The 144,179-nt window shown below is 43.0% G+C and overlaps 4 protein-coding genes across 4 annotated transcripts; 3 read left to right on the top strand and 1 right to left on the bottom strand.

Annotated features, from left to right (window-relative positions):
* Positions 1–11,966: 11,966 nt before the first annotated feature.
* cebpa (CCAAT enhancer binding protein alpha) lies at positions 11,967–14,612 on the bottom strand. Its single transcript, XM_051379685.1, has one exon. It carries the CDS (start codon positions 14,412–14,414, stop codon positions 13,494–13,496), a length of 921 nt encoding a protein of 306 aa, XP_051235645.1. The 5' UTR covers positions 14,415–14,612; the 3' UTR covers positions 11,967–13,493.
* An 8,899-nt stretch (positions 14,613–23,511) lies between these two features.
* On the top strand, positions 23,512–28,932 carry cebpg (CCAAT enhancer binding protein gamma). Its single transcript, XM_051379686.1, is given in 3 exon segments — positions 23,512–23,688; positions 25,890–26,063; positions 26,066–28,932. Coding segments are annotated over 2 exon segments (495 nt in total). The 5' UTR covers positions 23,512–23,688; positions 25,890–25,985; the 3' UTR covers positions 26,483–28,932.
* Positions 28,933–67,182: 38,250 nt separating this feature from the next.
* Positions 67,183–113,681, top strand: fhod1 (formin homology 2 domain containing 1). The gene is given in 30 exon segments (XM_051379672.1): positions 67,183–67,473; positions 72,017–72,123; positions 73,677–73,741; positions 85,886–85,953; positions 86,092–86,197; positions 87,024–87,118; positions 87,500–87,611; positions 90,541–90,635; positions 90,857–91,000; positions 93,075–93,096; positions 93,226–93,490; positions 94,799–94,906; positions 95,905–95,997; positions 97,062–97,088; positions 98,509–98,559; positions 100,116–100,273; positions 101,273–101,323; positions 101,690–101,839; positions 102,256–102,425; positions 102,828–103,134; positions 103,137–103,414; positions 104,895–105,050; positions 105,137–105,319; positions 105,611–105,730; positions 106,251–106,412; positions 107,106–107,296; positions 107,405–107,597; positions 107,819–107,996; positions 110,764–110,940; positions 112,454–113,681. Coding segments are annotated over 30 exon segments (4,080 nt in total). The 5' UTR covers positions 67,183–67,308; the 3' UTR covers positions 112,537–113,681.
* Positions 113,682–114,311: 630 nt separating this feature from the next.
* Positions 114,312–137,117, top strand: slc9a5 (solute carrier family 9 member A5). Its single transcript, XM_051379676.1, has 16 exons — positions 114,312–114,816; positions 119,140–119,442; positions 120,107–120,270; positions 122,282–122,360; positions 122,451–122,628; positions 123,980–124,200; positions 124,517–124,719; positions 125,247–125,336; positions 126,983–127,053; positions 127,613–127,739; positions 129,725–129,816; positions 129,902–130,028; positions 130,312–130,461; positions 130,889–130,958; positions 131,180–131,308; positions 133,574–137,117. Exons 1-16 carry the CDS (start codon positions 114,465–114,467, stop codon positions 134,158–134,160), a joined length of 2,943 nt encoding a protein of 980 aa, XP_051235636.1. The 5' UTR covers positions 114,312–114,464; the 3' UTR covers positions 134,161–137,117.
* The last annotated feature ends 7,062 nt before the right edge of the window (positions 137,118–144,179 follow it).

Here is a 144,179-nt window from a genome sequence, read left to right as displayed (position 1 = left end):
GAGCGCTCGGAGAGGATGGATGTGAGAATGACATCAGATCTGGGAACCTGCGTTAGCCTCGGGCTGCAAAACATTAAGACAGATTCACCAGCAGCGTCCTCTGAACATACAATATCTGATATCAGTTACTCAGTGGTCTTACTGGGGGACCGGTTCCCAGACGGGTCCCTTTAAACCAGAATCACACCTGCTGCTGCACGCGTTCATTTCTGAGGACAACGCTCCAATCGGAGGCGCGAGGCAGCCGTCATACGTACGAACGTTTAAAGTGAAACTCCAACTTCAGCCCTGCAAACACAGAGAGTCACTAGAAGCACATTCAGGCGGTTTCTGTGTGCTACCTGTTTGTAGCTAAGCTAACAGCTGTGTTGTAGCTAAGCTTGGTAATGTGGTAATAATGTGAATATGGACAGCAGCAGTGATGTGTTTAATTACAGTACACTCACATAATTCACTTTACAGCTGAAACAACCCATTTTATGGCTGAAGACCTCTTTATAAGTTGGTTTAACTCTGCAGTCACGTGCTTTGTGAAAGTGTAAATGTAGAGCGGGTAATTAGCTACCAGTAAATAAAAAAAATAGCAATTTATTAAAGAAATAAATGCGTTCAGGCACGTTCGGTGTTCATTGGACAGGTTTCAGAAGCATCTTTTCTTCAGCAGCTAACAGATGCTAACAGATGCTAACCATAGACTGTGAATAAAACATGGACGTAGTCTCCATGACAGCACCCACATGTCACTCAAAGTGGCCACGCCCTTAATTATTCATAACTTTAATCCTTAATAAAATGTAAAGGTTTGAGTTGTACAGTCATCATAAACAGAGCAACAGGATGTAAACATGTTTAATATGGAGCCTGACTCACTGCTGGAGCCTCTGGTGGCCGTTAGAGGAACTGCAGAGTTTAGCACTTCACTGAATATGAAGTTTCTCTGCAACAGTAAGATTTAAGGACAGTGTTTATTAATGTTCAGTGTTTATTAGAATTTGTCCTGTATTACATAGTTGCACTGTTATAGTGAAGTACTTCCACTACTGGCTGTAGTAGTCGCAGTAGCGGCTAACAGCTAACAGCTAACAGCTAACAGATACTGTGGTTATTTCTGTGTGCTTTTACTGTCAGAGGAAAACAGAAGCTCCACAATAAAATAAAAATACAGCAGCGAGTCAGTGAGGCTGCCAGCTAAAACCTCACATCCACATCGTCTGACTGTCCAGGCTTGTTTTCTGGTTAACCACCGCTCACTGTTTCACAAACCGTCCCCCAGAGGAGTCCGTCCTCCTGCCGCTCACACCGACGTTCCAACAGCAGCTTTTAAATGTCAGGTTCAAACCTGGAGTCGAACCGAAGACCACAGACTCATATTCCATCCTGTAATAGTGTTTATCTGAGACCTCGTTAGGACGAACACTGAACCCTCCTCCAGACCCGGTACCAGAGGGGACCTCCTCCTCCTCCTCCTCCTCTGCAGCCTCCCACTGCTCCTTATCAGGAGCCAAACCCAGACGACTCCTCCTCCCGTCGACCAGAAGAACCAGCTCAGTGTCAACCAATGAGATGCTGCCAAACATTTTTATTTAGTTTATTAAGTTGCCTGTATTTTATGGAAGCTCATTTCCACAAGTTCAATAATAAGTTTTTATCTCACAATGTTTTTAAAACCTTTTCTCTTAATTTTAACTTCACATCACCGTTTTTAAGTTTTCATGTTTCAGTCAGAAATGTTCTCATCCTGTCCTCAGTGTTTGAACAGCTGTGACGTTGAGATCAGACGTCTGACGGCGGCGGGATTATTTCTGACCCGTGTGTTTTTCTCGTTGACGCCAAGAAAGGTTTGAAAATGTTTCATCACGTTTAAACACTCACTCAACACGTCGAACAACAGGAGGAGAAGAAAAACAGAGTACGGTTACGTGGTTTCCCTTCGCACAGCGTCAGCAGCTCGCTCTCGTTATGTGTCATTATGTGTGAAGGCTGTCTGACACGGCCGCCGCCAGCGGCGGCTCTGAACGAGGAGACAAGTTCATGTTCTGAACAGCAGCTTCAATTATTGACTGTTTCTGGAGGTTTTGTCAGTTTGATGGACAGCTCTGAAAACTGCAATACCCACAATCCTCAGCTGCGGTTGCTACGGTGAAGAAGCCAGCCAATCACAGCGGTGGGGAATTTAAAACCCTTAAACCTGACAGTGAACCGAAGGATTTATCAGCTTTAATCTTCAGCAGCAACAGAAAGTGAAGCTCTCGGATTGGATGTTGGTGAAATGCATCCTGGGAGTCGTAGTTGAGTTCAGTTTCGAGGCCTCTTGCAGCTTTAATCAGATATTTTTTAACACAGTTGAGTTTCCTGAACAGGTCGGTCTGATCTGGATCCACAGCTGGTCCGATCCAGATGCCTCCAGGATCCGCAGCAGGAAGCCGGGTCCAGCTGCCAGACCTCCGATCAGACCGTAGACCTGAACCAGCAGAAACCTGAATCCTCGACTGCAGCCACGTGTCATTATAGCACCTCCCGGTATCCTGAGAGACGCACACGTCAACAAATCAAACGCACCTCTGGAAATAACAGCACTCAGGAGGAGGGGAGGAGGACGAGGAGGAAGAAGAGAAGGAGGAAGAGGAGGAGCAAGAGGAGCAAGAGGAGGAAGAAGAGGAGGAAGAGGAGGAAGAGGACTTTTTCAAAAAATATTCCAGCTGTTCTCGTACTTCCTGTTTGTGCAGGAACTCCAAATATAGACAGAAGTTTAATTTGTGGTGTCATTGTTTCCTGTTGCCGTGAGGAAGAGCTCGCTCATCGTACAGTGACTGTGTGAGCGTCAGACTCTTCTCTTCTTCCTCCGTGTCTTCGTGGGAACTCGCTGTTTGGTTTTACAGAAGAACTGCTTACTCATGACTGATCTACCGCAGTGACCTGTCAGCCCCGCTGCATGCTGGGATGCCTTTAAGACGATAAAGCCAGCTTCCTCATTTGTGTGGAGAAATGTTGCCTCGTCACGACACTTCCTGTAGGGCAGCAGACGGTACCTGATCGCGGTTCAATCAATCAATCAGCAGATAAAAACGTTCTTTTGTTTCAATCACTCTCAGGATGATCAATACTCGTTCTGATAATCAATAGCTGCTGTTTGCTGTTCACGTTCACCTGATGCGTCTCTGTTTCCTCCGACCTCGGCGTCTCAGAGTCAACGAGAACTGCAGATTATTCCTGTTATCAGGCGATCAGGAACCGTCGCAGTGGAGCAGAAATAAACTCTTTATATGAGGGAGAACGAGAGAGAGCCAGTGAACGGGAGTGGAAACCTGGCAGCTCGATCCTGAACACATCGCGAGGCGTTCAGAGTCACACAGAGATGGTATCGGCCTCCTCGGAGCAACAGCAAACACAGCAGAGTCCCTGGTGGATGGCGGGCTCCAGCTGCTCTTCCCACACTTTCTCCTTCTCTCTCTTTCTTCCTGCACCGGAGCCGGAGGACTCTGGATGTTTTCCCTCTCCGGCCGGCTGCCAGAGGCCTCGCAGGAGCAGAAATGAGCCGTGCAGCGAGCAGAAACGAGAGCCAGGCGCTGGTCATAATGCTGTGAATTATTAACGCTGAATATCAGTCTGCAGAGACTCGCAGCAGTTATCAGATTCAGCTCTGAGCTCAAATACTCCACATTTATTCAGCCGCTCAGCTCCCCGTTTGTTCTGGAAAAACACCAGAACACGTCCTGAACGCAGCGCCTGCAGCTCGCTTCCTCTGCCCCGAAATACCTTCAACAACAGCAGTGAAAGAAACAACCTCCTCCATTATCACCAAATCTGTGCTGGAGCTTTCGATCACAGCCCATGGTCTTCCTCTGCAGTTGATATACAACTGTTTAAAGGGACAGTAAGGGCTGTACTTACTGCAGTTAGCTGTAGCTAGGTGTTTCCCAGCAGGCTCTCGTGGGAAGGCTTGGGTATATTAATATTAATTAGGTATTAATCAGACTTTCTTTAATGGCAATGTACGTTGCACTGAAGTAGCTGTGATTTCTTTGTGGATAACTCATCACTGTTGGAGGGTCAATGTGAGACGTTTGTGTCTTCATCACAAACAGAAACAAGGAAGTGGTTTGGTGACGCCATGTGTGTTCAAACGGAGCAGACTACAGGTGGAGCAGCTCAGGTGCAGGAAGCAGGTGAGCTTTGTAGCCCCGGTGGCGGCGGCGGCGACGGTGGTGTTGAAGATGGACTCCTGGACGGGCCTCCTCCGTACTGTCATAAATGTGGAATGTGCTGCTTTACTTGGGGAAGCTGCAGATGTTGAGCTGTTTACACTCAGACGCTTTCATATCAATAACCCGTCTGAGTACAGCAGCAGTAAACAGGAAGACGCTCGAGTGCCTCCGTTCATGCTCTATAGTGATCATTTTATTGTGTGAGGAAACACGGAGCGCTCTGCACATCCTGATCATTTATCTTCTGAAAGTACTAAACTAACACTGTAAAGACCGTCACCTCCTGTTTACACAGTGATTGCAGCCAGAATGAAGTTGAGACGTTGATTTTTTATCACATTGTTAAATAAAGTTTTAATATGACTCTAAAGAGGCTTTTTCAACCTGATTTAGTGAATAATCGCTCTGAAACTCTCAACTGAGAACTTGGTGAAGGATTTATGAAGAGCTGCAGTCCTGAACTGAGCCTCGTTCGTTACCATCTTTAATTGTTCAAAGTGCTCTCCCACAATGCTTTGCTTGTTCTGGACTCTGAGGAGCACAGAGAGGTTTGTATTAATTATCTGACTGTCAGAGCTTCAACTATCTAACAGAGAAATCAAAGCCGGCTGTAATTACGCTCCATAAATCAGCAGAGAGAGACAGAGAAGAAAATACTGGTCTTCAGATGGGAGCTGTCAGGCTCAGAGAGCGAGTAACGATCAAAGCCGCGATGAGACGCAACACGAGCAGAAATCTGCTGAGTCTCCAAACGAGGCAGCAACATGTCGAGGCGGCCGCGGAGCGACAACAGCCAATCTCTGGCATCAAAATAAAATAAAGTGACGGCACTTCTTCTATCAATCTCATCCCGACTGGCTCATAAAACAGTCGCTGTGCCTCCAGAAGACACCAAAACAAATATTTCCCCTCCGAGCTTCACTAATGTTCCTCATAGCTTCACACAGAGCCAATAAATGCCAGCCGGCTCAGAGGCTCAGGCTGTATAAACAGGGAGATATATTTCCCCTCGCCACTCCTCTCTTTGTTCCTCTCTGCAGCGAGGCCTCACAGCATAAATTGCAAATAATTGTGGTATCAGAGAGGATTAAGTTCTGCTCGCTTACACAGGGAAAAAAACTGGCTCATATCTGAGATTGTGTGATTTGTTTTCTCTTGTTTTAACCTCTGTTTTCACTTTTCTCCTCTTCTGTCCGCAAAACCTGTTGGTTAAAGGAAGCGTTCTGTATGAGAGCAGACAATCAGCCTCACTGTTTTAAACACAATGAGGCTCAATGTGCAAAAATAATAAACTGTCACAGTTTCATCAGGTAATAAATGTGAACTGGATTAAACATGGCGTTCCATTCGTGTCTATTAAAGCTCCATTTAAAGATGCTGAAAAAGCCTCCGCAGGCTTCCATGTCCTTTTGGCCCATTGAGCATGCTCAGTAGAGACTTTCTGTTTCATCAGGAGTCATTAACAACATCATGTGTGATTAGGAAAGTAGCTTAAAAACAGACACACAAAGGACAACCATTTACTGAGTATGATCATCTGACAATGACCCTGATCAGCCTGATCAGTAATCAATACTCCCATTATTAAAGCATCAATCAACCTGATCAGCCTTCAGCAGTTAGCTAGTGTTTCTGTAGTGGAGACTAAACGTTAACAATGATCCATATCAGCAGTTTGAATCCAACTAAAAGCTCCCTGCACCAAACTCCCTTTAAGAAATATCCCATTTTAACAATTGCTAACGTGTTCGTAACAACACGTAACTCTAGAAACACGAGCTAAAGGCCGTCATATGTCCACAGTCTGACTGTCAATACAGCATCATCAATCCACACATAGCCATCGTCTTCATGTGAGCGAGTCCCTCTGATCCGGTGACATTTGTTGGCACAACCTGGGTGTTATACGGCAGGGGGACTACAGTTTCTTTTGAGCTCTTTCTGGAGTCCATGTGAGCTGAAGCAGCTGAGTCTTTCCTCCTGGAGAACAAACAATAACCTGCCCTTTCAGAGTAAAGTGCTGCTCAGTCAACTCTGTCCACCGCAAGTCGATGAAAAGAGCCGGTTAATCTTTAAACTCAGGCCAAACAGAAAAAGTGGATAGCCAAATAGAGCAGATAGACAGATAGGGCCGCTGACACACTCTCCACACAGCGTCAACCCAGCGAGCACTTTGAGACGGCAAACACACTGAATCTGAAAATAACCACGTTCTCAGCAGCCTTGGCTTAAAACTCACCTTTACCTCAAGTTATTGACTTTTATTCACTGTTTTCACCGTAGAGCAGAAATAAAGTTATTATTGTAAACATTAACCGTAGCAAAGTAGAAACTACGGTGGCCAAAATGTTAAAGGTCATATTTACAGCCAGTTTGTTCAGCTTTAGATTAATTCTGGTTTTTACCCAAAAACTTTTATATCTTCAAAATATGATAATCAAACGTCATTAAAATAAAGGTTTTAAATCTGGATATGAATCTATAACATTTGACTTTTAGAAATCTTTATTAAATCCTTGTTTACATTCTGAGCAGCGTCCCAACAAAGGGCCAATCAGGGCCGACCAGGGGCCAATCAGGGGCCAACAAAGGGCTGACCAGAGGCCAATCAGGGGCCAATCAGGGGCCAGCTGGTTTCTGACGGGATAAAAGAAAAGCATTAATTACTTTCTGTAGATTAAAAATTACTTTTTGTTTTGTGACTGTCCAAGCAGTGTTTATGTGACTGGGATCATCTTAAAGGTAGATACGACTGTGTGTCGTCAGTGTAGCTATAAAAGAAACAGGAAGGGGCCACGAACTGAGCCCTGTGGAACGCCACAGGTTATATCTGTATGTAAGTGAATTTATCCCGTATAGCATCAGTAACGTCTTTACTAATCTTATCTCTGCTGCAGACGACGATGACTTGTGAAAGATTAGGGCGGCTGTGGCTCAGAGTGGGTCGTTCCTTAATTGGAAGGTTGTGGGTTCGATCCCCGGCTCCTGGTGCCACATGTCGAAGTATCCTTGAGCAAGATACTGAACCCTAAATTGCTCCCGATGCCGTGCATCGGTGTGAATGTGTATGAATGTTAGTTTCTGTTCGATGGACAGATGCCATCACTGAGTGAATGTGTGTGAAAGGGTGAATGTGGTACCTAGTGTAAAAGCGCTTTGAGTGGTCGGAAGACTAGAAAGGCACTATACAAGTACAGGTCCATTTACCATGTTTCTGCTTTCACACCCACTCAGACTCATATAGAGAGTCTCTGGGACAGTGACAGTATCATGGACTGCACACATTTAGTCTTGAAGGATATGATGGTTCTTCCAAAGCTCAGCGTAACGTTAAAGCAACCTCAACATGACAGCCATTTGTCATCTTTAGATCTGAACTCAGTGGACCGCGTGAGAGGATTATTAACACTGAAGTCCGTCCAAACTCTTCTGGACCCGGAGAGGAGAAAGAGAAAGGGGGACGGAGGAGGCAGCCAGCGGAGGATCTCTGGATGTAAAATGGAAATAAAACAGAAAGAGGAGAAGTTCCAGCCGCTAACAGGCTAATGTCTTCCATCCGCAGGAAGAGTCTCCGGCCAACATCAGACCCAGATCCAAAAAACAAAAGTCCTGTGTGTCTTTACACGCTGAGAGACAGCGAGAGCCAAAACCACAGCGGGCTGATGTGGTGTCAGAGGATTATCAGCTCTGCTACCAACACGACAGTTTACTCACCGTCAGAACACAGTTCCACTAACAACAGCAAGAACACGTTCTGTCGTCGGCTGCAAGGGAAGACAGAAAAAGAGACGGGACAGAAACAAACGTAGATAACAGAAGACTTTAAATAATAAACCCTGTACGATACCTCCGTTCTATAAAACTGAGCTTCTCAAACTGATCTCAGACCAGCTGTTGTTGATTATGAGATTATTCCAGTTGGAGAAACTCACACAACTGGATCCAAACCTGGTTCCTGTCAGGTATCAACTGCTGGACCGTTGTGTTCGAGGCTGTTTGAGAAGAGATGGTATGACAACACATAAAGCCTCCAAGCAGCGAGATGAGCAACAAGCTCCAACAGCTTTCATACAGAAAATAAACTCACCTGCTTTAAATAAATACAACCGTTCTGTCATTTAAACAGCGACAGTCTGTGAACCACCTCGTTACTGGATCCACCGGTGAGACTGAAGTCGACTGTTTGGAGGCTCAGCGAATTGGAACTGCTGCAGCTTTAATCAACATATCACACACGTCTTAATGTGAAAATATTCCTTTCAGAATAAAACTGTTTATATGAGATTATCAAATCAGGGTTCCCGCTCTCTAACCAATCATTTTCCAGGAGGACAGCCCTGCTCACAAACCATATATAATGAGCAGTAGGTCAAGTACTGACACATTCAACTCTTTATTAATGAATGAGGTCAGAGGTCATCTCTGTTTATTCAAATTGTACTCAATTTATTCTATTTCACAGAAAATGTATCTGCTCAGCTCTCAGTCTGTTAGAAGAAGCTTAACTGTGAGTGTATTTATCAACCACAACACATTTCCACCGAGCTTTAATGAGAATTATGATCGCTGTAAGTTCTCCAACAGTCGAGTTTCAGAATGTTTGCAGTCAGTGTGAACGCAGCCGCTCTGCAGGTCCACCAGCAGCAGCCTGCAGCGAGCAGCTCTGTCTGACTCTGCTAGAACGCTCACATTACTCACAGCACAAGATCCAATCTTTTCCACAGTTACCTGCTGTGTTTGTCAGCCTCTCTGCCATCAGAGCTCAATATTATTATTGATTTCACTCAAACCTGTATTTGATGGATAATCATCAGCAGTGTTTGCTGTGTGAATATGGACTGAAATGATACTTGCTGTTTATTCATTCATGTGTTTCCTACAAACTCCCTCCAGTAAATCATTAATTAACCCAGTAAGATCCTCTCTTGCCCCGCCCACAACCTCACAGCTAACCAGCCAGCAGTGAAACCAGCACTGAGCGTGTGCAGAGCCTCCGTCTGTGCAGTCCAGAGTTCAGTCAGTGTTTCAGTCTCTGTGGCAGAAGGTGTCTAAAAGGTGTTTATGACCTCTTAATCTGTCCATTATCTGCAGGCTGCTGTCAGCGTCTGATTGGTTGGTCAAACAGCAGCGGGCAGTTTGTCGGGATCAAACCAGCAGAGAGAAGATTGTTCATCATCCACCTTCTTCTAATAAAGACACAGCTGATGTTTATCTGAGGACTGTAGACTGCAGGACTCTGTGTAAAGGTTCTAGTTCCTTCAGGTTACAAACAGATACATAAAGAACCAGTGTCCATACAGTTTGACTGCGTTTGAGCACCAAGAATAACCAAAAACTGGACGTTAGCCAGGAGCCGCCGTCAGTCCCAGCTGGGCAGCTCCTGTGGGATCTCTTCCTCTCCTCTTGGGGCGAGGGTGTTCCCGTCATTCGATCTGCCTGCTTGCTGCTCTCAAGGTTGGATAAGTTAGCGTCTACGTCCCGTTAGCTTACAGTTAGCTTCTAGGTGCTGGCTCCAGTAAACTAGGATGGATCTGTGATTAGCTTGTTAGCTAACACGAGCATACCAACATGTAAATGAGACAGACTTGGATTTTGGTTCCTGAGTGAAGCCATGATAAGGAAACATCCTTCACTGCTTCCTTTCTTATCTCTTTTAGCAGAGGACACACTGGAGCATCCTTTACTGAAGGAAAGGAGATAATTCTGTCCCACAATTCCTTTTTCCTTTTTTTCTCTCATTTGATGGAGCTAGACTAACAGTTTTCCCCTGCTCCCAGTCTTTGTGCTAAGCTAGGCTAAACACTTCCTTCCTGGCCCGACATTAGAGCTGGATGCAGAGAAATGAAACTGAAGACGGACTTTTACAGAATATTTGAGCATCGGAGCTTGGTTCCCCTGCACCCTCCACATTCCTGCAGCTTCTATTATCCTGTTATGATGATGATGCATTCACATCTTGAATGTTTACAGGCGCATATTTCATGTTGAATCAGTCATATTTCAGTCAGTCAGTGACAGCGTCAGAAGCATCTGGAAGTCATCAGCAGCTGTTTGCAGCTCACATTATCATTCTGATTCTCTTTCAGCTCATTTTTACAATTGTTCTCCACATTCCTGAATAAAAACACTGTAATCATCTCCATTTCACCTGTTTCTAATACAGCCAGTGTTTGTGGTTTCTTGGTGCTGATTCTTCTGTTTGGTTCAAGATGTTGGCGGCAGCTGAATGCATGAATACATTTCAATAGTTTAGGTTTGCGGTCCAGCTGCTGTTAAAGCCTCAGGATGCTTCAGCAGCTCCTGCAGGATCATAAAGGCTCGTTAGAGCAGAGAACTTCATCATTCAGGTCAGAGATGTCCGAGGGCTGACTGTGGAACCTTGTTCCACCAGTGTGATCCTGTAAGTGTTAATAATGAGAAACTTTATCATTATTTTGAGATATTAAGTTGTTATTTTGATAAAGTTTCTCATTATAACGACTAACAGGATCCTTTTCTTCATCACACTGGTGGAAAGAGGTTCCATAGAAGATGTTAATATATCAGTGTTGTATGTATAAAATAAGGAGATCTCGAGCTCAGCGAGCTCCAGCCGGGATTCTAACGTCTTTTCAACCAGATAAACATTTTATTTGATTAAACATTTTTAGGGTTGCCAGGAGCTCTCGCTCACTAACAGCCAGTGTCATATTAACCCTTTAACTACAGATTACAGGTAGGAGATCTGTGGTGTGATTGGCTGTTCTCACTACTGCAGCTGCCCAGCAACACCAGGCTAACGTCAGCTAGCTCCATCCAGACTCTGAGGCTCTACAGTTACATAATGAAGAAATAAACTCTGTTCTGTCTTTTTGAAGAGTTTTAAATGTTGCTGTCATTAATGTAACGGAGGTCTAACCTTCCTCCCTGAGGGGGCCGGTGGAGCGGCGTCCCCCATCAGCAGGTAGCTCCTCCTGTCCTCCTGTATGAGGCCTTCAGGGACACCTTGCAGACTGACGGTACTGAGGACAGAAGTGTCCACAGTGAGTCTGTTAAAGCCGCAGACGTGAACTATAATATCAGTATATTTTATTCTCACAATGACCCTCCACTAATATGATCTTATGATAATATAATAATATGATCTTATGATAATATAATAAATTGATCTTATGATAATATAATTATATGGACACACAATCCCTGTACAATAACCCTCTGACAGCCACTGCACCTGTAAACTGTTTACTGTTTATTTCTTCATTGTTCAAATTCAGTTTTTAAAAAGATAAATACAATCACTCAAACACTTCTACCCATGCTGTGCGTACTGTTTATACAGTATATAGTGTATATACACTATATACTGTATACAGTATATGCTGTCCTCCCTCATGTACATAAAGAAACCTGCACGTGAAGAATTATTCCAGCATCTACTGTCCATAGCACTTTATAGAAGTGTATAGTAGTGTACAGTAGTGTGTGTTAGTGTGTGTTTGTGTTGTTGATACTGTTGTCCTGTTTATTTGTTCTGTGTATGTGAGCTCAGACCTGATCCAAACACTGATTCTGTGGGAGGAACATAAGACCACAGTCCGTCACAGAGGACCGTCTCTGTAAAGCAGAGAAAGTCTTTTTCAAGGTTTTTAAGCAATTTTGGGCAGATTTTTTCTTTGAATGTGAGAATGAAGCTGCAGCCGACCTGTGAGCGCCCCCTACTGTCTGTGCAACACATTAATGGACAACATCTTCAAAGAAAAACACGAGAACTGAACAGAGTCTGATAAAACAAGCTCTTTTATTATAATAATTCAGGTTTTTTTGGTAGTTCATATATATATTTATATATATATTTATATATAGGCTTATTTTACAATTGAGACAAACGTTGGTTTAACATCAGTTTGTAAAAAAAAAACAAAAAAATAACATGAAAAGTGCTTCCTTTTTCCTCGCCGGCAGAATCTTTACACACAGCCCGGCTGGAGGTCAAAGGTCATCTGGAAGGATCAGAAGGCACCGTGTGTGTGAGTGTGTGATGGACAGTGGAAAAGAGGAAGAGACATGTTGCATAGAAACCCTTTTCACATTTTGTTTTTCTTTGTTTTCTCTCATAAATACGAAGAGCGAGGCGTGTTTCTTTCTGTCAGATCAGAACCCAGACGCTTCATTTTCACGACTAATAGTGCACACAGGAGAGAGAGCTGCTCGCCACCGCTGCCGCGTCCTCTGACACAACCTCCTAAACCTCCACAATCTGCAGTTTGTCTTTATTGTCGGACATTTAGCCAGCAGAGAAACTTTGCTGCAGGTTTGGAGGCTGTGAGCTCAGAGGACGCTCAGAGGACGCTCAGAGGACGCTGGCGGGACGGAGCAGGGACCACAGTTTCTATTCCAGTCTGATTTTCTTTGTGTTTTTCACTTTGGCATCTTAACCAGCACAGATTATTGTCATCACTCATACATACAAATAAAAGTAGCTCCAGTCTAAACGTGGAGGAGAGAAAAGCCTCGAAGTGAGCGGGAACATGAGTCAGAGCTGCAGAAACAAAGTGGAGACGCTCCTGAAAGTCACATTTCACCAAAATCTGCAAAACAATGGGATCTGTTAGAGGATTGTCCCAGAATGCACGGCGGTGGCCAAAGCACAGACTACATGAAACAACTTATTGATTCCTAGTGACACTTTAGGTTCTTAATGCTGGTGGCAGATATCGATGAATGTGACATTAAATCAGAACATTCTGCCCTGTACCATGGAACTGATCTGGAACCTGTGAGCCGACCCGGAGCGAGACACAAGAACCAGAATTATTATTATTATTATTATTATTATTATTATAAATGTCTCTGCAGGTGGAAATACACATAAACAGCAAGCAGTGTGCACTTTGCATTTCATAGCTGTAGAATGAGTCCATGAGGAGGAGATATGGAGAGAAACCAGCACCAGAGGCTGACCTGGACCCCCAGCATGCCCTACCGTAGCTGCACTGATATGTGAGGAGAGTGTGACAGGCACACAGTCTGTTCGGGGGGGGTAAGGCACAAAAACCAGCAGTCCTCTGTTGTGTCTGCAGCCAACCAGCTTATTTCTGCACAGAAGTCTCAAAGGCACATGAGCACTGCAAAAAGAGTCTGGACCAGGTCCCAGAGCGGAAACCTCCACAAACCCTCCGGTTCCTGCACTTTAATGTTTGGGATCTTTTTGCAGTGCACACCTCAGCTGCCTCAGTCCGTCCTCAGAGGACCGTCCGGGTGTATAAATCCAGCAGTGTAGCAGTCTGACCCGGGTCCAGCAGGATCTCAGCTGCCCATGGGTTTGAAGGATCCGTCCGGCAGCTGTCTGAAGATGCCCCTTAACGTGTCCAGCTCCCGGGTCAGGTGCTCCACCCTCCGCCTCAGTCTGTCGTTGTCGGTGGTCAGCTCCACCACCTTCTGCTGCGTCTCCATGTTGCGCATCTTGGCCTTGTCCCGGCTCTTGCGCACGGCCACGTTGTTGCGCTCGCGCCGCAGCCGGTACTCCGGGCTGCTCTTGTCGACGTGCTTCTTGTGTTTCCCGCCTCCCCGCCCCTCCAGCAGCTTCAGGCCGCCCTGCTGCGGGTGCTGGTGCGGATGCTGGTGGTGGTGGTGGTGCTGGTGCGGGCTGGGCACCGGGGTCGGCGGAGGGGTCGGGTGTCCCGGCTGGAGGTGCATGGTGGTCTGCGCGCAGTGCGCAATCTGGTACTGGAGGTGCGGCTGCTGCTGCTGCTGCTGCTGCTGCTGGGAATGCTGGGAATGCTGGGAGTATTGCTGGGAATGCGGGTGCGGGTGGTGGTAGGTGGGAGGCATGCCCGGGTTCAGGTCCTCGTCGTCCCGGGGCTCCTGTTTGATGGCCACCGGCCGGATGCGCGGCGGGTTGTGCTCGTAGAGCGGGTCCAGCTTGGACTCCATGTAGTTGGACATGTAGAGCTGCTGGGGCCCCGGGCCGCACGGGACCGGGTCGTACTCCCCGTTCATGATCTTGAGCTTGTCCTGGCGGGAGCTGTGGTGGAACAGGTCGGCCAGAAAGTCGTCGTTGAACGCGGACGGGTCGATGTAGGCGCTCAGGTCGATGGAGGTCTCGTTGTCTCCGATCTCACCGCCGAGGTCTGCGGGGTCTCTGTAGCCGGAGGGGGGCTGCTGGCCGTGGCTTATGGTGCTCATCAGGGGCCGGGGAGCGACCTCGTACAGGTTAGAGAGCTCCATGGAGAATCTAAACCCGGGCAGGCATGGCGAGGAGCTCCGGGAATCCAGTTTGGAGAAAGTGGGAAGTGTGAGAGGTCCTCGGGTGGGAGGGGGGCTACAGACCGGCACACATGCGCCGGAGTCCGGGAGACTGTGACAGGGTTCTGATCCGGAGCGCAGAGAGCGGATTAAAGCTGCAGGTCGGTCTGATTCCTCCTGCTCACTAAAGTCTGAGCTGTCACACTGCGGTTATATAGCAGGAGGGAGTGGGCGGGAACACACACACACACACACACACACACACACACACACACACACACACACACACACACACACACACACACACACACACACACACACACACACACACACACACACACACAGTAACACACACACAGTACACACACACACACACACACACACAGTAACACACACACTATTAAATGTTAATTACTGCGAACTCCGTTTAGAAATCATTCACACTTAATTAATTCCAATTTTTATCTTATGTAATTTTATTATATTGATCAAAATACACAAATAAGACAGAGGGACAATCAATAATCAATTTCACAGAAGATCCAGTTTCACTTAGTAAAACAGCAGAACTGAAGTTGGTCCAATGAACGAGCTGCAGACACACACACACACACACACACACACACACACACACACACACAGTAACACACACACACACACACACACACACACACACACACACACACACACACACACACACACACACACACACACACACACACACACAGTAACACAGACACAGTAACACACACACACACACACACACACACACACAGTAACACACACACAGTAACACACACACACACACACACACACACACACACACACACACACACACACACACACACAGTAACACAACACAGTAACACACACACACACACACACACACACACACACACACACACACACATTATTGGTACCTTTTTTTGTGTTTTGTGCTAAATAAAGTTTATTTTCTGATTGTAATAATTTATATTAGGTGTGTGTGTTACTGTGAGTGTGTGTGTGTGTGTGTGTGTGTGTGTGTGTGTGTGTGTGTGTGTGTGTGTTACTGTGTCTGTGTTACTGTGTGTGTGTGTGTGTGTGTGTGTGTGTGTGTGTCTGAGGGGGGGGGGGGCAGATAAGGAGTGGGGGCTCCCTGCAGGGTAACAGGGGTAAGAAGGTTCACATCAGGGCTGCAGTGAGTGGAGAGTCGGACTGTAGCGCCCTCTGTCGGCTGGAAACATTATTTATTTATTTTATGCTCCATTTAAAGTCACTTTTTATTCTACTTTCTCTGCTGCAGGTCTGATATTATCTGTTATTATCTGATATTATATTATCTGATATTATCTGATATTATCTGATATTATATTATCTGATATTATCTCTTATTATCTCTTATTATCTGATATTATATTATCTGATATTATCTGCTATTGATATTATCTGTTTTTATCTGATATTATCTGTTATTATCTGATATTATATTATCTGTTATTATCTGATATTATATTATCTGTTATTATCTGATATTATATTATCTGTTATTATCTGATATTATATTATCTGTTATTATATTGTCTGATATTATATTATCTGATATTATCTGCTATTATATTATCTGTTATTATCTGATATTATCTGTTATTATCTGATATTATCTGATATTATCTGATATTATCTCTTATTATCTCTTATTATCTGATATTATATTATCTGATATTATCTGCTATTATATTATCTGTTATTATCTGATATTATCTGTTATTATCTGATATTATATTATCTGTTATTATCTGATATTATATTATCTGTTATTATATTGTCTGATATTATCTGATATTATCTCTTATTATCTCTTATTATCTGATATTATCTGATATTTATGTCTTTTATGTTTTTACTCTCCTGAGTGTTTATTAACAGATATAATCAGTGCAATATTGAATGAAGGGGTCCTTGAAGAGGTTCCAGGGGTCTAGATTTAAAAATGTTTAGGAGATCATTGATGAAGTTTTAATGGTCCTGGAGAAGGTTCCAGGCGTCATTGAGTAGTGAAAACAACTTCCTGATCTGAAGTCTGTCACTTCCTGTACAAAATAAAAGAAGAGTGGCGAACATGTGTCTGTCAGTACATACTGTACTCGTGTCAAGGTGACTCAGACAGGACGTGTTGACCTTTGACCTCTCACTGATACAGTCAGTATCAGACTGACCACACAGCAGCGTAGTAACACTGCATCCAGCCTCCATTAATATTATTAATTTATTCTCTATTTAAACAGAGGACATAAACAATCCTCTCGGAATTATTCACAACTTTTATCCTTAATGTGATTTAAAGAGTGAAACTATCTCTGCTCTTTAATATGGAGCCTTATGGAGACTGTAACACAGTGAGACGACACGCAGAACATAAAGTGCTAAAAAACTAATGTTAGCGTGGTAGCTCAGCTAGCGGCTGCGTGGTAGCTAAGGTAAGTATATAAATATATTAGCAGCAGCATTGATGTGTTCACTGTCTGTATGATTAAAAGGTGGACGACGTCTCTAAAGGAATTTAAAGACATTTTTACTGACATGTTTTTGTGTTTCTGTTCACATAATAACAACATTTACATTAACATTAAACTTTTAAAGTATATTATAAAATGTTCATCTCATTATCCTTTATTAACATTACAATTATAATGTATTATTGATAACAGTACAATTATAATGTATTATTGATAACAGTACAGTAATAATGTATTATTGATAACAGTACAGTTATAATGTATTATTGATAACAGTACACAGTTATAATGTATTATTGATAACAGTACACAGTAATAATGTATTATTGACAACAGTACACAGTTATAATGTATTATTGATAACAGTACAGTTATAATGTATTATTGATAACAGTACAGTTATAATGTATTATTGATAACAGTACACAGTTATAATGTATTATTGATAACAGTACAGAGTTATAATGTATTATTGATAACAGTACAGTTATAATGTATTATTGATAACAGTACAGAGTTATAATGTATTATTGATAACAGTGCAGTTATAATGTATTATTGATAACAGTACACAGTAATAATGTATTATTGATAACAGTACACAGTTATAATGTATTATTCACAACAGTACACAGTTATAATGTATTATTGATAACAGTACAGTTATAATGTATTATTGATAACAGTACAGTTATAGTGTATTATTGATAACAGTACAGTTATAATGTATTATTGATAACAGTACAGTTATAATGTATTATTGATAACAGTACAGTTATAATGTATTATTGATAACAGTACAGAGTTATAATGTATTATTGATAACAGTACAGTTATAATGTATTATTGATAACAGTACACAGTTATAATGTATTATTGATAACAGTACAGTTATAATGTATTATTGATAACAGTACAGTTATAATGTATTATTGACAACAGTACAGTTATAATGTATTATTGATAACAGTGCAGTTATAATGTATTATTGATAACAGTACACAGTTATAATGTATTATTGATAACAGTACAGTAATAATGTATTATTGATAACAGTACACAGTAATAATGTATTATTGATAACAGTACACAGTTATAATGTATTATTCACAACAGTACACAGTTATAATGTATTATTGATAACAGTACAGTTATAATGTATTATTGATAACAGTACACAGTAATAATGTATTATTGATAACAGTACAGTTATAATGTATTATTGATAACAGTACACAGTAATAATGTATTATTGATAACAGTACACAGTTATAATGTATTATTGATAACAGTACAGTAATAATGTATTATTGATAACAGTACACAGTTATAATATATTATTGACAACAGTACACAGTTATAATGTATTATTGATAACAGTACAGTTATAATGTATTATTGATAACAGTACAGTTATAATGTATTATTGATAACAGTACAGTTATAATGTATTATTGACAACAGTACACAGTTATAATGTATTATTGACAACAGTACACAGTTATAATGTATTATTGATAACAGTATACAGTTATAATGTATTATTGACAACAGTACAGTTATAATGTATTATTGATAACAGTACAGTTATAATGTATTATTGACAACAGTACAGTTATAATGTATTATTGATAACAGTACACAGTAATAATGTATTATTGATAACAGTACAGTTATAATGTATTATTGATAACAGTACAGTTACAATGTATTATTGATAACAGTACACAGTTATAATGTATTATTGATAACAGTACACAGTTATAATGTATTATTGACAACAGTACACAGTTATAATGTATTATTGATAAAAGTACATTTATAATGTATTATTGATAACAGTACAGTAATAATATATATAAAAATGAATCACCAACTGCCATCAACAGTTATCAGTGGCTCTCCAAGTTCAGGGACTTCTGTCAATGTAAACTCAGATATATATTTAGACTGTTTTTCTGCTATCGATCTTCATCAGTTAACTTCAATCATTTCTTCATCGAAGCCATCAACCTGTCTATTAGACCCGATCCCAACTAGGCTGCTTAAAGAAGTTGTTCCCTTAATTGGCACTTCTTTACTGGATATGATTAATCTTTCTTTATTATCAGGATATGTACCACAGTCCTTTAAAGTAGCTGTAATTAAACCCCTTCTTAAAAAGCCCACTCTTGACCCAGGGGTTTTAGTCAACTATAGACCGATTTCTAACCTCCCCTTCCTCTCTAAGATTCATCGAGAAAGTAGTCGCCAAAGAGTTGTGTGACTTTCTACATAACAATAGTTTATTTGAGGATTTTCAGTCAGGATTTAGAGTTCATCATAGCACAGAGACAGCTCTGGTTAAAGTTAATAATGACCTTCTGACTGCTTCTGACAATGGACTTGTCTCTGTACTTGTATTATTAGATCTTAGTGCTGCATTTGACACCATTGACCATAATATTCTTTTACAGAGACTTGAGCATCAAATTGGCATTAAAGGAACCGCACTAAGCTGGTTTAAGTCATATTTATCAGATTGCTCGCAGTTTGTACATGTAAACGATGAATCTTCAATAAATACTACAGTTAGTCATGGAGTTCCACAAGGTTCTGTACTTGGACCAATACTATTTACTTTATATATGCTCCCTTTAGGAAACATTATTAGGAATCACTCCATTAACTTTCACTGTTATGCAGATGATACGCAGTTATATCTATCAATCAAGCCCAATGAAATTAATCAATTATCTAAATTACAAACATGTCTTAAGGACATAAAATCCTGGATGACCTGCAATTTTCTGATGTTAAACTCAGAAAAAAAACGAAATTCTTGTTCTTGGCCCCAAAAACCTTAGAGACTCACTGTCTAAAGATATAGTTACTCTAGATGGCATTAACTTGGCCTCTAGCACCACTGTCAGGAATCTTGGAGTTATCTTTGATCAGGATTTGTCATTTAACTCCCACATAAAGCAGACCTCTAGGACTGCCTTCTTTCATTTACGTAATATTAGAAAAATTAGACACATACTATCACAGACAGATGCAGAAAAACTAATCCATGCATTTGTTACTTCAAGGCTGGATTACTGCAACTCTTTATTGTCAGGTTGCCCCAATAAGTCCATTAAAACGCTCCAATTAATTCAGAACGCTGCAGCACGAGTACTGACAGGAACTAGAAAAAGAGATCACATCTCTCCTGTACTAGCTTCTCTGCATTGGCTCCCTGTAAAATGTAGAATAGAATTTAAAATCCTCCTCCTCACCTATAAAGCTCTTCATGGTCAGGCCCCTTCATATCTTAAAGAGCTCATAGTACCCTATTACCCCTCTAGAACACTACGTTCTCTGAATGCTGGGCTACTTGTGGTTCCTATAGTCTCTAAAAGTAGAACAGGAGCCAGAGCCTTCAGTTACCAAGCTCCTCTCCTGTGGAACCAGCTTCCAGTTGTGGTTCTGGAGGCAGACACCCTCACCACATTCAAGAGTAGGCTTAAGACATTCCTCTTTGATAAAGCTTATAGTTAGGGCTGGATCAGGTGAGTCCTGAACCATCCCTTAGTTATGCTGCTATAGGCCTAGACTATCGGGGGATTTCCCATGGTGCACTGAGCTCCTCCCTTCCTCTCTCTTTCTGCACTCATTCATGTTTCATTAATGCATGTTACTAACTTCACTTCTTCCCCGGAGTTCTTGTGCTTTCTCATCTCGCAGGCTCTTATCGATCCTGGTGGAGCCTCCTGCCATGGTCCTGCTAGATTGCCATTGCCAATACTGTTGTTGCTGTGCACCTGTCTGTCCGTCTGTCTGTCTCTCTCTGTCTCTCTCTCTCTCTCTCTCTCTCTCTCTCTCACCCCAACTGGTCGAGACAGACGACCACCCACCTAGAGCCGGAGGATCTGTCCTAGGTTTCTGCCTTTTAACAGGCAGTTTTTCCTTGCCCTTGTCTCCAAGGTCTTGCTCATGGTGGTACTGTTGGGTCTCTGTAATTAATGTTAAAGAGTTCGGTCTAGACCTGCTCTATTTGAAAAGTGTCCTGAGATAACTTCTGTTATGAATTGGCACTATACAAATAAAATTGAATTGAATTGAATTGAATTAATGTATTATTGATAACAGTACACAGTTATAATGTATTATTGACAACAGTACACAGTTATAATGTATTATTGACAACAGTACAGTAATAATGTATTATTGATAACAGTACACAGTTATAATGTATTATTGATAACAGTACAGTTATAATGTATTATTGACAACAGTACACAGTTATAATGTATTATTGATAACAGTACAGTAATAATGTATTATTGACAACAGTACAGTAATAATGTATTATTGATAACAGTACACAGTTATAATGTATTATTGATAACAGTACAGTAATAATGTATTATTGACAACAGTACACAGTTATAATGTATTATTGTAACAGTACAGTTATAATTAGTACAGTTATAATGTATTATTGACAACAGTACACTAGTTATAATGTATTATTGATAACAGTACAGTAATAATGTATTATTGATAACAGTACAGTAATAATGTATTATTGACAACAGTACAGTAATAATGTATTATTGACATAATAAACAGATACACAGTTATAATGTATTATTGATAACAGTACAGTTATAATGTATTATTGATAACAGTACAGTTATAATGTATTATTGATAACAGTACACAGTTATAATGTATTATTGATAACAGTACAGTAATAATGTATTATTGACAACAGTACAGTAATAATGTATTATTGACAACAGTACACAGTTATAATGTATTATTGATAACAGTACAGTTATAATGTATTATTGACAACAGTACACAGTTATAATGTATTATTGACAACAGTACAGTTATAATGTATTATTGATAACAGTACAGTTATAATGTATTATTGACAACAGTACACAGTTATAATGTATTATTGACAACAGTACGTTATTTTTACAGTTTATAATGTATTATTGACAACAGTACACAGTTATAATGTATTATTGATAACAGTACAGTTATAATGTATTATTGACAACAGTACACAGTTATAATGTATTATTGACAACAGTACACAGTTATAATGTATTATTGACAACAGTACACAGTTATAATGTATTATTGATAACAGTACAGTTATAATGTATTATTGACAACAGTACAGTTATAATGTATTATTGACAACAGTACACAGTTATAATGTATTATTGATAACAGTACACAGTTATAATGTATTATTGATAACAGTACAGTTATAATGTATTATTGACAACAGTACAGTTATAATGTATTATTGACAACAGTACACAGTTATAATGTATTATTGACAACAGTACACAGTTATAATGTATTATTGACAACAGTACACAGTTATAATGTATTATTGATAACAGTACAGTTATAATGTATTATTGATAACAGTACAGTTATATTATTTGTTATTTTATTGATAACAGTACAGTTATAATGTATTATTGATAACAGTACAGTTATAATGTATTATTGACAACAGTACAGTTATAATGTATTATTGACAACAGTACAGTAATAATGTATTATTGACAACAGTACAGTTATAATGTATTATTGACAACAGTACAGTTATAATGTATTATTGACAACAGTACACAGTTATAATGTATTATTGACAACAGTACAGTAATAGTGTATTATTGATAACAGTACAGTTATAATGTATTATTGACAACAGTACAGTTATAATGTATTATTGACAATAGTTACAGTTATAATGTATTATTGAACACAGTTATAATTTAGTAATGTATTATTGACACATATTTTTAACAGTACAGTTATAATGTATTATTGACAACAGTACAGTTATAATGTATTATTGACAACAGTACAGTAATAATGTATTATTGACAACAGTACACAGTTATAATGTATTATTGATAACAGTACAGTAATAATGTATTATTGATAACAGTACAGTAATAATGTATTATTGATAACAGTACAGTTATAATGTATTATTGATAACAGTACAGTTATAATGTATTATTGATAACAGTACAGTAATAATGTATTATTGACAACAGTACATTATAATGTATTATTTACACAGTACAGTTATAATGTATTATTGAAATGTATTATTGATAACAGTACACAGTTATAATGTATTATTGATAACAGTACAGTTATAATGTATTATTGACAACAGTACAGTTATAATGTATTATTGATAACAGTACAGTTATAATGTATTATTGATAACAGTACAGTTATAATGTATTATTGACAACAGTACACAGTTATAATGTATTATTGATAACAGTACAGTAATAATGTATTATTGACAACAGTACACAGTTATAATGTATTATTGATAACAGTACACATATAATCGGTATAATTAGCAGTTTCAGTGGATTCACAGATGAAGTCATGCGTGTATGAACTCATTTGACCAACCTCATATTACATAAACAAAACCAACAGAGCTCCGCCCTCTCTTATTGGTCGACCGACGTGTCAATCACAGAGTGCATTGCATCACTCTGCCGCGCTCTCGCTTGTGATTGGCAAACCGCTCGCTTCGCTGCCTCCTCCTCGCCTCTGATTGGCTGACGCTCGACATTGCCGTACATGGTAAAAGAGATTTCGCAATCCTTCTCCTCTCCATGTTCTAAACAAAAACACTCCGAGCGCACACAGACGGGATTTAACGCAAACTTTCTGCCTCAACGTTACCCCATTTGACGGATGGTTGAGCCCCCCGCCGCCCCGTGAAGGTAAACCATGTCTTAAACTCTTCGCGGGTTCGAACAAGAGCGTTACCAGAGCGCTTGTAGCCTGTTAGCATCAGGAGCTAACTAGCTAGCTGGCTAGCTGCCCGGCTCGGCTGGTGAGAATAAAGTGAGAATAAAGTGAGAATGTAGTGACAGTAGTTTGAGTTTGGAGCTGAATGAGACTCTAAAGAGAGTTCGTACTGAAGGAGGTTGAAGCTGATGATGAGTCAGCAGGTGGGGAATCTTCACTTTGTTGCTTGCAGTGAACTAAAGTTGTTAAAAGTGCTCAGAACCGTAAAATCCGCTTTATGTGCTCTTTTTAATCGAGTCAAACATTAATTATTATTTAATAAAGTCCCATTAAAACTGACATCTGTGCCTTTGAGCCCCGCATGACTCCGGAGTTCCCCTGTGCGGGCACAAAGACAGCCGATGATGATGCAACAGCAGGCAACAGCCGGTTTCCACCCGGAGCGCTTTCCCCTGCGCACCGCGCAGCCGCTGCCTGGCAACGCGCCGACCAATCAGAGCCCAGCTGCTAATTGTCCGCACAGAATAATGATCCGACCAATTATCGTGTTCATAGATAGCAGGAGGAGGAGGAGGAGGAGGAGGAGGAGGAGTGACTGATGGATTGAGGTCAGCTGAGAATCTGCAGCCTGACTGCAACCGGTAGAAATCACATTCAGAACTGATCGATTAGTTCATTGATTGATGACTGTTGATTGATTGTTAATGCACAAACACTGTGAGTATTACAGAGATGATTGATGAAGATGAAGATGGTCCGTGGGAGAATTTATGCATCGTACATTTCATTAATTTATTGATATTAGATCAATATCTAATAATAAATAGCATTTAGAAATATTGATAATTCAATAATATATAATTTAATAAACTGCAGTTTTCTACAATATCACAGCGGTTCATTATTAATCAATGAATCTATAATCTGCACATTAATCAATAATGATTGAGTTAGCCCTCACAGAGTCTAACGAGGCGTTCAGGGACATTTCTTTGCACTTTACTGCAAGATTGCATAATCAATAGATCTGATATACTGATATATAATCAATAGATCTGATATACTGATATATAATCAATAGATCTGATATACTGATATATAATCAATAGATCTGATATACTGATATATAATCAATAGATCTGATATACTGATATATAATCAATAGATCTGATATACTGATATATAATCAATAGATCTGATATACTGATATATAATCAATAGATCTGATATACTGATATATAATCAATAGATCTGATATACTGATATATAATCAATAGATCTGATATACTGATATATAATCAATAGATCTGATATATAATCAATAGATCTGATATCCTGATATATAATCAATAAGTTGAAAGCTACAAAAACATTTCTGCTTCTAATGTTTTATTTTTAGGAAATTAGGCGTTGATTGATCAGTGAGGCGTTCACTGACCTGTTTATCTTTATCCTTCACTGATATTCTCTGTTCATGTCTTTGTTTACTGGCACAAATAACAAAACAACAAACTGTCATTATTAATTAATGCAATTGTTATAATAATAATTATTATAATATTCATTATTAATTCATATAATTGTTATTATAATAATAATTATTATAATATTATTGATTATTAATTAATGCAATTGTTATAATAATAATAATTATATTATTCATTATTAATTCATACATTGTTATAATAATAATAATTATATTATTCATTATTAATTAATACAATTGTTATAATAATAATTATTATAATAATATTCATTATTAATTCATATAATTGTTATTCATTAGTAGTTAATAGTATAATAATAATTATTATAATATTATTGATTATTAATTAATGTAATTGTTATTCATTAGTAGTTAATAGTATAATAATAATTATTATAATATTATTGATTATTAATTAATGTAATTGTTATTCATTAGTAGTTAATAGTATAATAATAATTATTATAATATTGTTATTAATTAATGTAATTGTTATTCATTAGTAGTTAATAGTATAATAATGATAATGGATAATAAAGATCCTGTCAGTGCTGATCAGAGTTAAAGCACAATGTCTTTATGTATCTTTATGTGTTGTTGTTTACAGTGGGTCAGTTACTGTAAACAGACCAACAATCAATCAGATTGATCAGAAACAGCTGATTAGGAACTGATTGTGTGTTTCAGGCTCCGTGGAAAAGAACTGAACGACTTCCTGCCGCCACTGTTTCACTGCACACCTGAGGAGACTCGGACATCAGCACCTGAAGGCAACTCCTCCCAATGAGCCGGCCTCAGCCGAAGATAACCACAGCTGACCACAACGCCGTGAGCGTCATCCAGAGCCAGGCCCCGCCGACGCCGCCGCCACTTCCTCCTCGTCTCTGCCGGTATCCGGACTGCAGCAGGTCCCGCGGCTCGTCCCCCCGAACCTCTCAGCCGGAGGAGGCGAGGCCCCCCCGCCCAGCAAGATGAAGAAACCGCACGCCGACAAGGACAGCGAGGAGTACCGCCAGCGCCGCGAGCGCAACAACCTGGCGGTGAAGAAGAGCCGAATGCGCAGCAAGCAGAAGGCGATGGACACGCAGCAGCGCGTCAACGAGCTGAAGGAGGAGAACGAGCGGCTGGAGGCCAAAATCAAACTGCTGAGTAAGGAACTGAGCGTGCTCAAAGACCTCTTCCTGGAGCACGCGCACAACCTGGCCGACAACGTGCAGCCGCCCGCCGGTGCAGGGGGCTCCAGCCCCGCCCCCAACAATGGCTCGGCCAATGGGCAGTGAGAGGGGCGGAGCAACAAGAAGGGGCGTTCGCTCGCTGCAGCTTTTCTGGGAACTTTGGAAACGCGGCCTCACTTCTTCGTCTTTACGGCTTTACTTTTTGTTTTTATTCACATATTTAACCCCGTAATGCCCCGCCCACTTCACAACTTAACTCTGGTTCCTAATAATTGATCATATTAATTGAAATAAAAGCAGGAGCTGAAGTTTTTGGAAGAAATGATATTGATTGATTGATTAATCAATATTGTTTAATCACCAATGATTCATTTTAAAATGTATTTATTGAATTCAGTAACAAAAGTCTTTTAAAACTTATATTTTTATGGATTAAAGTTCGGCCTCCTTCACTTTCTGGAATGTTTGTGGACTTTTTGGACGCTGATCTGACGCTGTCATCATGTGAGAAGCCAAAATCGATCAATTGATCGATGGATTGATTGATTGGAGGAGACAACGTGAGCTCCTACAAACTGAGACGTCGTCCAATCAGGATTCACTCTGAGTGAACCACAGAAACTGGAGTTTTCCTCTTCCTGGATGTGGAACTGACTCGCCGCCGCCGCAGGATGACGGTGTAAATTCCCTTTTTCTAGGATGTGTATTTTCTTCTGTTCTAAAGAGTTTTTGAGAAAGTTTTTAAGGTTCAGTCACTACGTGTCGAAGCTCAGAGGACTGGTTTTACAACCCGGGTCCTCCCTGAGTTTAATCACATGACTGTCTGTCTGATATCGGGAGGAACCGGGAGGAACCGGGAGGAACCCTGTCTGTCCTCTGAGTGGACCACTGCCTGGGTCTGAGCCATATCTGTGTCTGTTCATTATCGTACGGTAAAGCACGCCGCCATCACTCTCACTGCTGTGAAGCCTGCTGGGAGTTCAGGGTGAGTGAGGATGGATCCAGGATAGTTTTATAAAATCTATTTATGAACGTTTGTGTCACTGATCAGTAATATCTGATCAGTGATATCTGATCAATAATATCTGAAGAACAGGCCACAGATATGACAATAAAACCCAGGTTGTGTTAAAATGTTGATCTGTCAGCTGGTGACTCCGCCCACTCTCACCTCCACACGTGTGTGTGTGTATGACTGTGTGTGTGTGTGTGTGTGTATGACTGTGTGTGCGTGTGCGTGTGTATGACTGTGTGTGTGTGTGTGTGTGTGTATATGACTGTGTGTGTGTATATGACTGTGTGTGTGTGTGTGTGTGTGTGTGTGTGTGTGTGTGTGTGTGTGTGTGTGTATGACTCTGTGTGTGTGTGTGTGTGTGTGTGTGTGTATGACTGTGTGTGTATGACTGTGTGTGTGTGTATGACTGTGTGTGTGTGTGTGTGTGTGTGTGTGTGTTTATGACTGTGTGTGTGTGTGTGTGTGTTACTGTGTGTGTGTGTGTGTGTGTGTTACTGTGTGTGTATGACTGTGTGTGTGTGTGTGTGTGTGTGTGTATGACTGTGTGACTGTGTGACTGTGTGTGTGTGTGTGTGTGTGTGTGTGTGTGTGTGTGTGTGGTGGATCCAGACTCTCTGCAGTTGAATTAAATCCAGTTGTAATCAGTAACCAGTCGGGACCGGTCCGACTCCGCGGCCTCGCAGTGGAGGAGGAGTGTCGGGGTCCGCCACTGTCACAGACTTTATAATTATGATATTTGTGCGAGCGGGGAGTGTCTGTCTGTCTGTCTGTCTGTCTGTCTGTCTGTCTGTCTGTCTGAGTCCTGCTGCTCCGCTCAGCGTTCCCACAGCGTTCCCACAGCGTTCCCACAGCGTTCCCACAGCGTTCCCACAGCGTTCTTGGTGCTATGTTTGGAACCAGCCTGTTTTTTAAGACCTGATGTTTTTATCAGAAAGTTAAAAATGTTTTTGTAGAATTAATTTAAAATCGAAGGCTGAAGGAAATCTTTTGAAATCATGAATTTTAGGCCACAATAACCCAGGAAATCCTGCAGCCCTAAATACTACAATACCCATGATGCTCTGCTGCTGTTGCTGTGGAAGGCAGACACCGCTGTAGTTACCGTATTGATCCAGAATCTGACCGTGGACTGAAGTCAACTACTGACAGAATGTGGAGCTCTGTGAATGGCTGACTGTCAGTGAAATGCATCATGGGAGTCGTAGTTCAGTGTCTCTCAAAGAAGCAGATGTTTGTGGGAACGTTGTGGGAATGTTCCCCGCTCTCTGCCTTCATCTTTTTCACTTTTGTATCGTTTGTTTTTCTACACTTTAATTCCTAAAAGCAGCATGTTTGTAGAGTCTTTGCATGGGGGGTTGTTCATGTGAAATAAACAGATGATGTTTGTTTGTTTGTTTGTTTGGTTGTTGGGATGTTTGTCATGTTTTGCTTCGGTCTGAATGTTGCTGGGCAGCATTTTCCTGTCGTCACTCAGCTTTTTTATATCAGAGTAATCTGGGCTAACGTGCATTGTAAATTAAAATTGAGTACAAAAGTTCAAGCGTGTGTTTTTCTGTTGATTCAACTCTGAATGTGTTTATTATTATTAATTATTATTACTATTTAATTAGTTATTTTGAACAGAAATGATGCAGCAGATATGTCCTCTATATCTATATCTATATATATTATATATAAAAATATTATCCAGCCACAGTTCCAGCCAGAGAGGGACAATAAAGCTACAGGAGAGGACGGTGTTAAAGTGATCAGAATCAGAAATAATTTAATAATCCCAGGGGGAAATTATTTTCGTTACAACACTCCAGATATACAAACAACATATAATACAAACAACATATATATATATACAACATTCAGCACAATATATATATATATATATAACTATATATATATACAAGATCAAATGTACAGTATTAATGTGCAAAAGAATAATTGTCTACGTTTTGAGTCAGAATTACAGAGGGGGGGTGTCTGACTCTCTGAGGGAGGCGTTGTAGAGATTGATGACCACAGGCAGGAATGATTTCCTGTGGCGCTCTGTGGTGCATCTGGGTGAGAGGAGTCTTCTGCTGAAGGTGCTCCTCTGCTGGGCCAGTGTGTCCTAGAGAGGGTGAGAGACATTGTCCAAGATGGACTGAAGCCTGGACAGCATCCTCCTCTCTGCCACGGTCGTCAGGGTGTCCAGCTCCTCCCCTACGACATCACCGGCCCTCCTGGTCAGTTTGTTTAGTCTGTTGTTGTCAGCGACCCTCAGCCCACTGCCCCAGCATGGGACAGTGAAGAAGATCGTACTGACCACAACAGACTCATAGAACATCCTCAGCATCCTCCGGCAGATGTTAAAGGACCAAACTTCCAGTCCAGCTTATTATTAAAGTACACCCCCAGGTACTTATACTCCTCCACAGTGTCCACAGGGACCCCCTGGATGGAAACAGGGGTCACTGGTGTTTTTGCCCTCCTCAGATCCACTATGAGCTCCTTAGTCTTTGTCACATTGAGCTGCAGATGATTCAGCTCAGTCCAAGTGACAAAGTTGCCCACCACAGTCCTATATTCACTGTCATCACCCTGATCTATGCAGCCAACTATTGCTGAGTCATCAGAAAACTTCTGAAGGTGGCAGGACTCGGTGCAGTAGTTGAAGTCTGAGGTGAAGAGGGTGAAGAGGAAGGGAGAGAGGACAGTCCCCTGTGGGGCCCCAGATTATAAACTCATATTTGGATGAATATCTCAAACAGCCGTAAAATGACATCAGTAGGTTATTATGGGATTTTAACCCTCATATAGCTCCTCCCACTTCTCATCCACATGAATGACATGTTTCATGAGCGTGCTCAGTGTGTCTGCAGTGATTGACGGGCAGACTAATGTTCCACCATTATTCCTCATTTAATAATCTCAGAAACATTCAGTGTTGTACAGTACGAGTCCAGATGTCGATCAGCTCCAACCTGACGTCACATCGATCAGCTCCAACCTGACGTCACATCGATCAGCTCCAACCTGACGTCACATCGATCAGCTCCAACCTGACGTCACATCGATCAGCTCCAACCTGACGTCACATCGATCAGCTCCAACCTTATTGATTTTCAGGCTTTGAGAACGTTGGAACCGGGTCCTTATAGAACCGGGTCTCCCTGGTCCTGAGTCATCAGGAGGTCCTGCGGTGGGAAGCTGTGTGTCCTCTGCCGTAGACATTGATGTCTCCCTCCTGGGGATGTTTCCGGGTGGCAGCAGGTTAAAGTTTAAAAAGGAGGAGGTCCGAAACTGGAACCCTGAGGAACACCATGATTAATTTACAGCTTTCATCAATCATCAACGCTTCCAATAAACGGAACCTAAGGGTCGGGACCCCCACTAGGGGTCTCCAACGCTTCACGGGGGGGGTAGCGAGGCCCTGGGGCAACAGAGCGTTCTCTGTAGCTGCCCCCTCCCTCTGGAACTCTCTCCCCAAACACATTCGTGACTGTACCGACCTTCCAACGTTCAAATCACTGACAAAAACACACCTTTTTAAAATTGCTTTTAATGTTTAGCTTAGTCTGATGTGTTTTTAATGTTTTACTATTTGATGTTGTTTTGCTACTTTTATGTTTTTATGTAAAGTGTCTTTGAGTATTTAGAAAAGCGCTTATAAATAAAATGTATTATTATTATTATTATTCTTGATTTTAAAGTGTATGTCGTATATGTCATCATCCTGGCAGCTCTAACACAGTGACAGAAAGCTCTGATCAATATTCACAGGAAGTAACGTCCTGCTGGGGCTGCGTTCAGTTCTGTTATTGTTGTTTTTATTGTTAGTTTTGTTGTTGTTGTTAGTGTTGTTGTTAGTGTTAGTATTGTTAGTATTGTTATTGTTAGTGTTGTTATTGTTATTATAAGTGTTAGTATTGTTATTAGTGTTATTGTTATTAGTGTTATTGTTGTTATTATTGTTAGTGGTGTTGTTGTTGTTACTATTGTTAGTGTTGTTATTATTGTTAGTGGTGTTATTGTTGTTGTTGTTGTTATTATTGTTAGTGTTATTATTGTTATTGTTGACGACCACCGCCTCCAGCGTCGATCAACAGAGTTCAGCTGAACCGACCAAGAACTACAATACCCACAAATAATGTTAAGATAACGCTGCCTAATATTAACTTAAATACTGAAACACTAATATCAGAAAGCATAACTGAACACACTGCCTACACCTACTGCAAAAAGGGGCAGGGCTTAGGAAGGGTCAGTTACCACCGGGTGAGAGCACGTCGCTCTAACAAACTCTGATTGGATTTGTTCTGCACATGCTCAGTGTAACAATATCTTTATTTACCATGATATAATGACACAGGGACAGAAAGCGGTTCAAAGAGTTAAAAAAGTTTATTTCGGTGGTGGTTGTGATTTTACTGGAAGAATCAAATTTATGATCTAATCCTGATTTCTGTTGGTAGAAGAGCTGTGACCTCTGAGAGAACCACACCGGAGGTCAGAGGTCACAGACAGATTTCACGTGTGTGTCAGAGCTTTTGATTACTTTTGATTGATAAGGTTATCAAACAGCAGCTCCAGCGGCCTTGAAAACCAAACAGGGACAGACGGACGTGATGATGGTGAATGATTGACGCGATGACATCATCATCGCCTGAGCTCAATAAACACGTTTTTTTTATTTTAAGGTCAGAAGACGCAGCATGTCAGCTTGCAGCGTTCAAAGTCTACTGTCTCCGCCTGACACAGAGCGCTCGCTGCCCACGCAACCCGTCCTCCCACATCCTCCTCCCATTGTTCCCATAATTACCAGCACCGTCAGCGCCTAAAAATAACCCGGCTGTGTGTGTGTGTGTGTGTGTGTGTGTGTGTCAGCTGGAAACTGGAACATCAGCTTTCATCGACTGCAGCTCGGAGGTTAAATGAGATCAGACGTAATCTGAAAAGGAAGACGAGAGCTGAAACATGTTTTCTGTCTGGAGACGTTTTAAATAAAGTTTACACTGAAACTGGCTGCGTCATCACATCGGAAATATTCTGTCTGCTGATTCATTTTTAACTCAGTCCCCCAAAATACCCAAAAATCTAAAAAAGTCTGAAAAACTTTATTGCAAGTAAAAGTCCTGAATTCAATGAAAGCTTCTGAAACCTCCATTAAACTGCAGCTAACAGCGCAACCAGTGGTCGTTCAGTGAACTGCAGTTAGCGTCCAGTTGCTAACGGAGACTCTGTGGACTCTGTGTTGGACTCTGTGTTGTGGACTCTGTGTTGGACTCTGTGTTGTGGACTCTGTGTTGTTGGACTCTGTGTTGTGGACTCTGTGTTGGACTCTGTGTTGTGGACTCTGTGTTGGACTCTGTGTTGTGGACTCTGTGTTGGACTCTGTGTTGGACTCTGTGTTGTGGACTCTGTGTTGGACTCTGTGTTGTGGACTCTGTGTTGGACTCTGTGTTGGACTCTGTGTTGTGGACTTTGTGTTGGACTCTGTGTTGGACTCTGTGTTGGACTCTGTGTTGTGGACTCTGTGTTGTGGACTCTGTGTTGGACTCTGTGTTGGACTCTGTGTTGTGGACTCTGTGTTGGACTCTGTGTTGGACTCTGTGTTGTGGACTGTGTTGGACTCTGTGTTGGACTCTGTGTTGTGGACTCTGTGTTGGACTCTGTGTTGTGGACTCTGTGTTGTTGGACTCTGTGTTGGACTCTGTGTTGTGGACTCTGTGTTGGACTCTGTGTTGTGGACTCTGTGTTGGACTCTGTGTTGTGGACTCTGTGTTGGACTCTGTGTTGGACTCTGTGTTGTGGACTCTGTGTTGGACTCTGTGTTGGACTCTGTGTTGGACTCTGTGTTGTGGACTCTGTGTTGGACTCTGTGTTGTGGACTCTGTGTTGGACTCTGTGTTGTGGACTCTGTGTTGGACTCTGTGTTGTGGACTGTGTTGGACTCTGTGTTGGACTCTGTGTTGTGGACTCTGTTTGTGACTCTGTGTTGTGGACTCTGTGTTGTTGGACTCTGTGTTGGACTCTGTGTTGTGGACTCTGTGTTGGACTCTGTGTTGTGGACTCTGTGTTGGACTCTGTGTTGTGGACTCTGTGTTGGACTCTGTGTTGGACTCTGTGTTGTGGACTCTGTGTTGGACTCTGTGTTGTGGACTCTGTGTTGGACTCTGTGTTGGACTCTGTGTTGTGGACTTTGTGTTGGACTCTGTGTTGGACTCTGTGTTGTGGACTCTGTGTTGTGGACTCTGTGTTGGACTCTGTGTTGGACTCTGTGTTGTGGACTCTGTGTTGGACTCTGTGTTGGACTCTGTGTTGTGGACTGTGTTGGACTCTGTGTTGGACTCTGTGTTGTGGACTCTGTGTTGGACTCTGTGTTGTGGACTCTGTGTTGTTGGACTCTGTGTTGGACTCTGTGTTGTGGACTCTGTGTTGGACTCTGTGTTGTGGACTCTGTGTTGGACTCTGTGTTGTGGACTCTGTGTTGGACTCTGTGTTGGACTCTGTGTTGGACTCTGTGTTGTGGACTCTGTGTTGGACTCTGTGTTGGACTCCTGTGTTGGACTCTGTGTTGTGGACTCTGTGTTGGACTCTGTGTTGTGGACTCTGTGTTGGACTCTGTGTTGTGGACTCTGTGTTGGACTCTGTGTTGTGGACTGTGTTGGACTCTGTGTTGGACTCTGTGTTGTGGACTCTGTGTTGGACTCTGTGTTGTGGACTCTGTGTTGTTGGACTCTGTGTTGGACTCTGTGTTGTGGACTCTGTGTTGGACTCTGTGTTGTGGACTCTGTGTTGGACTCTGTGTTGTGGACTCTGTGTTGGACTCTGTGTTGGACTCTGTGTTGTGGTCTCTGTGTTGGACTCTGTGTTGTGGACTCTGTGTTGGACTCTGTGTTGGACTCTGTGTTGTGGACTTTGTGTTGGACTCTGTGTTGGACTCTGTGTTGTGGACTCTGTGTTGGACTCTGTGTTGTGGACTCTGTGTTGGACTCTGTGTTGTGGACTCTGTGTTGGACTCTGTGTTGTGGACTCTGTGTTGTTGGACTCTGTGTTGTGGACTCTGTGTTGGACTCTGTGTTGTGGACTCTGTGTTGTTGGACTCTGTGTTGTGGACTCTGTGTTGGACTCTGTGTTGTGGACTCTGTGTTGTGGACTCTGTGTTGGACTCTGTGTTGTGGACTCTGTGTTGTTGGACTCTGTGTTGTGGACTCTGTGTTGGACTCTGTGTTTGGACTCTGTGTTGTGGACTCTGTGTTGTGGACTCTGTGTTGTGGACTCTGTGTTGGACTCTGTGTTGTGGACTCTGTGTTGGACTCTGTGTTGTGGACTTTTAATGCTCTTATCAACATGGTAAAGTGGATCGGCTTGCTTTGTGCAAATGTTGTTTTTATTGAAAAATCATCCATTGTCGCCTGGCTTTGACGAGGGGGGCGGAGAATTCGTATCAGCTGTGTGTTTGGCCATCAAGTGGTATTTCAGACTGGACGAGCTGCGATGATAGCTCAGTTCACAACCACAGAACACACAGAGCACTTTGGTCTTGTCAATGGAACCATTTGACAACTTTTTAAAAGTAAACTTTCCATTCAGAATATTATTGGCCTCCATTTCGGCGTCTGGCGCTCGCCATCCACTTTAAACGTAACGTCTACTACTCTTAAACAAGTGTGTGCGGCGTGCCTGTTGTTCTGTTTCCGGTCTAGCTAGATCCTGTTTGGTGTTGTAGTTTTTCTAACGTTACTAGTTGTTGCAACAGCATGTGAAAAAAACTACAAAGTGTGTTAGGCGTTAATCTCGCGATAAAAAAATTGACGCCGTTAAAATGGGTTTGCGTTAACGCAATAGTTAATAACGCGTTAAACTGACAGCACTAGTTAATATGTAAAATCCAGTCAAACTAAACTAAATGTGTTAGCTAACAGATGCTAATAATCTCCACAGAGCTGCAGTGGTCTGTAGTTATTTGATTCATTATAAACCAGTTTTAATAACTCCAACCACCACTGATCGTTCTCTGATTGGTTCCTGACAGAGGTTTTTGGAGGCCGTTCTCCCTCCCTCCCTCTCTCCCTCCCTCCCTGTGGTACCTGGGGGAGAGGAGGTCAAGCTGAGGGCGTGCGAGCTTTTTCTGGCCAGGAGAGCGAGTGGCGAGTGTTGGACTGAATGTAAACTGATATTAATGTTCATGCAGGAGTTATCAGGAACATTACTCAGTGTGTGTCTGTGCTTTCATTCTCAACAACAACGTACAGGACCAGAGAGGATGAACGTGAGCTACAGCAGATATACGCAGTGCCGGGCTCGTGTTGTGTGATGTATAGACCTAGTCAGCCGTTCGGGACCACTCTACGTCAGACATTTCTATAAAAACAGTTAACTTCCTCTAATCAGAGGACAGCGGCCCACCTCCCCTAACCTCCCCTAACCTCCCCCGGCCTCCCCCGGCCTCCGCTCTGAAACCGCTGCCCTCATTTTCAAATGTATCCTGATGGAGATGCATTATTCACAGGAGGTTGTGCTCGCTGTTGCTAACCCTGTACTCAGTGTGTTTATATTGTGGTGCAGTGGTTCCGACTTTAGACGCTGTCAGACAGTTAGCCTCTCTGAGCTGCTAGCTAAGCTACAAAGCAGTCGGCAGGAACATCCAGTCTGACCAGAATCCAGTAATAAAGTTGTGTTTCTGTATAATAATGAGTGAGACGCGGCGCTGATAAACAGTAAACAGTTCAGAGCTCTGTCGGCTGTAGTGGAAGCTAACGGGCTGAAGCTGCAGTCTCCTGTGTGCTGATAGGCCTGTGCTGTGTGTGTGTGTGTGTGTGTGTGGACACTAATTCAGAGCGGCAGTCGCAGCGATGCAGTGAACTCTCTCTTCCCACGATGCTTTGCTCTCTCTTCCTCTCCAGATGGGGAGAAAACGTTTGAAACTTCAAACATAAAAATGAGCGATGGCCTTGTCCTCCATCGCCAAGATACGTTTGTTTAAAATCCACCTCCTCCGAGAATCTGGCAGCACGTTCACACACAAACATCTGGAAAACATGTTCTCCGTTCGGTTCCTTTTTTCTTCTGCATCTTAAAGAGCAAAGCCACCGGACAACCTTCAGCTTAAAACACGAGAGAAACCTCCAGGCCTCCAAACACACATCAGAGAATGAGAACGTGCAGATAGACCGTGTTTGGATGCAACCATCAGTAACTCAATAGAGAACAATTTGTGTCTGATTATATATACTATATATCTGCCTCTATGCAGTGTTGGAACAGTGAAACATGGTTATAATGAGTTTTATTCTGTTTCTGTTCACTTTAATGAAGTTAGGATGATCTGAAGGTAAAATGAGTGTTTGTGTCTCTGGAGTCTGGTGGAGAGTGATATTCTGGCTGCTTGTGGTTAAACTAAAGGTCTATCTCTGTAGGGATCCTTTCTATAATGCTGTCAGACACTGACAATAACAACCTGAGTCTGTCAGTGGCAGAAACTACTACTGTTAGTGGAACAAACAACAACTACTGTTAGTGGAACAAACAACTACTGTTAGTGGAACAAACAACAACTACTGTTAGTGGAACAAACAACAACAACCGTTAGCGGAACAAACAACTACTACTTTTAGTGGAATAAACAACAACTACTGTTAGTGGAATAAACAACAACTACTGTTAGTGGAACAAACAACAACTACTGTTAGTGGAATAAACAACAACTACTGTAAGTGGAACAAACAACAACTACTGTTAGTGGAACAAACAACAACAACCGTTAGCGGAACAAACAACTACTACTTTTAGTGGAATAAACAACTACTACTTTTAGTGGAATAAACAACAACTACTGTTAGTGGAACAAACAACTACTGTTAGTGGAACAAAAAACTACTGTTAGTGGAACAAACAATAACTACTGTTAGTGGAACAAACAATAACTACTGTTAGTGGAACAAACAACAATTACTGTTAGTGGAATAAACAACAACTACTGTTAGTGGAACAAACAATAACTACTGTTAGTGGAACAAACAACAACTACTGTTAGTGGAACAAACAACAACAACAACAACTGTTAGTGGAATAAACAACAAGTACTGTTAGTGGAACAAACAACAACAACTGTTAGTGGAACAAACAACTACTGTTAGTGGAACAAATAACAACAACTGTTAGTGGAACAAACAACTACTGTTAGTGGAACAAACAACAACAACTGTTAGTGGAACAAACAACTACTGTTAGTGGAACAAACAACAACAACTGTTAGTGGAACAAACAACAACTACTGTTAGTGGAACAAACAACTACTGTTAGTGGAACAAACAACAACAACTGTTAGTGGAACAAACAACAACTACTGTTAGTGGAACAAAAAACTACCGTTAGTGGAACAAACAACAACTACCGTTAGTGGAACAAACAATAACTACTGTTAGTGGAACAAACAACAACTACCGTTAGTGGAACAAACAATAACTACTGTTAGTGGAACAAACAATAACTACTGTTAGTGGAACAAACAACAATTACTGTTAGTGGAACAAACAACAACAACTGTTAGTGGAACAAACAACTACTGTTAGTGGAACAAACAATAACTACTGTTAGTGGAACAAAAAACTACTGTTAGTGGAACAAACAATAACAACTGTTAGTGGAACAAACAATAACTACTGTTAGTGGAACAAACAACAATTACTGTTAGTGGAATAAACAACAACTACTGTTAGTGGAACAAACAACAACTACTGTTAGTGGAACAAACAATAACTACTGTTAGTGGAACAAAAAACAACTACTGTTAGTGGAACAAACAACAACTACCGTTAGTGGAACAAACAATAACTACTGTTAGTGGAACAAACAACAACTACCGTTAGTGGAACAAACAATAACTACTGTTAGTGGAACAAACAATAACTACTGTTAGTGGAACAAACAACAATTACTGTTAGTGGAACAAACAACAACAACTGTTAGTGGAACAAACAACTACTGTTAGTGGAACAAACAATAACTACTGTTAGTGGAACAAAAAACTACTGTTAGTGGAACAAACAATAACAACTGTTAGTGGAACAAACAATAACTACTGTTAGTGGAACAAACAACAATTACTGTTAGTGGAATAAACAACAACTACTGTTAGTGGAACAAACAACAACTACTGTTAGTGGAACAAACAATAACTACTGTTAGTGGAACAAAAAACAACTACTGTTAGTGGAACAAACAACAACAACAACAACTGTTAGTGGAATAAACAACAAGTACTGTTAGTGGAACAAACAACAACAACTGTTAGTGGAACAAACAACTACTGTTAGTGGAACAAACAATAACTACTGTTAGTGGAACAAATAACAACAACTGTTAGTGGAACAAACAACAACAACTGTTAGTGGAACAAACAACTACTGTTAGTGGAACAAACAACAACAACTGTTAGTGGAACAAACAACTACTGTTAGTGGAACAAACAACAACAACTGTTAGTGGAACAAACAACAACTACTGTTAGTGGAACAAACAACTACTGTTAGTGGAACAAACAACAACAACTGTTAGTGGAACAAACAACAACTACTGTTAGTGGAACAAAAAACTACCGTTAGTGGAACAAACAACAACTACCGTTAGTGGAACAAACAATAACTACTGTTAGTGGAACAAACAATAACTACTGTTAGTGGAACAAACAACAATTACTGTTAGTGGAATAAACAACAACTACTGTTAGTGGAACAAACAACAACTACTGTTAGTGGAACAAACAATAACTACTGTTAGTGGAACAAACAACAACTACTGTTAGTGGAACAAACAACAACAACAACAACTGTTAGTGGAATAAACAACAAGTACTATTAGTGGAACAAACAACAACAACTGTTAGTGGAACAAACAACTACTGTTAGTGGAACAAACAATAACTACTGTTAGTGGAACAAATAACAACAACTGTTAGTGGAACAAACAACTACTGTTAGTGGAACAAACAACAACAACTGTTAGTGGAACAAACAACTACTGTTAGTGGAACAAACAACAACAACTGTTAGTGGAACAAACAACAACTACTGTTAGTGGAACAAACAACAACAACTGTTAGTGGAACAAACAACAACTGCTGTTAGTGGAACAAAAAACTACCGTTAGTGGAACAAACAACAACTACCGTTAGTGGAACAAACAACAACTACTGTTAGTGTTGTCAGATCCTGATCAGGATCTGACCTTCTGGGAGACGAGAGAAACATCAACTGCACTTTCCTTCTTCTTCTCCTCCTCTTTGTGCTCTGTGTTCAGAGGCGGCGTTGAACCAGCAACCACCTGCAGATGGGGGGGGTTTCTTTGCATGGTGATGATGTCAGCAGTGATGTAGGCAGTACGGCGATGGTAATCACTGCTAACACTTGGCCCGGCTGCCGGCTCCAGGGATGGTGACCTTTGACCCCCTGAAGTGTGCTCTCTCTGTCTTGGCTGCACTTTTCTTGCTTCCTCCCGCCTGGCCTCCTGTCGCCACAGTAACCTCTGTGTGTGGCCAATCAACATCCAGCTTTCAGGAGTGCAGGATGCTCTGGGGACAGTACCGCCTCCCTCAGTGTGTGTGTGTGTGTTGTTACGGTAAGATTACAAACTGAAGCTGTGATCTCTCTGCAGCTCCAACAGAACGCAGTGCAGCGATCAATCACTGTGATCGGTTTTTATTTATTGTAAAGATAAATAGCAGCTGATAAATAACTGTGATTGACGACCCAGAGTTCAGTCTGGTCATCTGGTTATAATAAGCAAGCCATAACGCAGGCTAGCTTAGCTTAGGCTACAGTTAGCTAGCGGGCTGACTGAATGAATTAGCTGACGTTAACCACTCGTGTTGCGGGGCGGCCGGCGCTGGCTGGGTTCCAGCGGGCTGATGAAAGGAACAAATTTGCTACATTAGCTAGCTAGCAATGTGTCTTTGTTAGCAAGCAAGCTAACATTAGCCAACAAAACTCAGTTGATATGTTAGTTGGCTAACATTAGCTTCCCCAGCTAACTTGTGTATAATGATAAACGTGTTGATTTTAGCCAACAATAAATGAAGTAACGGCACAAAGCTAACGTGTAGTTAATGATGAAGTTACCAAGCTGGCTGACATTAGCCAACAATATGTTCCACAGGCGGTAATGTTAGCTTTGAGTTTGGACTGTTGTGGTGGTCGTTTGTAAATGTTAGCATGCTATTTTTTCCGGATGCTATAACTGCAGTGACACCACGTTCCTAAACAATAAAAACATCAAAAATTCTCATTCTTACTTACTGATTCTCTAAAACATTCCCAGAGACGGTGAGGAGATTTTATTTAGGCCACAAATCGATGTGCAGAATTTCTTCCTCTCGATAAATATATCCATTCTGTCTCAAGTATGTAGAATGTGTATGTGTGTAATGTATGTTCATTATAAAGAAATTAAGCTGATTTATCAGACGTATGTCTCTTTACCTGTAAAAGGAAATATGATGTGATACAGAAACCGCAGTAAAAAGGCTCAGGAACATTTGTTTATGCACAACTTTCTTTTCAGTGGCCATGCCATAAGTTCAGGCAGCATTACATCAGAGCGGGTCTGTGTGTGGGAACCAGTGTTTAGCCATCACACCTTCCCACCAGCACACAAACACTGGAACAGTCAGTTTAACATCTTTACTTACATTTCATCTGTAATGATTCAACCTGAATTAGTGTCTCTGCCCAGAAGGAGACGGTTTTCCTGTTGTTCAATGACTGCAAGCTCAATATTAATACACTGCGACATATTAAGCACATGTTGGTTGCCAGCGAAGGCCCAGCTAACATTATACATCTGTGTAAGTCATCTGTGACAACATAAGACAAACCGTTCTCCAAACTTGAGCGACTTCTCTGCGGTCCTGAAACATGAACAAATGAGCCGACTCGAACACAGAGGTTGTTTCATAAGGTAAAGCTCTTCATCAGACCTGGTGTATTTAGTAGTTTATGTAACTGCCGATCATCACTTTATAGTAAGCAGATCATTAATATCTGTTAAAACATGAAGTGGATCCCCAGAAAAACACAAACTGTCTGTACGTGTCCTCCAATGGACTGATTACTGCTCCACTTTATCCTCAGTAGTTGTGGTTGGATGATCTTTGATGTGCTGTGAGTAAATATGTTGGTAATATAATAATAGTTATACTGATAACAGATTTCAGGTGTGGGACGGTGTTAGACAAGCACACATACACACATTACGTCAGATTCCTGAGGGTTTACATGTGTTTGATGGATGGACAGCTCCAGCCAGTCTCTCTGTTGGTCGAACACACAGAAACCTCCTGAGGGTCAGAAGACGTGTTTACTGAGGAGGAGGAGGAGGCCGAAGGTGAAGCTGTTTATGATCGATGAAGAAGCCACAGTTTGGAGAGAGCTGTCAGACCTCCAGATGTCTGTAAGCAATCAGGGACAACGTGATTGACAAGTTCGGGCTTCGCTTGTCAGGAAGAATTAGACGAGCAGAGCGGAGCAGGAATAACGCCTTCTGTGTTCCTGATTCATTGCGGAGGTTGATAACGTCACTGGGAGCTTGGCAGCGCCGCTCTCCACGCCGCTGATTTATTCCAGGTTTCACAACTCATAAACAAGATAAACGCTCGGTGCGGGGCCGATCTGAATGTCAATGAGCTAAAATGATGGGAATGTTCTCTCGTGCCGAGCGAGATACTGGAGACATGTGCAGTTCATATCCTCTCACCTCCCTGACCTGAGCCTGGTCCGAGGCTCCTGCTGGAAGGTGTCGGTCAGCTGGCTGTTCACCAAAACCTCTGTGTGAGACAGTGTCCACCAAAACCTCTGTGTGAGACCATGTTCACCAAAACCTAGTTGTTTTGTGTCTCTTCGTAGTTTTACGTCTCTTTGTAGTTGTTTTGTGTCTCTTTGTAGTTTCTTTGCAGTTGATTGACTTTATAATAAACAATAGGATGGTGTGTTTGATGCCTGCATCCTCAGTGTGTGCTGCCTTCACTGTCCATCAGGTGTTTTATCTCGGAGGTTCTGAGGCCTGTTTGCAGTCTCACAACAGAAGAAGCTTTGAGGAACTGTGCTGGAGCTGGAGAGGATTGCGTGTTTGATCAAACTGCAGCATCAGCGTTAATGTTTGCAGTGTGTGATCACTTTCTCTCTGTGTGTTTGCTGTTAGTCTGTGTTTCCTGCAGCAACATGGAGCCGAACCAGAGGCCTCTGCTGTTTCTCATCGCTCCTCCACACAGGAGGAAACATGAACTGGAAACTCTCCCTGAGAGCTGGACAACAACGGAGACCATAAATCCCTCAGCATCCTCAGTGTGTGTGTGTGTGTGTGTGTGTGTGTGTGTGTGTGTGTGTGTGTGTGTGTGTGCTGAAATGAGACATCAGATTTTAACCCCATGGGTCCAATATTCAATTGTGCACTTTTTCTTTTCCAATTTAATATTTTCTAAAGTCGACCTCATCGTTCCAAATCAAATCAACGCATGTTTTCTTTGAAAGGACGCGTTAATATTTTCCTTCAGTGGGATTTCCTCTGCTCTACCCAATCTTACTGTAAATCTAATTTATTACATTCATAAGGTGAGACAATCTGAACCCAGCTACGCTGCCTTCCTCCTCGGCCCTCTGGGAGCTGGATTAGCTAATCGTAGTTAAATTGGCCAATAAGTGGCCAGAGTTTCACTTCAGTCTCTAATTGTGGAGTGAAAACGAGAGTCGCCCTGCAAATGATTTTATCTGCAGAGCCACGTGTCCCAGCCGACTGTGGGGATTCAACCTGAGACTCTCTGGCTGCGGTCCAATAGTGTGTTCTGCTCAGGAACGTTCCTGACTAAAGTAGTTCAGTGGCAGCCATGATAAGGAAAGGTGCTTCAGTGCTTCCTTTCTTATCTCCTTTAGGATACACAGGAGCATCCTTCACCAAAGGAAATAATTACACAAAACAACGACAAAGAAATGAATTCCCTCCAGCAGCAACATTTAAAGCTGCTGTAGTTTCACTCTGTAAATGTAGAAATAACACCTGTTTTATGTTTGTGACAACATCCACAACTTATGGAAATCCATAAATACAGATTTCTACTCTTTAAAATCCAGTGAGTCAACTTGAAGAACAAGCATATTGAATTTCTAGTTAATATCATCCTCATAACAAAATACTATTTACATAAATGTTGTTTCACTAAATCCCCTCATGTAATGCACTAAAACATTTATTTTCTGTACTCACAAATGTATAAAAAGATCAAAGGGTCCATTCCAGGAAACTTTATAAGCTTATATCTGATTATAATTGACTCTGGCCCTTTGCTCAACTATTGATTCATTATTCTAATGGCCCAACTTTTAGTATTTTTTTCAATACTTTTTTGTTACTTCCTGTCAGTAACTGATGAATGTACATTATGTATGGCTGAAAACATCCTTTGTCAGGAGGCGTGATTCTGTGCAGCATTGAGCTTGTCACTGTCCTCATCTTCCATGTGTTATAAATAAAGTTTTAAAAAAGCTGCAGTCGGCTGTCTTCCTTACGAATTCTCCTTCACATGAACTTGACCTCATGATGTTTTCCACAGAGGTAAAAGAAAAGTCTTATCCATTCTCATCTCCCGCCTTGAGTCCTCTCTCAGCATCACTGGCACTGCACTCTCCTGGCTCAAATCTTACCTCACAGACCGACAACAATTCATCCATATCAACAACTGCACCTCCTCCACTGCTCCCCTGTCCCAAGACGTCCCCCAGGGTTTGGTGCTTGGTCCTCTCCTCTTCATACTTTACCTGCTCCCCATTGGCAACATCATTCACCACCATGGTCTCCACTTCCACTGTTATGCCGATGACGTCCAGCTTTATATCTCTACCAAATCCATCACCCCGGCCACTCACTCCACTCTCTCCAACTGCCTCACCGACATCAAATCCTGGATGCATTCCAACTTCCTAAAACTCAACTGTGACAAATCAGACCTTATCATTATCGGCCCCAAATCCCTCACCAAAACCACAGTTTCCACCTCACCATTGACAGCTCCACCCTGTCTCCATCCCCCCACAGTCGCAACCTCGGAGTCATCTTTGACAATAACCTCTCCATAAACCAAATCACCAGAACTGCCCTCTTTCATCTCAAGAACATTGCCCGTCTTCGCCCATCACTCTCCTTTTCTGCTGCTGAAACCCTCATCCACGCCTTCATCACCTCCAGAATCGACTACGGCAACAGCATCCTCTATGGCACACCATCCAAAACTCTAAATAAGCTACAGTACATCCAAAACTCCGATGCACGTATGCTCACCCACACCCACACCCGTGATCACATCACTCCCGTCCTCCAGAACCTCCACTGGCTCCCAGTTCCACAGCGCATTCAGTTCAAAATCCTCCTCCTTACACACAAAGCCCTCCATAACCAGGCTCCTTCCTACCTCACTGACCTGCTCCATCGCCACAATCCATCCCGCAGCCTCCGCTCATCAGAAGCAAACCTTCTGACTCCTCCACCCCGAACCAAGCACCGAACCTGGGCCGACAGAGCGTTCTCTGTAGCTGCCCCCTCCCTCTGGAACTCTCTCCCCAAACACATCCGTGACTGTACCGACCCTCCAACATTCAAATCACTGACAAAAACACACCTTTTTAAAATTGCTTTTAATGTTTAGCTTAGTCTGATGTGTTTTTAATGTTTTACTATTTGATGTTGTTTTGCTGCTTTTATGTTTTTATGTAAAGTGTCTTTGAGTATTTAGAAAAGCGCTTATAAATAAAATGTATTATTATTATTATTATTACTGTGTTCTTGAAAACAGTTTATACTGATATTTGTACCTCACATTACTGTAGCACAGCTGTAAAGTAACACTACAGTAGTGACTGTATGTGTGCTGGAGAATTACTCTGTACAGTATCACAGGAGCCAAAAGGCTGTTTCAATAAGAATATACAACAACATATAAAATTAAGGAAGACTGCTTTATGTGTTCGTCCATCTGAGACCTCAGCAGTCCACGTCGTATGTTAAAGAATTGGTTTGACATATTGGTACATTTATGTCTTTTTGTGGTAATTTTTGTCTCTTTGTAGTTCAGAGAGACATAGTTCTCAGAGAGAAAGCAATTAAATATTTTTCCAAAATTCCCCAACTTTTGCTTTAAGAGGTATTTTCCGTCTTCCATCTCATCAGAAAGATAATATGTTGTCCCTGCAACATCTGAACGACTGGTGATCAACTTGGTGACAAAAAGATAAATTTGGGTGTCATCTGCATAATGAATTTTACTATTATTGTATAATGTGGCCTAATGGAAGCAGGCAAATGTGAAATAGAAGAGAACCCTGTATTGAGCATTGAGGAACTCCACATAGAGTCGCTATGAGACTCCATGTCCACCACAACTTGTTCTGATCTTTTTGTTTCTTTCTCTGGTCATTTTGCATCTCTATGGTCATTAAGTGTCTTTGCAGTTGTTTTTTGTCTCTTTGTAGTTCAGAGAGACGAGTGGTGATCAGCATGGTGACAGAGAAAGGTGTCATCTGCATAATGATTGAATGAAATATTATTGTATAATGTGGCCTAATGGAATTGTGGATGGATTGAGCCATGAGGGACTCCACATATCATTACGACAAAATAGCTCTTGTCCTGAAGATCTTAGACCCCAACCCAGTTTCCCAGTCTGTCCACTATGGTCACCTGTGTCAGCACTAGACCTGAAATGTCCTCCCTCTCTTGCTGTGTGCAGTATGTGAGGCAGCAGGCGTGTGCGTGAGCCTCCTTCACAGAGTAAATAATCAGAGTAAACACAGGCTGAGGTGGCTGCTCTGCAGGTCCTGGTCTATTCAGAGCTGTTCTGGTCTCTGCAGTCTAAATATTAATCCCACAGATAGCAGCGCAGTGACCTGGATACACACACAAAGGCAGTCAGGTGGACAATAAGGCCGGGCTGCTCCTTTGTGTTTCCTGTGTGCTGTATCGCAGTAATTTCCAGCACTGATAAGACAGACTGTCTTTACACAGAGATAAAGAGACACTGGCCTACTTCTCTCTCTCTCTCTCACCTGACTGCAGACACACTCAGGTCACCAGATCAATGTGGCCAATCAGCTTCGGGATCAATCTGATCTGTGACATCACCTGCTGCTTTTATTACAGTAACTATCTGAATCAATGAACTGACTCATTCTGCCGTAAATGGAACTTTATTCAAAGCAGAGATACAACAAATGATTCATAATTGATGTATCTGCAGATTATCTTATCAGTTAGAAAGTCACATGTCAGTAAGTAGTGAAAACTGTCCATCACAGATTCTCACAGTCTGAGGTCACGTCTTCAGAAGTCTTGTCTTTGTCCGACTAAAAATTCCAGATCACAGAGGTTCAGTTCAGCAGGAGATTTTTGGTGGTGACCAATCAGAAATCAGCTCCTGAAGCTCCTGTGTGAAAAGTTTAAATAAAAAGAAGCAGCAGTATTTTAGTATTTACTCTTCAGTAAAATATGTGTTTCACAGTTTGAGCATGATGTTTTTCAGGTTGGGACGTATCCATGAAGAGCCTCTTGCTGTTCCCTGCTGAAGGTGACAATAGATACAGGAAGATGCAATATTATCTTTTACATAATGTCTGCATATCTCCATATATTTATAGTAAGTTCACAGGGTCTCCAACTTCGTGCTGGAACCAGCTCACTTTGTCTTTGAGAGGCAAAGATAATCAAATATCCTTTAAGTCAGTATGTAAAGAAACAACTGCTCTGCAGCCACTTTTATTCACTCTGAGATAGACCAGATAAACAGTCCTCTTAATGCTGGCCATAGGTTGTAATGACTCTCTGATATCTGATATTATCTGAAGTTGGTGGATAACTCATCTTTGTGTAACACTGAATCCTGTAGCAATGAAGTGCAGTTATAGAGGTGTCTGTGGACCAATAATGCTAACACTCTGGATGCTACTGAGCTGCTGTTGTTTTAATAAAAAAATCCTCATCAATAAAATGTTCATTAAAGCTTATTTAAGAGAGAAAGACAGACATCGTATTGATATCAGCAGATACTCAAGGTTCAACACATCGGTATCAGACAGTAAACCTTAATACAGCACACATCCTGCTGTTTATACTCTACTGACTGCACGTTGCATCCGTATCTTTAAATCAATCAAGTAAATAAATAATGATAGCATAACAAACACATATATTGTATTATACATACATACATACATATTATTATTGACAATATTTTTATTTGACTTATTTTTCCACAATAATAACACAAACATGAGCAACAAGTAAGCCAAATAAAGCTCAGTTAATAAAATAAAATAAACATATAGGAGGTTACAGGTGAATCAGATTACAAGAGTTCAGGTTCAGTAGAGTCCTTGTAAAATAATGGAGGAGAAATGAGGTCATAATAATAATATATTTATTCTAGCAGCAGACTGAGAGATATTGTTTAACCTTTATGACCTTTTGTAAGGGACAGTAGTTTTATCTCTACCTGAGGCCCAAAATCCTTTATGAATGTTAAGTTGTATTTGCAGCTTTATTGTTCTATTAAAGCATCTTTTATTAGAATATTAAATACAAACAATATTATTTATATGCCCTAAACATATTAGTGGCCGTCCTGTGGACTGTCTGCTGCCTGCACTCACTGACCTGCTGAACTGGGCTGAAGGTGAAACTCTTCCTCAGACTGATCTGTCTGACCTCACAGTCACATTTCACACAGAGCAGAGCTGCTGACCTTTGACCTGCAGGGCTGTAACAGGGAGAGAGGGTTCAGTTAATGAACAATCACTGAGGGACATTAGAGTCATTTAGAGGACATTGTTAGGGGTTAATCTGTCTGCTGCCCTGGTTTATTGTTAGGACCTAATAAAACTTAAACACAAATACAGACAACACAATACAAAACTTTTACTGCAACAATCAACAAAAATCCTTAAACAGGTTAAAGCTTCTCTATGTAACATTAAACTGTAGCTAACAGCGCCACCAGTGGCCGTTCAGTGAACTGCAGTCTTGACTTTGGACTCTGTGTTGTGGACTCTGTGTTGGACTCTGTTGGACTCTGTGTTGGACTCTGTGTTGGACTCTGTGTTGGACTCTGTGTTGTGGACTCTGTGTTGTGGACTCTGTGTTGGACTCTGTGTTGTGGACTCTGTGTTGGACTCTGTGTTGGACTCTGTGTTGTGGACTCTGTTGTGGACTCTGTGTTGGACTCTGTGTTGTGGACTCTGTGTTGTGGACTCTGTGTTGTGGACTCTGTGTTGGACTCTGTGTTGGACTCTGTGTTGTGGACTCTGTGTTGGACTCTGTGTTGTGGACTCAGTGTTGGACTCTGTGTTGTGGACTCTGTGTTGTTGGACTCTGTGTTGGACTCTGTGTTGTGGACTCTGTGTTGGACTCTGTGTTGTGGACTCTGTGTTGGACTCTGTGTTGTGGACTCTGTGTTGGACTCTGTGTTGTGGACTCTGTGTTGGACTCTGTGTTGTGGACTCTGTGTTGTTGGACTCTGTGTTGGACTCTGTGTTGTGGACTCTGTGTTGTGGACTCTGTGTTGGACTCTGTGTTGGACTCTGTGTTGGACTCTGTGTTGTTGGACTCTGTGTTGGACTCTGTGTTGTGGACTCTGTGTTGGACTCTGTGTTGTGGACTCTGTGTTGGACTCTGTGTTGTGGACTCTGTGTTGGACTCTGTGTTGTGGACTCTGTGTTGGACTCTGTGTTGGACTCTGTGTTGGACTCTGTGTTGTGGACTCTGTGTTGGACTCTGTGTTGTGGACTCTGTGTTGGACTCTGTGTTGGACTCTGTGTTGGACTCTGTGTTGTGGACTCTGTGTTGTGGACTCTGTGTTGGACTCTGTGTTGTGGACTCTGTGTTGTGGACTCTGTGTTGGACTCTGTGTTGGACTCTGTGTTGGACTCTGTGTTGTGGACTCTGTGTTGGACTCTGTGTTGGACTCTGTGTTGGACTCTGTGTTGTGGACTCTGTGTTGGACTCTGTGTTGTGGACTCTGTGTTGTTGGACTCTGTGTTGGACTCTGTGTTGTGGACTCTGTGTTGTGGACTCTGTGTTGGACTCTGTGTTGGACTCTGTGTTGGACTCTGTGTTGTTGGACTCTGTGTTGGACTCTGTGTTGTGGACTCTGTGTTGGACTCTGTGTTGTGGACTCTGTGTTGGACTCTGTGTTGTTGGACTCTGTGTTGGACTCTGTGTTGTGGACTCTGTGTTGTGGACTCTGTGTTGGACTCTGTGTTGGACTCTGTGTTGTGGACTCTGTGTTGGACTCTGTGTTGTGGACTCTGTGTTGGACTCTGTGTTGTGGACTCTGTGTTGGACTCTGTGTTGTGGACTCTGTGTTGTTGGACTCTGTGTTGGACTCTGTGTTGTTGGACTCTGTGTTGTGGACTCTGTGTTGTGGACTCTGTGTTGGACTCTGTGTTGGACTCTGTGTTGTGGACTCTGTGTTGGACTCTGTGTTGTTGGACTCTGTGTTGGACTCTGTGTTGTGGACTCTGTGTTGTGGACTCTGTGTTGTGGACTCTGTGTTGGACTCTGTGTTGGACTCTGTGTTGGACTCTGTGTTGGACTCTGTGTTGCCCACTGTTGGCACTCGGGAGCATAAAGGTCACAACCTTTGACCCTCATCCTACATAGAGACACATAGAGATCAGTCCACAGACAGCAGAGGGACAAAGCTCCACTACAACCTGTTCACTCTCTGCTCACACACACTACCTACTTTTACCTACTCTTACCAACATCAGGTGCCCAGGACCATGAATACAGTAAATCTGATCTGGTTTCAGACTGAGAGTCTCTGACAGTGTGTATTTGTGTGTGCAGTGTGTGTCAGTGTTTGTGGGTAAAGTTTGAACAGTTTGAGAGATCTGCTGCTGCACAGATGAATTATGGGATTGGAGCTAATTGCTTCATCTTGCTGAGGGTCTCTGCTGCTGTCTCAGATTAAAATGAACCATAACTCAGCGGCTGCGGCCTGGCAGGAGGGAGGTTAGCTCTGCGGCTAACGTTAGCAGCAGGTAAAAGTCTCACTCGGTGCTGATGAAGTCACATGATTGACTGCTGGAGATGAGGCTGAACTCAAACTGTCAGTTTCAGTTTTATTGCACTCATAAATCTCTAGAGTCAGTTCGCATTCATTACAGACGTTTGGGAGGTTTTGGTTATTTTGATGGTGCTGCAAGGCATTGTGGGTTAGCCTCAGTCTGTTAGCATGATATTATAAACTGGGACCTGTTAGCTTTAGCCTCAGTCTGTTAATATGATATTATAACCTGGGACCTGTTAGCTTTAGCCTCAGTCTGTTAACATGATATTATAACCTGGGACCTGTTAGCTTTAGCCTCAGTCTGTTAATATGATATTATAACCTGGGACCTGTTAGCTTTAGCCTCAGTCTGTTAATATGATATTATAACCTGGGACCTGTTAGCTTTAGCCTCAGTCTGTTAATATGATATTATAACCTGGGACCTGTTAGCTTTAGCCTCAGTCTGTTAACATGATATTATAACCTGGGACCTGTTAGCTTTAGCCTCAGTCTGTTAACATGATATTATAACCTGGGACCTGTTAGCTTTAGCCTCAGTCTGTTAATATGATATTATAACCTGGGACAGCCCTTGCTCACAAACGGTCCTATAATTTACAGATAGGCCTCAAAATTGATCTACTAGAAAGTGAAAGTGTTCGTTGTATGTACAATCACTGTGCTCCAGAAAATTTGTATTCTTGACACTGAAAATATTTCCATTTCATTTTATTCCATTTCCAGGTGTTTCCATGACTGGAAAACTAATCTCTGGATTTCCAGGTTTTCCAGATTTTTCAAGGAACGATGATTAGCATTATGTCCTCCTGGACACCTGAGGTCGGTTGCACCAGCTGGACTTAATTTAAGTCGGCCGTAACCATTTTAAGTCCGCCCTAATAGTTAAACCGGTTGTGTCCTAAAGTTGTTTATAAGTCACTGTGCATAAACGTTTCAAGTGGCGGACCCCGCCACTTTGATGGGTTATTCTCAAACAAATGTCTTTGCATTGCTCTGAAGGATTTTTTCTGTACATTCTTTTCAGAACAATCATTTATGGCCTCGTAGTTCATTAAAATTATTACAGTAGATTACAGATAAAGTCAATGCAACAGGTAGGTGAACGGTGATATTCACCTCATTTGCATATTCATGCAAATTTGTGTTTTTTACTGATTCCAGCTGTCAGTTTTACTTTAGCATAGCCCTGATCAACCAAACTCCATTCACAAAACAAGCATTTAAGAAGTTGTTTGTTCATCGTCAGACAGACCGACAGAGTCTAAATTCACTTTTTACACATCGTCATTGTGTTGTCGTTATTCCAGCTTCATATTGATCCGTTTATTGACATTAAATCAGCTTGTTTTAGGCTCATTCCTTAGTTAACTAGTTAAGTCGTAGTTCAGTAAAATTATACAGTATTTTAGTTAACCAGTTACGTTAACGAAGTTAGATGTGTGGAACCCTGTAACATCTCCGCTGCAGAGGAACCATTAAAGAGAAACAGATTAAACATTTTATAAAATCTATAATGACACACACATCAGGAACCAGATGGCTGTGTGCTGCAGCTGTGTAACCTCTGTACAGCAGAGATCAGTGGGCCTGCTGGTCCTCTGTCTGTGGGGGAGGACGGGGGAGGAGGTAAATGACTGCCCGGGGACCTTTGAGCAACACTGGAAGCGTGCTGTTCACGTGTCCTCCTCACTCCCTGTCTGTCTGTCTGTCTGTCTGTCTGTCCTGCTGTAGTCCAGTAAATGGAGGGTAAATGTTACAGAGGGTGGGGGGGGGTTCTGGCAGACTAAAAGAGGGACTGGAGTCCAAGTAGAGTCCTCTTAGAGACACATGGAGGGTCAGACTGGGTGAAGCTTCTGCACTCTGATTGGTTCCTTTCTGTCCATTTATATTCCTGTATCATTATATTATTTTATTTATTACATTACAACACTGAACCTAAAGGATGAAACTACCTCAGGTTCATGTTGCTGGGACCCACAGAAACATCCGGCACATGTTGTTTTACGGTTTACTGTATATTATACCATATTATATTATATTGTATCGTATCGTACCGTATTGTGCTGTATTATGTTATATTATATTATATTAAAGGAACAGGAATCTGGTCTGTGTTTGTCTGTATTTTGTATTCTTTTTGATGCCGACTGCAGGTACAGTTTCTGTGATAATAAAATAATAAAGTGACTGAACTGACTACATTTCAGACCACACAGAACCTGATGTTTGAATAACACAGTGGAGTGAGGATGAGGAGCATGTGTGAAGGCCTCCAGGCTGCAGCTCTGTGTGAATGAAGCTGTGGACGCTCAGAGATCAGCTGAGCTCAGGTTTGGTTATGAAACATTTTTTGGCAGCCAGGTTTGGCAGCGGTTTGAAAGCCAGGGCAGCGTTGCTCAACCGGCCCTGCCTTTCATCACCACAGCTCACAAATTAAATACGAGCTGATGGTCCGGAGATAAAACTAATCTCTGCCGATCTGCAGAACCTCAACACTCCGTCTTATCTGCAGACTTGGCGCAGGAGAGCAGCGATACAAGCGCGGCACACTGTCATCATACCAACCGTCTGACCTTTGTCACCATTAAACTGCAGTCTGTCACTTTTATAGACGGCTGGGACACATTCCATTTATCAGGAGGAACATTTAGAGACTAACCCTTTGGAAAGGGACCAATAGGAACAGCCCAGAGTGTTCGGTTGGAGTCAAAGTGTAACTTCCACAACTTGTCAGTGTGTGTGTATGAGTGAGTGTGTATCAGTGTGTGTGTGTGTGTGTGTGTGTGTGTGTGCATCAGTGTGTGTGTGTGTGTGTGTGTGTGTGTGTGTGTGTGTATATGTGTGTGTATCAGTGGTGTGTGTGTGTGTGTGTGTATCAGTGTGTGTGTGTGTGTGTGTGTGTGTGTGTGTATCAGTGTGTGTATCAGTGTGTGTGTGTGTGTGTGTGTGTGTGTGTGTGTATCAGTGTGTGTATCAGTGTGTGTGTATGTGTGTGTGTGTGTGTGTGTGTGTGTGTGTGTGTGTGTGTGTGTGTGTGTGTATCAGTGTGTGTAGTGTAGCGATTTCCTCCAATGTATCAATCATATCAATAACTTCAGAATGAATCCCAATCAGCTGCTGGGAGCTGAAATATTTCCACTTCCTGTTTAAACATTTTGTATTTAAAATGTCAGAAATGGATTCAGAGTCCTCAATAAACCCAAAACCTCCTTTATTGTCCCAATCAGCCAATCAGCTGCTGAGATATCGTCCATACAGCTGATTATTGATGCTAACTGTCCAACATATGCAGGTTAGCATCAGTCAGTGTAACAGCTGGAGACCCAGACTGAACAGTTCTAATGTTAAACTCTGGTACTGAACAGTTCTAATGTTAAACTCTGGTACCGAACAGTTCTAATGTTAAACTCTGGTACCGAACAGTTCTAACATTAAACTCTGGTACCGAACAGTTCTAATGTTAAACTCTGGTTCCACAGTTCTAACGTTAAACTCTGGTACCGAACAGTTCTAATGTTAAACTCTGGTTCTGAACAGTTCTAATGTTAAACTCTGCTACTGAACAGTTCTAACGTTAAACTCTTCTACTGAACAGTTCTAACGTCAAACTCTTCTACTGAACAGTTCTAACGTTAAACTCTGGTTCCGAACAGTTCTAACGTTAAACTCTGGTACCGAACAGTTCTAACGTTAAACTCTGCTAGTGAGACTCTTATCAGCTGCAGACAGATAACAGCCAGCGCTCTGTGCCATCATATATTTATATATAACTTATCACCTTCCTGAAAAGAGAGAACAAAGCTTTCATCAGAATAAGTTCCTCATTCAGCCGACACATTATTGTGATCCGCACTGATTACCTGTGTCAGTGCCACATACCTGCACATACAGTCGCAGCAGCAGCTCATTTATTCTGCTGGATTAGATGCAAACAAATTAAACATGAATTATTACATACAAGTGAATTAAATTAATTATGGGAAGACGGTAAATTCAAACTGTCTGAAAGAGCAGAGCGACACACTGAATTAAATTACAGACACGTGGGGACTCATTTGCTCCCATTAATCATCAACATGAGGGAACAAACAGACCGAGTGATGCAGCTCGTTAAGGAATGCTAACGAGTTTATAGAATATAACTGCATGAATTTGTAGCTAATCGCGCTGTGTCTGTGGAACTCCCAGTGAACAGCAGGTCCAGACCGGGACTGAATGCAGCTTCTGATGCTGACGGAGGACAGTTGGACTGCAGGGAATAAAGGACTGAGGAGGGTTATTGCAGGTTTGGACTCCAGTATGCTAATGTTAGCGGCACAAGCTAACAGCATCGAACATTACTGTTAGCGACAGTTATGGTGCGTTCCTTTTGTCTTGTAATCAGTCTTGTTTGAAAACGAGTAACCGCGGGTTTTTGCGTTCTGTTTGGCACACAACACGACGAGTTTGGTTCAATAGGCAGTTTGGAGGTTCCGTAACGTTTATAGTGATTATCTGGTTTACAGTTCACCCACCGCGGATTTCACACGTTCATTACATATTACACAATCATATCTCACAGTTTGATATCTGAATACTCCGTTCTGATTAACAATAACGTTACCGTTACCGTGGCTACTGCTCTGCTTTCTGCTCAAGACTCGGCACTGTTGTCATAACAACATGGAGCGTCTTGAGCCAATTTCAGCTGCACAAGCTACAAAGTAACTAATGAGGCGTATTTAACACATAATGAGACTGTAGCGACATGCCTATAGGTAACTTAACGACTTAACGAGTCGTTTATACGTCCTCGGGAGCGTTCTATTTGCAACTTCCGGTTCGTAACTCAGGAAACCGACTCGCAGAATGAGTTCGGTGGACAAAACAAACGCACCATTAGCTTCTTTTAGCAACAAGTCCCTTTGGAAACTCCATAAATCTGGGCGCCTGGTTAGCTCAGTCGGTAGAGCTGGCGACCCATGTACGGAGTTGTTGCAGCGGCCCAGGTTGGAGTCCGACCTGCGGCCCTTTGCTGCGTGTCATCCCCTCTCTCTCTCTGCCCCCCTTTCCTGTCATTCTTCAGCTGTCTCTATCAAATAAAGGCAATAAAAGGCCAAAAAAATACTTAAAAAACAAAACAAAAGGAAACTCCATAAATCACCTCGGTGCCGCTGCACGCTAATGGCTGCTAACAGCAGCTACATTAGCAGTTAGCAGAGTTGAGTGAACACTTGTACAAAAACATAACTGTTAACTGCTCCGCTGAAGCAGAACTGCTCCCCCCCCCCACCGCACGCACACACACGTACCAACACAATGACCTTGTGGGGACCGATGTTTTGGCCATGCATACCTGACCCACTCTCAGTCAGTGGCTCTTCATTAATCACTGTATCTCTGTGTGTCCGTTAGTACTGACGAGCTGCAGTAACCAGTTGCATCAGCAGGTTTTGAAACTCCTCCTCCAGGGAGCATGGAGGCGGCGAGCGCATGGAGCGGCGCCATCAGCACACATACATCAGGCGGCTGTGTAGCGAGCGGCTCTGAGGAGGCGGCCGGAGGAAGAAGCCTGGCCCAGCAGCCGGGTTGAGCAACAGCAGCGAGCCGAGCACCACCCTTCACCCAGTTGGTCCGCTCTCTGATTGGCTGAGGGTGAGGAGGGGGGAGGGGGGAGGAGTGAGCGACCCCCTCTGAGTGGTGACCCACGGAGACTCACATTAACACGTGCTGCCAGGGTCGAGGGTTCAAATCCCTGCTGCGTTGTTCAGTACGTGGAGCAAAGCGCCAACAAACCAACAGCCCGTCCACCAACAGCACGACTGTGATACTTTAATAATACTCTAATACTCTAATAATACTCTAATACTCTAATAATACTCTTAATACTTTAATAATACTCTAATACACTAACACTTTAATAATACTCTAATACTCTAATAATACTCTAACACTTTAATAATACTCTAATACTCTAATAATACTCTAACACTTTAATAATACTCTAATACTCTAATAATACTCTTAATACTTTAATAATACTCTAATACTCTAATAATACTCTTAATACTTTAATAATACTCTAATACTCTAACACTTTAATAATACTCTAATACTGTAATAATACTCTTAATACTTTAATAATACTCTAATACTCTAACACTTTAATAATACTCTAATACTCTAATAATACTATAATAAGTCCATCAAACAGAAACTAACATTCATACACACTCACACACCGATGCACAGCATCGGGAGCAATTTGGGGTTCAGTATCTTGCTCAAGGATACTTCGACATGTGGCATTGGGGGTCGAACCCACAACCTTCCGATTAAGGAACGACCTGCTCTGCCTCTGAGCCATAGCCGCCCCCAATATCCCTTAATAATACTCTAATACTCTAATACTCTAATAAGACTTTAATACTGTAATAATACTCTAATACTGCAGTATTTTATTTATACTCTTTTGGGGAAACTGTCTTTCTGGGGACCAACAGTGACAACAGACAGCTGATTCTGAGGTTCATGTAAACAATGTAAACAATGTAAACAATATAAACTGACTGACTACCATCAGTCTGCTTTGTAGGACCTGAAGGCTGATTCATTCACAGACCTCGATCCTGATCCAAGAAACCTGGATCCACATCAGTCCTGATCTGAGGAGCAGGTTTACTGGTACCGGTCCGGATCCAGGTTTTACTGCTTTCTGGATCTGGACCCTCAATCTGGAAGCCTTCATTGTCCTCTGCTGCAGACAGGTTCAAACAAACACAGCCAGCCCTGCCAGCAGTTATCACTCGGGGGTGAAGGGGGAGGAGGGGGTGATGAGAGGAGGGCGCTGGGGGGGGGGTTGTTCATGCTTGAGATGTGAAAAAGTAAAAATAGAAGAAGATCATAGCGCAGCCAGAGGCAATTGCTGCTTGTAACCTGCAGTTCTCATGATGTAACAGAGATCTAATGAACGTCTCCCTAACACATCACTCCTCACCCCTCCCTATCCTCAGGTTAACTGGCGGCAAACAAGAATCGTTTTCAGGCGGTGTCCAGCTCTGACCTCACAGTGTGAGAACGGCCTGTTGACCATCAACACCTCTGATCAGCACGGCGTTCCAGCCGGTCAGAGTGGGCCTCACTCTGGTTTAATCTGCTCTTCATACTCTGCTCTGATTGGCTGTCATTCAGTTCAGCAGGTAGCTGACGGGTGAAACTAACCATGAAGGTAAACTACAAACATACCTGGAAGAGGATTTGAGCTGAATCCTGACAGGAGCTAACATCTGCTGGATAACCACAGCTAACGATTTAGCTTCCATGCTAAACCTGCAGTTCCTCTAATGTCCACGAGAGCCTCCGGCAGTGAGTCAGTTTCCATAAGGCGAGGTAACTGATGGTCCCATTGAGAGTAAAATTGACCATAAAGCAGGGTATGCTTTAGGGCGGGGCTACCTTGTGATTGACAGCTCATTCTCAGTGAGTCCGTCCAGCTCAAACAAACTCAGATCAAACTGTCAAACAGTGCTGATCAGATATGGATCCAGATTCTGTTGTTGACTATTTCTCTCCTCAGATCTGTTCACAAACACATTTTACTGTTTATCTGGAATACCAGATCCTGTGTGAGCAGGAGAGCCGCCATTGTTTCCAAACCAAGAGCAGCTCAACTCGCTGTACGTGACCTCTGCTGGCTGCTAAACACCAACATGGAGACGACCATAAAGCCCAACTGGAGGCTTCGATAGAGGATGTACTGAGAGGGTCACACCTGGTAAACTACCCTGTAACAACTTGGCTCTCTGAGGAGGAAGCACTGGCTCATCGGGGACACTTCCCCTACCTGGGGCTGTTTGTAGTAATTATAGAATGTCTCTAAATTAATGTGCTAATGATTTATTACTGTTACATGTTTATCATCAGGCCTTTAAAACAACACAGTGCACCTGCAGGGTGACGCAGACTCACCTGTGTGAGACTTTTCCAGCCTGTACTGGTTTGTGTTTTATCAATAATGGTTCCATTGATGGAGAGATTTACAGCCAGCAAAGAGCCATGAAATCAACCCTGCTTTCTGTCACTGGCTGTTGTTTTAATCCTGCAGCCAGAGCATACCTGGCCTCAGACCAGCTGCAGGTTCACACTCATCGTGACTGAGAGTGTTTCTACCTGCTGGTTGTTTTTTGTTTTTGGCTCAGGATGGACTGGATCTGATTACAGGCACAGAGGTGTGAACGCTCCACAACGTCAGAGTGGAAAACTCTTTACAGTTCAACAGCAGCACAGACGCCTCCTTCAAAAGGACCTGTCAATCACAGAGACGCTGGAAATTCCAACACACACACTCACATTCATTTCCTGGAGACTATCCCTCACCTTAACCTTTGACCCAAAAATAAACTTTTTCCTTATTGCTTTAGTCCCCAGTTGGACAAGCTGTCCCCGATTAACCGGTCTCAAATCTGTCCCCAAATATAGTCAGATAGTATTGAGTCTTATGGAGAAGTTGATTTATGAGCTTAGTAAACAGTTTAAAGCAGGGTATGCTGGGGGGCAGGGCTACCTTGTGATTGACAGGTCATTCTCTCTGAGTCCGTCCAGCTCAACGCACCAAAAACACACAAAAGAACACAAAAACCACATGTTCCTTAGTTCCAGGTGACAGGAACGACCAGATGTTACACACTGGAGCTAAAAGTGAACGATCTACGTTATGGGGAAGAGGAAGGCGAATCCTCACAATGTGACTGCGTAAACAGAGTTATGTCCCCACAACACGAGTAATACACAACTACATGCACACACACGACTCAGGACTCTGATGTGATAAATAAACAACAAACACACGGATGCATTTTCTGATCTGATGTCTCCATCAGCAGGACGACTCACCTGTCATTGTCTCATGAAGTGACAGCTCTGTGGTTAGGGTTAGGGGACTTTCCTATTGGCTGTTACAACCGACTCCTTCTGCTGCCGTTAAAACTTATGGGTTTGGAGGGATTGAGCGGAGTGACGGCTGCGTCCTGATACGAGGCAGCAGAGCGAGAGGTGGAAGGTTTAGATGCTTTAACTGTGAATGAATTTGCCGTGTACATGATGCAGCGATGGTGACTGAGCTGCTGTAATGTCCATACGGTCCCCCCTCAGTACTCAGGGCCTCTGTGGGTGGAGGGAGGCTGAGGAGGTGATGGTCGTGGGTTTGCAGGCTGTCCATCACTGGTCTTGTCCTCCCCTCTCAAATCAGCAGAGCTTGCATAACGCTCTCTCTCCCCCCTCCAGCCTGAGGACGCTGGGCTCGCTTCAGTTTATCTGATCGCTGTGTGTATTTTTGTCTCCAGAAACCAATACAGCGGGTTGTGAAACGTCTGGCGAGTTGATGTGTCATGTTCTGCTCGAGGGGTGATTTGGCTGAAACTGCTGGCTCAGCACGATGGAAGCTGGAGGTTAATGAGTTGTAAGTGGGTTCTCTGCTCAGTGACTGTGAGCCAGCTCGTCCTCAATCTGTTGACCATCGTCATCCTGGTTCTTCTTGTCTCAGTGCTGTGACCTCTGACCCCTGCACTCGCAAAGTGTGTTTTGATGGCGTTGTTCCACCACAAGCCTCTTGTAGAGGAACTCTCCTAAAAGATCTTTCCTCATTGAGTGTTCGACCACTGAAAGGACAACTATAATCTCCCCAAGGGCCACTGGAACCACCTAGAACTTCCTTAATGACCAAAGAAGATCATAAAGGACCTAACCTTTTTAATCTTCATTAGAACCTCCAAACAGACCTCCAAAACAACCTCAATAACGACCATATCCTCTGAAAGGGACCTCTAGAAATTCCACCCTTTAATCAGAATCAGAATCAGAAATACTTTAATAATCCCCGTGGGGAAATTACTTGTGTGGGGGGGGGGGGGACAAGAGGAGAGGGAAGGAGAAAAAAAAGCAGCTCCCAGACTCTGCTCCTGTAGGGGAGTACAGTGTGGGACTGGGAAAAAAAACCTCAGCAACATAAGCACATATGAGCACACTTTACAACATAAAAACTCAAAACAACTTGCAACGGGGGAGGTGGGAAAGGGGGGTGGAGGCATACCAGCGCATACAGGCAGCCATCCAAAGGAACACTAGAGGATCACCAGAAAAACACCAAAATTCCAAAAGAACCACCTAAAAACCTCTCTAACCTTATCAGTGGACCATGTTAATCTCAAAGAAGACCTCCAGAACCTCCCCAGTGATCACTAGAACCTTGTAACACTTATGTTGATTCCTTAATGGCTTCTAAAGCCTCCTAAAGAAACACAATAATGGAGTCTAATGGACCTCTTGACCCTCTTAAATGACCCAGAATTTCCTAATGGAACACGTTCAGACCCACAGAACCTTCTCTGAGACTGCTAGAATGTCCCTAGAACCATCTCAATGACCCGTAGAGCCTCCAAAGGAACACTAGAACCACCTAACTGACCGCTGATACCACTGGCACATCTGAAGGCATGATCAGAACCACGTAGTGAACCCTTAGAACCCTGTTAAAGTGAGTTTATATGTGGGGTGAATAATGGCTGAAATGTAAAATAAAGTGTCTAGTTAAGGAAAGGGAGACGCTGTTCACTCGTCATTAGTTCCCAAAATCTAACAACAAAACAAACAAACCAGGAAAATTAAAGACAGAAAGTAATCTTTAGGATTGGACTGATTATTGATCAGCTGACTGTACCTGCAGTCAGATCACTGTCAGTGGATGGATGTCGCCCCCTGCAGGTCACTGAGAGGAACTCTTCCTGTCAGACTGTCTTCATATTTTATCTTTTTTATTTTTATCATGTATGTTCTCAGTATCCTTTACAAACTAAGGTTACCATGGTGATGAGGACTACAACATCTAGATGTAAACAAACAGAGCTTGAGACCTACTGTTCATCTGCTTTTACACATCAAATCAGGAATATTAAACGCATCCAATCAATAAGAAATGGGAGTTGTTGTCTTCACCTCCATTACCGTCATTGCAGTCAGCTTCTCCCGGTTAGGATTCCTTCAGTGTTCATGGTTCAGGAGGTTTCTACCGGGAGCCCAATGATCCACAGAGGTCTCCTCCTCTCCAACACAAACAGACCCGCTGATTAAAACCACTAAACACACTGAATAAAGCAGTTCCACCTTAAACACACTGAATAAAGCAGTTCCACCTTAACAATCACTGCTTCTCCCACGCTGTTGGACAGACAAAGGACGTCCCGGAGGGGCTGCGAGCCGAGCTGCTGCTAACGTTAGCTCAGCTTGTTTCTCTGATAACTTAAGATCCAGACGTCTGATGACTAAAATCCTTCATCTGGTTCAAATCTAGAGTTAAAAAGCACCAAGATCTAAACAGTGGATGGTAAACAGTCAGTGTATGACAGCTTCTGATTATTGATTATTGATTGAATCAGCTGCTATCAGGAGCCATTTTAAAACCTCCCTGCGTGGGGCATTTAAGGACACTCTGGTCCGCTACCAGAAACAACAGTGATGATGTCAGACGGTGAACAGGTGAGCGGAACACGCTCTGCTGACACACCTGGACGGCGGCCCAGAGATCAGACAGTGGTTCAGGGTGATAAGACGAGGGCCACGAAAGCGTTCAATGTGGAGCGAAGGTCACATTGACGACTGCAGAGGGACCAGGAAACAGGAAGTGATGTCAGCTAAGCACAGAGAGGAAATACAGGTATGAATATCCACCGGTTTGACCTTTGACCTCTGTCACACCACATAGAGGCATGATGGGATACCAAGAGTCACTGCAGCGGAGTCCGCTGTGAAGCAGAAAATAAAAGCTAAATACTTCCTACTCCTACCTTCCTTACCTCCTTTATAACCTCCACCCTTCCTTTGTTATCTCCTTCTGTCCTTTCCTACCTTCTTTAACCCTCCTTCCTCAATTCCTCTTTTTCTTTTCTTTTCTTTCTTCCCTTTCCTTCGTCCTTCTTTCCTTCCTTACCCCAGTCGTTTCCCTCCTTGCCTTTTCACTTCCTCCCCTACCTCCTTCTGTCCTTCCCTCACACCCTCTTTCCTTCTTTACCTCCTTATTTCCTAACATTACCATCTTTATCCTTACCTCCCCATTTCCTTTGTTATGTCCTTCCTTCCTTCCTGACAGGAGACAGGTGGATGCAGTGATGTACGAGGTCTTCTCTGTCCCCTCTGGGACCCCATCCTCCCCAGTACAGAATGCTGTGGTTGAACTGGCTGCGTGTGACGGTCCAGTAGCTCAAACGTACACTCTGGAGTCAGACGCAGTAACCATAGCAACCGTGGCTCACAGCATCATCACAAATCCTAGGTAGGTAAAATTTAAAAAAAAATTTAAATCAACACAATGTTGCTTTCAATAATAATTATTATCCTGTAATAGATAGATAGATAGATAGATAGATAGATAGATAGATAGATAGATAGATAGATAGATAGATAGATAGATAGATAGATAGATAGATACTTTATTCATCCCCAAGGGGAAATTCACAGTTTCCAGCAGTATCCACAAACTGATAATAATAATAATAATAATAATAATAATAACAACAACAAGAGGAGGTCAATTTAGAAGAACTAATAGAATAAAGTAGAATAAATAGCTAAATAACGAGCATGGGGCTAGTGTCCTAAGGTGCATGGTCAAATCCAGTGCTTGAAAGGCCTAAGTGTACCTAAGTAGTGTCAGTCAGTCAGTGGTCACATAATGCGTTCAATAAAAAGTCAGTGCTTTATTTTCAGTGCAGCTGTTACTTAAAAGCTCAGAATAACCAACCACTGGAACACAAACTATCAAAGAGTCAGTTTATTGATGAATTTATTGATGAATTTATTGGTGGTTTTGAACATTTGTAATTTTCACTGATGGCTGTTTATAGTGTTTGTGCTGCTATCGATCCATCAGAGGGGAGGAAGACATTATAAATAATCTATAATTAATAATTCACTGAAACAGCAGCCGGTTGGATTATTCTCCTTTTACCACAAACACTGAGAGTTCACCTGCACTCCCTTTACTCACACACACACACACACACATACACACAAACGAGTGTGTGTGTGTGTGTGTGTGTGTGTGTGTGTGTGTGTGTGTGTGTGTGTGTGTGTGTGTGTGTGTTTCAGCTTGTTTCATCACTTTCTTACGCAATCACAGTGTAAACTGTCAGACTCCGAATGTAGAGAAACAGCTCTACCTGCTGGACGATGGCTGAACTGCACCGATACAAAGAGCCTGTGCAGTGAGAATTAATATAAATAAATAAATGAGAGTAAATGAAGCACATAATTAATATTGATGAGGACAAACATATTCTGAGTGCAGATATCTGCATGCTGTATCAATATTAAATATAAATGGTGAGTGTACTGCTGGTATCTCATAGTCATCATCATTATCTATTAGTAAAGTTTGTGTATCAATAATGTGACTTGATCCACATATAGATAATAATAATAAAGAGCTGATGGGATCCTGAACCTTCTTATTACTTAACTTCTTTATGAAGAAATAAAATGATCCAAAACTCTTTCTGTCCTTAGGTTGGAGCCACTGATCCAGATTCTGATGTACAATGTCTGTAACACATCACCGACCTCCATCACCGACCTTCATCACATCATGGAAGAGGACCGGATATGGAAGAGGACCACGTATGAAAGAGGACCAGATCAGACGTGAAAAGGTTCTATGCGATTTGTGCCATTCACACTGACATGAAAACAAAATATCACACACATATGAGCAGAAACAGCTGACTAATGTAAATGGAGACAAAGACAATTGTCTCGTAATCCGTCCACAAGGGTCTGTTTCATTCAGGACCTCATGAGACCGAACAAAATAGAGAAGAAAAAAGCTTGTGGGGACATCGTGGCAATTCCTAACAGAAGTTATCTCAGGAAATTTTCAAATAGAGCAGGTCTAGACCGAACTCTTTATAACATTATTTACAGAGACCCAACAGTACCACCATGAGCAAGACCTTGGAGACAACGGCAAGGAAAAACTACCTTTTAAGAGGAAGAAACCTAGGACAGACCCCGACTCTAGGTGGGTGGGAGAGAGAGGGAGACAGAGACAGGCAGATGGACGGACGGACAGACAGACAGACAGACAGACAGACAGACAGACAGACAGAGGTGCACAGCAACAACTACACTAATAGTAGTGACATTAGGGCAACAGTAGAGGACATTATGGGACAGTAGAGGACATTAAGGGGACAGTAGAGGACATTAGGGGGACAGTAGAGGACATTAGGGGACCTTAGGGGACAGTAGAGGACATTAGAGGACATTAGGGAAACAGTAGAGGACAGCAGAGGACATTAGGGGACAGTAGAGGACAGTAGAGGACATTAAGGGCACAGTAGAGGACATTAGGGGACCTTAGGGGACAGTAGAGGACATTAGGGGACAGAAGAGGACATTAGGGGACCTTAGGGGACAGTAGAGGACATTAGATGACATTAGGGGAACAGTAGAGGACAGTAGAGGGCATTAGGGGACAGAAGGGGAACAGTAGAGGACATTAAGGGCCCAGTAGAGGACATTAGGGGACCTTAGGGGACAAAAGAGGACCTTAGGGGACATTAGGGGAACAGTAGAGGACATTAGGCAACATTAGGGGAACAGTAGAGGACAGCAGAGGACATTAGGGGACGGTAGAGGACATTAGAGGACATTAAGGGGACAGTAGAGGACATTAGGGGGACAGTAGAGGACATTAGGCAACATTAGGGGACATTAGGGGAACAGTGGAGGACAGCAGAGGACATTAGGGGATGGTAGAGGACATTAGAGGACATTAGGGGAACAGTAGAGGACATTAGGGGACATTAAGGGCCCAGTAGAGGACATTAGGGGGACAGTAGAGGACATTAGGGGACCTTAGGGGACAGTAGAGGACATTAGAGGACATTAGGGAAACAGTAGAGGACAGCAGAGGACATTAGGGGACAGTAGAGGGCAGTAGAGGACATTAAGGGCACAGTAGAGGACATTAGGGGACAGTAGAGGACATTAGGGGACAGAAGAGGACATTAGGGGACCTTAGGGGACAGTAGAGGACATTAGATGACATTAGGGGAACAGTAGAGGACAGTAGAGGGCATTAGGGGACAGAAGGGGAACAGTAGAGGACATTAAGGGCCCAGTAGAGGACATTAGGGGACCTTAGGGGACAGTAGAGGACATTAGAGGACATTAGGGGAACAGTAGAGGACATTAGGCAACATTAGGGGAACAGTAGAGGACAGCAGAGGACATTAGGGGACGGTAGAGGACATTAGAGGACATTAAGGGGACAGTAGAGGACATTAGGGGGACAGTAGAGGACATTAGGGGAACAGTAGAGGACATTAGGGGGGACAGTAGAGGACATTAGAGGACATTAGGGGACAGTAGAGGACATTAGGGGAACAGTAGAGGACAGCAGAGGACATTAGGGGATGGTAGAGGACATTAGAGGACATTAGGGGAACAGTAGAGGACATTAGGGGGACATTAGAGGACATTAGGGGACATTAGGGGGACATTAGAGGACATTAGAGGACATTAGGGGACATTAGGGGGACAGTAGAGGACATTAGGGGACAGAAGAGGACATTAGGGGACCTTAGGGGACATTAGGGGACATTAGGGGAACAGTAGAGGACATTAGGGGGACAGTAGAGGACATTAGAGGACATTAGGGGGACAGTAGAGGTCCTACTGTAGTGCAGTCTCTGAGCCACCAGAGGACGCTGTCCTACAACAAGCAGTCTCACTCTGTTTCCATACAGCTGTTCATTACGTCATACTGCTGCTCAATGTATTTCCATGCTCTACTGCCATGACGACACTAGTAGGCCGTCCGCCATCAAGTCCTCTTTCACCAACCGGACGTTAGGTCATACTTCCTTCAAAATGAAAGCACACCATTTAATCCTCTGTGCCCAGCAGATGGTTGCTGCTCCAGGTCCTCAGTGTGAAAGAGAACCAGGTCTCAGCTGAACTGGTTCAGTAAAGGTGAGATTTAAAGAGACTCTGTGATCAGCTGTTCACTGTGGATAATGAGTGTGAGCTTGTGTATATATATATATTGTGTGTATATAAAATGTATATTTTCTGTTTAATAAAGTCACTGTGCTGTCGGGGTGATGGGAGGACGGATGTTATATATATGTCTCTATATATTTTTATTTTTATGTATATGTATATATGTCATATCACTACTGAATCTGTAACTGTAACATAATCTAATCTCATTAAAGATCCAACACTCAGTTCTCCTTCAGGCTCACAGTGAGGAACACAAGCAGACAAACATCAGAACCAGAATTCATACATAGAAAAATATCAATAAAGATAAAACAGAGACGACCTAGACGAATATAAAAGACCATAATTTAAAATGAGTGGAGAGCTGGACAGGAAGTGTTAATGATATTTACAATCCAAAGGATGAGCATTAATGTAAATTCAGGCTGGCAGATTATTACATTATTATTATTAATACACAATCTGATCAGATTCTACAAAACTAACAATCAAACAAACATAAATATATGATGAAGTTTCTCATTATATTGATTTACAGAATCCTTTTATTGGCACAAATGAGCTTCCATACAACTGACTGAGTCTTTATTAGAAGAGTATTTTGTCACAAATTCATTGCATTTATTTTGAAAGGTGCCACCGGATGTAGCTGTGTGTCTCTGCGGGAGCTTCACCTGTCCGGTGGCAGCGCAGCGAGGACCGGGTTTTCTTCATTTAAACGGCTCCTGCAGTGCCGGACCCATCTGTACCGAGTCCCTCACGCTCCTCTAGCCGCAGTCGGGTCTCGGTCTCTCGGCCATGGCCTCTATCGTGTGCCGGGTCCAGTACCTGGAGGACTCGGATCCGTTTATCTGCACTAACTTTCCCGAACCTCGGAGACCTCCGACGGTGAGTGTGGAGGACAACCTGCCGCTCAGCGAGCAGATCGCCGGGATACACAAGCTGCTGGAGGCGCCTCTGAAGGTGGGTCGGCTGCCAATCACACAATCGATAATCAATCAGTAATGTGATTGATTGCTGGTGCTGCTGATGGATGTTTGACACCTGTGGAGAAATAAGCAGTACAGTTATTAAAGCCACAGGTGTGAGACATCCCTGAAGTTTATGCTCACACACCAAACTCCCTTTAAAAATCATGTGAATTAATGTTTCTGTGGCAGTTTGTCCATTTAAATAAAGATTTAAAGGCTCAACCTCAATGTGGGAGAGCTGTAACCCATCAGCAGTTATTTCTGTCAGAGGTAATCAAAGTTCATGTGAGCAGTTATTGCCCCCCTGGGGTGATGCTTGTTGCTGAATTGACCAGAAGGCTTAAATTGATGGATCAGTCACGTGCTTAATAGTGAATTGTTCCACATTAACAATGGCTCATTTTTAAAGGGAGTCTGGTATGAAGTTTTCTCAAGCGTCTGATCTATAATCTGATCTATAATCTGATCTATAATCTATACCGGGCCCAGTTCTGTGATGACCAAGGGTTGTTGACTTGTTTATGTGCTGAGGCACGCCCCCTCTGAAGCTCATTGGCCGATATCTTAAAAACATAATAAGTTATCAATATGTTTTATGCAACTATTGATCAGCTTCGTCCGATGATCCACAGACGATCTGGTAGCAGTTGGACCGACGATTCAGGACGAGACAGCAGAAATGTGGGAAATCCAGTTAGCGGACTTTAGTGGTCCGAGAGCGTTGTTACAGCACCACCATCTGGCCGATTGGGCTCATGTTCACGCATCATTTCCTGTTATTGGACCCAGTTTCATGGTTGTAGATCAGCTGCGAGCCATAAATAATAATACATCCTCATAAAGATGGACGACAGGAATGCAGACCCTCTCTATCGCCCCCTGGTGGCTGACTGACCCCGATCACTACGGCGCGGACTCTGGCTCCGAAAGGAGGGAGATGGCAGCGATATATATTGTTAAAATGATAAAAATCCAGATAGAGAATTGTATAAAATATTAATATTAAACTCATCTCTGATCAATAATCACTGAGTTCACAGTTAAAGATCCATAAGCTCTGTCTCTGCTGGTCTCTGAAGGAACCACGGCTGTCTGGTTCCAGCTCTCTGAGTAACGCCGCTGCTTCCTGCACATCAACGGGATTCGTCCTACTTTTGTCCTGTTTTCCAAAGAGGAAGTGAACGCAGCTTTAGTGCTCTCAGGTTCTCTCAGCGTGAAGTCATTTCAGAGTTCATTCCTCAGTTATCTGTCAGAGGCTGAAGTTCACACTGAGATAAAGTCCGAAACATTACTCAGCAGTCTGATGTTTCCTCTTATGAAACGTTCTCATTATAATAATAATAATAATAATAATTATAACACTGGAACACTTTTATTATTCACTTTATTCTTTACGAACTCCGTGTGTAAGGAATGCAGTCCACGCTGCTGCGAGACGTTCGGACCCCGCTGGAATCTCCAGGATCAGATAAAGACCGGAGAGCGGCGCTAGATTACATTCCTCCACCAACCCATTAATTGTTCCCATCATGCCGCAGGGCTCGACCTGCAGGCCGAGATCCACCAAGGTGATACAGAGACTCTCCAACGTGAGCATTATTTGGATCCTCTGGGTTTCTGAGCTGGTTTTCTCCCTCCTCCCTGGTTGTGGAGGGACAGGGTGGACCCTGTAAACAGGAGATAAGCTGGACGGATGGATGGACGGATGTAATACTAACAGCACAGCCTTGATAAGAACTGAACAGGCTTTTCCTTCCGCACATAAAGGCAGCGGCTGCAGAAAAACTGCCTGCCGATGACTTTCTGTTTCTTCCACTCATTGTCTCTGGTCCAATACACACATATGGTTAGCCTAGCTTAGCACAAACACTAGAAGTAGGGGGGGACTGCTAACATAACTCCATCAAAAGAAATGCAGTGTAATCATCCTCTGTGCTCTACTGCCACAGTCTGAACCTTGAATACAGCTGATTGGGCCGATATTGATTACCAATTGCCAATATAGTGAATTTATGAGCTGGAATGAAAATAGACGTTTTCTATGTGGTCTGCTTTCTTAAACAACTTGAACAACAACATGTTGATAACAATATTCCAGTTAATTATTCTTTAACATGTTCAATAATTTAACAGAAACATTATTATCCAGTTCCAGTGGATGCTGCTGAGAGATTAAGATTAATAAACCACTTTACACCAATGTCACACATCACAAGGTTGTATAAAAGTTCCTTCATGCTACACACACACAACCAGAATCAAATTCATACAGTAACATGAAAATAAAACGAATGATTTATGTACATACACACCCAGGACATAATGCTGCAGTGTGATATGTTACCACAGAGTATTCACTGTAAACATAAATCATGTGACAGATGAATCGTGGTATCAAGGCTCAAAGACTTAAAGATTTTATAATTTGATAAATAAAATATAAGAGAAAATATATTTAGTCGATTTTTGTGTAACAAGGGATCTTTTTCAGTCATAATGTGTCTTTAATCTCATGTGCTTAAATAACTGGTGAGTGAATCCGATGGCGACCCCAGTATCGACCTGTGAGTGTGTTTCACAATGTATGTTTCAGTATTTTCTTACAGCTCTTACACAGCAAATATCAGATAATGTAACATCATCAGAACATATAACGTCAGTGCCATATATCTGTGTCACAGTCACGAATGCTAATGCTAAACATTATACCTGTGAAACATCAGCGTGTGAGCGTGTTAGCATGCTAATGTTATGTGTGGTATGTGTTGGAGGTGGATGAGGATTTGCAGTCTGTGTTGCTGTTGTTGTAGAAGAATGTGGTTCTGCTGGTTCAGAGACTCTGGAGCGTGTTCAGCATCAGACCTGATTGTTTTCTGCCCTCGACTCCAGCTTCATACCTGACCGTGACTCATGGACGCTCAGCCTGCCAGGCTATAAATAGTCAGGAAGCATTCTGATCTCAGCACGCGCAGCAAAACAGCAAAAAATGTATCTCACAAACTGCCGTCACATCTGCTGCATGACATGTTCCAGAGGTCAAATAACGAGAGAACCAGTGTCTCAGAGCGAGAACGAGAGCTGCAGTCCACTTTAACCTCAGTTCTTCACCATTCATCCAGAAAATTAGCATCAGATTAATCGATAATGAACAATCTCCTCATGCATTGCTCAAGCTCTGTGAGGCTGAGCTAAATGCTAACATCAGCAGGCTAACACGTTCGCACACATTGCTAACATGCTGATTTTTAGAAGGTATAGTGGTCATCATGCTAACATTAGCTAATTAACAGTAAACGCAAAGTCCAGCTGAGGCTGATGCTAATGTCATTAGCGCTGCAGGTCAAAGACCAAAGTATTGGAACATTAAAGGGCCAGTTCACCCCAAATTTAGAACTCCATATTGTTCCTGCTACCTGTAGTTCTGTAGATAGTTTTGGTTGTGAGTTTTCAAGACATCAGCTGTAGAGATTTCTGCCTTCTCTCCAATATCATTTCTAGATTTAATCATTATTTCTGTAAATCCTCATTTTCTATGCTCAGTAACTTGTGGAGTCCCTCAGGGAATCATCCTGGGTCCTCTGAATTCCTGATCTTCATAAATATTAGAAACAGTTTAACATGTTGTTTCCAGCTGAGACTCCTCTCATGAATCTCCTGATTGGATTATCAGAACAATCAGATGGCGCTCGGCCTTAATGTTTACATCCTGCACCGTCACCAGTCCTCCTGCGCGGTGATACGTAGAAAGAAAATAGATCCTATGTGAAACTGCTCACAACAAAGTCTGTGGATTATTTAGTAACCGGGTCATTTATGAAGATCTGAAGAATTCACAGGAATTTCAGAGGACCCAGGACGCTTCCCTGAGGGACTCTACCAGTTACTGAGGGCAGAAAATGAGGATTTACACAAATGTTTTTAATGGAACATTTTTACTGTTTTATGTCCTGTTGTAACAATGAAATGATCCTGGAGAGAAGGCAGACATCTCCAAAACCTCCCAACAGTCCAGATCCATAAAGAGGTCTGCAGCTGGGAGGAGATCTCACAGGATCCTGAGACCTGTATCAGTGACTAACTGCAGTCTCACCTGTATGAATGCAGCCACACCTGTTGGCCACACAAACACTGTGGGTCACTGTGGGTGTGTTTGATTGCTTCTGCTCCACTTCATTGATCCACAGTTCCTGTTACTGATATTGATCAATATGAAATATCCAGAGAGTCTGATGATGATGATGATTGTTATGTGTCAGCAGAGATGAAGATGTGTTCCTGGCTCTGTGTTTCTGTATAAATATCATCAATAAATCATCAGTCAAACAGGTTCTGTAGCTTTTAATATCATTACAGTCGCTGCTCCAGGACCGGTCTGACCCTCCGACAACAGCTGATCTCACTGTCTCACTTCTACTGTCTCACTCTCACTGTCTCACTCTCTGTGTCTTTCTGCTACACATAAATTCATGTAAGAACGTACATGTTAACTTGTCTGTCCGTGTCTGTCTGTATCTGTGTCTGTATCTGTCTGTCAGTTGGAGGAGTGCACCCTTCAGTTGTCCCCCAGTGGAAACTATCTGGACCTGGACTCGTCCCTGGCGGAGCAGAGAGACGAACTGGAGAGTTTCTATGAAGACGTGACGTAAGCAGACTTTATTGATTACATTGATATTGATCCTCTGTGTACGTGGTGGACTTCAACCAGAGCGTCCTCAGCTCCAATAATCAATATGATTCTGATTGACTGCATTAATGACATTTAAGGTATATCTTATCTTAACGGATTGAAGTTGTTTACCCTCCAGTCCGATCCCAGTCAGAGGAAGCCTCTCTTTTACAGGATCACATTGATCCAGTCTGATCTGGAGCGGTTGGGCCTAAAGGCTTTGCTCAAGGGCACGTCAGTGGTTGTAAGGGTCACTCTCCCCACCCAGATTTATCCTGCTGGTTCCGGGCATCGAACCGACGACCTGCTGGACACCTTTAGGCCACTTTACTGCCACTCTCACTCTCTCTGTCTCTCTCTCACTCTCTCTCTCTCTCTCTGTCTCAGTCTGTCTGTCTCTCTCTCTCACTCTCTCTATGTCTCAGTCTGTCTGTCTGTCTCTCTCTCACTCTCTCTATGTCTCAGTCTGTCTGTCTGTCTCTCTCTCTCTCTGTCTCAGTCTGTCTGTCTGTCTCTCTCTCTCTCTCTCTGTCTCAGTCTGTCTGTCTCTCTCTCTCACTCTCTCTCTGTCTCAGTCTGTCTGTCTGTCTCTCTCTCTCTCTCTCTCTCTCTCTCTCTCTCTCTCTCTCTCTCTCTCTCTCTCTCTCTCTGTCTGTCTGTCTGTCTGTCTGTCTGTCTGTCTGTCTCTCTCTCTCTCTCTCTCTCTCTGTCTCTGTCTCAGTCTGTCTGTCTGTCTCTCTCTCTCTCTCCCTCTCTCTTAGTCTCTCTCTCAGTCTGTCTCTCTCTCATTCTTTCCATACCTCCATGCTGTCGTTCTTTCCATACTCTGGTCCCAGCAGGCCACAGGCTGCCTGTGTATGTTAATATGGAAAACTGTTCTTGGATCAGTGAGCAGCAGATAACATGTAGACGTTGAGTCTAGAGATCAGATGTGAGGAACACTGAAGGCCTCTGAAGGCTGCAGTTAAACCGTCCCCAGTCAGACTGAAACATTCCTGTTTCTAATAATGAAATGGAAATATTATCCACATTAATAATAACATTATAAAGTTCATTTTAGCACATTATTACGATTCTTGCCTCCAGATATTATATTTCAGACTGTATTTAGATTTTAAAACATATGCATAAATATCCTTTTCATAAACAGTTTGGAGATCAGTTTCCATCGTTCAGGAGCTGTTTGAACTTTAAGGATGTCAGCAGGTCGAACACACAGAGAGAGAAACAAAGAGTCTCACTCTTTCATCGGTTCTCTCTCTACTGCACAAACTGAAGCTGGAGATTGGAACCACAGTAATAATCAGACCAACACATGGATTTGTAATCTATAATAATACACATATAATGATATTATACTGATACTGATACATTACATATTGTATGTTTGAGCTGCAGATAAACGCAGTAAAAGCTGTAGTGGAGCATTAAACAGAAATACTATAATAAGTATCTGATATGTGCCACTGGTTCCCAGTGTGTGTGCTGGTTGTTTCTCTGTGGAGGAATAAATGTTTCTGTTTCCACAGAAAAGGGAAGAAGCCCATCCTGATCCTGAGGACTCAGCTCTCTGTCCGGGTCCACTCCATCCTCGGTAATTATCCTCCTCCTGCAGCTCTGATGAGTCAGGGGAAACTCTCAGTCAGGAGACGCTTTCTCTGACCACAGTGACGTGTTCGTCAGCTGGGAGGATTTCCTCTCTCTGACTCACTCACTAACACGTCTGTAGATGAGCTGGAGCTCCATTTCTGCATCAGCTGTTGGTTTTTTGTATTAGTCAACACGTTCAGGATGTTTCCTTCTCACATTGTTTCATCTGAAGGATCTTTTGTGGTGGTTTCAGGCTAACGGCGCCACCAATGGCTGCTCAGACTGACTCTGTGTTGGACTCTGTGTTGGACTCTGTGTTGTGGACTCTGTGTTGGACTCTGTGTTGTTGACTCTGTGTTGTTGACTCTGTGTTGTGGACTCTGTGTTGTGGACTCTGTGTTGTGGACTCTGTGTTGGACTCTCTGTGTTGGACTCTGTGTTGTGGACTCTGTGTTGGACTCTGTGTTGCCCACTGTTGGCACTCGGGAGCATAAAGGTCACAACCTTTGACCCTCATCCTACATAGAGACACATAGAGATCAGTCCACAGACAGCAGAGGGACAAAGCTCCACTACAACCTGTTCACTCTCTGCTCACACACACTGATACACACACACTGATTCACACAAACACACACACACACACACACACACACACACACACTGATTATTATAGAAACAGAACATCATTCACAGTCTGACATATGGAAGTTTTAAGTATCTGTGATTTTAGGTGCAGCAGGAACTTTTTATTCCTGTGTTTTGGCCAATGTGGGCTTCCATAGAACAGATCCAACAGCTCATGAGGAGCCGATGGTTGCTGCTGTTGTCTGTGTGTGTGGACCTGCAGCAGTCTGATTATGACTGAACCTCTGAGGAGGAAGATGATGAAGAGTGATATCAGGAATTGATTAGGAAATGTATTTCCTGTTGTTTGTATTTGTCGTATCTATAATTTCATCATCCTGATTGTTCATACTGTGATTTTCCTTCCGTCAGTCCCTCCTCTGTTGCTCCTGTCTTTTCTTGTTAAAAGAGTCGCCTGTGCACACTGTGAACTCATTTCTGATCAGTGATCTGTATAAATAAAACCTCCACAGTGGTGTAATTATGGCTGGCACACAGACCCGACACCAGCCTCTTGAAATCTGAAACGTCTGCTGCTTCTGGTTTGTGATTGGCTCGAGACCAGCAGGTGTATTCAGTCCAAGTGTTGTTGTGTTGTCCAGACTTATCTGAGATCTGCCTGCTGCCCGAGGCCTGTTTCTGTTTGGATCCTAACAGACCAAACCTCCAGTGTGGTTACAGGGTTTTTATTTTCAGCCTCAGTCTTTTTTTAAACCTTATCTCAACCTCTTGTGTTCCTGTTGTGTTCCTGTTCACACACCAACACCAGAAAGCTCCAGAAAGCTCCACAGTGTTAAAGTTTTATTTTCTGTAGCAATGTTCAAACAATGGCAGAAAAATTGTTGGCAGGGTGAGAAGTGGCGAGTGTTATAGACACATTAGCAGCACCACAAAGAGACAAAAAACTACTGCAAAGATCTCCTGAAATCCTTAAAGTTAAAGGAACTCATTTATTAAACTGGTTGATTTGTATTGATCTATTTATCTGTGCAAATGTTAAATCTGTTTAAGGAAGTGAAAAATGTAATCGTGTCATTTACATTCTCCCTTTAATCCGTCTCACTGCAGCAGTATGAGCCTAAAATAAACAGATTTTACTGATTTTAATGTCAATAAACAGATCAATATGAAGCTGGAATAACGACATCACGATGACGATGTGTAAAAAAATAGGGATGGCCCGATATTATCGGACATCCCTATTTTTTACACATCGTCATTTGTTCTGGAGGCTTCAGCATTTCCGAGCCTGCATGAACGCAGCATGGGACGTTTACCGGCGCGCGCTAGACGACGTATAACAACAACAACTACACGCTAGACTGGTTGGTTGCTAACCGTGGCTAACAAGCAAACAATTTAAAGCTGAATGATTTTAATATTAACACAAAATAAGTGCAATGCACCTTTAATATTTTACCCTACTATGAGCTGTTCCTTAACCAAACTAACAACTGGCTTAGAATTTACATTAGCACTCCTTCAGGTGAATAATACAATTAAACACATTAACCAAAGGTAGCGCTTAGCTAGCGCTTAGCGCTCTTTTCAGTATTAATACAATGAAAGTTGAAGTCGTTCTCTTATTTTGCACAGACAGTGTTTACATTTAGAAAGCCATGTTGCATTTATGTATGCATCCAGTGGGGCATCACCATAAAATTAGGCATAAAGGTTAATTCCACAATAGGAGATATGTTATGTTGTTACCTAACAGGTTTGGTGTAAAAAGCCTGCAGATATTGGTATCGGGTGATATCGGTATCGGAAATTGAGAGTTGGACAATATTGGAATATCAGCAGAAAAGCCGATATTGAGCATCCCTAACACTAGCGGTGCCAGGATTTTGATTGTGGGGCCGCCAGAAAACTGGATGGGCCAGTTAAAATATAGCCCTATTCATATGGGACTAGTAGCCTATTACCTGGGGACTTCATGTTATTTAGTAATAATTACCCCACCACGTCTGTGTTTCGTGTGGCCCATTCGCACGGGATAAGTGAAGCCTGTGTTTTAATTCGAATTTACTGACATTATCCCCCGGATATGATGTCAAGGCTAACAATAAAAAACCTAATAACTGGTGAGCCTGTTGAAAGATAGACAAATGTTCCTTACCGCATGCTGCCATGCATGTAATCAATCTAATTATCTTTCGAGATTTCACTCTTCTGATGGATTTGAGCTTGCTCTTTCTGCAAATGGGTCTCCATGCTTTGTACCTAGATGAGCCTCCTGAATTTGCACCCAAAATGCTGTCAAAACTTTCATTCATAATTGCCAACGCAGCATCCATAGGAGTAAGGCTTAAGCCAAAAATCATCTCTGTTTCAGCGCTCTTCTGCGGCACTGAGGACAGCGACTCAGTAGCCTACCTGTGTGGCTCTTGTGTCGCTGTCCTCAGCTCAGTGCTGAAGTGGACAGACATACATAAAACGCTATCATAAGTTACCTCTGCCTACTGCCAATATTATTTTTCCCTCCAGAAAATATGCATACAGACAGCCAGACACTAACGTTAACGTTAGCCTAACTGTTACTTGCCTACGGGAGGACTTGATGGGGAGAGGGCGGCCGAGCTGGATCATAACTCGTCACTCGTAACATTACTTAAAATGGCAGGAGTTTCCTCCTCCTGCTCCTTGGAGTGTTTCTTGGTGAATTTAAACGAAAACAAGCTGCAACACTGACTGCAGCACTGACTGCAACACTGACTGCAACATTGACTGCAACACTGACTGCAACATTGACTGCAACACTGACTGCAACATTGACTGCAACACTGACTGCAACATTGACTGCAACATGACTGAAACTGACTGCAACATTGACTGCAACACTGACTGCAACATTGACTGCAACATTGACTGCAACACTGACTGCAACACTGACTGCAACACTGACTGCAACATTGACTGCAACACTGACTGCAACATTGACTGCAACATTGACTGCAACATTGACTGCAACACTGACTGCAACACTGACTGCAGCACTGACTGCAGCACTGACTGCAACACTGACTGCAACACTGACTGCAACACTGACTGCAACACTGACTGCAACATTGACTGCAGCACTGACTGCAACACTGACTGCAGCACTGACTGCAACACTGACTGCAACATTGACTGCAACACTGACTGCAACATTGACTGCAGCACTGACTGCAACACTGACTGTAACTCTGACTGTAACTCTGACTGTAACTCTGACTCTGGGACCAGTTCCCACAGAACTGATAGAAACAGATCAGACAGGAGCTTAATACAGAACAGGCTCAGACCTGCACAGACACACAGTGAACAGAAAGAAAACTGTTGGATTGGTTTATCTGGTCTTAGAATCTGAACTAGAGTCCTGAAGTCATGAAGGACCCCCTGTAGGACCCCCTACAGGGGCGCTACAGGAGACATGATTAAACTATGGAGGGTTCGTCCTCTGAGTAGCTGGAAGGAGATCACAGAGTTTGATGTAAATCTGTCATTGTTGAGTTAAACCTCTCCTGGGAATCACTCAACTTTCCCAGAGTTCCCTCCCTCCCTCCCTCTCTGCCTCCCTCCCTCCTCTGCCTCCCTCCCTCCCCCCTGCGCTGCCTGGCATGACCCCACCCTTCCTGCTCGTAGGGGATTTCCCAGCATGCTTCCTCCTTCAAGCCCTGGCTCTGCTTTGAATAGCCTCTCCTGCTGTGTCATCCCTTCGTTTCTGCTTCTTTTCTGTGGAAGCGTTGCTTTGACGGATGTTGCAACAACTTGAACAGAACGAACCCAGAACATAAATGCTGGCTCTTTATTGGCTCAGTGTGAGACGCAGGAGGAGGCCAGTTTCATGTTGATGAATCATGTTTGTCCTCGACTCAACTCTGTTATGCTGTCAGCTCCTTTAAAGCTGCAGCATCCGCCACCATCTGCTGGTCAGATTGTAGATTGCATCCAAACGTAAAGGAGAAACTACGGAAGCTGCAAAACCCGCCAAAAATCCAGTGTTTGGTTTGTCTGTTCTGGGCTACTGTATAAACATGGCGGTTCAACATGGTGGACTCCGCCAGAGGAGGACCCGCTGCCTCTGTAGATAAAAACATCTCATTGTAACGATTCTTACAGTCAGCTGATTAAACACCAATGAAAACATCCCTATGGTCTCATATTTCACTCTGGACCTTTAACCGGGTTAAAGACTAGAACCTGGAGGACTCTGCAGATGACGACTGTGGAACAATAAAGTTGATTGTATTCTGTGTCTTTAAGAGCAGCCAGCTGGAAGCAGGGCAATAACAAAGTGGCTGTGTGGGCAGTTAATTTTAGAAGGGGCATTACAGGCACATAGCGGGGCATCCACAACCCTGGCTGTGGTATTATTCTCCCAACAGCTGCCAGTAGTCCTTGAGCAAAGCAGCAGAGTCTCACTGCTCAATAAAAGTCCCTGTAATAGCCGGGTAGTGATCATGTGATCAGTGTTCAGCTGTTAGCTTATATCTCTGTTACTGCTGCTGTTTCCAAAGTCTGACTCCACTGAAGTCTTTGTTATTGATTATAGATTATCACCACAGAATAATGGAACCAGTTGTCTGTCCAGACTCCACCGGCTCCCGGCTAATACAATGGTCAAAGAGGCGGAGCTAAATTAAGGTTACTGAAACCACTGACTGTCACTCACAGTGGCCACGCCCTGAATTATGCTGACTGGATATAATTTAAAGTGAGAGTTGTATAAAGGTACAGTGTGTATCTCCAGAGGACAACTGGCTGTAAACGTCTTTATTCTGCAGGTAATGTGGAGAGTGTTGGAGCCTCTGGTGGCCGCTAGAGGAACTGCAGGGTTTGTTCTAGACAACAAACACAACATGATGACTTGCTAACGGCGATGCTAATGATGCGTTCACTGGCCAGAGTCCAGATACTTTAAAAGCTGCAGTGCACTCTGGGTAATGGAGGGAGAGACAGATGGTCAGTGTTACACTGTGAAAGGTTCTCCAGTGGTTCTCTAGTGGTTCTCCTGTCGTTCTTCAGTGCTTCTCCTGTGGTTCTCCAGTGGTTCTCCTGTCATTCTTCAGTGCTTCTCCTGTGGTTCTCTAGTGGTTCTCCTGTCGTTCTCCAGTGGTTCTTCAGTGCTTCTCCTGTGGTTCTCTAGTGTTTCTCCTGTCGTTCTCCTGTCATTCTCCAGTGGTTCTCCTGTTGTTCTTCAGTTGTTCTTCAGTGGTTTTCTAGTTGTTTCTCCTCCAGAGTGAAACTCAATCAACAACACTGGCACAAACAGGAAATACCACACTAAGATTATCTGGGTCACTTCCTGTCTCTGGAGGATAAACACATGATCCCTCTGTCTGTCTGTCTGTCTGTCTGTCTGTCTGTCTGTCCCTATAGCATAAAGATTAGTCTTAATTATTGAACTGAACTAACATAAAGAAAATGAAACAATGCTGAAGTTAACAGTCTGTGAACCTGAATGCATCACAAGGCCTTCAGTGCCTGCAGTTTATGTGTGGGAGTTTGGTCAGGAGAGAGGAATGTCACAGCTCTGTCCCCTGACCTATCAGCTGCTGCAGTGAAACTGCGGCTGGCCGGCGGCCATCTTGGGTCAGGGAGAGAGGCTCTGATGAAACACATAGTCCAGGTGCATTATGGGATCACTCAGTCTTTATATGTTTATAACTAACTGAGCAACAGTCTGAGGGAAATATTATTTATAGTTTCTGTCCTGGAGGTAGCTCCACCTCCAGGACAGACCATGATCCTGATTCACAGAGCAGTGTCAGTGCTCACAAACTGATCGATCACTGATTGATCACTGATTGATTAGTGAAAGAGTCCAGATGGAGCAGAGAGAGACCGACCGGTTCACTAATTGATCAACAAACATACACCGGGTTCAAATCAAAGTTATTGTAATTACCACTTAATTAATAATTGATAACATAAACATTAAAACTCTTCCTCACGTTCAGAATCATCTTCCTCAGCTGTGGATGATCAGACGTGATGTGTGGAGTTTCTGTCCCTTGCAGGCGACTTACAGCCTTTGTGAGAGAGCCTGCTGATGTCTATCTCTGTAAATGGTGCATATTAGTTAAGTGAACTGGCTCCAGTTGGCTGCCAGCCTCAGGCCCAGTCAGCCTGTGAGCTGTGTGTGAGCTGCAGAGGTGAGGGGGGTGGGGGGCAAGGTTGTTTCTGTTGACTTCCTCTCTGGTGGAGGAAAGAGACCCTGAGCTGAACTCCAGTTAGCGTCCCAGAGAGACTGCACATAAAGAAATATACTCATCCTCATCAGTTCTCCGGTCTTAAGGTCCCAAAGTCAAAGAACTAATGAACGGAGTCTTAATCAGTCCTGTGTTTACTGTTTGAAATCAAAATTGCTGCTGTAGAAAAGGATGTGTTGACTGCAGTTGTCCTCTGACTGGGACATCCATCTGACCACAGCACTGATCAAACAGCCACAGTTCTGCAGGACAGCAGAGATTATCTGTGAGCTAACTGTGCCCATAAACAGTGACCACCATGGATGGTCAACAATAAATGGAACATGTCCCTTAAGAAGAGTGGGAACCCTGAAAAACTAAAACAACTCTGGTTCCAATAAATGAGTTTAACTGAGCAGAATAAAGACCAGAATCTGCACTGAAACTGTTCTTCTCCAACAATTCATCATACTACTACTACTACTAATAATAATAATAATAATAATAATAATAAAAATAATAATAATAATAATAATTAAAGCTGCAAACAGCGTTTGGTGGGACCTCCACACAACTCGGGGTGTGCTGCGGATGCGTCCCGTGCTGTTGTTACACGTGCAGACCACAACATGAAAATTTCACGTAAATCAGCTCAAAATCGCCACGCAGCGCTTACTTCCTTTTGCCAGTAGGTGGCGCTATTACTATGTCTTAATATTGTCATGTAGATGTGTTAACGGCGGGACTCTTATCGAGCACGTGAAGTTTCATTGAGATTGGACCACGTACGCTGAAGTTATGAGGACGTGTTCAGGGCGGAATGTTACAGAATATATGAAGTTTATTGGAGATTGGACAGTGCACACTGAAGTTATGAGTGCTGTTTTATGGCGAATCGGCTGAATTCGACAAGTCATCCCTGGCACGCGGTTTGACGTACAGTCACAAATAGCTCAACTTTTCATCTACAGTTTGTATGACCACAGAATTCAAAATGGCCAACTTTGACGGCACACCACAGACACGCCTTTCAACGTACAGTCTGAAATAGCGCAACTTTTAATCAGCACCTTTTTTTGACTGTACTGACCAATTTTGAAGTAGTTCTGATAAATTCCCTAGGAGGAGTTGGTTCAAATGCAAGGCGAAAAAATTTCAGAAAATGGCTGCAAAATTCAACATGGCCAACTTTGACAGCACGGCACAGCACAGACACGCCCTTCAATGTACAGTCACAAATAGCACAACTCAACAACATATGTTGACTGTACTGACTAATTTTGAAGCAGATCTGATAAATTCCCGAGGAGGAGTCAGTTCAAATACAAGGCGAAAAATTCGCCGAAGGTGAAAATCAAAATCAAAATCAAAATGACCAACTTCCCTTGAGATTTGGGGTATGGGTCCAAGAGGCTTTTTTGTACGTCTCGGCATGTTACACGTGCCTACTAAGTTTCATACATATCCGTGAAACTTGGCCCTGGGGCTGCATTTTTGAAATCCTGTAGGGGGCGCTACAAACACGACAAACACGATTTTTGGTATGTGAGCTACAGGCACAACTCTACACGTGCCCTGTGAATTTCATATTCATAACTATTACGGTCTCCGTACAGTGATTTACCCTGCCACCAGAGCGCCACCTAGTGGCGGATTGTTGACACATGTTTTAGGGAGCCTCAGAGAGCCATGAGCACACGTTGTATCAAGTTTAATTTTAATCACATGTGCTGTTGCAGAGATATAAACATTTTAAAGAGCGCCACCTAGTGGTGATGGCCTGAAATTGTGCACGGTGCCTAAAGAAGACATGAGGAACTATCGATCCAAGTTTGGTGTCAATCGGACATACCAATGTGGAGAAATGGTCCACTTCCTTTTTTGACGAAAAATCCACAGGAAGTGTTAATTTTATAACATGCTTATTTTTTTTAATATCAAAATTCTTTTAATTACTTTTTTATAAGGACGGTCCCCAGATGCTACGTGAAAAATCTTGTGCGAATCGGACAAAGAGCATGGGGGGAACATGGAAAAGTAGTTTATGGACATTTCGTGCTCTCGAAAAAAAAAATTATTGGCGGAAGTGGGCGGGGCCTATATGGGGAGATTCAGCTCCATTCACCGAACGCATGGATATAAGGTTCTTGAATGTGCGACGAACTATGCAGAAGTTATTAGCCTAAACGCATTTTTTATTATAGTAGCGCCACCTAGTGGCTGACCTGAAAGCGACGCATAGAATATCCCCACCTCCAGCGGTCGCTGGCTCGGTCCCTAATAATAATAATAATAATATAATAATAATAATACTTGTTTATTTAAAGTAGCATGAAGGGAATTATATCTGACTCTGTGGTAGCTGTCAGTGAACAGACGCGCTGTCAGTCAGTCTGACTGAGCTTTATTTAACTCGTTGTTGTGGACAGAAACCGGAGCTCCGCAGGGATCCTCGTCTGTAATCTGTTTGTTTCACACGTCTCAAACTATTCATCCATCCTCTGTTTGCATGTCATTTAGTTTGAAATGACAAACTGAGCGATTACAGGAGAATTTAGAGTTGAAGTCCTCCAGAGTCAAAGTCAGCTTTATTGTCAAATATGCTAAATATATACAGACATACAGCACAGATGAACTTTCAGACCCACGGTGCAAACAGGAATATAAAATACATTTTGGTTTCATTCTCCTCCTCTGGTCTGATGACCTGAGCACTGAAATGAAGTGCTAGCTAATCTATATCGAGCTATAGTTAGCTAGTTAGCAAGCGTTAGTACGGAGCCCCCTGGTGACACTGGATAAATACAAACAATGCACACATTATTATCTCGTTGCCAGATAATAACGCGTGGCCACGCATTATTTTTTTTTATCCAGTGTTAGCATTGAATTCCAGCTGAAATGAAAAATTTAATTTTAACCCTTTAAGATCTCATCCTCAGTTATATTGTTTCCTACAACAAACAATAAAGGAAATGGCGTGCACCTGTCTGTCTGTCTGTCGCTCTCTCTCTCTCTCTCTCTCTCTCTCTCTCTCTCTCTCTCTCTCTCTCTCTCTCTCTCACCCCAACTGGTCGAGACAGACGACCACCCACCTAGAGCCGGAGGATCTGTCCTAGGTTTCTGCCTTTTAACAGGCAGTTTTTCCTTGCCCTTGTCGCCAAGTGCTTGCTCATGGTGGTACTGTTGGGTCTCTGTAATTAATGTTAAAGAGTTCGGTCTAGACCTGCTCTATTTGAAAAGTGTCCTGAGATAACTTCTGTTATGAATTGGCGCTATACAAATAAAACTGAATTGAATTAAAATTGAAAATTGAATTTAAACAACGTCTGACAGAGAACGACAAAAACTTTGTATTTTTGTATCAAATCCAATAAATACACTGTACAAACACAACTTTATTAACACTGTACAAACACACAACTTTATTAACACTGTACAAACACAACTTTATTAACACTGTACAAACACAACTTTATTAACACTGTACAAACACAACTTTATTAACACTGTACAGACACAACTTTATTAACACTGTACAAACACAACTTTATTAACACTGTACAGACACAACTTTATTAACACTGTACAAACACAACTTTATTAACACTGTACAAACACACAACTTTATTAACACTGTACAAACACACAACTTTATTATCACTGTACAAACACAACTTTATTAACACTGTACAGACACACAACTTTATTAACACTGTACAAACACACAACTTTATTATCACTGTACAAACACACAACTTTATTAACACTGTACAAACACACAACTTTATTAACACTGTACAAACACAACTTTATTAACACTGTACAAACACACAACTTTATTAACACTGTACAAACACACAACTTTATTAACACTGTACAAACACAACTTTTTATCCTGTACAAACACACAACTTTATTAACACTGTACAAACACACAACTTTATTAACACTGTACAAACACACAACTTTATTAACACTGTACAAACACACAACTTTATTAACACTGTACAAACACACAACTTTATTAACACTGTACAAACACACAACTTTATTAACACTGTACAAACACACAACTTTATTAACACTGTACAAACACACAACTTTATTAACACTGTACAAACACACAACTTTATTAACACTGTACAAACACAACTTTATTAACACTGTACAAACACACAACTTTATTAACACTGTACAAACACAACTTTATTAACACTGTACAAACACAACTTTATTAACAATGTACAAACACAACTTTATTAACACTGTACAAACACAACTTTATTAACACTGTACAAACACACAACTTTATTAACACTGTACAAACACACAACTTTATTAACACTCTCTCCCAGCTGTGTGTGTTCTGACTTTAGAAATGTCTCGTCCTCCTGTGAGATGTTTGTGCACTCAGTCGACAGCAGAGTGTCAAAGAGTTCATCATCACGTCAGAATAACTGCTGCTGTATCTGAGCCTGGAGGACGACATAATCAATCAATAATCAATACAATGATGAGTCAGCAGCCTCTGTGGTGGTCCGAGAGAATCCTGCTGCTCACAGTGCCGATGATTTACACTGAGAGAGATAAACAGTACGACCACAGCTTCCTGTTTACTCCTCAGTAAACAGTCTGAGTCCCACAAACACAACAAACTGCTACAGGAACATTTCTGCTGGCAACAACACGATCAGAGTTATTGATCAGGAGTGTGTTGGATGCTGGCACTGAAGCAGCAGGTTAATCGGAGTTATTGATCATGATGAAGCCATCGTAGCAGTGTTCAGCTGTGGATATATATTCCTTGTTGCCATGACAACAGACTCCCATGACTTGCTGTGGTTACTAACTTTATTATTTCAGTTTCAGATCCTTAGTTTTACTCTGATTAGTTTCACGAGTTATTTCCTCAGGAGCTGTTTATTCTCTGCAGTTTGTGTTTCAGTGGATCCGAAAACTGAAAACTTCCTTTTCTCTCTTATTAACCTGAAAGTCTCATTAGGTTCACTTCCAGGTCCGAAGCAGTGTTAGTGGTGTTAGTGTTTGTGCAGGTCTGTGTGTAGTTTTGGTTGAGGAGTCTCTCTGCTGTATGAACTCGGTTCCACAGAAGGAACCGGGGTTCTGACCTCTGAGGGGAACAAACAGGAAGTGGAAGAAGCCTCTCATTGTTTAAAGTCTATTAACCCCCTGAATTCACTCTCCATGTACCCCCCACCCCCCCGCAGGCTGCCAGCAGTTCATCAGTTAGCTGCAGATGATGTCATCCTCCACCAACACACAGAAGCTATGACATCATTCAGCCTGCACACTGACTTCCTGTGTTTCTTCTTTGTGTGTTTCAGAGAAGCTGTATAACTCTCAGGGTCCGGAGCTCAGACGCTCTCTGTTCTCTCTCAAACAGCTGTTCCAGGTAAAAGTCCAGCGTCTTATGTACGGAGAGGAGAATCTTTTTATCCGTCACATTGGCAGAAATGAGCTTCCATAAACATTAAATCAGTCAGTGAAGAAGAGAGAGCAGGATGACACGTCCACTGTGTTCTGTGTGCAGGATGATAAAGACCTGGTTCCAGAGTTTGTGGCCTCTGAGGGTTTGACGTGTTTCATTAAAGTTGGAGCGGAGGCCGACCACAACTACCAGAACTACATCCTGAGAGGTGAGACGGGCTGCAGGCCGGAGCCGGTCTGTGGTCCTGAATCCTTCGTTATCACAGTGTTTCACCCTTAATGTTCACTGTCACCATCCGGCTGTTTCAGGCCCTGAACGCCCCCCGCTGACTCTCACGGGGCACTAACCCTAGCATATAGCATATAGCATATAGCATACCTGTCCTAGCCTCAGCTGCAGCGGGTTCCTCCTCGGGGCGGGTTCCACCTCGGGGCGGGTTCCTCCTCGGGGCGGGTTCCTCCTCGGGGCGGGTTCCACCTCGGGGCGGGTTCCTCCTCGGGGCGGGTTCTTCCTCGGGGCGGGTTCTTCCTCGGGGCGGGTTCCTCCTCGGGGCGGGTTCCTCCTCGGGGCGGGTTCCTCCTCGGGGCGGGTTCTTCCTCGGGGCGGGTTCTTCCTCGGGGCGGGTTCCTCCTCGGGGCGGGTTCTTCCTCGGGGCGGTTTCCTCCTCGGGCGGGTTCCTCCTCGGGGCGGGTTCTTCCTCGGGCGGGTTCTTCCTCGGGGCGGGTTCCTCCTCGGGCGGGTTCCTCCTCGGGGCGGGTTCCTCATTGGGGCCTGAGAGAGTGAATCCGACCTGAGGACTCAAACAGAGACTGATGGAAACTCTCCACCCCACAGAGCTGAGTCAGCACTGCAGATTATAGACTGCTCTGGAGCTGCTGGAGCCGTCTATGGAAACCTGCCTGTCTGCCTGCCCGTCTGTCTGTCTGTCTGTCTGTGTGCCTGTCTGCCTGCCTGTCTGTCTGTGTGTGTGTCTGTCTTTGTGTCTGTCTGTCTCTCTGTCTCTCTCTCTGTCTGACTCTCTGCCTGTCTGTCAGCTCTTAGTCAGATCATGCTGTTTGTGGACGGTATGAATGGAGTGATCGCCCACAGTGAGACGGTTCAGTGGCTCTACACGCTGACAGGAAGTCTGGTGAGTCCTCACAACCCCCCCTCCCCCCTCAGAAACCTGATCAATCAGGGTTGATCAGGGACAGACAGACTATATATTGATATCATATCATATAATGATGATAGGAAGCCTTCTTTAATATTGATCAGTGATCGATAGTATTACGATAGTAGTACATCTAATCAGATTATAGGATATTGATCCCTTTATTGAAAACCGGATGTTTGTTCTCTGATCTGAGCGAAATCAGAAATCAATAACTATCCCCGTCCTATGATCCAGTCCCACTGAGTGCAGGATGTTGAGGGTTAATGGAGTTTCCTGTGGAAGGAGTGGATGAGAGCAGTGATAGAGCGGTGGCACCACCTGCTGGACAAACACTGACCCTGTGTCTCTCTGCAGTCTCGTCTGGTGGTGAAAACTTCTCTGAAGCTGCTCATCGTCTTCGTGGAATATTCAGAGTCCAACAGTCCTCTGCTCATCAGCGCCGTCAACACAGTGGACGGGAAGAGAGGTACACACACACACACACACACACACACACACACAGAGAGAGAGAGAGACACACACAGAGAGAGACACACAGAGAGACACAGAGTATCTTGTACTGATGATCAGTACAAGATATACACGAAATTGAAAACTCTGGAGGCAGTGATAAAAAACAACCAAAACCCTCTAGATTACCCAGTAACAGAACAAGAATTAACAGAAGTCATCCAGTCCCAGTCGGCTTGTGGTATTGATGGAATCCTCAACGAAATGATCAAATACTCAGACCATAAAATCAGATTGGCTATACTGAAACTATTCAATTTTTATTTTATTTAACCTTTATTTAACCAGGAAAAGTCCCATTGAGTTACAGTAACTCTTCTCCCAGGGAGTCCTGGCCAGGACTGGCGGCAAAAAGTTTCTCTGTACATACACTATACGTGCTAGAACACAAACAAGGCATTACACTTAACTTAAGCTAATACAGACATACAACTTAAAGGGCACCTAGTTAAAAACAATTACATTGTTCTGTCAGAGTTGACTTTAAAAGGTTTTTAAAAGTATTGAAAGGTGGAAGTGATTCTAGATTTAGAGTGTTTTGAAATTCATTCAATACTATTCTGTCAACTGGAGCTTTTCCAGACATCTGGAACAAAGGTTTAATAACCCCAATTCATAAATCCAGAAATAAATATGATCCAAATAACTACAGAGGAATATGTGTCTCCAGTAACCTGGGAAAAATACTCTGCAACATCATTAATAAACGACTTGTCAACTTTCTTGATGACCACAATATTCTGCATAAATGACAAATTGGCTTCTTGCCAAATTGCCACACAACGGACCATATATTTACCCTCCAGACTTTAACTGATCAAGAATTAAAAATTAAGAAAAGAAAGGTATGACCTGACCACTTCAAAAAAGCCTGATTCCATCTGGCACGAGGGCCTTTTCTATAGGCTACTTGAAAGTGGCATTGGAGGAAAAACATATGATCTGATTAAGAACATGTATACAAAAAGTGAATGTGCCGTAAACATTGGAAACAAACAAACAGCGTTCTTCTCCCAGGGCCGGGGAGTGAGGCAGAGATGCAATCTCAGTCTAATTCTCTTCAATCTATATATCAATGAGTTAGTGAACCAACTAGAGCGTTCCACGGCACCTGGCCTCACCCTGAACGACACAGAGATCAGAGGTCTGCTGTATGCAGATGACTTAGTGTTGCTTTCACCTACTAAAGAAGGTTTGCAGCAGCACCTTAATCTCCTGCAGAGATTTTGTCAGACCTGGGCCCTGACAGTAAACACAGCAAAGACTAAGATAATGATCTTTCAGAAACAATACAGAAATCAGGTTACACACAATTTCTTTTTAGACACCACTAAATTACAACATACAAAAAACTACACTTACCTTGGCCTCAACATTACATACACAGGAAACCTCAACATGGCTGTGAAAGATCTGAGGGACAAAGCAAGGAGAGCTTTCTATGCAATAAAGAGAAACATTAAAATCTATATTCCAATCCAAATCTGGCTTAAAATTTTCCGATTTGTACTAGAACCAATAATTCTATATGGCAGCGAAATTTGGGGACCAAAACTAAATAATGAATTTGACAAATGGGACAAAACAACCATAGAATCTTTCCACAGCGAGTTCTGTAAGAGCATCCTGCAGGTGCAGAGAAAAACACCAAATAATCTGTGCAGAGCAGAGCTCGGCCAATACCCCCTCCTACTAAAAATACAGAAAAGATCAATTCAATTTTACAATCACTTAAAATCAGTTAACCCCCAGACATACCATCACAAAGCCCTAACATACCAGGAGCTGAAACCAGAGAAGAGTCCCCTCAGCCAGCTGGTCCTGAGGCTCTCTGCAGTAACATGTCCCCAACAGCCTCAGGACAGCAACACCAACTCAATCAGACCAAACCAAATTATCAACAAGCAAAAAGAAAAATATATTGAATACTGGAAAGAATCGACCAAAACACAAAGTAAATTACAATGTTATCTGACCCTAAAAAGAGGATTCACACTGGCAAATTACCTGATCACAATAAAATGTCTTAAACTAAGAACAATGTTGACAATGTACAGACTGAGTGAACACAGCCTGGCCATAGAAACGGGTCGCCACAGACAGAACTGGCTACCAGAAGAGGAGAGACTCTGCTCCCAGTGTGACAGAGGACAGGTAGAGACAGAGCTGCACTTTCTAACCTCATGCCCTAAATTCAAAACTTTAAGAGAAAAACAATTCGCAAACATTTCCCAAATATACCCCGAATTCAAATTATTATCAGACACACAGAAACTCCCCTATTTACTGGGAGAAATGCCCCAAAGTCAAATTATTGCAGCAAAATATGTCTCCTCATGCCACGAACTGAGGACAACCAGTGGAAACTCTGTAAATGTATAAAATAATTGATTGTTTTAGTTGTTTTTTTTGTTGTTGTTGCTTTTTAATACACACACACACACACACACACACGTTTACAGTTTTATCTATCTATTTTATTTTAATTTATATATTTAGTAATAGAGAGAGAGAGAGAGAGAGAGAGAGACACACAGACAGACAGACAGACAGACAGACAGACAGGCACACACAGACACACATGTTCTCATTAGAGGACTGAAAATGAATCAGATGTAAACATTAAAATATATCTATAATAATATAATATTGCTCATGGTGGTACTGTTGGGTCTCTGTAAATAATGTTATAAAGAGTTCGGTCTAGACCTGCTCTATTTGAAAAGTGTCCTGAGATAACTTCTGTTATGAATTGGCGCTATACAAATAAAATTGAATTGAATTGAATTGAAAAATAAACAGCAGGAGATAAAACTTGTGCAAACATCTATAATAATATATAATATATAATATGTGTGTGTGTGTGTGTGTGTGTGTGTGTGTAGGTGTGAAGCCGTGGAGTTATATGATGGAAGTCCTGGAGGAGAGAAACGGCTCCGACACAGAGCTCCTCATGTTCGCCATGACGCTCATCAACAAGGTAAACAGTCAGTAAGGTAAACAAACAGTAAGGTAAACAAACAGTCGGTGAGGTCAGACTTGAAATGTTGAGTAGCTTTGAAACTATTTTATTATTCATGTGCTCTCTGTCTGTCTCTCTGTCCCTCTGTCTCTCTGTCTCTCTCTCTGACTGTCTCTCTGTGTCTCTGTCTCTCTGTCTCTTTGTCTCTCTGGTTGGCTGTCTCTCTGTCTGTCTGTCAGACTCTAGCAGTGCTCCCTGACCAGGACTCGTTCTACGATGTGACAGACAGTCTGGAGCAGCTGGGGATGGAGACCATCATCCACAAACACATGAAGAACAAGGGGACAGAACCAGACCTCCGAGCACAGTTCACCATCTACGAGGTAACAACAACCTGAGGAAGTCACAGTATAAACAACAACAACCACAGTAACAACAACTACAGTAAAATACGACCACAGTAACAACAGCAACTACAGTAACAACAACTACAACAGTAACAGCAACAGTCACAGTATAAACAACAACCACAGTAACAACAACAACCACAGTAACAACAAACACAGTAACAACAAAAACAGTAACAACATCAACCACAGTAACAACCACAACCACAGTAACAACCATAACAACCACAGTAACAACCAAAGTAACAACAACAACCACAACAACAACAGTAACAACAACAACCACAGTAACAACCACAGTAACAACAACAACAACCACAGTAACAAACACAACCACAGTAACAACAACCACAACAACAATCACAGTAACAACCACAGTAGCAACAACCACAGTAACAACAACAACCACAGTAGCAACAACCACAGTAACAACAACAACCACAGTATCAACAACAACCATAGTAACAACAACAACCCAAGTAACAACAACAACCACAGTAACAACAACCACCACGGTAACAAACACAATCACAGTAACAACAACAACCACAGTAACAACCTCAACCACAGTAACAACAACAACCACAGTAACAAACACAACCACAGTAACAACAACTACAGTAACAAACACAACCACAGTAAAACACAACCACAGTAACAACAACAACTACAGTAACAACAACAACTACAGTAACAGCAACAGTCACAGTATAAACAACAACCACAGTAACAACAACAAACACAGTAACAACAACCTCAAACACAGTAACAACAACAACCACAGTAACAACAACAACCCAAGTAACAAACACAACCACAGTAGCAAACACAACCACAGTAGCAAACACAACCACAGTAACAACAACAACCACAGTAACAACAACAACCACAGTAACAACAACCACCACAGTAACAAACACAATCACAGTAACAACCACAGTAACAACAACAACCACAGTAACAACAACCACCACGGTAACAAAAACAATCAAAGTAACAACCACAGTAACAACAACAACCACAGTAACAACAACAACCACAGTAACAACCACAGTAACAACAACAACAACCAAAGTAACAAACACAACCACAGTAACAACAACCACAGTAACAACCACAGTAACAACAACAATCACAGTAACAACCACAGTAACAACAACTACAGTAACAACAACAATCACAGTAACAACCACAGTAGCAACAACCACAGTAACAACAACAACCACAGTAACAACAACAACCACAGTAACAACCTCAACCACAGTAACAACAACCACAGTAACAACCTCAACCACAGTAACAACAACCACAGTAACAAACTCAACCACAGTAACAACAACTACAGTAACAAACACAACCACAGTAAAACACAACCACAGTAACAACAACAACTACAGTAACAACAACAACTACAGTAACAGCAACAGTCACAGTATAAACAACAACCACAGTAACAACAACAACCACAGTAACAACAACAACAACAACAACAGTAACAACAAACACAGTAACAACAACCTCAAACACAGTAACAACAACCACAGTAACAACAGTAACAACAACAACAACCACAGTAACAACAACAACCACAGTAACAACAACCACAGTAACAAACACAACCACAGTAACAACAACAACCACCACAGTAACAAACACAATCACAGTAACAAACACAGTAACAACAACAACCACAGTAACAACCTTAACCACAGTAACAACCTCAACCACAGTAACAACAACAACCACAGTAACAACAACAACCACAGTAACAAACACAACCACAGTAACAACCACAGTCACAGTATAAACAACAACAACCACAGTAACAACAACAACCACAGTAACCACAGTAACCACAGTAACAACAACAACCACAGTAACAACAACAGCCACAGTAACAACAACAATAACCACAGCAACCACAGTAACAACAACCACAGTAACAACAACAACCACAATAACAAACACAATCACAGTAACAACCACAGTAACAACAACAACCACAGTAACAACAACAACAACCACAGTAACCACAGTCTCTGTGTTTCAGACAGCTCTGAAGAACGAGGACGGTGAGATAGACGATTCCTCCCTTCACCTCCGTAAAGAGAGAAGAAAGATGGCCGCCGGCGAGCAGGAGGGACGAAAGAGCCGCCGCTCGTCGAGCCAAAACCTCCCTGACCTCTTGTCCTCCTCCACAGGCTCCTCCCCCTCCGCCTCCCCCACACCCCCAGCCTTCCTCTCCCCCTCCACTGCCAACACCCCCTTATCCCCCACAATCTCTTCCGCCTCTTCCCACAGCCCCACGGCAGGGTTGGGCAGCAGGGCCTCATCCCCACTAACCTCTGACCCCGGCAGCGCCAACTCTAGTCCATCCGGATCCCAGCGAGGGTCTCCTCTGCCCCCCCACACAGCCCCCAATGGTACCACGACCACAGAGCAGGAAGCAAAGACACCGTCCAGCCCGTAAGTTCATCAAACCGTGTGTGTGTGTGTGTGTGTGTGTGTGTGTTGTGTGTGTGTGTGTGTACTGTGTGTGTACTGTGTGTGTACTGTGTGTGTGTGTGGGTGTACTGTGTGTGTGTGGGTGTACTGTGTGTGTACTGTGTGTGTGTGTGTGTGTACTGTGTGTGTGTGTGTGTGTGTGTGTGTGTGTGTGTGTGTGTGTGTGGGTGTGTACTCTGTGTGTGTGTGTACTCTGTGTGTACTCTGTGTGTACTCTGTGTGTACTCTGTGTGTGTGTGTGTGTACTCTGTGTGTACTCTGTGTGTTGTGTGTGTGTACTCTGTGTGTACTGTGTGTGTGTGTGTGTGTGTGTGTGTGTTGTGTGTGTGTGTGTGTGTGTGTGTGTGTGTACTCTGTGTGTGTACTCTGTGTGTGTACTGTGTGTACAGTGTGTGTGTACAGTGTGTGTACAGCGCTTTGCTGACACTCTGTCACAGTTACTGCCCCCCCCCGGGGTTATAGTAGAAGTAATGGGGCTGGTTGTTAGCTGCTCTCTGAGCTTTACCAAGTTTAGACTGAGGGGCTGAGCAGCAACGTGTTTTATTTGGAAACAGCTTTTCTGTGAGTTCAAGCAGCAGGAATGTTTGTCCTCGGTGGCACGTAAAGAACATTTCTGCTCATGTTTGGTCTCTGCAGGAACTCAGTGTCCACAGTTATTACAGCGCTCAGATCAATAATGTTACAGTCAGTTATTATTAATTGATTAGTTTATCAATTATTTATTTGGCCATTTATTGATTGTTTCACATAAACATAAACATAGTATGTTACATATAATATACAATCAATCAATAGATAGAGAGAATAATCTGTAGAGTTATCAATAATAAAAGTCATTGTTAGCTCTAATCACAGGACCAGAGTCTGTCTGTCTGTCTGTCTGTCTGTCTGTCTGTCTGTCTGTCTGTCTGTCTGTCTGTCTGGGATCTGGGATCTGGTTCTGATTCTGATTTCGGGTGACTTGGTGTCGGTTTAATCTCTCTCTCTCTCTCTCTCTCTCTCTCTATCTCTGTCTCTCTCTCTCTCTCTCTCTCTCTCTCTCTCTCTCTCTCTTTGTGTGCTGTGGTCTCTCTTTCTCTCTCTCTCTCTCTCACTTTCTCTCTCTCTCTCTCTCGCTTTCTCTCTCTCTCTCTCTCTCTCTCTTTGTGTGCTGTGGTCTCTCTCTCTCTCACTTTCTCTCTCTCGCTTTCTCTCTCTCTCTCTCTCTCTCTCGCTTTCTCTCTCTCTCTCTCTGTCTCTTTGTGTGCTGTGGTGTCTCTCAACCACTAGGAGTCGCTCTTTCCTGAGCCACCATATGTCTGCTCTGGGTCTGAGCAGGAAGTCGAGGCTCTTCTCCAAAACCAACTCCATCAGTGAGGAGCTGCCAGCCGCCGGCAGGTCTGTTAGCTGCTGCTGTTAGCTGCTGCTGTTAGCGCCCCCTGCAGGCCACAGTGGGCAGAGGATCTGTGATCTAGGGTTAGGTAGTATTATTGAATATCCATAATTAATAATACTTTATGTGTTATTCACACACATTAAAGGTTATATATATATATATAAGACACTGACCAAACCAATGGATGTTCAGTCATCATATTATATATACATATTATTATTATTATTATTATTATTATTATTATTATTATTATTATTATTATATACTGTTATTAACAATAATACTACCATCATATCATCAGTACTATGACCACTATCTTGCAACTACAACTTCTTTGCACCTTATCTACCTATTTATCTTTTTTATCTTTTTTACCTAAGTATTTTATTCTATTTATTGTATTTAAATGTACCTGGCTGCTATGACCCAATTTCTATCTATCTATCTATCTATCTATCTATCTATCTATCTATCTATCTATCTATCTATCTATCTATCTATCTATCTATCTATCTATCTATCTATCTATCTATGCTACTGCCCACCAGACTCCATTCATAAAAACACTAATTTTACCTTCAGATCATCGTAAGTTCATTCAAAGTGGACAGAAACAGAATCAAACTGATTAAACCGTCTCTGTTTCCAACAATCACCAACTCTGGTTTGGTGGAAATAAATCCTGCTGCGATACAACACAGGCAGAGGGAGAGAGACACACCATGTGACTGTGGATATAGCGAATATAATGTTTAATATCTCATATATAGAAGCTTTAACAGTGTCACATGTGTGTAATGTTGTGTACAACAGTGTGTGGGCGTGTAGTGTGTGTGTGTGTAACAGCAGAGACCTGCAGAGGAATGAACTGGCAGAAAATTATGTTTTAAAACCAGAGTCTGTCTCATCCTGGCGGCTCACTGACTGTGTGTGTGTGTGTGTGTGTGTGTGTGTGTGTGTGTGTGTGTGTGTGTGTGTGTGTGTGTGTGTGTGTGTGCAGCTCGCCCTCCTCAGACCTCTCTCACCAGGAGAAGTTGTCCCAGTTGAACCCGGAGCCGCCCGGCAACAAGACGGAGACTAAAACCAGTTTCAAGTAAGTGAAGCAGATGGACTGTACTGTACTGGGATGTACTGGACTGTACTGGACTGTACTGGTAACCATGGTAACGTAACATATTACTGTGTTTTTGATGTTTTGTAGGATGTACATTTCAACCTGGTTGTACTGGTCTCATGCAGTCGTTTATCTGACTGCTGTCCCTCTTGAGTTATTGATCTGGTTTAATTCTGTACTAAGAGACTGGAGCTGTTTCTGTCTGTGGGATCATTCAGTCGGGACTGTGGAGATGTCTGAAATCTTCCCTGGATCATCTTTATTATCTCTGAGATTATCTCTACATTATCTTTACATTATCTCTGAGATCATCTCTACATTATCTCTACATTATCTCTACATTATCTCTACATTATCTCTACTTTATCTCTACATCATCTCTACTTTATCTCTGAGATCATCTCTACTTTATCTCTACATCATCTCTACATTATCTCTACATTATCTCTACATTACTCTACATTATCTCTACTTTATCTCTACATCATCTCTACATTATCTCTACATCATCTCTACATTATCTCTACATTATCTCTGAGATCATCTCTACATCATCTCTACATTATCTCTGACATTATCTCTGACATTATCTCTGAGATTATCTCTGACATTATCTCTGAGATTATCTGTGAGATTATCTCTGAGATTATCTGTGAGATTATCTAACCAATTGATAAAAGACATTATCTCAGGACACTTTTCAAATAAAGCAGTTCTAGACCGTACTCCTTATAACATTATCTCTGGGTTATCTTTACATAATATGTGGTTAATTTCTGGATTGTCTCTGAGATTATCTTTAGATTATCTTTACATAATCTCTAGATAATATTTTAATTATATCTGGTTAATTTCTGAATCCTTTCTGGGTCTCTCAATCATTTCTTTATCATTCCTGGATCTTTTCCGTCTGTCTGTCTGTCTGTTAACTGTCTCTCTGTCTGTCTCTCTGTCTGTTAACTGTCTGTCTGCATTATATTGTTCTGTCTGTTGCTCTAATCTTTCTCTCTCTCTCTTTTCCATTTCCCTCGTTCCTCCCCCAGCTCTGGGGAGGATGACCAGCCTTTCTGGTGAGTACACGTCTCTCCTTCCTCCTCCTCTTCCTCCTCTTCCTCCTCCTCCTCTCCTTTTTATGCAATTGAGAGTGTGTCTGCTCTGAGCAGAGAGGATGATGGGAAACCTTGTTGCCATGGTAGTTTTTGGAGGCTTTCTGCCGTGTGTGCATCGTCCTGGTCTTATTGATCAGTGTATGGATCAGTGTAGACTGTGTGTGTGTGTGTGTGTGTGTGTGTGTGTGTGTGTGTCTCAGCTCTGTGTGTGTCTGTGTCTGTGTGTGTGTGTGTGTGTGTGTGTGTGTGTCTCAGCTCTGTGTGTGTGTGTGTGTGTGTGTGTGTCTCAGCTCTGTGTGTTGTGTGTGTGTGTGTGTGTGTGTGTGTGTGTGTGTGTGTGCGTGTGTGTGTGTGTGTCTCAGCTCTGTGTGTGTGTGTCTGTGTGTGTGTGTCTCAGTCTTTGTGTGTGTGTGTGTGTGTGTGTGTGTCTCAGCTCTGTGTGTGTGTGTGTGTGTGTGTGTGTGTGTGTGTGTGTGTGTGTGTGTGTGTGTGTCTCAGCTCTGTGTGTGTCTGTGTCTGTGTGTGTGTGTGTGTGTGTGTGTGTGTGTGTCTCAGCTCTGTGTGTGTGTGTGTGTGTGTGTGTGTGTCTCAGCTCTGTGTGTGTGTGTGTGGGGGTGTGTGTGTGTGTGTGTGTGTGTGTGTGTGCGTGTGTGTGTGTGTGTCTCAGCTCTGTGTGTGTGTGTGTGTGTGTGTGTGTGTGTCTCAGCTCTGTGTGTGTGTGTGTGTGTGTGTGTGTGTGTCTCAGCTCTGTGTGTGTGGGTGTGTGTGTGTGTCTCAGCTCTGTGTGTGTGTGTGTGTGTGTGTGTGTGTGTGTGTGTCTCAGCCCTATGTGTGTCTGTGTGTGTGTGTGTGTGTGTGTGTGTGTCTCAGCTCTGTGTGCGTGGGTGTGTGTGTGTGTCTCAGCTCTTGTGTGTGTGTGTGTGTGTGTGTGTGTGTCTCAGCTCTGTGTGTGTGTGTGTGTGTGTGTGTGTGTGTGTGTGTCTCAGCTCTGTGTGTGTGTGTTTGTGTGTGTGTGTGTGTCTCAGCTCGTGTGTGTGTGTGTGTGTGTGTGTGTGTGTGTGTGTGTGTCTCAGCTCTGTGTGTGTGTGTGTGTGTGTGTCTCAGCTCTGTGTGTGTGTGTGTGTGTGTGTGTGTGTCTCAGCTGTGTGTGTGTGTGTGTGTGTGTGTGTGTGTGTGTGTGTGTGTGTGTGTGTGTGTGTGTGTGTGTGTGTGTCTCAGCTCTGTGTGTGTGTGTGTGTGTGTGTCTCAGCTCTGTGTGTGTGTGTGTCTCAGCTCTGTGTGTGTGTGTGTGTGTGTGTGTGTGTGTGTGTGTGTCTCAGCTCTGTGTGTGTGTGTGTGTGTGTGTGTGTGTGTGTCTCAGCTCTGTGTTGTGTCTCTGCAGCTCAGACGACTGTAATGTAAATCCAGACAAGCCGGTTCTGAGGAGGTTTGCGTAAGTACTGCTGTGGCCCCACTGCATGTTGCTGCAATGCTGGGAGCTGGAGGGGGGACAGCCCGGGCTCTGCTGGGACCTCGCTCTGTGTGTGTGTGTGTGTGTGTGTGTGTGTGTGTGTGTGTGTGTGTGTGTGTGTGTGTGTGATTGGTGTTGAACATTTAAACTCAATCAAACTGCTGATCAGTAAATGAAAGCTTCACTTCCTGGTCTGGTCTCAGCACAGAAAACCTCTTTTGTGCTGTTGCTTTCTCCTCTCTGTCTCTGCCTCCTGGTCCTGGACCTGGACCTGGGTGTGTTGTCCTCCTGAGGTTCAGATCAGAACAATAGAAACTCATAAACTGCTGCAGGACTTTATAGCTGTGTAATTTTTGGGGAACTGCTGCAGTAAACACAGACAGCTGATTACAGAGCTGAGACTCCCTCAGACCTGGACCAGGTCCACCTCCAAAACTACATTGCTGGACTCAACTGTACTGTGGCTGTGAGGTTACTGTAGTACATTTACTCTAGTTCTCCTCTTAACTACAGTTGTGAGTGACTTTATTTCTCATTTAATTCTACTTTAATGGTGGAGTCTAATCGCTGGTGTTAATCTGCCTGGAGCTGGTTTGGTTTTGGGTTCCCGCTGGTTTGAAGTGATTTTAAGGTTTGTGTTTGACTGCGTTCGCTTTCACATGCTGTCCACAAAACTGAGCCTCCCCAAGCCCCGCCCCTTTCTGCTCTGTGCTCCAATCACAGTTGAGCCTCGGTCAGACCTCAGTCAACTTCCTCCTTTCCTGTACTTAGATATGCTATGTGCTAAACTAATCTGTGTTAACCCTTAGGTCCTCATCTGGCATTTTTCTACATTCTTTTAAAACATTTTTTATAACCTAACATAACACACTACTTTTCTTCAAAATGAAATGCTGACATTAGAGAATGTATGGTTATATACTGTAACAGTGAGATTAAAACGAGTGGTTTTAATGGAAGTCAATGAGGCATTTTTAGCCACGAAGGTGTCCAGAGGGAGTATCTGGCTCTACATAAAAAATACTAATGCAATCAAATCAATTTTGTTGCTAATCTTTGAAATATCCAAGACTCTAATCACCACCAAAGCCCCACCCCCCTTTATATGGGAAATAATTCATCTTTTGTGTTCTTTTGTAATGAAGCTAAAAGCTAGCTAGAACTGTTGACTGAGGCTTGCTCCACTGTGATTGGAGCACAGAGTAGAAAGGGGCGGGACCCAGTTCAGTTAAAAGTCTGCTGGTCTCAGAAATAAGAGAAACACATTAGAGCCCCGAACCCCAATCTCAGACGATTTTGTCTTTTCAATAATCGAATCATCATAAATTACAATCAGTCAATCAATACATTAATCAATCAATCGGTCAATCAATACATTAATCAATCAATCAGTCAGTCAATACATTAATCAATCAATCAGTCAATCGGGGGTTGCAGTGCTCAGATAGATGCATCCAGCGTTTTACAGCTTACAGCAGCATGTGAAAGCGTCTGACCCAGACATGTTGGTTCCAGCTCACCTGCCTTCCTCCCTGCAGAGACACCTTCCTGCGCAGCCTGGCAGCCACGCAGTGGGAAAAGAAGAGAAGAAGTAAAAACCTCAGCCAGGCCAGGCTGTCCTCATCTGATGATGTCGTAACCCCGAGCCTGCAGCCTGCGGAGGAGGGCAGCGGCGTCTGGGACGAAGAGCCGACAGGTGAGAGGAAGTGAAACCATGTTCAGATCAATGGATCAATATATGGATGTATGTGGATCAATATATTGATGTATATGGATCAATCTATGCAGATCAATATATGGATGTATGCTGATCAATATGTGGATATATGGATGTATGTGGATCAATCTATGCTGATCAATATATGGATGTATGCGGATCAATATATGGATGTATGCGGATCAATATATTGATGTATGCGGATCAATATATGGATGTATGCTGATCAATATATGGATGTATGCTGATCAATATATGGATGTATGCGGATCAATATATGGATGTATGCTGATCAATATATGGATGTATGCGGATCAATATATGGATGTATGCGGATCAATATATGGATGTATGCGGATCAATATATGGATGTATGCTGATCAATATATGGATGTATGCGGATCAATATATGGATGTATGCTGATCAATATATGGATGTATGCTGATCAATATATGGATGTATGCTGATCAATATATGGATGTATGCGGATCAATATGTGGATGTATGCTGATCAATATGTGGATGTATGCTGATCAATATATGGATGTATGCGGATCAATATATGGATGTATGCTGATCAATATATGCTGATCAATATATGGATGTATGCGGATCAATATATGGATGTATGCTGATCAATATATGCTGATCAATATATGGATGTATGCTGATCAATATATGGATGTATGCTGATCAATATATGGATGTATGCTGATCAATATATGCTGATCAATATATGGATGTATGCGGATCAATATATGGATGTATGCTGATCAATATATGCTGATCAATATATGGATGTATGCGGATCAATATATGGATGTATGCTGATCAATATATGGATGTATGCGGATCAATATATGGATGTATGCGGATCAATATATGGATGTATGCGGATCAATATATGGATGTATGCTGATCAATATATGGATCAATATTTATCCAGCTGGCTCATATCGTCTGTCTCTCGTCTGCAGTCTCGTCCTCCAGCAGCACAAACGGATCCTCAGACTCTCCGACTGACCCCGGTAAGAGACTCCACTTCCCACAATGCACTGCTGCTGTCTGCTCAGGAGTGAATGAGCTCAGTGGTGGTGGTCTGCCACCTGCTGGAGAACAGCTGTTACTGCAGTTATTCTTTCATGCAGCAGTAAGGTGATCCAGTGACTCATCTGTTTATTGAATTAATAATAATTATTATTAATGAATTAAACTGAATAAGTTTACTGATCAATATATTCTAATTAATTAATACTAATGTTTATAGTACAGCATTTTGAGCTGTGTGTCTGTGGTTGAATACACATCAATGACGTCTGTCTGTCTGTCTCTCTGTCTCTCTGCCTGTCTGTCTCTCTGCCTGTCTGCCTCTCTGCCTGTCTGCCTGTCTGCAGCCCCTCTACCGAGGCAGTGCAGCACTCTGTCCAATGACAAGAAGTTTCTGTTGGACATGCTCTACTCTAAGACCTCCAGCACAGCGCCGCTGAGCCCGACGGTCGCCGCTGCTCCAAACACCACCGAGGAAGAAAGCAGCTTCCTGCCCAGTGAGAGCTGATACTGTCTATAATCAATCACTAGATCAATCAATACATCTTTATTTTTACAGTCATGTGTATGTATATGTGTATATATATATATATATATATATATATATATATATATATATTACAATAAATTATATTATATTATATTATATATTATATTATATTATTTATATATTATATTATATTTTATTACAATAAATTATATTATATTTTATTACAATAAATTATATTATATATTATATTATATTATTTATATATTATATTATATTATATTATATTTTATTACAATAAATTATATTATATTTTATATTATATTATTTATATATTATATTAAATGATATTATATTGCAATGTAATATATAAATATTTTAATGGTATTATAACATAGGTAGAGTGAGATCTCTCTGTTTCCTCAGGTGGAGATCTTGGTGGTCGGGGTCGTGTGTTGGAGCGTCTGTCCAGCTTCAGAGCGCGCTCAGTAGAGTCCTCCGGCCCCAGTGAGAGCAGCGCCTCCCGCAGGGCGGAGCTAGAGGGGCTGGAAGGCTCCGCCCAGGCAGCGCTGGCACGACTGGCCGAGGAACAACAGGTCTGAATGTTTTTATGTTTCAGTGGAAGATTATTAGTTCATAGAGGAGGGACACAGTCCCAGGCCCCGCCCACTACCACTGCCCCGCCCACAGTCCCAGGCCCCGCCCACAGCCCCTGGCCCGTAAAATAAGAATACTGTATTGCTTTTTATCTATTAGGAGCAGAACTCCTGTTATTAGAAGGTAGGTCAGCTCAGTTTATTGATCCACTCTGTCACACCAAACTCCATTCAAAAAACGGCTGTTTTAAGGAAGTAAAACCTTTATTTCCACCATCAGTGAGACTCTGATTGTCTTCAGTAACATCGCAGCAGCTTTTAGGTTCCACTGAGCTGTGATTGGACGCTGGCTGTGTGGGGGCGGGGTTTATAAAGTGATGTGTTTGTATTGTTCGCCACCAGAACCGCCACCTCCGGCAGCAGAGCAGCATCGACGTGGAGAGCCACGCCCGCCGGCTGGAGACCACCCAGATGACCCCGCTGGGCCCCGGGGGCCCCGCTGACGCCTGGGAGCAGCTTCAGCCGAGCGCCGCCGCCCTCCGCATCAAAGACCTGGACTTCTCTGACCTGCTGGACGAGGAGGACATCGACGTGTTGGACATGGACACCTTCGACTCCACCTCCTCCTCCTCCTCCTGCCTCGGCCTCCCTCCCCCTCCACCTCCTCCTCCCCCGGGTCTGGTTGGTGCTCCTCCTCCTCCCCCTCCTCCTCCCCCCCTCCTCCACCAGGAGGTCTAGCCCCTCCCCCACCTCCTCCCCCTCCTCCAGGTGCTCCTCCTCCTCCTCCCTCAGCGGCGGCGACGTCCTCTCAGAAGCAGAAGAAGAAGACGGTGAAGTTGTTCTGGAAGGAGCTGAAGCAGGCCGACGGGCCGCACAAGTGCCGATTTGGTCGGGGGACGGTGTGGGCGTCTCTGGACAAGGTGGCGGTGGACACCTCCCGACTTGAACACCTGTTTGAGTCCAAAGCCAAGGACCTGCCTGTTGCCAAGGTAACCAGTCTTAGCCCGGAGGAACAGATGCATTGTGGGAGGCGCTGTTTGAATGTGTCTCAGGAATAAGGAAGGTATTTAAAGTCCTGCTGGCGCCACCCAGAGGCCAAATGATCAGCCGACGTCTGTGCCCCAGAGTCCGTCTGTCAGCCTTTCAGCTCACATATATCAGACATCAGCTGTCTGTTTGTCTCCAGCAGTAAATATATTCATTATTATTATATCATCAATGTATTCAGATAGAAGTTTATTTCTATAACGCCAATAAATAATCTATAAATAAAAGGCAACAACAATCTGTCAGAACAATATTAAATAAAAGATCAATAAACTAAAACACACTGTTAATATTAATATTAATATGCTAAGGTTGTTAAACAGCAGGTGGCAGTGTGGGCACATTCAGCAGGATGTGATGTACAATATAAATATAATATAGATGTGTGCACTGCTGGATCACACTGTAGACCTTAGTACTGGACCAGGATCACTGAGTCCTGAAGGGAGGTTAAACCACTGGTTCCCAACCCCCGCTAGGGGTCGCCCAAGCTCCATATACAGAGTAGGTCTGAACCTCACTGTCTCATTCATTTCAGTTCTTTTTAAACTCTAACTAAAAAATAAATCAAATAAGTGATTACATTGAGAATTTTAAGTAAAAGAACATTGTTGTTCAAGTAGCTTCAGTAACTTTAAGTGACAGTGACTTAATCAATAATAAATCAATAAAATCAATAATGTTTGAGTTTGTGTTACTACAGTTTCAAGTTTAACAGAGTTAAAATAACTAATTGCATTAAGGTGTGTTATTGAAATTCTAAACTCTGATGACCTGAACAAACTGTATATAACATAATATGTATAATAAACATAATACAGACAGAGGATGGTATAAAAGGTGCTTTTACACAACCTTCCTGCAGTTACTGAGTTCACTGTTTGTGTTTATTGTGCAGTTTATCAGCTGTGTGTGTGAATATAATCAATTTACAGTTGTATGAACTTTAAACTGCACAAACCACTCTGATTGTGAAAGTACATTTAGAAGTAATAGAGAGTAGAATTAGTAGAATTTGACACTGCAGAGCTGTGCTGTGACAGCCTGACAGCAGCACCTGCAGACGCTGCTCAGGGCTCAGAAAACTACTGAGACAAACTGTACAATTACTAATTTAATAAACTTACAATTAATATTCTGGAGAAAATGTGCTGGAACTGAGGACGTTGTCTGGTTTCTATCAGGGAACATTAATAATTATACATTATTGATCATTAATAATAGATCTGTGCCCTGGGCTTGGTTTGACAGGCTGTTTTCATACGTGTACCACAGACTCAGGGTTATTGATCTTGTCAGACATTTTTATTTTATATATATATATATATATATATATATATATATATATATATATATATATATATATATATATATTCTGTGTATTTAATCTTATTTTGATTGATTATTGATGGGATGTCTCAGAAAGGACCTGAGACTAAGAAGTCTGAGATTCTGGTTCTGGACCCAAAGAGAAGCAACGCCATCAACATTGGTATGACCGTCCTGCCGGCCGTCCATGTCATCAAGACCGCCATCCTCAACTTCGACGAGTTTGCCATTAGCAAGGAGGGGATCGAGGTAAAGACCACTTCCTGTCAGCAGAGGGCGCCGTGCCGAGGTTTAGAGTCCAGGTTAACTAACTGTTACCCGTCTGTCCCGAGCAGAAGATCCTGACCATGACGCCCACAGAGGAGGAGAAGCAGAAGATCCAGGAGGCTCAGCTGGCCAATCCTGACGTTCCTCTGGGCACGGCGGAGCAGTTCCTCTTCAGCCTGGCCTCCATCAGCGCCCTGACCCCCCGCCTGCAGCTCTGGGCCTTTAAACTCAACTACGAGGCCCTGGAGAAGGTAACATACTGCAAACTACAAACAAACTACAAAGACTAAAGGACTTCCTGTGAGGCTGCACTGTACGGAGGACCGAAGCTGCCCAGATCAAAAATAGATACTCAGTAAATAAATGAATTCAAATCTGAAGAAAAGTCAACATTAATTAATTTATGTGACATAAATTGATATTTATATTTTAATTAAGTTTTGTATTTATTTATTATTTTATTTGTTTTACCTTCCTTCCTGTTTCCTTGAGAAGGGAAACATCTGAGCAGGTTCACACTGTGACTGTGTCGCCCCCTGCAGGAGATAGCGGAGCCGCTGTTTGACCTGAAGCTGGGCATGGAGCAGCTGGCCTCCAATCAGACCTTCAGGAGAACCCTGGCCACGCTGCTCGCCATCGGAAACTTCCTCAACAGCTCCAACGTGAGAACCAAAACACTGAATCGTCTGTTTCCATCACCAATGAGGGTTGAAGTACAGAAACAGTGACACTGATAATTATTAACAGCAGTCTATGACTCTGGCTCTGTGGTGGAGAAACGGAAGCCTGCAGGTTTTGTTCTTCCTTCACATTAATGATATTTGATTTTTATTCAAACTACACAAACTGCTCTGACTGTAAGACACTGCAGAGCTTCAGGAGCTGCTGATTAAACATTATATTTCTCACTCACTCTTTTAGTTTTCTTACCTGAATGTGAATGAAAAGACTCCTGTTGTCTCACATTTCATTTATTTATTGTTACGATCAGAGATAAATTTATCAGAATGATCCACAGCAGCTGGTTCAGTGACTGAAGTTCAGATAAATGTGTTGTTGGTTCAAACACAGATTAGAGATAACGGACAGACTGAACTCCATCTTCTGTTTCCACTGCAGCTTTAATCAGATACTGTGTGTGTGTGTGTGTGTGTGTGTGTGTGTGTGTTACTGTGTATCCAGGCTAAGGGATTTGAGCTGGGTTACCTGGAGAAGGTGGTGGAGGTGAAGGACACAGTTCACCGTCAGTCTCTGTTACATCACACCTGCAACCTGGTGGTGGAAAATTACCCAGAATCCTCAGACGTCTACTCCGAGATCCCCGCCATCACCCGTTCTGCCAAAGTACGACTCTACCCTGTCTGCTCTCTACTGTACTCTACCCTGTCTGCTCTCTACTGTACTCTACCCTGTCTGCTCTCCATTGTACTCTACCCTGTCTGCTCTCCATTGTACTCTACCCTGTCTGCTCTCCATTGTACTCTACCCTGTCTGCTCTCTACTGTACTCTACCCTGTCTGCTCTCCATTGTACTCTACCCTGTCTGCTCTCTACTGTACTCTACCCTGTCTGCTCTCTACCGTACTCTACCCTGTCTGCTCTCCATCGTACTCTACCCTGTCTGCTCTCTACCGTAATCTACCCTGTCTGCTCTCCATTGTACTCTACCCTGTCTGCTCTCTACTGTACTCTACCCTGTCTGCTCTCTACTGTACTCTACCCTGTCTGCTCTCTACTGTACTCTACCCTGTCTGCTCTCTACTGTACTCTACCCTGTCTGCTCTCTACCGTAATCTACCCTGTCTGCTCTCTACCGTAATCTACCCTGTCTGCTCTCTACCGTAATCTACCCTGTCTGCTCTCTACTGTACTCTACCCTGTCTGCTCTCTACCGTAATCTACCCTGTCTGCTCTCTATCGTACTCTACCCCCGCTGCCCTCTACCCTGTCTGCTTTCTACCGTACTCTACCCTCTCTCCCACTGCTCTGCTGTGAAGGCAGCAGGTGTTGACCAAGTGAGTCTTTGTTTTTCTCCAGGTGGACTTTGAGCTGCTGTCAGAGAACCTGGTCCAGCTGGAGAGACGCTGCAAAGCATCATGGGACAACCTGAAGGTGGTGGCCAAACACGAGACCAAAGCGGTCCTGAAGAACAAGATGACAGACTTCCTGAAGGACTGTACGCAGAGGATCATCATCCTGAAGGTGGTCCACAGGAGGGTCATCAACAGGTCAGAGGTCACACAGATACACAAACATAGATACACACAGATACACATTACCTGCATATTGACCTCCTCCTCCTCCTCCTCCTCCTCCTCCTCCTCCTCCTCCTGCAGGTTCCACTCCTTCCTGCTGTTCCTGGGTCAGCCGTCCTCGTCGGTTCGGGACATTAAAGTCACCAGTTTCTGTCGGATCATCAGTGAGTTCTCTCTCGAGTATCGGACCACCAGAGAGCGAGTCCTCACCCTCAAACGCAAACGAGCCGCTCACAGAGAGAGAACCAAGACCAGAGGCAAGATGATCACCGAGGTAAACCTCCTCCTGCTCCTCCGGGTGGGGGGTCAGAGGCCACCAGCAGGACCAACGTCTGATGCTGAAACTTAATAATTATAAATCAATCAGAACGGACTGTGATTTGTTGAATATTCAAATGAAACATTAAATCTGTAAATAAAGTTGTTCAATGTGAAACTCCTTTAAAACCTCATCTGACTGAAGACATTCGAATATCTTTTCTTCCTCTTCCTCAGACGGAGAAGTTTTCGGGGGCGGTGCCTCACCAGGACAGCTCCGCCCCCATCTCCATGGCGGCGGAGGCGGAGCCAGGTCAGGAGGAGGAGCATGAGAACATGAAGAACTTGCTGATCAGCAGCAGCGACAGCCTGAGCAGCGAGCAGAGAGGACTGAGACGCTCCAGAGCCGTCCGCAGTAAGACTCTTCTGAGCACGCTCAGTTCGCCTCACTCACTCTAATGATGACCTTTCACCCCAGGTTGCCCAGGAAACGGTCCTCACTCTGATACAAAGATTTAAAATCACAAACTTTATGTATATTTTGTTCAGAAACATGAAAAGTAAAATACCATCAGCTGGGTGAAAATGTCCCAGACGTGATGTTCATTGTTCAGAAAGGTTCCTGTGGATGCTGAGTCCAGTGAGTCCAGTGAGACCCTGAGACCAGTGAGACCCTGAGACCAGTGAGACCCTGAGACCAGTGAGTCCAGTGAGACCAGTGAGTCCAGTGAGACCAGTGAGACCAGTGAGTCCAGTGAGACCCTGTGACCAGTGAGACCAGTGAGACCCTGAGACCAGTGAGTCCAGTGAGAGCCTGTGACCAGTGAGTCCAGTGAGACCTTCAGTCCAGTGAGACCCTGAGTCCAGTGAGACCCTGTGACCAGTGAGACCCTGAGACCAGTGAGAGCCTGAGACCAGTGAGTCCAGTGAGTCCAGTCAGACCAGTGAGTCCAGTGAGACCCTGTGACCAGTGAGTCCAGTGAGACCCTGTGACCAGTGAGACCAGTGAGTCCAGTGAGACCCTGAGACCAGTGAGACCCTGAGACCAGTGAGTCCAGTGAGTCCAGTGAGACCCTGAGACCAGTGAGTCCAGTGAGACCCTGAGACCAGTGAGACCCTGAGACCAGTGAGACCCTGAGACCAGTGAGTCCAGTGAGACCAGTGAGACCCTGAGACCCGTGAGTCCAGTGAGACCCTGAGACCAGTGAGTCCAGTGAGACCCTGAGACCAGTGAGACCCTGAGACCAGTGAGTCCAGTGAGACCCTGAGTCCAGTGAGTCCAGTGAGACCCTGAGACCAGTGAGACCCTGAGACCAGTGAGACCCTGAGACCAGTGAGTCCAGTGAGACCAGTGAGTCCAGTGAGACCCTGAGACCAGTGAGACCAGTGAGTCCCTGAGTCCAGTGAGTCCAGTGAGACCCTGAGACCAGTGAGACCCTGAGACCAGTGAGACCCTGAGACCAGTGAGTCCAGTGAGACCCTGAGACCAGTGAGTCCAGTGAGACCCTGAGACCAGTGAGACCAGTGAGACCAGTGAGTCCAGTGAGACCAGTGAGTCCAGTGAGACCCTGTGACCAGTGAGACCAGTGAGACCCTGAGACCAGTGAGTCCAGTGAGAGCCTGTGACCAGTGAGTCCAGTGAGACCTTCAGTCCAGTGAGACCCTGAGTCCAGTGAGACCCTGTGACCAGTGAGACCCTGAGACCAGTGAGAGCCTGAGACCAGTGAGTCCAGTGAGTCCAGTCAGACCAGTGAGTCCAGTGAGACCCTGTGACCAGTGAGTCCAGTGAGACCCTGAGACCAGTGAGTCCAGTGAGACACCCTGTGACCAGTGAGTCCAGTGAGACCCTGAGACCAGTGAGTCCAGTGAGTCCAGTGAGACCCTGTGACCAGTGAGTCCAGTGAGACCCTGTGACCAGTGAGACCAGTGAGACCCTGTGACCAGTGAGACCAGTGAGACCCTGAGACCAGTGAGTCCAGTGAGACCTTCAGTCCAGTGAGACCCTGTGACCAGTGAGTCCACTTCACCCAGATTCAGACCCTCTGTGGTTCATAATGGTCCTGAACTCTGTGCGAGCTCAATATGAACCGTACTTTTTGTCTGAGGCTGAACAGTGAAACCATTCTCCAGGTAGCAGCACCCACAGGGACGTCTGTCCAACGACAGGCTGTCTGTGTGAAAACAGGGTCGTTGTTGTCGTTGTTGTTGTTGTTGTTGTTGTTGTTGTTGTGTTACTGTGATTGACATGCTGGAACCTGAAGCCGATGTCTGTACGATGTGTTTCTGTCACTTCCTGGTTCACATTCACTGCTTCCTGCATCGGATCTCATGTCTCACCTGAAACACCTGTACGGCTGTTACCTGTCTGCACACCTGAGGACAGACAGACAGGCAGGCAGAGACAGACAGACAGACAGACAGACAGACAGACAGAGAGACAGGCAGGCAGGCAGAGAGACAGGCAGACAGACAGGCAGGCAGGCAGGCAGGCAGACAGACAGACAGGCAGGCAGAGAGACAGGCAGATAGGCAGGCAGACAGGCAGGCAGGCAGACAGGCAGACAGGCAGACAGACAGGCAGGCAGACAGACAGGCAGGCAGGCAGAGAGACAGACAGACAAACAGACAGGCAGGCAGAGAGACAGACAGGCAGACAGGCAGAGAGACAGGCAGACAGACAGACAGGCAGGCAGACAGACAGACAGGCAGAGAGACAGACAGACAGGCAGAGAGGCAGACAGACAGACAGACAGGCAGAGAGACAGACAGACAGGCTGGCAGACAGACAGACAGACAGACAGACAGGCTGGCAGACAGACAGACAGACAGACAGACAGACAGACAGACAGACAGGCTGGCAGACAGACAGGCAGACAGACAGACAGACAGACAGACAGGCAGGCAGACAGACAGACAGACAGACAGACAGACAGACAGGCTGGCAGACAGACAGACAGACAGACAGACAGACAGACAGACAGACAGGCAGGCAGGCAGACAGACAGGCAGGCAGACAGACAGACAGACAGACAGACAGACAGACAGACAGACAGGGTTGCTGGAGTGTAAAGTGGTCCAGAGGTGGTTTGAAACACAGCATATTGTAGACCTGAATCCTGTGTGTGGTTGACATCCTGGATCTGGTTCAGGCTCTGACCCCGGCTCTGGTTCTGGTCCCTCAGGTCTGGGCAGGGTGAGTCCGTCTCAGATGTCTGTAGCCAGAGAAGACGGGACCGGTTCCCAGGATGACGCCACCGACGAGATCATGGACAGACTGGTCAAATCCGTCACCCAGAATCCCTCAGACAGACCGTCCAGCCCCAAGACCCGCAAACGGTCCCGACTGAACAGGAAGTCACGTGAGTACCCGAGGACGCTGGTCCAGAATTTAATCTTTTGACCGATTCATTGTGACCCTGAAGACAGATCAGTCTGTTCCCTCTCAGGAAGTTTTCACTTCCTGTTTCCTGCTGAGCTTCATATCAGATCTGAACCTGGTTCTTGTTGGGTTCAGTCTGGTCTGGACTCTGTTGAGACACAAACAGCAGCTCTGTGTCCAAAACAGCTCCATATCAGTAAATCCTGTGGCAGCAGATAATCCGTCCTCCGGCTGCAGTCTGGAGGACGCTCTGGTCCTCTGGGACCGTTAGTGAGACCGGCAGCATAATAATAATAATAATAATAAGAATAATAATAATAATAATAATAAGAAGAAGAAGAAGAATAATAAGAAGAAGAATAATAATAAGAATAAGAATAATAAGAATAATAATAATAAGAATAATAAAGAAGAAGAAGAAGAAGAAGAAGAAGAATAATAATAATAATAATAATAATAATAATAATAATAATAATAATAAGAAGAAGAAGAAGAAGAAGAAGAAGAAGAAGAAGAAGAAGAAGAATAATAAGAATAAGAATAATAAGAATAATAAAGAATAAGATAGCCATCACTAATGAGATCAGAACAATAATACTTATATAATATGAGATGGTCCTGAACCAGCAGAGTCCTGCACCCAGAGCTAAGGTGATCAATAAAATCTTACAATCAATTCTAAAACCGATCTGAGGACTGAAACAGGACTGATGGATCCTGCTTCCTCACCAGAGTCAGGAAACTGGGTTCAGATCTATTCACGTAAAACTGTTGAAGAGGAACTGTAGCATTAGCGCTGCATTAGCTCAGCATTAGCTCAGCATTAGCTCTGCATTAGCTCAGCATTAGCTCAGCATTAGCTCTGCATTAGCTCTGCATTAGCTCAGCATTAGCTCAGCATTAGCTCTGCATTAGCGCTGCATTAGCGCTGCATTAGCTCTGCATTAGCTCAGCATTAGCTCTGCATTAGCTCAGCATTAGCTCTGCATTAGCGCTGCATTAGCTCAGCATTAGCTCAGCATTAGCTCTGCATTAGCGCTGCATTAGCGCTGCATTAGCTCTGCATTAGCTCTGCATTAGCGCTGCATTAGCTCTGCATTAGCTCAGCATTAGCTCTGCATTAGCTCAGCATTAGCTCTGCATTAGCTCTGCATTAGCTCAGCATTAGCTCAGCATTAGCTCAGCATTAGCGCTGCATTAGCGCTGCATTAGCTCTGCATTAGCTCAGCATTAGCTCTGCATTAGCTCTGCATTAGCGCTGCATTAGCCCAGCATTAGCTCAGCATTAGCTCAGCATTAGCTCTGCATTAGCGCTGCATTAGCTCAGCATTAGCTCAGCATTAGCGCTGCATTAGCTCTGCATTAGCTCAGCATTAGCTCAGCATTAGCTCAGCATTAGCGCTGCATTAGCTCTGCATTAGCTCTGCATTAGCTCAGCATTAGCTCTGCATTAACTCAGAATGCTAACGTGTGTGTGTGTGTGTGTGTTTCAGTGAGGAGGACTCTGAAGAGCGGACTCAGTCTGGACGTGGTTCAGGCTCTGGGACTCAACAGCAAGACCGGAGACAAAGTCTGAGACTCAAACTGATCGATCAATGGATCAATGGACACTATTGATTAAAGAGACTGAACCCAGAGCAGCTGACAGACGCCACTTCACCAGGAACCACGAGCTGCTCTCTGATTGGCTGACGAAGACGACTGCAGTTTATTAACATTAACGACACAAAGTTCAAACATGCTCCTCTTCATCACTCCTCTTCATCACTCCTCTTCCTCACTCCTCTCCATCACTCCTCTTCATCACTCCTCTTCATCAGTCCTCTCCATCACTCCTCTCCATCACTCCTCTTCCTCACTCCTCTTCATCACTCCTCTTCCTCACTCCTCTTCATCAGTCCTCTTCATCACTCCTCTTCATCAGTCCTCTTCATCACTCCTCTTCATCAGTCCTCTTCATCACTCCTCTTCCTCACTCCTCTTCATCAGTCCTCTTCATCAGTCCTCTTCATCAGTCCTCTTCCTCACTCCTCTCCATCACTCCTCTTCATCAGTCCTCTTCATCAGTCCTCTTCCTCACTCCTCTCCATCACTCCTCTTCATCAGTCCTCTTCATCAGTCCTCTTCCTCACTCCTCTCCATCACTCCTCTTCATCAGTCCTCTTCATCAGTCCTCTTCATCAGTCCTCTTCATCACTCCTCTCCCATCACTCCTCTTCCTCACTCCTCTTCATCACTCCTCTTCATCAGTCCTCTTCATCAGTCCTCTTCCTCCCTCTTCATCACTCCTCTTCCTCACTCCTCTTCATCAGTCCTCTTCATCAGTCCTCTTCCTCACTCCTCTCCATCACTCCTCTTCATCAGTCCTCTTCATCAGTCCTCTTCCTCACTCCTCTCCATCACTCCTCTCCATCACTCCTCTTCCTCACTCCTCTTCATCACTCCTCTTCATCAGTCCTCTTCATCAGTCCTCTTCCTCACTCCTCTCCATCACTCCTCTTCCTCACTCCTCTTCATCACTCCTCTTCCTCACTCCTCTTCATCAGTCCTCTTCATCAGTCCTCTTCCTCACTCCTCTCCATCACTCCTCTCCATCACTCCTCTTCCTCAGTCCTCTTCCTCACTCCTCTTCCTCACTCCTCTTCCTCACTGAGGAGCTTTTTGATTGACGAGTTTTCAGTTTCTGTTTTAGATAAAATCAATAAAGGTTTTTAATAAAGACGAACTGCATCATTTCTTCATGTTTACAATCAATAATCAATAATCATCACTGTGATTTTACTTCCTGTCTGTCCGTCCTGCCGAGCGCTCCCTCCTCTGTTTCTCTCTTCTGTGGTTCCTCCTGGAGGATTAATCTGATCTATAACTGTGGCGCCCCCTGGTGGTTGAGCCACGCCCCCTGGTGGTTGAGCCACGCCCCCTGGTGGTTGAGCCACGCCCCCTCTGGAGCTCATTGCTCAATATCTTAAAACTAAATACGTTATCAATACGTGTTATGCAACTATTGATCAGCAACTGAAACGTTAACATTTCAAACGTTAAAAACATTATTGATCGAGTAGCTTCAGTGATTTTAAAAGTTCTTAATCATCTTAAAATTCAAATCGAGAATCTTTTCAACTTAAAGAATTTAGTTTGTTTCAAATCAAATGTTTTTGGTTTAAAATAACACTCAAATCAAATCACTTATTACAGTGAGTAATCAATGATCAATAATCAATGATCAATGAGCCTCACCAGAAAAGTTGCGGTTCTGACGTCACAGATGTGTAGCGTAAAGTTTTTGACGTCACTGATGATGTCAGTGAACGTGAACAGCCTCCGTCTCTTTAAAGGGGGGTCACATGCTCCGGTGTCCCCTCCTCCCGGTGTGTGTGCCTCCTCCTCCTCCCTCCTCCTCCCTCCTCCTCCCTCCCTCCGCCGCTCGGTGTCCTCTCGGTGTCTGGGTGCGTATATAAGCTCCAGGTGAGGGGGGATGTCCGCCCGCTGAGCTCCGGGTGGAAGATGCTGCTGCTCGGTCTGACGCTGCTGCTGACGGCCGCCGCCGCCGCCGACCTACCGGACACCGGCGCTCCGCCGCTCCTCGGGCCGGGACTTGGCTTCTCTCCGTCGGTCTCCGCCTCTGCCTCCGCCCCGCCGCTCCTCCTCCTCCCGCAGCCCCGGCCGGAGTATGGGGCTCCCGGTGTAGCCTTGGCCCGGTCCGCGGCGGAGGAGCCGGCTGTCCCCGCAGAGGAAGAAGAGGGTCCGCATCATCATCACGGCGGCGGGTACCGGGTGGTCCAGTGGGAGTGGAGCTACGTCCAGACCCCCTACATCATCGCCATCTGGCTGCTGGTCGCCAGCGTGGCCAAGATCCGTAAGTCCTCTGTGTGTGAGTGGAGACCAGTACCCGGACTGGTGCTGGACCAGTTCTCGGACTGGAGCTGTATACTGGTCTAGAAGTTTGATCAGAATCAGGTCTGTGTCTGTGGATCGATCTGTCTGATGGATCAGAGAAGTCTTAAAACTGGTTTCTGGTGTCTGATACTGGTTCTACTGGAACCGACTGATAGGACTAAAATACTAGATTACAGTGATTGTCTATAATTAAAAACAGTTTTTAGCTGTAATTTGACATAAAATCTTCTTAATGTTTAATTAAAGATATTTACAGTGTAAAACAGGGATCTATAAATATAATACAATAATCAGACTTACATTTCCAGCAGAGTGCTGTTATTATTGGATTGTTATTATTTTAATGTGAATGTTAAAAGTTATAGAAGTGTAATAAAAGTCATTATCTGTGAGATTACAGTAATTATTGCTGTTTACACTGATAACAACTGTATTTGGACAGTTTACCTTATACACTGATAAACAACATTTATTCAACGTCCATCATTATACAACATATCTGTCTGTTCACTAACTAATACATTAAAGTAATTATACAACTTAAAAAACTTAAACTTTAAATCAGCAGTATTTTTTATTATTTACAGTTACAGATTTGTTATTAATATTTCTATATATTTAATAAATACAGAATAAATCTGTAAAATAAACTTTATAAACTTATTTTTACAGTGCAACTGATCAATATTTTAATATTATATTATATATTAATAAAACTGAAACCAGAGGAAGATTTTAATGTCTGATGAGTTTACAGTGTGTGTAGATAATGAATGACTGAAGTCAGATATACTTTACACATGTGGCCCTAAAGGTCCTCCGTACAATACTGTTGTATTTAAACAGAGAAAGTTAAAATCTATAAAACAGAAAATATCTTCATTAGGAATAAATATGTCTGTGTGTCTGTCTGTCTGTGTGTCTGTCTGTCTGTCTCTCTGTATCTGTCTGTGTGTCTGAAGCTCTTATGATAGAAACATTCAGTCTCTCTCTCCAACCCTCTCTCTCTAAACACTGCTGGTGACTCACTGCTGCAGGACAATAACACACTATATATTAAACACACACACACAGAGAGAGACATACACACACACACACACACAGTAACACACACATTCACATACACACACACTGTAACACACACATTCACATACACACACACTGTAACACAGACACACACACACACACACACACAGACACATACACAGTCTCTGTCTGTTCAGCTGTTTCTCATCATGTGATCGTTAAACTAATAAAAACTGACTCATTCTGCAAAAATCTGCTTTACATTAATGGAAACATCCATAAATATATAACATATAAACATATATTATATAAACATATAAACATATAAATATATATTATATAAATATATAAACATATAAATATATATTATATAAATATATAAATATATAAACATATAAATATATATTATATAAATATATAAATATATAAACATATAAATATATATTATATAAATATATTATATAAACATATAAACATATAAATATATATTATATAAACATATAAATATATATTATATAAACATAAATATATATTATATAAATATATTATATAAAAAAATATATAATATAACTTATATATTATATAAATATATTATATAAACATATAAATATATATTATATAAACATATAAACATATAAATATATATTATATAAATATATTATATAAACATATAAATAAATATTATATAAACATATAAATATGTATAAAATATATGTTTCAACCATCCACATAAAAATATAATGTTTGATAGACAGAACCTCTCTATCGCCCCCTGCTGGCTGACTGCATACAGCTCGTAAAGCCTCCGTAGAAGAAGACTGAATGGGATCAGTGGAGCCAGTGGACCTCCCCCTGCTGGCCAATACACAGAATGCAGCTTTAACACACTGACATTATAAACTGTAGATGGTTCCCAAAAGTGTGTGTGTGTGTCTGTGTGTCTGTGTGTGTCTGTGTTACAGTGTGTGCGTGTGTGTTACAGTGTGTGCGTGTGTGTTACAGTGTGTGCGTGTGTGTCTGTGTTACAGTGTGTGTGTATGTGAATGTGTGTGTGTGTGTGTGTCTGTGTTACAGTGTGTGCGTGTGTGTTACAGTGTGTCTGTGTGTGTGTGTGTGTGTGTGTGTGTGTGTGTGTCTGTGTTACAGTGTGTGCGTGTGTGTTACAGTGTGTGTGTGTGTGTGTGTGTGTGTGTGTGTTTCAGTGTGTGCGTGTGTGTGTGTGTTACAGTGTGTGTGTGTGTGTGTGTTACTGTGTGTGTGTGTGTGTGTGTGTGTGTGTGTGTGTGTGTGTGTTACAGTGTGTGTGTGTGTGTGTGTGTGTGTGTTACTGTGTGTTACAGTGTGTGTGTGTTACTGTGTGTGTGTGTGTGTGTGTGTGTGTGTGTGTTACTGTGTGTGTGTGTGTGTGTGTGTGTGTGTGTGTGTGTTACTGTGTGTGTGTGTGTGTGTTACTGTGTGTGTTACTGTGTGTGTGTGTGTGTGTGTGTGTGTGTGTTACAGTGTGTGTGTGTGTGTGTTACTGTGTGTGTTACTGTTACTGTGTGTGTGTGTGTGTGTGTCTGTGTGTGTTACAGGTGTGTGTGTGTGTGTGTGTGTGTGTTACTGTGTGTGTGTGTGGGTGTGTGTGTGTGTGTTACTGTGTCTGTGTTATAGGTGTGTGTGTGTGTGTGTGTGTGTGTGTGTGTGTGTGTGTGTGTGTGTGTGTGTGTGTGTGTTACAAAATGTTTAAACAGGAAGTGGGAATATTTCAGCTCCCAGCAGTTGATTGTGATTCAGTTTAATACTGTTAATACATTTTAAATTACTTTAAAGTATTAGTTGTGTAACTTTAATGTATTAGTGAGTTAACTGACAGATATGTTGTATAATGATGGAAGTAGAATAAATGTTGTTTATCAGTGTATAAGGTAAACTGTCCAAATACAGTTGTTATCAGTGTAAACAGCAATAATTACTGTAATCTCACAGATAATGACTTTTATTACACTTCTATAACTTTTAACATTCAGATTAAAATAATAACAATCCAATAATAACAGCACTCTGCTGTAAATGTAAGTCTGATTATTGGATTATATTTATAGATCCCTGTTTTACACTGTAAATATTTTTAATTAAAGTAACTTTCTGTTATTTGCTGTAGTTTTTGGCGCCCAGTTTAATATTACTGTTATTATTCTCAGTGTAGTTTGCACGCTGGCTCCTGATTGGTGCCCTGAATGTGACATCACGAGGAGGTCTTGTAGGACCAGGAACCCTCAGAGAGCAGAGACGGAGCTGTTCAGTGTTTGATGGGTTTGATTGATGAGCAGCGGCGCTAATGTGAGCTAATGTTTGTGTGACTCACTGCAGACCTTCAGTGACTCCTCACTACGTGTCCACGGACACACACGCATCATCAAACACCGACCAATCAGAGAGCAGATAATATAATCTGTGTCTGTCCTCACATTTAAAACCAGATAAGTAAACTCTCATGAAACTCAAACAACTGCTGAATCATCTCAATCTTTAAGTAACACAAACTCAACTTATCTCTCTGGCTCATAGCGTAACATCCTTTAAGTGATTACTTTAGAATTTTTAAGTAATACAAACTTTTTAGGTTAAAAAGATTCGTGATGAAGCCTCTTTTACTCATTTTATGTTACAGAAAGATTAATAACTCTTTACTGGGTATATTGTTTTCAGAGTAAAAATTAAAATTAAGTCAGTGTCACTTAAACACTACTAACACTATTATAGTTTTAAATGTTGGTATAATCAGTTTCAGTAAAATGAACTGATCTGTTTTTACAGTGCTGGTGGATTTCAAACTGAGACACAAGCAGCAGAATGAGTGTGTAGTCAGCAGTGGTTGTTTAATGTGTGTGTGTGCTGATAAATGCTGACGCCAGGTTATTTGGCTCCGCCCATTTCTACCTGCAAGCAACCTGCAGATAAACACAGCGGAGAGCGCTAACGTCGTCGGTCTGTGGAGCTCTGGAGCCTCCAGTTGGGCTTAATGGTCGTCTCCATGTTGGTGTTTAGCAGCCAGCGGAGGTCATGTAAAGCGAGTTGAGCTGCTCTCATTGGCGGCTCTCCTGCTCACACAGGATCTGGTATTCCAGATAAACAGTAAAATGTGTTTGTGATGAGCTCGTTAGTAGTAATAGTGAAATAAAAAGGGACGGGGCTTAGGACCCTTGGACCCAACCTTAAAGACTAAACAAAGATCTGGATTTGTCCTGTAAAGCATGTCTTTCTGGCCCCGCAGTGTTCCACTTCTCCCAGCGGTTCACCACTGTGGTCCCAGAGAGCTGCATGCTGATCCTGCTGGGTCTGGTTCTGGGCGGGGTCGTCCTCATAGCCAATAAGAAGCAGCTGTACCAGCTGGAGCCCGCCCTCTTCTTCCTCTTCCTGTTGCCCACCATCGTGGGCGACGCAGGGTACTTCATGCCGGCCCGCCTCTTCTTCGACAACCTGGGAGCCATCCTGACGTACGCGGTGGTGGGGACGCTGTGGAACGCCTTCTGCACCGGCTTCTGCCTGTACGCCGCCAAACTGCTGGGGGTCATAGGTCAGCTTCCTCAGCTTTTAAACCTATTTTGTGGAGTTCCTGTTTTAATATATTTTAATTGTCTGGAGGCTCATAGCGTTAGCTGCTAACTAGCTAGCAAAAGTACAATGTAATGTTTATGAACCTGTAGCAACATAAACAACCATTATAACTGTAAACCATACAGAAGCTTTAACACAGTATATTTATTACTTTTAACTTTTTTACATGAAAGTAAGTTTTATATTTTATTTATGAAAATGAAATTAAACTATGACAATGACTCTTACTGTGTGTGTGTGTGAGTGTGTGTGTGTGTGTGTGTATCTGTGTGTGTGTGTGTGTGTGTGTGTGTGTGTGTGTGTGTGTGTGTGTGTGTGTGTGTGTGTGTGTGTGTGTGTGTGTGTGTGTGTGTATCTGTGTGTGTGTGAGTGTGTGTGTGTGTGTGTGTATCTGTGTGTGTGTGTGTGTGTGTGTGTGTGTGTGTGTGTGTGTGCGTGTATCTGTGTGTGTGTGTGTGTGTGTGTGTGTGTGTGTGTGTGTGTGTGTGTGTGTGTGTGTGTCTGTGTGTGTGTGTGTGTCTGTGTGTCTGTGTGTGTGTGTGTGTGTGTCTGTGTGTGTGTGTGTGTGTCTGTGTGTGTGTGCGTGCGTGCGTGCGTGCGTGTGTGTGTGTGTGTGTGTGCAGACGAGCGCGTGCAGGCCGACCTGATGGACTTCTTGTTGTTCGGAGCTTTGATCTCGGCCGTCGACCCAGTGGCGGTGCTGGCTGTGTTTGAGGAGGTTCACGTCAACGACACGCTCTTCATCATCGTGTTCGGAGAGTCGCTGGTTAACGACGCCGTCACCGTGGTAACACACACACACACACACACACACACGGGAGGTGAACTGAACTCATCACTTTGGTCCATGTGACTACCCTTACTGCTTACTGCGAGCTGTGGTTTATAACATATAATCAGTTCAGTCTCTAAAGATCCTCAAACGTCCTGAAAGTGGCGCTAGAGGAAAGATCATGGAGTCATTTTAAAGAGGAAATATATGAGCAGAAATCATCAGATTGTCCCTTTGATGAAGAGCAGAAAGTGCTCTTTTACTCGGTAGCATGTTGAGTTTGAGAAAGCTGAGATTGAACAGTTCTGAGCAGATTAACTGTTTAATCCTCAACAGCACTCAGAATATGAGCTAATCCCACCAACAAATGGAGAAAGTGTGGGAAACTGCAGCTGTGAGAGTTTCTACACCATGTGACCATCAACCCTCCTCCTGTTCTCCAAAGAGAAACCAGGATGCTGTCGGACATTCAACCTCTTCACAGAACCACCACAGAGAAAATACTGGTTGACTTACAGAAAGAGGCCGAATTTATGATTATTAGGCAACAACATTTAAGTTATAGTCATTTTAAAAATATGTATTGTATATATCTGAGAGTAACACCACAGTATGACCAGAAAAAGGAACATTTTAAACAGTCTGCTGTCACCGTCAGTCTAGCAACAGTGAATGAATAAAAGTTGACTGTCAACATCAGGAGGTAACACACGGTTACTCTGTTCCTCTCTTCCTCTGTTCCTCTGTTCTCTGTTCCACTGTTCCGCTGTTCCACTATTCCTCTGTTCCACTGTTCCTCTGATCTCTGTTCTCTGCTCTCTGTTCCACTGTTCCACTGTTCCACTGTTCTCTGTTCCAATGTTCCACTGTTCCACTGTTCCTCTATTCCACTGTTCCTCTGTTCCTCTGTTCCACTGTTCCGCTGTTCCACTATTCCTCTGTTCCACTGTTCCTCTGATCTCTGTTCTCTGCTCTCTGTTCCACTGTTCCACTGTTCCACTGTTCTCTGTTCCACTGTTCCACTGTTCCACTGTTCCTCTATTCCACTGTTCCTCTGTTCCTCTGTTCCTCTGTTCCACTGTTCCGCTGTTCCACTATTCCTCTGTTCCACTGTTCCTCTGATCTCTGTTCTCTGCTCTCTGTTCCACTGTTCCACTGTTCCACTGTTCTCTGTTCCACTGTTCCACTGTTCCACTGTTCCTCTATTCCACTGTTCCTCTGTTCCTCTGTTCCTCTGTTCCACTGTTCTCTGTTCCACTGTTCCACTGTTCCTCTATTCCACTGTTCCTCTATTCCACTGCTCTACTGTTCCTCTGTTCCACTGTTCCACTGTTCTCTGTTCCACTGTTCCACTGTTCCACTGTTCCTCTATTCCACTGTTCCTCTGTTCCTCTGTTCCACTGTTCTCTGTTCCACTGTTCCACTGTTCCTCTATTCCACTGTTCCTCTGTTCCACTGTTCTCTGTTCCACTGTTCCACTATTCCTCTGTTCCTCTTTTCCACTGTTCCACTGTTCCTCTGTTCTCTGTTCCACTGATCCACTGTTCCACTGTTCCACTGTTCTCTGTTCCACTGTTCCTCTATTCCACTGTTCCACTGTTCTACTGTTCCTCTGTTCCTCTGTTCCTCTGTTCCACTGTTCCTCTGTTCCTCTGTTCCACTGTTCCTCTTTTCCACTGTTCCACTGTTCCACTGTTCCACTGTTCCTCTGTTCCACTGTTCTCTGTCCTCTGTTCCACTGTTCTCTGTTCTCTGTTCCACTGTTCGTCTGTTCCACTGTTCCACTGTTCCTCTGTTCCTCTGTTCCACTGTTCTCTGTTACACTGTTCCTCTGTTCCTCTGTTCCACTGTTCTCTGTTCCACTGTTCTCTGTTACACTGTTCCTCTGTTCCTCTGTTCCTCTGTTCCTCTCTTCCACTGTTCCACTGTTCCTCTGTTCCACTGTTCCTCTGTTCCTCTTTTCCACTGTTCCACTGTTCCTCTGTTCCACTGTTCCTCTGTTCCACTGTTACTCTGTTCTCTGTAGGTTCTCTATAAAGTCTACATCTCCTTTGTGGAAGTGGGAGTGGAGAACGTTCAGACAGCTGATTACTTCAAAGGAGTCGGTGAGTCTACAGAGAGAAACACCATCGGTCTGTATCTGACCCTCCTGTTACTAACCTCCTCTTCCTCCTCTTCCTCATCCTCCTCTGCAGCCTCCTTCCTCATCGTCAGTATCGGGGGGACTCTGGTGGGTCTGGTGTTCGCCGTCATCCTTGGCTTCATCACTCGCTTCACCAAGAAGGTCCGCATCATCGAGCCGCTCTTCGTCTTCCTGATGGTCTACCTGGCTTACCTGACCGCCGAGCTCTTCTCCCTGTCCGCCATTCTGTCGTAAGTCCCGATCAATAGGACCAGTACCAGTAGGACCAGTAGGACCAGTACCAGTAGGACCAGTAGGACCAGTAGGACCAGTACCAGTAAGACCAATAGGACCAGTACAACCAGCACGACCAGTAGGACCAGTAAGACCAATAGGACCAGTAAGACCAATAGGACCAGTAAGACCAATGGGATCAGTACGCCCAATAGGACCAGTACAACCAGCACGACCAGTAGGACCAGTACCAGTAAGACCAATAGGACCAGTACAACCAGCACGACCAGTAGGACCAGTAAGACCAATAGGATCAGTACGACCAATAGGACCAGTAAGACCAATGGGATCAGTACGCCCAATAGGACCAGTAGGACCAGTAGGACCAATAGGACCAGTAGGACCAGTAAGACCAATAGGACCAATAGGACCAGTACAACCAGCACGACCAGTAGGACCAGTAGGACCAGTAAGACCAATAGGACCAATAGGACCAGTAAGACCAATAGGATCAGTACGACTAATAGGACCAGTAAGACCAATAGGATCAGTACGCCCAATAGGACCAGTAAGACCAATAGGACCAGTAGGACCAGTAGGACCAATAGGACCAGTAGGACCAATAGGACCAGTAGGACCAGTAGGTCCAGTAGGACCAGTCCTGGTTTGTTGTTGTTTATATTGGTAAATAAGTTCACAGCAGACGTTGACGTGTTTTTATTGATTTCATAATATTAAAATGGATTTGTCAGTTTTCTGTTGGCAGTTCTTCGTCTTTCTTATATTTTTTTCTCGCTCTGTTTATTGTTGTTGATTGTTGATTTTGATTGATTGTTTATTGATTATCGATAGATTTTTTTATTGATTGATTGATTATTGATTGTTGATTATTGATTGATTATTGATTGATTATTGATTGATTATTGATTGATTATTGATTGATTTGTTTATTGATTAATTGATTGATTTGTTTATTGATTAATTGATTGATTAATTGATTGATTGATTGATTGATTGTTGATTAATTGATTGATTGATTGATTGATTGATTGTTGATTGTCGATTGATTGATTATTGATTGATTATCGATTGATTTTTTTATTGATTGATTGATTATTGATTGTTGATTATTGATTGATTTGTTTATTGATTAATTGATTGATTTGTTTATTGATTAATTGATTGATTGATTGATTGATTAATTGATTGATTGATTGTCGATTGATTGATTATTGATTGATTATTGATTGATTATTGATTGATTATTGATTTATTTGTTTATTGATTGATTGATTGATTGTTGATTGATTGTTTGTTGATTGATTACTGCTGTACACTGAGACAGATAAACAAACCCTCCCTCCTCAGAATGACCTTCTGTGGTATCGGTGCCAATAAATACGTTGAAGCCAACATTTCCCAGAAGTCTCGGACCACGGTGAAGTACACGATGAAGACTCTGGCCAGCATTGCAGAGACCATCATCTTCATCTTCCTCGGGATCTCAGCTGTGGACAAGTCCAAGTGGGCCTGGGACACCGGCCTGGTGTCCTGCACGCTCGTCTTCATCTTCGTCTTCAGGGCGGCGGGTCAGTGTGACTCCTCTTCAGACGCAGGGCGTTTCCATAGAAACATAAGAACAAATGTCTCTATATATCGTCCAATCAGAAGAGAGAATGATCCAATAATTCATCACTTACAATCCTAATGATCATAGTGACAGAGACAATCAATAAATCCCCAGGAGATGGCAGCAGTGGGTTTTAACCTTTAGTCCTCGCCGTCCGCTCCGTCACACAAGGCCATTTGAATAAAACTTTATTGAAACATCCTTTAGCTTTATCGTATTTAGAGTATTTAATCTGTTCTGTCCTCTGATTGGCTGTCCTGTCCTTCGTCCTCTAGGTGTGATTGGTCAGACCTGGGTTCTGAACCGCTTCCGCCTCGTCCCATTGGACAAGATTGACCAGGTGGTGATGTCATACGGCGGCCTGCGAGGGGCAGTGGCGTTCGCTCTGGTGGTGCTGCTGGACGGAGAGCAGGTCAAAGCTAAGGATTACTTTGTCGCCACGACGATAGTGGTCGTCTTCTTCACTGTCATGTTCCAGGTAGGAACAATGTGTGTTACTGTGTGTTACTGTGTGTGTGTGCGTGTGTGTGCGTGTGTGTGTGTGTGTGTGTGTGTGTGTGTGTGTGTGTGTGTGTGTGTGCGTGTGTGTGTGTGTGCGTGTGTGTGCGTGTGTGTGTGTGTGTGTGTGTGTGTGTGTGTGTGTGTGTGTGTGTGTGTGTGTGTGTGTGTGTGCGTGTGTGTGTGTGTGTGTTCACACCGGCTGCTGATGCTAACAGTGACTGCTAACAGTCAGACTGAAGCTCTTCCTTTGACTATGTGACTGTATCATTTATCAGACTGCAGCTAATAATGATTCCCATTAAGGATCCATCTGCTGATCATTGATCCATTAATCCATTGATCCACTGATCCATTGATCCACTGATCCATTGATCCACTGATCCATTGATCCACTGATCCATTGATCCATTGATCCACTGATCCATTGATCCATTGATCCATTGATCCACTGATCCATTGATCCACTGATCCACTGATCCACTGATCCACTGGTTTCTCCATCAGGGTCTGACCATCAAACCTCTGGTAGACTGGCTCAAAGTTCCTCGATCCACCAGCAGGAAGCCGACTATCAACGAGGAGATCCACGAGAGGGTGAGTTCCCTTCCTTAGAGCAACAGAACAACAGAACCTCAGAGCAGCAGAACCTCAGAGCAGCAGAACCTAAGAGCAGCAGAACCTCAGAGCAGCAGAACCTCAGAGCAGCAGAACCTCAGAGCAGCAGAACTTCAGAGCAGCAGAACCTCAAAGCAGCAGAACTTCAGAGCAGCAGAACCTCAGAGCAACAGAACTTCAGAGCAGCAGAACCTCAGAGCAGTAGAACCTCAGAGCAGCAGAACCTCAGAGCAACAGAACTTCAGAGCAGCAGAACCTCAGAACAGCAGAACTTCAGAGCAGCAGAACCTCAGAGCAGCAGAACCTCAGAGCAACAGAACTTCAGAGCAGCAGAACCTCAGAGCAGTAGAACCTCAGAGCAGCAGAACCTCAGAGCAACAGAACTTCAGAGCAGCAGAACCTCAGAGCAGTAGAACCTCAGAGCAGCAGAACCTCAGAGCAACAGAACCTCAGAGCAGCAGAACCTCAGAGCAGTAGAACCTCAGAGCAACAGAACCTCAGAGCAGCAGAACCTCAGAGCAGCAGAAGCTAAGAGCAGCAGAACTTCAGAGCAGCAGAACTTCAGAGCAACAGAACTTCAGAGCAACAGAACCTCAGAGCAGCAGAACCTCAGAGCAGCAGAACCTAAGAGCAGCAGAACTTCAGAGCAGCAGAACCTCAGAGCAACAGAACTTCAGAGCAGCAGAACCTCAGAGCAGCAGAACTTCAGAGCAGTAGAACCTCAGAACAGCAGAACTTCAGAGCAGCAGAACCTCAGAGCAACAGAACTTCAGAGCAGCAGAACCTCAGAGCAGGAGAACCTCAGAGCATCAGAACCTCAGAGCAACAGAACTTCAGAGCAGCAGAACCTCAGAGCAGTAGAACCTCAGAGCAGCAGAACCTCAGAGCAGCAGAACTTCAGAGCAGCAGAACCTCAGAGCAGTAGAACCTCAGAGCAACAGAACCTCAGAGCAGCAGAACCTAAGAGCAGCAGAACTTCAGAGCAGCAGAACCTCAGAGCAGCAGAACTTCAGAGCAGCAGAATTTCAGAGCAGCAGAACCTCAGAGCAGCAGAACCTCAGAGCAACAGAACTTCAGAGCAGCAGAACCTCAGAGCAGTAGAACCTCAGAGCAGCAGAACCTCAGAGCAGCAGAACTTCAGAGCAGCAGAACCTCAGAGCAGCAGAACTTCAGAGCAGCAGAATTTCAGAGCAGCAGAACCTCAGAGCAGCAGAACCTCAGAGCAGTAGAACCTCAGAGCAGCAGAACCTCAGAGCAGTAGAACCTCAGAGCAGCAGAACTTCAGAGCAGCAGAACTTCAGAGCAACATAACCTCAGAGCAACAGAACCTCAGAGCAGCAGAACCTCAGAGCAACAGAACTTCAGAGCAGTAGAACCTCAGAGCAGCAGAACCTCAGAGCAACAGAACCTCAGAGCAGCAGAACCTCAGAGCAACAGAACTTCAGAGCAGTAGAACCTCAGAGCAGCAGAACCTCAGAGCAACAGAACCTCAGAGCAGCAGAACCTCAGAGCAACAGAACTTCAGAGCAGTAGAACCTCAGAGCAGTAGAACCTCAGAGCAGCAGAACCTCAGAGCAACAGAACCTCAGAGCAGCAGATGAACCAGGTTAATTGTGTGTTTTCAGGCCTTTGACCACATCCTGACAGCAGTGGAGGACATTGCAGGACTGCAGGGATACCACCACTGGAGAGACAAGTGAGTGACGTCACTGTGACATCACATTTACATCATCACATCTATGAATTTAACATCAAACTACAGTTAGACTGTAATCTATCTATAATCTATAATCCAGTATATTATTAATTATGAATCTATAATCCAGTAGATTGTTAATTATGAATCTATAATCCAATAGATTAATTAATATAATAATCTATGATCCAATAGATTAATGATTTATTAATCTTTAATCTAATAGATTGTTAATTATTATCTATAATCCAATAGATTAATTAATGAATTAATCTATAATCCAATAGATTTTTAATTATTAATCTATAATCGAATAGATTTTTAATTATTAATCTATAATCCAATAGATTATTAATGAATTAATCTAATACTTTAAAGTGGACTGTATGCTATTCTTGTAATGACTGACAGCGGACAGCAGGGGGAGCAGTAACACTGTCTGTCTCTCTCTCTCTCCCTGTCTGTCTGTCTCTCCCTCTGTCTGTCTGTCTCTGCCTCTGTCTGCCTGTCTGCCTGTCTGCCTGTCTGTCTGTCTGTCTGTCTGTCTCTGTGTGTTCAGGTGGGAGCAGTTTGATAAGAACTACCTGAGTAAACTGCTGTTGAGGAAGTCAGTGTACAGGAAGAGTGAACTGTGGGAAGCCTATCAGAAGATCAATATCAGGGATGCCATCAGTGTGATCGACCAGGTAGGGGTACTATAAAATACTATAATATCCTATAATATACTATAATATACTGTAATATACTGTAATATACTGTAATATACTATAATATACCGTAATATACTGTAATGTCCTATAATATCCTGTAATATACTATAATATACTGTAATGTACTGTAATATACTATAATATACTGTAATATACTATAATATCCTATAATATACTGTAATATACTATAATATCCTATAATATCCTGTAATATACTGTAATATACTGTAATATACTATAATGTACTATAATATACTGTAATATACTATAATATCCTATAATATACTGTAATATACTATAATATCCTATAATATCCTGTAATATACTGTAATATACTGTAATATACTATAATGTACTGTAATATGCTGTAATATACTATAATATCCTATAATATACTGTAATATACTATAATATACTGTAATATACTATAATATCCTATAATATACTGTAATATACTATAATATACTATAATATACTATAATATACTGTAATATACTATAATATCCTATAATATCCTGTAATATACTGTAATATACTGTAATATACTATAATGTACTGTAATATACTGTAATATACTATAATATCCTATAATATCCTATAATATACTATAATATCTTATAATATCCTATAATATCCTATAATATACTATAATATACTATAATATCCTATAATATCCTATAATATACTATAATATACTATAATGTCCTATAATATACTGTAATATACTATAATATACTATAATGTCCTATAATATACTGTAATACACTATAATATACTATAATATACTATAATGTACTATAATATACTGTAATATACTGTAATATACTATAATATACTATAATGTACTGTAATGTACTATAATATACTGTAATGTACTATAATATACTATAATATACTATAATGTACTATAATATACTGTAATGTACTATAATATACTGTAATGTACTATAATATACTATAATATACTATAATGTACTATAATATACTGTAATATACTATAATATACTGTAATGTACTATAATATACTATAATATACTATAATATACTATAATGTACTATAATATACTGTAATACACTATAATATACTATAATATACTATAATACACTATAATATACTATAATGTACTATAATATACTATAATATACTATAATGTACTATAATATACTGTAATGTACTATAATATACTGTAATGTACTATAATATACTATAATATACTATAATGTACTATAATATACTGTAATATACTATAATATACTGTAATGTACTATAATATACTATAATATACTATAATATACTATAATGTACTATAATATACTGTAATACACTATAATATACTATAATATACTATAATACACTATAATATACTATAATGTACTATAATATACTATAATATACTATAATACACTATAATATACTATAATGTACTATAATGTACTATAATATACTATAATATACTATAATGTACTATAATATACTATAATGTACTATAATGTACTATAATGTACTATAATATACTATAATGTACTATAATGTACTATAATATACTGTAATGTACTATAATATACTATAATATACTATAATGTACTATAATATACTATAATATACTATAATATACTATAATGTACTATAATATACTATAATGTACTATAATGTACTATAATATACTGTAATGTACTATAATATACTATAATATACTGTAATGTACTATAATATACTATAATATCCTATAATATCCTATAATATACTATAATATACTATAATATACTATAATGTACAGGAATAAAGTATTATATATTATAATGTAATAAAATATACACAGCACAGGTTTATTTTTGATCACGAGCAGAGGTCAGACGTTTGACCTCTGTGTGTGTGTGTGTGTGTGTGTGTGTGTGTCTGTCTGTCTGTCTGTCTGTCTGTCTGTGTGTGTGTGTGTGTGTGTGTGTGTGTGTGTGTGTAGGGCGGGAACGTGCTGACCTCAGCCAGACTGTCTCTGCCCTCGATGGCCAGCAGAGCCTCGTTCCCAGAAGTCACCAATGTCACCAACTACCTGTGAGTCACATGACTCAGGTCAAAGTTACGCTAACTGCTAACTGCTAACTGCTAACTCCTAACTGCACGTTGTTGGCGTGTTCAGGCGTGAGAACGGCAGCGGTGTGTGTCTGGACCTCCAGGTGATCGATAACGTCCCCGGAGCCAAAGTGGAGGAGGACACGGAGACGCACCACGTCCTCGCAGAGAACCTGTATAAACCCCGGAGACGGGTAACACACATAAAACCTGTAGCAGGTTCTACAGGGTTCTTGGGGGGGTTCTGTGGTCCTTAAAGAGGTTCCAGGGTCCAAGACGAGTCTCCTTGTAGAAAGAGTACCTTAGAGGATGAAGAGTTGCACAGCGGAGACTCATCTGTATAAAACCTGACTGAAGGGACGCAGAGTGACGGACACGTTAGCATAAGATGCTACATTCAGAGAACGTGAATACACACTGATCTGAAAGCAGTGTCTGCGTTGGTGATGTTGTTGTTGTTGTTGTTGTTGTTTGCAGTATCAGTCCCACTACAGCCGTCACTTCATGCCTCTGGGGGAGAAGGAGCGCCAGGACCGGGAGGTGTTTCAGAGGAACATGAAGAGCCGGATGGAGACGTTTAAATCCACCCGACACAAACGGCACAAGAAGGAGCGCAGCCTGAAGAAGGTGGGAAACACTCACTACTTTATTTATTCACAGCAACATGTTTACAACATCGTCTTCATCTTCAGGGTTTTTAAATATATAACTTCTACTGTATATAAATGACAAACCTTTATTTAAATAATCTGAATACATGAACGAGAGATTAATATCAAACAAGTTCCCTCCTCTATAAAGTTTATCCCCAAACACACTGGATCATCTAATCCTTTAAAATAAAAGAAAGTTAAATTATATAAGCTGCAGTGAGGATCCCATCATAAAGTAAGAATACCGTGTTGCTTTATTAGGAGCATAAATCCTCCTTAAAGAATCCTGAGCCTCTCTCTCTAATTAACACTCTCACTGTGTAATGACAGCCTCTGATTGGAGGCCGGCTGCTTCCTGTTATGGTTGCAGGTTAACTCTCGGGTTTATTCTGTCCTGACAGCGGCGAGGATCTGATGCCAAGGAGGATGGCAGCGACAAACCCAGACGCAACGTCAGCTGGCAGGACAAAAGTAAATAAAGCTGCTGATGGAGGGTTGGAGGGAGGAACCAGCGTCCATCACCAACAGTCTGCTTCACTTTAACTTTAAAGCTCCACTGTCAAACATTACTGTCATATAACAACAACAACAACGGATCTACACACAGACTGTAGTTTATATACACACACTGAGGCTGAGTGTGTGTGTGTGTGTGTGTGTGTGTGTGTGTGTGTGTGTGTGTGTGTGTGTAGATCCTGTGGTTGTTCCTGTGGAGTCAGAGGAGGAGAAAGGTGAACATTCAGACCCTGAGAAGGAGGAAGATGTCGGGATCACCTTCGTAGCGCGTAAAGCAGAGACGCCGAAACAACGACCCAAATCAGGTAACAACACACTCACACACACACACACACACACACACACACACACACAGTAACACGCACAGTAACACACACACACATGCACAGTAACACACACATTAACACACACACACACACACACAGACACACACACACACATACACAGTAACACACACAGTAACACACACACACACACACACACACACACACAGTAACACGCACAGTAACACACACACACACACACACAAACACATACACAGTAACACACACAGTAAACACACACACACACACACAGTAACACACACAGTAACACACACACACATACACAGTAACACACACAGTAACACACACACACACACACACACACACACACACATACACAGTAACACACACAGTAACACACACACACACACACACACACACACACAGTAACACACACACACACACACAGACACACACACACACACACACACACAGTAACAGACACACAGACACACAGTAACACGCACAGTAACACACACACACATGCACAGTAACACACACAGTAACACACACACACACACAGACACACACACACACACACACACACACACACACACACAGTAACACGCACAGTAACACACACACACATGCACAGTAACACACACAGTAACACACACACACACACACACACAGACACACACACACACACACACACACAGTAACACACACACAGACACACAGACACACAGGCACACACGCACACACACACACACACACATTAACACACACACACACACACACACACACACACAGTAACACACACACAGACACACAGGCACACACGCACACACACACACACACACATTAACACACACACAGACACACAGACACACATGCACACACACACACACACACACAGTAACACACACACACACACACACAGTAACACACACACACACACACACACACACACACACACAGTTGGACTATATTTCAGCATTTCATTGATTTCTGTGAATTAAAATAAGTGAAACAGCTGTTTTTAAAGTGTAGATGATTACTGAAGACGGTGGTTCCCACACTGGGGGTCGGGTCAAGTACACAGCTGGAGTGAAAGAGACATCTTTGCCCACAACTGAATGTAGTCACCATCGTTTCCATTGCACCTCCAGCACCCTGCATCCTCCCACAGCCCCGCTCTGTGCAACCTGGACGGGGTCCTATAGGCTCCGTTTAATATTTTAAATGAAATAAAGAAGATCCAATCCCCCTCAGTGAATCAACACTGAGGTCAGCTTCCCCTGTTGATCTGAGAGACGACATATCACCATCAAAATTAAAGCAGCATAGAGTAAAAGTAGCAGATGCCTCAACTGAAGGAATCTCCAAACTGACTCTGTCGATATCAAATTGCTGTTATGGATTTCACAAACTCGGTGTCCCCTTGTCATAAAGGTCACAGAGAACCTTGAACCCTTTTTGATACCACAGCTTCTGCCAGTACAGAGCCTTGGATTCAACCAGATTCCTGCATGTAGATAGAGATGGGGGTTGACCTTGTAACTGAACGCTACTCTCCTCCAGACCCACTGTATATGCGAGACAACTGGATGTGTATTGACATCTTGGGGTAATTTAGATGTTATAAAGTGTGCTGTAGAGAGAGGGCTACACAGGGTACTTTACAGAACAAACCAGGGCAGGGCTCGCTCTGCAACAACCAGTGTGCCATGTGTCTAAGGTTTGGGACTGCCGACCCTGAGTCTGGGTCGTTCCATAAGGAAGTATTGCATTATCTGTCTAAATAAACTGTTTAAACTATGACTGAGGGATTTTGATCAGGACGGCTTGTAACACATAATCAAATTCAGGAGCACCAAATTTAATCAGGTTGGCTCACAGAGAGAGAAAGCAGAGAAACACTCAATGACCTCAGTTTATCCAGCAGGAGTTCAAAGTTGCACAATTCAGCCAAATTTGGGGGGAATGTTATTCCAGTACATCAAGCCCTTTGTGGGTTAGGGTTGGAAGAGTGACTCTGAGTTAAAGTTGTATTCAGATATTTTGAGCAAGGAAGCAGACGATATTCTAAATTATGAATTCATTATTAATTATTGGTCATTATCAACAGACGAGACAGAGCGAATGAATCCCACTTGGTTTCCAACCTTGTTTATGATTGTACAGATAATACAGACAATATTCACAGGAAATAATCTGCTATAACTTCCTGCTGTTACTGTGTTCCCTGTTTGGGTTCATTGGACCGTTTATCAGTTTCTGTTATTGTTGTGTCTCCTCCGTCAGTCCCAGCAGCTCTGGACGGGAGTCCCTTAGCCAGCCCCTCCTCCCCCCCCAGTGGGGACAGCCACCTCCCATGGAAGGGCAGCGTGGGTTCTCCTCCCCCCTGTGTGTCTGTGGAGGCCAACAAGATCATCCCTGTGGACCTCCAGCAGGCCTGGAACCAGAGCATCTCCTCCCTGGAGAGCATCTCCTCCCCGCCCGTCCCCGCCGAGCCCGTCCACCCCCGCGTCAGCGCCCTCTCCAGATTGGGAGGACCCCGGCCGGCCTCCTACACCCCACCGGGCAGTACGGCCGGCAGCACCTCCTCCATCGGGGCTCAGGTGTTGCAGGGTCCCTTCTGCTTCCCGGAGAGGAATAAGAAGGAGGAGGAAGAGGAGGAGGAAGAGGGGGGAGCAGTGCAGGAGATGCAGCCACTCATGTCATCTCTGAGGCCCCCCGGCTCCCTCATGCCGCCTCCGGCCCCACCGCCGCCCGGCTCCGCCCCGGGTCAGGCAGGAGGAGGGAACCCCTGCGTCTACCTGCGGAGCCTGGTGATGGCGCCTTCTCCTGGCAGCGGGGAGCCACACAGCCGAGGCCCCACCCAGCTGTAGACCCCAGATCAGTCCCGTCCCCTCAGAGCGGAGCGGGAACTTCTCTCAGCCAATCAGCAGCTTCAGCACTCACACACACACCGTCCAATAGGAACGCAGCTCACGGTCTTACATTGTCTCTGTATCACAGCTGTCCATCCGTCCACATAATCCTGCAACTAATCATTATTTTCATTATTGATTAATCTGTCAATCATTTTCTCCATTAATCAATGAGTTCTTTAGTCCAGAAAATGTCAGGAAGGACAACAGAAACCAGAAATATTCACATTGAGAAGCTGAAATATTTTTTTATTAATTAATTAAATTTAGGAGCAGTAGTCATTACTCATTTTAATCAGGTTGACCTACCAGGAAAGAAAAAGCCCAACACTCAATGTCCTCAGTTTATCCAGCAGGTGTTCAAAGTTGCACAATTCAGCCAAATTTTGGGGGGAATGTTATTCTGGTACGTCAAACCCTTCGTGGGGCAGCTGAAACTACCGAGCAGTCTGCTGTTGGGTGGGGGGGTCTCTGATTTTGGCCAGTTAATGTTGTATCCAGAAGATTTTGAGAAACTATCTAGAGAAAGGACGCAGACAAACAGGAGGATGTCATCAGCAAAAATAAAGACCCACAACGATTAATAAATAAATGATAAAAAATAAAAATAGCTGGTGATTAATTTAAAGTTGACAACTAATCGATTAATCAACTAATCACTTTTCTGACTCTTATGTCAAAAGTTTCTTCTGTCTGTCAGTCTGGTGTTATTCTGTGTTTTCCTTCACGTTCAGACTCAAACCAACAACCTGTCTATCAGATATATTCTGTTGGTTTCAGTTCTGTTGGCTGTTGATGAGACAGTGACCAGTGACTCACAGTTTCACATCAACAGTGAGCTCCACACTGAAATAATTCACCCAGTCATGGCTCAACACTGCTCTCCTCTTTAGGTCTTTATAGGAAATGAACTGCAGTATTGATCAGTTCTCCAATAAATGCTATGTAATCAATCATAAAGGTCCTGCAGGAGGTGGATGGATTGTCTTAAACCAGAGATATTCTCGTTGTTAACCCTTCTAAGTCCCTACATCTTTCCTGGCTAATCTACATCAATCGTTAGCTAGCTGGCTAATTAGCCTGTGTTCTGCTAATATCGCTATCAGATATAACTTGCTAACCAGCAATTAATGTAGATTAGCTAACATGCTAGCTAACCATTAATGTAGCCTAGCTAACTAGCTAAGCATTAGCATTTTGCTAATATTAGCTATTTTAAGATGTGACTATATATATGTCTCTTTTATCTTTGAACCATCTTCAAAATGTGGTTGTCTTTTCAACATAGTCTAGCATATAGCATATCTAAGCACAGGAAAGGAGGAAGTTGGCCGAGGGTTGCTCAATTGTTATTGGAGCACAAAGAAAAAGGGGCGGGGCTTAGGAAGGGTCAGAGGACATGCACAACCATTGGTCCAAACGCAGGATACACGAAGCAGCCATTAAGTATGCTAGTGCGTGGTTAAAAGCGTCTCCGGCCTTAAAGGATCATTCTGGTTTATCACAACTTTAACTGTATTTTTGTAGTTTTTTGTACTCACAAAGTAGAACGTTATAATCTTAGCAGGTAATTAATGAGTACAGTATTGTCACAGCTGACTAAAGTGACGGACATGTGATAAAATGGTCCTTTAATGGAGGCTGAAACCTGCTGTCTGACCACAGCTCATAGAAGCTTTTAAAGCCTTATTTCTCTGTCTGTACACACACTGTCAACATGTATATTGATTCTGTCAAAGCTGCTCATATAAAGTCTAAAAATGTATTTTGTAAAGCTGCAAATATATGAAATCTACAGAGTTAGTTTATTTTGAATGACCAAAGTGTGTAAAAAGAGCATAAAGAACATTTCTACAGTGTGTATAACTGCCTTACAGTGTAGCTGAGTCAGTGTTCGACCATCAGGTTCAATGTTCCACCAGCAGCGTCTCTGTGATCGTCTTTACTTTGCAGTCTGTTGTGTCGCTTGTTTTGCCAAAGAATGTGTTTGCCTTAATGTCAGAGCTGCTTCAGTCTGATTACAGTCCGACAGCCGCTGCAGCAGCTTGACTCTGACACTGCCGCTGACACCCAGTCGCTCAACCAGGACACACTTACAGCGGACGGTTAGAGCCACATGGCAAACATTTATCTGAGTTTAAAGTAAAAAAATGTGGTCATATCTTCTTCTGTACACTCCAGCAATACGTTTGCAAGAGAGTGTTTTGGAAATGTTGACATGCCAAATGACCTCTTTCACAGCAGTATTATTAAAGCACCTCATGGCTGTATATATGATTATATGAAGGATGGCAGCCTTGTTCTTGCTCTCGTAGAGAACTACTGTGCCCTTATTATGGGAGGGAAATGGGTTTAATGTTGCTGTACACGTTACCTATATGGAGATATATAGATATATATATTAGTGCCAGCTCAGAGCTATCAGAGCTTCTGGAATAATACAATGTAGTCGTAATTAAAATTTGGATGAAAAATGATAATTATAAAAAAGTTCCATATGAGGTGAAAGCACCCACCAACGAAGAAGTAATTCCCTGTGTGAACACATGAAGTGATAAAGTGAAGAATGATGCAGAATATGGAGGATGAAGTGGTGAATGTGACTCTGCTGCAGCGGCCTGTTGGTGGCTGTTGATGGCGTCTTATCGTTGCCTCATTGTACAGCAGTGAGAACAAACCTTTATACTGTACAGATACTTGAACCAGAGAGGTGTTAGCAGTGTGGATACTTTAATCACGCTTTATTTGAACACAACAATGTGTCGCACAGCATCACAGCCGTCTGTCTCATCTGTGATTCAGGTCGTCGTGTGGAAAATCGAATGAAATAAAATCTGTCTTTGTGCCAAATGTTTGTTAGCTTCTGTCCACAGAACTCAAAGCCAATAAATGTGAGGTGTGTTTTTCTGAATGAACTCAGCTGACTGTGCTTCTTGTGCTCCCGCAGTTAGAGCTAATGTGTGATGGCTGTAATTAATAATACAAACTCCACTTTATGTTCAATGTAACTTCCAGGAAAAGTACAATTTAAGACTATCAACATGAAATAATACATAAACTCATAAAAGGTAAGAGAACCACAAAATAAAATGTTTCTAATTAAATGACAGAGCAGACAATATGATGAACAGCAATATTAATACACATGAATCGGCGCCCGGTTTGCTGCAGCGGCCCGGGTTCGAATCCGACCTGCGGCCCTTTGCTGCGTCTCATCCCCTCTCTCTACACCCACCTTTCCTGTCTCTCTACAGCTGTCTCTATAAAAATAAAGCCAAGAAAAGGCCAAAAAAATAACTTAAAAAAAGAAAGAAACAGATGAATGAAATATTAAATAATAATAATAACTACAATTTAAATGATTAATAAATTAAATGGAATATTTCAATTTGTTGAGCACATTGAACGGTAGCTGTGAGGTTTTAGGCTAAATGAGGAAGAGGAGTGTGAAGCAGCAGGTTTAAATAATGAGGAAATATTAATTAATATTAATTAATATTAATAATGAGCTGTCTGTTAGCTTAGCTAGCATCACAAATGCATGTCCCGCCCTCCTCTGCCTCTGATTGGCTAGTACCCGTTGCCTTCGTTGGTTTGATTGGTTCGGTTCAGGCATGAAGAGTGTGATTGGTTAGTGTAAGAGCGAGAGTGTCAGGATGAGCCAATCAGAGGCAGAGGAGGGCGGGACATAACGAAGTCCGGGAAAATAGCACCGTGTGTGTAGTTGATCCATCCGGTGAGTAATGAACTCTTAATGAGACACTATTGTTCCTCATTAAGAGTTAATATTATTATTATTATTATTATTATTATTATTATCGCCTTCTAACGCAGCATTCTCAAGAACTCATGGAAATTTGCATAAAATTCAATCGTAGCTAAAATACCGATATGACATTGTCTCCGTGCACGGGCGGCGCCAAACGGCTAGGCCACGCCCCCCCGCATCAGCCCCCGGGACCCGTAAGGCCCACATGTTTTAAAATAGCTGCGCATGCGTATGATGATAAAAGAAGCAGAAAAGCCTCAAGGACCCATACCTCAAACCCAACAGGAAGTCCGCCATTTTGGATTTTGTGGCCATTTTTGGCGATTTGCACACGTTGTATTTGAACGAACTCCTCCTAGGACGTTTATCGGACCGACTTCAGATTTGGACACAGCCATCTAAACACATTCAGTATTAAAAGTTGTGCTATTTACATTATTCCGTTAAACTTTGTGGATGTGGCGTGGCGTCCCGTGGCGTGCAATTTCGATCCTTCGCCATTATAGAGGGATTCGTAATAACTTCTGCGTACATGATCCGACTGCAACGAAACTTCACATGTTCGATAAGAGTCCCGCCCTGAACACGTCTATGTGATAATATTCAGTAATAGTCAGAGCGCCACCTAGTGGCAACAGGAAGTAAGTGCTGCAGGGCGATTTTGAGCTGATTTACGTGACATTTTCACGTCGTGGTCCGAGCTTGTTACGACGGCACGTGACGCGGCCGACGTGCGCCGGGTGCGAGATCCCGTTCAACGCTGCTTGCAGCTTTAATTTATTATTATTGTTGTTGTTGTTGTTGTTGTTGTTGTTGTTCAGGTGGTTTGTGACTCAACCTGTCTAATGTCACTACAACTAGCTGCTAATTAGCGTGTTAGCATCGTCATTGAGCGATAGCATTAGCCGATAGCATTAGCTGATAGCATTAGCCGATAGCATTAGCTGATAGCATTAGCCGATAGCATTAGCTGATAGCAGTATTGGCGGTTTAGCTAACGTTAGTTTCTGTGTTTCCTCATTAGCAGTGGTTAAGCTAGCTCTGAGCTAGCATTTAATTTAGTGACTTCATGTGAAATAATAATTAGCCTCAGTGTCTGTTAGCATTAGCTGGCTGTAGAAACAACTGGAGACAGGTGAGAGAAAGCAGGTGAGCAGAGCAGGTAAAAGTACACAGTCAATATTCAGATACTCAGTTACAGGAGAAGTAATCAGAGTATAAAGTAAAAGTACTCTGAAGGTTTCTGTAACCATAGCGACTATTCACTGTGAGCATACTGCTGTTTCTCTTATTTAACACATTTAAATATTTTATAGATTATACATATATATCGTCTGTGACACAGGTACGGAGACTGACACAGGTACGGAGACTGACACAGGTACAGAGACTGACACAGGTACGGAGACTGACACAGGTACGGAGACTGACACAGGTACAGAGACTGACACAGGTACGGAGACTGACACAGGTACAGAGACTGACACAGGTACGGAGACTGACACAGGTACAGAGACTGACACAGGTACAGAGACTGACACAGGTACGGAGACTGACACAGGTACAGTCTGTGACACAGGTACAGTCCGTGACACAGGTACGGAGACCGACACAGGTACAGTCTGTGACACAGGTACAGAGACTGACACAGGTACGGAGACTGACACAGGTACAGTCCGTGACACAGGTACGGAGACTGACACAGGTACAGAGACTGACACAGGTACAGAGACTGACACAGGTACGGAGACCGACACAGGTACAGAGACTGACACAGGTACAGAGAGACTGACACAGGTACAGAGACTGACACAGGTGCGGAGACTGACACAGGTACGGAGACCGACACAGGTACAGTCTGTGACACAGGTACGGAGACTGACACAGGTACGGAGACCGACACAGGTACAGTCTGTGACACAGGTACGGAGACTGACACAGGTACGGAGACTGACACAGGTACGGAGACCGACACAGGTACAGAGACTGACACAGGTACGGAGACTGACACAGGGACACAGGTACGGAGACCGACACAGGTACAGAGACTGACACAGGTACGGAGACTGACACAGGTACAGAGAGACTGACACAGGTACAGAGACTGACACAGGTACGGAGACTGACACAGGTACGGAGACCGACACAGGTACAGAGACTGACACAGGTACGGAGACTGACACAGGGACACAGGTACGGAGACCGACACAGGTACAGAGACTGACACAGGTACGGAGACCGACACAGGTACAGAGAGACTGACACAGGTACAGAGACTGACACAGGTACGGAGACCGACACAGGTACAGAGACCGACACAGGTACGGAGACCGACACAGGTACAGAGAGACTGACACAGGTACAGAGACTGACACAGGTACGGAGACTGACACAGGTACAGAGACTGACACAGGTACAGAGACCGACACAGGTACAGTCTGTGACACAGGTACGGAGACTAAAGAGGTTAGCGTAGCTGCGTAGCTGCTAAAGAGGTTAGCGTAGCTGCTAAAGAGGTTAGCATAGCTGCTAAAGAGGTTAGCGTAGCTGCTAAAGAGGTTAGCGTAGCTGCTAAAGAGGTTAGCGTGGCTGCTAAAGAGGTTAGCGTAGCTGCTAAAGAGGTTAGCGTGGCTGCTAAAGAGGTTAGCGTAGCTGCTAAAGAGGTTAGCGTAGCTGCTAAAGAGGTTAGCGTAGCTGCTGGTAGCATCAGTTCTATAAGAACTGGAGAGCTAAGGAACAAACGACACTGAAGGTTTCCTCTCTTCTCCCACTGACTTCAGTTTGAGTGTTTACATGGTTCATTGATCTGATTGGCTGAAGGTCGCCTCTGATAGACAGCTGCTTCATTCAGTCACCTGCTGAGTATTTTAACAAGTGAATGTTGTGATTGATAAAGTTGTCGATAACGAACGTCTGTGTCTGTGACATATATCGGCAATATGTTTATATCTGCTGTGTGGAGCACATTTTAATAATCACTTATCAATAATCAATCTTCCAGCTTCGGGTGAACGCGGCTGCCCAGTTGGGAGGTCCTCGTCTTTCTTTGGACCAGCCGGTCCAAGAATGAAGCTATTCAGTGGGGCTTAGCGGCAGGCCGGGCCGTCCGGCTGCTCATTGGCTGGCTGCTCATTGTTCTGTGAGGTGGAAAACCTGCTCACATTCCTCCATGATGAGCTGTGCTGTCGCTCAGAGCGCTCTGCTGCCAGCAGTGATTTTCCATCAGTTGTCCCTTTAGCTCACACAGCAGCAGTAATTATACACAACAGACAGAACCGGGCCCACCGAGGCTGCTGCGCTGGATAATCACCACTTTCATTGAGACTGACTGCGTGTGAGTGCATGCTGGACGTCACATCCAGGACAACATGTATACAGTCAGATTACAGAGCAAACACAGGATTCATATGTAATCTGATTATTAGTGTTTGACTTTACAGTAACAATACAGAAATAAACAACCTCACAGGAGTACGGTGGCCCAGAGAGCTCAAAACAACTTAAAACACATGCAGATGAAGAAAAGATCTTCACCACGTTAACAACACAGGTCACATCTACAATAAATGCTGCAAATGAATTAAACTAAGAACTAAAAACTGCTGTTTTTATCACCTAACTGTGAACTGATGTGGGCTGCTTTCACTGGTGAGTATTGTGGCAGCGGGCCGCTGTATAAATAATCCACAGTGTGTGTTGAAGCCGGTATTAATCAGACATTAGGTTGAGAGTTAAGTGACTTATTGTGAAGTCAGCGGACCCTCCTCACCCTCCTGCCCTCCACCTCCTCACCCTCCTGCCCTCCACCTCCTCTCTGCATATTCAGCAGCCGTATGAAAGGAGGCCGGTCTGATCCATTGAAGCTGCAGTCAGGTTGAAGTGTCGGGTTTAGGGAGCCCTCCAGGGAAGCCTGGCCGACACCTCAAAGGTTTGGATTCAAGGCAGATCCGCAGAGAGCCCCCTTCAAGGCCCCTTCAAGGCCCCTTCAAGGCCAGGGTTCAGAACTAAAGCGGTTTTTAAATGACGGTTCACCACAACAGGACAGTGGGACAAAATCTGCTCTCACAGCAAGAAGAGAGAGGAGGAGACCGAGAAACAAAATGCTTTGTAAGCGAAGAAGAAGAGATGTCTGTGCTTGTTAGACTTTCAATACAAAACACATGTATGTTACTTTACTGCAAAACCTGGTCCAAATCATGCCTGCACTTTACTCCCTCAGGATGATCTGTAATAACTTACAGTAAATAAACACAGTTTCCCAGAGTCATCACGCTGGAGCGGAGACGTTCAGAAAGCTAACGTTGTTAGCATCTTTATGTTAGCAAAGGGGTGCAGTCACACTGAGGGCTCTATCTTGTTGATCTGAAACGCAAGTATCAAACGCAAAACGCAAGTAGCTTTGTGGGCGGATCTCGGGCGCTGTTGCTATTATGCCGGCGGGATAAATGACACTTGCGCCCGGCACAAATCTAAAATGGGTTGGTCTGAAGTAGCTACATTAGTCAGAGGTGTGGTTTGAGCATAACGTGCAATAAACCAATCAGAGCGTCATCTCCCATTCCCTTTAAAAGCAGGCGCGCTTGTTCCATGGTGGATTGCTATTATAACGGCGGATTGGCCAGGCGCACGCCAGGAGCGGTTCACAGCCGAGGAGACCGACGTTCTCGTCAGGGCTGTAAAATACCGAGAAGTGACATTATTGACATGAAATAAATGTAACACAGCCATACAATAAATCAAAACAATGTAACGCAGCTTCTTAAAGCAGCATCTGAATAAGCGCCACTGACTTTAGACTAGGTTTTTCCTGGTCTGTGGCGGAATTGTTTTCTGAAACAGCAAAATAGCACCAGGGAACGTTTGCACCGGAACACGCCTCCTCTTTTCGCTGAACCGCCCCCCAGAGTGCAAGTTCATTCCCTAATTTAAGGACGTGCGTCGGTGGAGGGAAAATTCCAATGTGCGTCGAGTGCAAAATAGGAATTATACAAGCGCCAGTGTACAAAGTCAATTGCGCTGAGTGCAAGATAGAGCCCATAGAGTAGATGAGCTCAGGTTGCAGGACAACAGTTACTGTGTGTGTGTTTGCTGCCACAGGAAACAAATAAAAAGTCGCTGTTGTTGTTGTGCGAAGCTAACACTAGCTAGAGTGAGTTCGAGCTATGAGACAGTTAAATGAACATGAAACTGTCGGTCTCTCTGATGCGGTTCAGAGCTGCAGACTCTTGTGATTGTTTGCGGTGGTGAAAATGGCGAGCAGTGTGAAGTACGATCTGTAATATGTGGGCCAAGTCATACAGAGTGCAGCACATAAGAGCATTAAACACACGTGATCCTGCGTGTATTTAGTGTAGAAAGAAGTGCTTTGTGTGTTTGTACTGTTTACATTCCACATCAGTGATAGATAATGAAATACTTGTTAACGATGTGTCACTTAGTTTCACACCGACTCCAGCCAACAGTCATTAATCATGAGTTCAGCCGGCGTTGGCCCAGATCCTCAGACCTCCACCTCGTCCTCTTCAGTCCCCAGCACAGATCTCTACATCGGCACTGTGTTTGACTGAATGCACACATTCCTGCTGCAGTACAACACACAGAATGTCACATGGTGACATAAAGCACAGCGATTGGTTTCCTGCCAACATCATGGCTTTATGTCCTCGCTGTGTGAAGACCTGGGATGGAACAGAGCTCTCAGCCAACTCACTCACTCACTCACAGGATGTTAGAGATTGTAGTCAAATCAACAAGGGTTCAGACAGACAGGTGCACAGCAACAACAGTATTGGCAATGGCAATCTAGCAGGACCATGGCAGGAGGCTCCACCAGGATCGATAAGAACCTGCGAGACGAGAAAGCACAAGAACTCCGGGGAAGAAGTGAAGTTAGTAACATGCATTAATGGGACATGAATGAGTGCAGAAAGAGAGAGGAAGAGAGGAGCTCAGTGCACCATGGGAAATCCCCCGATAGTCTAGGCCTATAGCAGCATAACTAAGGGATGGTTCAGGACTCACCTGATCCAGCCCTAACTATAAGCTTTATCAAAGAGGAATGTCTTAAGCCTACTCATGAATGTGGTGAGGGTGTCTGCCTCCAGAACCACAACTGGAAGCTGGTTCCACAGGAGAGGAGCTTGGTAACTGAAGGCTCTGGCTCCTGTTCTACTTTTAGAGACTATAGGAACCACAAGTAGCCCAGCAT

Source organism: Dicentrarchus labrax, unplaced genomic scaffold (genome assembly GCF_905237075.1).
Source record: "Dicentrarchus labrax unplaced genomic scaffold, dlabrax2021, whole genome shotgun sequence".
NCBI lineage: Eukaryota > Metazoa > Chordata > Actinopteri > Moronidae > Dicentrarchus > Dicentrarchus labrax.
The sequence above is the reverse complement of the archived record's forward strand: the minus strand, read 5'-3'. Positions and strand labels throughout refer to the sequence as shown.

Bases quoted from the DNA above. Each gene is read 5' to 3' on its own strand.
- cebpa (XM_051379685.1), bottom strand. From the start codon at position 14,414: ATGGAGCTCTCTAACCTGTACGAGGTCGCTCCCCGGCCCCTGATGAGC.
- slc9a5 (XM_051379676.1), top strand. From the start codon at position 114,465: ATGCTGCTGCTCGGTCTGACGCTGCTGCTGACGGCCGCCGCCGCCGCC. The intron at 124,720-125,246 runs GTAGGAACAATG...TTTCTCCATCAG, and splicing joins TCTTCACTGTCATGTTCCAG to GGTCTGACCATCAAACCTCT. The intron at 127,740-129,724 runs GTAGGGGTACTA...GTGTGTGTGTAG, and splicing joins CCATCAGTGTGATCGACCAG to GGCGGGAACGTGCTGACCTC.